Genomic DNA, 142114 nt, shown 5'->3' on the forward strand with positions numbered 1-142114 from the left:
GGCAGGAGGGGCAGCCTGTGACCTTGGCTCCCCGGGCTGTCTTGACTGGCCCTGTTGCTGCCCCGTCCGTCTGTCCGTCCATCCCCGTCCAGCTGGAGGCTGTGGCCCAGCCCGCCTTTTGCAGCCTTTGGTCTGAGGGTCTGCCGTCTCTAACCCCAGGCCAGGTGCCAAGGGTGTGGCAGCTGGGATGGGCGCCTGAGACCAGCTCACGGTTTGGGGAAACCAAGGCTGAGGATGGGCGCCGGGGAGATAACTCAAGATACTGCCTTGCCCTATAGCGGAGGTGGGGCGGGGAGAAAGGGGCAGGATCTCTCACGCAGGCGCGGGCGTTGTCTGACACCAGCACACGCGGCTCTCCGGAGCACTTGAAATGTGCCTGGGGCAACCGGGGAACTGAATGTTACCTTCTGATTTCATTTTATCCAACTTAAATTTAAAAACTGAAATTCGCTTTAATTTAGTGGTTGGGAAACTTTTCAGTATATTTGGAACAACTTGGGTGTGTAAATCTACTTCCTCAGTTGTAAATTTGATGCAACTTAAATGCAGATCAAGTATTTCCAATGAAAACAGCATCTGAATGAAAATAGGCTGGATTTCAAAGACAGCGTACGAAAAAAAGAATGTAAAAAAAACCTTATTACTAATTTTGTACGGATTACACATCGAGATGATCACCTCTTGGATATACTGGGTTACATAAAAAATGTTAGTAAAAATCATTCCACTTGTAAAATGTGGCTACTAGGGAATTTGAATGACACTGGTGGTTCGTATTACGTTCCTATGGGGCAGCGCGGCTCTAAGACAGTAGTAGTGTCTCAGCATCATCTTAGGACAGCCGTTCCGCCTTCTTGGAGCTCCATTTCCTCACCTGTGAAATGGGCACCAGCACCCCAGCACCACCTTGCTGTTCTCTACACGTAAGCGGGAGGTCCTTGGAGGTGGGCGGGGCAGGGAGAGGGAGGGGGACGCCCAGGGCGCCAGGCACTCACTCTGGCCATACTGGCCGTACTGGTAGCCAGCCACGGGGTCCACGCTGTAGCCGGGGGTGCTGTAGGTGGGCGGGCAGTAGGACTGGGAGGTGGGCAGGCTGTCTCCCGGCTTGATGGAGTCAGCCCGCTGGCTGCAGCTGGCCGAGATGGAGGTGGCAGAGTCCAGGCCGCCGTGCAGCGGAGAGATGGAGAAGTCGGCCTGGGGCTGCGGTGGCACTGCGCTGGGGTTGCTCAGAATGCTCATCACCTGCGGGGGAGAGACCGTCAGTGCTGGCGCCATGGCAGGCGGGCGGGGCTCGGAGGAAGAACCTGGCAGACGCGAGGGTGAGCAGGGGAGATGCCAGGCTGGCCTTGGACAGGCCTTTGCTGGAGTTGCTCCCTTGAGGCCCCTGCAGCCTTGAGATCCTCCATTTACGTGGCTTGCTTGCCTTTGTGGGCAAGACGGTTAGCAGTTTCTCTGGTCAAGTCCTGGCCCATGGAGCCTCCCTCCACTGAGAGCTTTTGGGGGCAGAGGGCAGGCATAGTTCCCCTCTCTACTCCTAGGCCTGGCTCTGAGGGGCACCTTATTTCTGTCTGCTGAATGAATGAATGCATACATGCATAAACAAATGACTGAATGAATGAATGAATGAACCAGCTAATTATGCCTCTCTCATCAGACTGGGATGCCCCCATCTTCCAACACAAAGGTTAAAGACTCTGGATCTGTCCAGCTTTACTCCCCCATCTTGTGCTACTATGCTCTTGACTTTGAGCTTCTGCCCCTACGTGGCCAATGCTTTCAAATAGCATTGATTCTGGCAGCTCCCGGATGTCTGTGACCATCACCCCCTTCCTGCTTGGCCTGGTTTAGCAAACAGGAACTCACCATCAGTGCTGGCAACCCCAGCTGACAGGGTGAGGCTTGTCTCTAGAAACTCAGCTTAAAAACCTGGTGTTGGTTCATTGGTGTGTTCACTTATTCATTCAACAAACATGCATTGATGATGACTATGGCTCTAGGCCTCAGGCCGGGCCCTGGGACGTCAGAGGACGAAGAGCCATGGTCCCTAACCTTGACCGGAGGAGTCTCTGGGTCTGGTGAGGGTGGCAACTAGCAACAGATCATCAGAATATGGAGTGATGAGGGGCATGGTAGAGGCAGCAGAGGGGGCTGTGGGAGCCCAGAGGAGGGCGCCCAGGCATCCCGGTGGCCCAGCTACTGGAGATAGAGTAGGAAAGGTGGTGCAGGCAGCAGGTGCGGGCGGGGGGAGGTGCAGGTGGGGTGTCCTGGTCAATCCAGGAGAGATGACGGGGAGGGGGATAAAGAGGCAGCCCTTGTGGACCTGACCTGCAGGGCCCGGGATCCTGATGGCCTCCTGGTAATGCCACCCTTTATGGGGAGGGAGGCCCCAGGGCCGGGGTGGTCAGTCTGGCTGATACTCTGCTCAGCACAGAGCTGAAGGGCCATGCTGCAATCCACGCTGGGCACACGGTGTGCTCTCTGATGTCCCCACGCACCCCCCTGGGGAGAAAGCAGGCTTCGGGCATTGGAGCAATGATCTTTTTGCCAACTAGACACCTTGTGAAAATTTTCACCTGCCCATTTTTGACCCATCCCTGCCACAGGCATGAGGCATGGGCGGGGTGGAGGGCATGGATGTGGAATCCTCAGGCCAGGGGCAGACACTGAGCTCCTCCACTTACTGGCTGTGCAGCCGCCAGGGGTCCCTTAACCCCTGTGACCGCCCCCATCCTTAGAGTGTGGCTGGGAGGTTGAGACAGGCTCTGTGTGTGGAAAGTGCTCAGGTATCAGCAGCCCCAGATCCTCTAATGCTCCTCTTCCCCTTCTCCTTACCTTTCCCTCCTCTTAGCAACAGACTCGTGTGACTCTCCCGGTGCAGAGCCCTGCAGAGAGGTGTGAGGTGGAGCCATAAGGCCCATTTCTCGGATGGAGAAACTGAGGCCTGCGAAGGGCTGTGGCTTCCCCAGATCTCATAGCAGGTCTGCCAGGGAGCAGTCCAGGCCTGGCCCCACTCCCATGATAATGGCAAGTCTGACTCTCCAAGATGGGTTTTAACCACGGTAGGGGTTCTCACCCCAGATGTTTGTTCCCTGGCAGCTGTTGATGGGGGTGTGCAGTGGGGTCCCTCACCCCTGGGGGGCCTGGTTCCTCCGGAATGCCATGAGCACAGCCTCCCCCTGACTCTTCGCACAATGTACCCAGAACGTTCCCCTCAGCCCTGGGGGTCACCCCCCTGTGTCCTTTCTTTCTCACCCTCTCCCAGAGCCAAAGTCAAGGGCACCAGGCCCACTGGGGCTGGACTTTGTCTCCACCGCAGCTGGGGGGGTTTAGCTGGGACTTCATGGGGTGTCAACCCAGTGAGATGGCAAAGACACACGGGGATGGGTCTGGGAGAAGGAGACACCTGGACTAGTTTGGGTGTCTTTAGGGAGCTGAGTTCTCCCAAACTCACTCTTTGTTGAACATACTTCCGAGGCCTCTCTCATGGCAGGGTCCACCCAGGGGTGCTGGTGAGAGGGGCCCGGTGAAGGGGGTGGTGTGTGAGGACGTCTGACACCGCTGAGCTGGGTTTGTTGCTCTCGGAGTGTTGAGATGGGGTCCTGGGTCTGAGGAATTTGCTGGTGTGTGTGTTTGGTGGGCCTGGCGGGGGGTGGGCGCCGTACTCAGGAATCTCACACTGCCCTGGGGTTAGGAGACCCGATTCTCTTCCAGGTTGCCTGTCAGGTTCCCACCTTCCATCTAAATTAAGAAAATCACCATCATCTCATTCCTTACCCCATATCAACACTAACCCTGCTCTTCCCTTCAAGGAGGCCTGGGCCCCAGGAATAAACTTAGAGGTTTGGGGAAAACACACAGGCCCCCATTTCTTTTCCTTCAAAACGACAAGTGTGGGGCTGGGAGACTCTTGTGAGGGTTTGTCAGCTCTGGTGAGACCCCAGTTTAATCCTTACCTCCTGCACAGCACCCAGATGCCACCCCCAGAAAGGATGGGATGGAGGGGACAAAGCGGTTGTGGTTAGGGAGAGGAGGTGGGTGCTTTGGGGGATGGGCTGGGAGCTGTGCATAGACCCAGCACTCATCCTGCAAGGCAGAGCCCTGTACACAACCACCACCAAATCTGACGACATGGCTTGAATTATCTGTGGCTCCTCGTACCTCCCAGATAAACAGGGCAAAGTCTTCTTGTGACTGGACCTCTACCTGCCTGTCCCAACTCCTCCCACCCATTCCTACCTTGCACTTTATGGCCCAGCTATCCCAAACCATATAGTGTTTCCTGAAGACATCCTTCATTCATTCACTTATTCATTGATCAAACGTTTCACAGACTGCTACTATGTGCCAGGCTAGAGATAGGGCTGGACTGCGAGCTCTTTGAGGGCAGGATGGAACTGTGTTTCATCCATCATTGCAGCCTCAGTGCCTACATTGTACCTGCTACATACTATAAGCTCAGAAAATCCCATTGAATTCATGCATATTCACTTAGCAAATATTTATTGAGCACCTAATACGTGCCAGACACTAAGCCAGGCGCTGAGATGCAGTAATGAACAGCAGCAGCTCCACGGCCTCCTGGAGCTGCCAGTCGAGTGAAGGAGGCTGACAACAAATAAAGGAACAAATAATATAATTTATGATACTGATAAACGCTCTGGAAGGAAAATAGAGTATGTGGAGTAGTCAGGCAAGACCTCCCCAGAGAGGTGAGATTCAGCAAGACCAAAAAGAACCAGCCAAGGGAAGACAGAGCAGAGAGTTTTCCAGGCAGAAGAGTCAGCAAGTGCAAAGGCCCTGAGGTTGGAACACCTCAGGTTTGAGACATAGCAAGAAGGTCAACGATAAGACTGAAGGTCCTCGGAGCTGCAAGCCTTCCTGGAATGCTTTGTCAGAGGAGCTCATGTGGTGCCCAGGGGCTTGGGGGGCTTGGACCCTGGGTCATTAAGAGACAGCTCAGTCAGCTCAGGCCCAGGGAGCGCTCCTTGTAATGGCACTTGTTCAATGGGATTTGCCCTGGGACATCAAATCAAATCCACGTCTGGGGTAGGTGTGAATGGGGATGTGCAGCATGTGCCCGCTCTCTTCCAGAGTGCCTGGAGGCCTGGGGATCAAAGGGTTTCCCTTGCATCCAACCCCTGTCTCAAGGCATGACCACTTCCAAGCTGATGGGATTGGACCCATCGAAAGAGCGGTGGGAGCTTCCCTGGTGGCGCAGTGGTTGAGAGTCCGCCTGCCGATGCAGGGGACGCGGGTTCGTGCCCCGGTCCGGGAAGATCCCACATGCCGCGGAGCGGCTGGGCCTGTGAGCCATGGCCGCTGAGCCTGCGTGTCCGGAGCCTGTGCTCCGCAACGGGAGAGGCCACAGCAGTGAGAGGCCCACGTACCGCAAAAAGTAAATAAATAAATAAAGAGAGGTGAGAGAGGGGAGCACTGAATGACTTCTCCAGCAAATGGGCTATTACCCCCATTCTGCAGATGGGGAAATCGAAGCACAGGAACGTGAAAAGGAGTGCCTGAGATCACACTGCCAGTAAGTGGCAGAGCTGGGATTTGAACCCGTGTCTCCCTGACCCCTAGCTTTGTTCCTTCCCCACAGCAAGCTGTGTTGGAGAGCATGAGAGAGAGAGGCCCTCGGCAACCGCACTGCACAGAGCCCCGCAGGCCTGCGTGGCCCTCGCCGGCCTGTGGCTGGCCCATGGGCCCCCGGGAGTCCCTCTTTGCCCGCGGAAGCAGGAAGCGTTTGCCCAGAGTTAGGGGCCCAGCTGAGGTCTGGGGCCTGCAAACTTTTGAACTTGAGGAAGTCCTGGTCTGATGCGGTAATCCACCCCCCTCAAGTATGCTAAGGCCTCTCCCCCGGTGGGTTTTACTTTTTTCCCCGGTGACCTTGCTTTCACTAATGTATCACTTCTTGGTACGTTACCGTTACTAACTCAAAATCAATACCGACCTCCACATCTGTAAGGTTTTATCTGAAGGCAAATCTCTGGGCTGTCTGTCAGGCTGAGTGACAGCCATCCCTTCCTCTCCCCCTCTACCCGCATGCCCCCCCCCCAAGCCCCTTCCTCTCCCTCTGCTCTAAATCAGTCCCAGCCTCCACCAGACTAAATCAATAAGGGGCCGGTCTCACCCCGCCACCTTCTGCCGCCGGGGAGAGGCTTCTAGGTTTTGGGGGGTGGGGGCTGCGGGAGCCAAGCACCAGACCCCCTCCCACATCCTCTGCTCACCGCCCCCTCCCCCGGGACGTGCCGGCGCTCCCCTACTTTAAAAGAAGGGGATGGGAAAAATGTAATTAATTCCCTCCGTTCCTGAGCTGGCCCCGAGGGCCTGGGACAGAGGAGGCTGAGCTGTGAGATCTGCACCCTCTGTGATAACCAAACGTGGCTTTGGGAGCGAGGCTGCAATTAGAAGGGGTGATCACCGTCATCGGGGCTCCACGGCCAGGTTCAGGGTGGGTGAGTGGGCCCATGGCAGGATGCAGGGGGGGCGGGAGGGGCAGGGGCCGAGACTGGTGAGGTCGGGACAGTGGACCTGGAGATGAGACTGGGGTTAGAATGAGGCCAAGGACCATGGAACCAGTGACCAGGCAGCAGGTGGGGAGCCCCGCCTCTGCAATGCCAGAAGGGGACCCTGAGGCCTCAGAGGGACAGCGGTTTCACCAGAGACACTCGGCCAGTGAGTGCTCTGAGGGGCTTCCCTGCAGCATTGGGGGCCAGGATATCTGCATGAGCATCCCTGCTCTGCCGCTGACTAGCTGTGACCATGGGCAATTTCTTTAACTTTTTGGACCTCAGTTTTCTCATCTGTATAATGGGAATGATAGTAATTGTAGCTACCTATAGGGTTATTGGAAAGATTAAATGAGTCAATGCACATAGGATGCTTACGCAGTGCCGGGCGTGTTATTTGTTCTCGGTAAATGTAAGCTCTCCCCCTCCTCTTCCTCTCCCCCTACATTCCACCTGGATTAGATGGGACATGGCTTGAGACGAGGCAGACACAGGGCCCTCCTCCCCGTCAGGGACCTCCTCCCTGTCAGGGACCCTGTCTTTTCTATCTCTTCTCCCCCAGGGGGCCTGGCACACAGTGGGTGCTTTCTGCAAGGAGCATCACTCTGCCTGCACTCTGGAAAGGGAGCAAGGCATGTGTCACGTGGACACATCATACCCCTCCGGGGGATGGTCTGGGGAGGCCCAGTTCATGGCTTGCCTTGGTCCCCAAGGGTCCCTGAATGTGCTCATTTGTAGAGAGTGGCGAATCTATGAAGTCTCGAGCTGAGAACTAGCGAGGCCCAGAATTCACACACCCACACAACACACACACTGCACAGAGCAGCCCACACTGCACCTCCACAGGGACACAGATCTGCATCCCAGAAGGTGAGACAACTCAAAACACCTCTTCTCCAGACCACCACATGGCTTTTCAGCAAAACTCCGATAAACTGTCATGATAAACTTCACGTCCACCCACCTACCCTTCTTAAACTCATCAATGCACTTTTGTGCACACACCTGCACGTAAGCACATCTAAATACACACATGAAAGCTGGGAGGCACCTCGGAGATTCGCACATCTTCAGAGATGGGGAAACGGAGGCTCAAAGAGGGGCAATGGTTTGCACTCGGGCAGAGTTGTCCCCACAAACTAGCGGCAGTGTAGCCGGTCCTGGGGCTCACGACGGCCACCCCTCCTGCCGGTAGGCTCCGGTTTGGCCCCAAAATGACCAGCTGGCTTGGCACACAGCGCTTGGCACACAAGTGCTTTGATCTCCAAGCCTTAGGTCTGATTGCAGCCCTGCCTGGTCCACCCGCTTACTAACTCATCCTCCTGACTTCCACAAGAGCTGAGAGGGGCATGTTTGGGGAGCAGCCTGTTCCCATTGTCAGGGAGAGAAGGTAAGGGCACAGCTTGCCAGGAATGGAACACAATTTCCGTCTGCATTACATGAAATATGTCTCTTTGGACCACAGACTGTCCCAGGCTGAGGATGAGCCGGGGAAGCCCAGCTCAGGACTTGCCCTGGTCTCTCAGGGTCTGGGGTCCGAAGTCCACCTCTGTGTCCAGATAAACCCCATAAGGGCAGGCTAAGAGCTGGGGAGAAGCCACAGGGCGGCTCCCCTGGGGTTTCTCCGCCCGGAGACCGCTTCTCCATGTTGGTTGCCCAGTGCAATCACCTGGAGAGTCTTTTAAAATGTTGATGCCAGGACCCCACCCCTTAGAGCTGCTGATTAGTTGGTCTGAGGGTCTGGGAATCGAGATTTTGAAAAGCTCATTTCTCCAATGATTCTAGTATGCTGCCAACTACGAGAACCACTGCTCTCAGATCATCACTATTATTGCTACACACACAGTATGACTACACCTCCACACCCATGTGGGTGAAATCACGGGCACGCACACAGAGTACACACAGACACTCATACCGGGATAAGCACGGCATTACACAGACAAGCCAACACGGACACACAAAGAATGAGACACATGAACAACTGCCCGCCCCTACGCCATCCACACACTTCGCAGATGCACACAGGCAAACAGACCTACACACACCACACAGCGCAGGCACACATCACACAAACGCACACCCGCCCATCCCGCCGCCTGTTCCCAGCTCCATGCTGGGATTAGTGCAAGCGAGAAATCACCCACCCGGATAGCCGCCCACCACCGCTGCTCCCCCTCTCTCGCGCTCAATTCTCCGCTAAGAGGATCTGGGCCCCCTCCCCTCTCCCTGCCTCCTGTGGACAGCGGTAATGGGCTTCGGGTGCTGACTTGGAGTATCCGAACAAGATTTCCCGCAGGCCCCCCTGTCGCCGCCCCCCACTTCGCCTTCCATCTTTCTGCTTGTGGCCCTCGCCTGCCACACCCTCCACCAGCCACATCTCACACAGCAGCCCCCCGCCAACCAGGAGAGCTGGTGCCCAAGCAAGGATCCCTCCCCTGCCCGACCCCAGCCCCAGCCCCCTGGCTCCTGTTCCCCTCACGCTTGTCCCCACCCAGTCTTCCATGAAGGCCATTCTCTTGCACGAGCACCGCACCTTACAGTTTCGAAAGCCATCTCCCTTTAAGCCTCAGAACCATTCTGTGAAGCGCTGTTACCTCATTTCTCAGATAAAGAAACTGAGGCTTAGGAGGGGCTCACCCAGAATCACCTAGGGGATGAGCACCGGGGCAAGAACCCTCGACCCCTGACTTTTAGTCCGGTATTCTTGCCCTGCAATGGCTGTGGTCTTCACTTACCATATGTGGCTCTGGGTCATTCTTAACACTGTGTATGTGTGTGTGTTGTGTGTGTGTGTATTATACGGGAGCATATGGGGGATACTGCATGTGTGGGACTAGCGTGGGTGTGTACGCACGCAGGTGCACGTGAAAGTACTGTGTGTATGTATATTTGAATTTTGTATGTGTGTTTGTGAGTCTGTGTGTGCATGTCTCGTACGTGCACACATGTACCCATGAGAGTACGTCTGCAGATGTGAGTTCTGTATGTGTGCTCCTGAGTTCGTGTGATAGTATTGTGTGTTCATGTGTGTGAGTACCGTTTGTGATTCTCACGTGTGAGTGTTGCTAATGGGTACAGCACGTGTGTCTGGGCACATGTCCAGTCTGCCCCTCTGGCTGATCTCACCAAGGGCACACACTGGGGCTTGGGGACCTCAGAAGCTCAGAGGGCACTCGGGGAACAGGTTGTCCCTGAATGTCACCTCTGGCCAGGAGGGCCCTCCCCACCGCCAGGGTCCACCAGCTTCTCTCCTCCCTCCATGTGGGAGTTCAACAGACCGCACCCAAAAAGACTCAGGAGTCAGGCTCTGTTTGATGGGAGAGGAAAGCAGGGAGGATCATTTCTGCAGAGGAAGGATTCAGCCAAGACTGTGGTAAGAACCTCCTGGTGTGTGAAGGGAGATACTCTGAGAGACAAAGCCAAAAAAGGGCATCACTGAGAGAAAACTTTCCGCCCTGCCATGGTCCCCCTTTCTCCCCTGGGCACAGACTGACCTTGACCTTGGTTTGGACCAAGAGCCGCTAGGGGCACATTTGCTGTCCTATTTACTCCCTGGGCCCATCACACAGTAGATGTCTAACAAATATTTATTGAGTGAGTGAATCCATGAATGAATGAATTTACTTATCTTTTATCCCCAGCACAGGGCCTGGCACAGAGTTGGGTGGATGAAAATAAACAGAAGGTCCCTCCTCTCCCCAGGGGTCCCTGCCGGCTTAGCTAAAGGCTGTTTCGAAAATGGCGGGATGCACAGAACGACTTCCCACTCATTGTCCAAGAAGCTAAGACTCTCTCTCTCTCTCTCACACACACACACAAATTTCCAGGGTTTGGTCTACAAGATGTCAACCTCCAAATATGTGGAAACTTCTAGAAGCATCTAGAAACACTGGTGGGGTGGGGGCAGACTTTGGCTTCCCCCTCCCTAGGTGGATCCTGGGTTGGCCCCAGTCTGAAGGGGTCTGTGCCAGGATGGGTCCAAGGGCTCCTGGTCCCTGGTGGGTGCTGGAGCTGATGGGGTGCGGTGGGATTCAGAGACCATTTCTGATGGCGTGATAATGGCGGATGGGGATTAGCGCAACTCCGCTCTCAGAGCGGTGGTGGGGTTGGAGAAGGAAGGGGCCGATCGCCGGGAAAGATATGACTATTTAAAGATAATGATTGCATAAATTTAATTAGCACACTTTCACGCGGCAAATGGCCGTTTTGTAATTAATGTATCTGGCCTTACTAAGCATGAAAGATCCCATCTCCTCCCCCTCCCCTCCAGCTCCCCCTCCTCTGCGGCCCTAATGAAAGACAGAGAGCAAGTGACAGAAACAGTTTGTCAGAGGCTCCAGGTGTCAGGGGCCTAATTGGCTGAGCTGAAGGGAGGAGGGGGAGCCGGGAGGGCTGAGTGGGGAGGGGGGGCCTCCTTGACTTTGGCCGGGCCCAGGTTGGGAGAGGAGGAGGGGGACAGGGTGGCCCCCTGGCGTGGTGGGAGTTCTCCCCCTCAGTAATTACCAGAGACGAGGACGCAGATTGGCCATGGCAGGGAGTGAGTGGTGGCAGGGAGGCCTCGTTAGTACCTGGGCAGACAAGCTGGCACGTATCACAACGCGTTAGGGACTCACGGCCATGATGGCTCAGGCCCTGCTGGTCCTCTCCAAGGAGCAAAGTCCCTTAAGTGGAAAGAACGAGTGAAAAAAGGAACAAACCTCAGTGTCCTCTTGTATAAAACAGCCCCTGGTTATCAAGAGGCTCACAAGGAAACCTGATCGTAGCCTTCCGTAATTAAGCACCTACTATGGGCGGGCGGCACAGCCATTCACTCCTTACCACAGCTGTCAGAACAACGTGGACGTTCATCTTTCTAGAACTGGAATGCCTTTCACCATCCATTGCACCTTGCTACGGCTGTGGTAGCAATGACACCAGCTGTGTGCAAAGGTTTTGTTGAGGTCTTCTGAGAAGATCAAGAAAGGGCCAGCCTTAGGTTCAATGAACTATGGGTATTGGCTGTTCCAATACAGATCAGGAAACTGAGGCTCAGGGGAGCTAAAAAAAACTCACCCAGGTCTGTACAATCAGGAGGTGGTGGACTGGGGCTTGAACTCAGAAGGTGTAACTCCAAAGTCGATTCTCTTTCCAGCATCTATCTCCGGGACCCACCGCAGGGCCAGCTTGGCACCTTTCCTACACGCATGGTACCACGCCCTGCAGGCTGCCTAAGGTGCTTGCCGCGCCCCAGAGGGAAGTCTCTTTGTTAGGTGGGTATAGCAGTCAATTGCAATAACGTCCCCCAAAGTTAGAGCTGCCTGGTTTTCTTGTAGGGTGAGCCGGTAATGGGGTCGAGAGGGTTCCAGCCGCCGTGCCTGACCCTTATGCCTTGGCCGCCTTGGCGGCTGTGTTCTCTCCCACCTCTCTGACAATGACCCTCCACCGTCTTCACCAGCTGCCCTCTGCCAGCCTCAGCCACCAGCCCCTGCCCTGGCCAGCCCAGCCCCTGCCCAGTTTTCTTGGAGGAAGGCAGGGCGGGGAGGCCTTGAGCCAGCCTCGGCTGGGTGGAGCAGGGCCCAGCCGGCCCTTTCCCAGACCAAATTCAATTTCGAAGTTTAATGAGTTTGCGGAGGAGCCGGGTGAGCTCACTGACGCCACTCCTTGCCGGCTGGGTGGTTCCGGCCCGGCCACCGAGCGAGCAGCGGCCCGGGCTGGGAGAGCCCTGGGCTCCATCGAGAGTGGCGGGGGCACTGAGTGAGTGAAAAATGTCAGAGCAAATTGCTCTTGACAGCGTTAATATCTGCACCTCATAGCAATAATTACATGTAAATAAATAGCAAAATCACACTCAGCTGGAGGCAGCTTGGCGAGGACAGACGCTGCTAAGGACCAGCTGGGGACCCGGGATGCTCTGCTCCATCCTTTTCTCTCCTTCTTAGAGTCTCTGCTCCCCCCTCACCCTCAACCAGATTCTTGCTGCAGCACAGAGCAGGGACCTCAACATCCCGGCCACCCATAGAAGAAGTGGAGGGGGAAAAGAAAACATGTGGGTCCCCCGTGTTCTCATCCAGCCTAGAGGAACAGCTGGACCAAGCATCCTCCCAGCCGCTTTCTCTCCTCTCCCCCCTGAGCATATCATTCCGTCTCCGAGTCTCTATAGAGAGAGGCCTCTGAAATCCACATCTCCGCCCTGAGCTCCCTCCTGGGCAGCCCCCTGGCCTTGACCTCCATACATCTACCCTGATCCAACCCTCCTCCTGCACTCCCTGTATCTGTCTACGATTACATCAGCCTCTTGGTCACCCAAACTCCACACATCCAGTCATCTCTGCCTCTCCCTCAGTCTCAACATCCATGATGTTGCATGGCGTCATGTACCATATACCAAGTCACGAGAGAACGTGGCACAGCTTCCTGGAGTGTCGACTCGCCCTGACGCTAATTAATTTTATTGTGATGGTCAACAAATGTAGCTCCACAGTGGCAAAGCATGCAAAATGAGCCTGCATTTTAAAGCGAATACATACAAATCTGTTACAGCCCACCTCCGGGGCCTCGGGGGAACACACTTTGGACTTCGGAGAGAACTTTGAGAAGCCCAGTGTGCAACCAGAGTTGCCTCTTGCTGCCATGTTTGGAGGCTTCTGGGTTTGGTTTTGTTCTTCTGTCTGTAAAAGCAAGGACCACGTCTCATCCGTGTCTGGGTTCACAATACTTAGCAAAAAGCCTTCGGAGGTATTTGAGGGAGGAAAGAAAAGAAACAAAAGGGAAGCAAAAGGCTAGGAGGAAGGGGAGGAGGGAAGACAAGGGCATCAGAAGGTAGGAGATAGGGAGGAAGCTGCCGCCCAGGGACGTGACACTCCAGATGAGCCCAGGGATGACAGGTAGCTGGATTGAACCCGGGGTTCCACTCTCTCCTCCCCAAAGGGACCCTGTTCTCTGGGGACCCAGCCTCCCTCCCATTTCCTGCTTGCCCTGTAGGGAGTTCCCAAGAGTTAGGGCTCCCCTGCCCGGGGAGAAGGAGCTCAGAGGGCCGGCCCTCCAGCTACTCCACCGCCCTGCCTGCCTCGCCTGCACAGGGAAGGCAACGCGGGCTCCATTCTTTGCGAAACAAATATCTTCTCCGGAGCAGCCCCTGCGTCCCACACCATCTTGTTTAGCTCACCGACTAATCCACTTATCGAGGATAAAGCGCCTGTGAATCCCCATTTGATAAAGGCAGCCACAAAATTAGCAGAAACGTGCCCACGGCTCCGATGTACCAAACAACAAGAGTCTGGGGACGGTCACGGAGAGATGCTGTCTCTTTGCAGGCCCCGGGCTGGGAGAGATGCGGGAGGAGACAGAAGCTTTCTGATGGTGCAGCGGGCTGGGAAGGCGGTGCCCTGGGTTATCTGAGAAGGGGGCTGGGCAAGGTGGGCTAGGAACCAGAATGGAGTGCCCACCCCATCCTCTACCACATGCACCCCAATGCAGCCGGTTTCCCAACTCCCAATACAATCCAACTCCATGACCCTGCGCTGACTGCACTTCCAAAGGTAACCATCTGCAATCCCAGCTAACAGGCTTCAGTGCTTGCTCCATGCCAAGCAGGGTCCTAAGCATTTCCCGTGTTAACCTATTTTCTCCTCACAACAACCCTGTGAAACAGGTACTGCTGTCATCCACATTTTATAGATGAAGACACCAAGGCCCAGAGAGGTCAAGTCATTTGCTCAAGATCACACAGCTCGTAACCACCCATCCCAGCTGGAGAGGTATTATCTAAAATAAAGCTCTCCCATTCGACCACGACCAATTTGAACTCAACCTGCATCTCCAACTGTGGTCCCCAACTCCGACAGAAGTCCCCAACGCCACCTGGCAGTACCCCCAACGATCCATGGTCCCCTCCCCTGCCACTATGTATAAGATCCTTCAAATGGCTGAAGCCTGTATGCCCCCTACATGGTTTGATGACTGTCTAATTCACCTCCCGGGGTCACTGTCAGAGCCAAAGTTGTTCTTCTATGCCCTATGTCCACCTTTAGTGCTTCTGTTATCAGGGCTGTAGGGTCCTCCCAGCAGGCTCCCAGAGGTCTCTCTGCTTTGCCCCAAGGGATTCCGGGCCCTTTGCTGACACAGCCTCCTAACCGTGGCTGCAGATTATGAATGTCACACAGATGAGAAAACGGGGACTTGGATGAAAACTCAGCTCATCTGAGTTTAACTGGCTCCTCTGAGGGTGGCTTTGAGGAAGGGTCAAGGAAGAGGGAAAACCAGGCGGTGATTCTGGAAGGTTCGGTCCCTAAGCTGCCCACACACCCACCAGCTCTGGCCTGGGGAAGAGGGGCAGGTCCCAGGCCTTGGGGGTGGGGACATTAATCACAGGGGAGCCCCTGTCAGGGTGGCATCTGGAACTAAAGGGAAACACTCATCAAAAGGCCAAGACTTTTCACCCTGGGCTCTGGGGGCTTGGAGACCAACCACTGCCACACGAGGAGGCCAGGGCTGGGAGGAGGGCATCTGGGGTTCAGGCCTGGGCTTGAGGAAAGGCCCCTGCCATGGACACCTGGACCATAGGGGAGAGAAGGAGCATGGAGAGGAGCTGGGCTCTGGCAGGTTCCCATGTCCCACTGGTGCTTGGTAGGAACCCCAGGTAAAGTTCCTTCCCTCCCCAAGGCCACACAGCTAGGAGGAGGTGGGGCTGGCATTCACACTTGAGTCTGACTGCAGAGCTGGGTATGTGTCTCCCTCAAGTCCTCTGCCCCTTCTCTCCTCCAGCTTTGGGGTCCTCCCTCCTGTCTGGGCTCCCTTCCCCATCCCACTTCTGTGCGTTCATCTCCCTCCAACTGTGCCTCTGACCTCCATCACTGCCGTCACCCCGGTGTCTCCCTGTTTCTGCCTTTTGCTCCCCATCCCAGTCCCTGTCTGCACACTCTCTCTCCTTTTCTTTCTCCCTGTCTTTCTTCCCATTTCTGTCTCTTGGTCTCTGGGTGTCTCTCTATTTCTCTCTGTCTCTTCTGTCGTCCTGCCTCTCTCCCTCTGCCTCCGCCGCTTCTCCATCCCTCCCTTTCCCTGACCATTCTGCACATCTGTCTGGACTGACCTCCCTTCTCTCCACCAGCATCTCACACCCTGATTCTCTCTATGGGTCTGTGGGTCTGTCTGTCCACGTTCATGCCCCTCTGCCCTCCGCTCCTACACACCTCCAACAGGGGGGGCCTCCCAAATCAGCCCTGGAGCCTAGTGTGCCAGGATTGAGGCCCCCAGGCCGGGAGGCCAGGCCAGCACCCTGGTCGAGCTGGTTGTCAGCCCAGCACTGGCCTCCAGGCTGGAGAAACCCTCAGCCCATCTCCTCTGCTCCCCTGCTTCTTCCTCTGAGGGATTTCGGCGGCTTTCCTCCAAGGCCCCTTCCTTTCCCCTTCCTCTGCTGCCCAGGGTGGTCCACTCTGAGTCACTCAAGGAGCTTATGGGGCATCTGAGAGCTGGGACGGCATAACGAGCTCATTTTAGCCAGTACTTCTCAAGCTTTCCTCAACATGGGAAGCCCCTGGGCGCCTGTTCAAGTGCAGACCAGACCTGGAGAGGCAAGGGTTCTGTTCTGGCAGCCCGGCACAGAGGACAGAACTGAATCTCTGGCGTTGGGCGGACCTGGCTTTTGGATTCCAACATTGTCCCTTGCTGCTGACCTTGAGCTTTGCCCCTCTGCCAATTCCAGGCCCTCAGGGCTCAGTGAGGACCGAATAGCTAATGGGGGCAAAAGCACATCGTGGACTCCTCTGGTTCTGAACAAATCGGGGATCTGTTGTAATTATTATGAACAGTAAAGGTGCTAGAGAAGTAACTCCATTTCTTTGGGAGCCAAAGCAGGGTGGGACCCCAGTTGGGACAGCCGCTTCCTCCAGAGGCCTAGAGAGGGAGACTGGAGTTGGCTGGGGTGGGAGTCAGCATCCAGGGGGCTCAGGGAAGGATGCCTGGGCAGTTAGGCGTGGTGGGGGGCATTATCTGTGATAGGGAAGGGAAGGCAGCCCCTGGGGGAGGCTCAGGAACATCTGCCCCCAGGCTTCACGTCTCAATTTCAGCCTGGACCATCCCCTTTGTCAAGACACTTGCCAGGGCTCTCGTGGGACCTTAATCCTCCGATGCCGCAGGTCACACCCCGGTCTGGCAAGAGGGTCGCCCGCATGCTGAGTCTCCGTGCTCTCTGCTGGCCCCCAACAAACAAGCAGGATGGAGGGACGGGAGCCAGGCAGGGATGGGTCTCCCTCTCCTTGCCTGGTGCTCCATCCTTGGAAAGGTTGCCCAGGGCTTTGTGTCAAAGCAGGGATTGCCCGTGCCACTTGGAGCAGAGGCAGAGAGGACTGTAAATGCTGTCCACCAACCCTCTGGAAGGATCTGGCCATTGCCACGCCCACCGTGCCGCGGAAAAGCCCAGCTAATCCCTGAGTCTTCCTAGGCGGTGAGAAGTGTGGAGGGCTACCGCAGGTGTCTCTATTATAACAGGAGGCAGTGGGTTAACTACTTCAAGGGAGCCTTCCAGCCCAGAGATTGCTGGAGAGCGGTCTCAGTTCAATTCAAACAGCCCTGCCCCTGAGTCACTTCCTGAAGAAAGGGGGTTGAGGGTCAAGGTGCTGATGCGATGTTGACAAGGTGAAGGCTCGCTAATCCGGTGCTTTCCATGTGCCGGACCTCACCCCAGCTGCCTCAGATGGCGCCTTCTTTTAAAATACAGAAGAGCTGTATTTTACACAGCAGAGCTCCTGTATTGACCCATCAGGGTGGAGCCTGGGAATTTCGATTTTTAACAGGCATTCCAGATCATTCTCATGCACAGCGTTGGGAACCACTGACTCTAACTGAATCCCCCACCATTCTAAGAACCCATGCTCCAATAGTCTTGACAGAACCAGATCCTGCCTGCACCCCAGAGATGGGGATTCTGCCTCCCCATGACCTCTGTCATCACCCGATCATGCTGGATCTCTCTGTCCCAAACAGACAGCGCCCTGGGGCTTTAGGCTGGGATTGTGAAGGTCCCCTTTTGCTCTCCCTTTACATAATCTGACCTCTCGTCACCTCCTGAACCTCCAAGGTAGACCCCAGTTTGCCAAGGAAGGTGGTGGGAAAGCCACGGTGGACCTCCAGCTGGTCAGTCCAGTCCAGCCTAGCCTGGCATCCCCGAGAAACATATTTCTCTTGTCAGGTGGGTGTGAGGGCCACAGATGCTTCCCTACCTCCCCACACCCTCTTGTCTGGGGCATCCCCTCCTCTGTGGAGACTTCTGGCGCCTGGTTTCCTTTGCTTTCTTTTGCCAAAATAACTGGAAGGTTTTTGAAGGCAGGGACCGTGGGGCTGGGCATACGATGGATGCTGTGTCCAATGCGGGCCCACCGCTGTTTATCAGACCCCTGCTGTGAGCCAGGCTTTGTGCTGGGGCCACGCGCCCCCAGAAAAGCCTGGTTCTTGCTTTAGGAGAAGAAAGCAGTATCCAGAAAGTTAGAATTCAGAGGCAAATCTGTTACCCTGGGAAGGAGTGCGGCCACCCAGACTGGAGGACGGGAAGCTTCTCAGAGGAAGTGAAGAGGGCTTGGCTAAGGGATGAGAAGGGAGGGTGAGAACATCCCAGCAAGTGCATCCTTGGCTAAGAGGAGCGACTGAATGTTGGATGGGAATGAGGGAGGAAGCCCTCACTGGAGGCGCTACCAAGCAAGGAAGTGCCTGTCTGCGGAGTGCACTCGCTCCCCTGGCCCTCGGCCACCGGCCACCAGCCACCGTGCGCGCGTCGGCTGGGCCGACGGAGGCAGAACCCGCAACCGCAAGCCCCGCGCCGGGCCCGGCGTTCCGGGCGGCGGCCAGGCTCGCTGCTGCTCCCCGATCTCAGGCCCGGGCCGCAGGAATTAAGCAGGCCGCCGAGCCCGAGCGCGTCCTTATCTCGGGGAGACAGTTGTTGGGAATCACTCTGACTGAGTGGTTTTGTCTCCCCGCATTTTCCACTGTCAGGCGGCCTCGGGCCATGGATCAAAGGCGCGCGGCGGCGGCGGTGGAAGCGGCGGAGCGCGGGGAGGGGCGGCCGCGCGGATCCGGCCCGATCCCCCCACCTCGATGCCCCCGCCCCGACCCGGGTCTGCCGGGCCGGAACCGCGCCCGGTCCCTGCCTGGAGCTCACCATCAGCGGGCTGGAGAGGAGAGAAGGGGAGAAGAGGGAACACAGAACGGGAGGGGGTAGAGGGTGAGGGGGCGGGGAGGGGCTGGACGGGGAGAAAGAAGAGGTGTTTGCGGGAGAAGCCGGAAGAAGAATGAGAGAGATTAGGGGGAAGAGAGTGGGGGAGGGGACTGGATTTGAGAGAAGGAAGGATGGAGCAAAAGAGGGTCGGATGCAGATGGGGCTAAAAGGGGAAAAGGGGCAGGAGAGCTGGGGATTGGGGGGAGGAAACGGGAAAAGGAGAGAACAAGGAAGCGGAAGAAAATCAGTGCAGAAAAGAAAGCAGCGGTTAATTTCCCATCAGCTGGGCCCAAGAGAAAGTTCTGGGCTGAGGGAGGGCACATGGAGAGGAGACTGGCTGGAGGAGGACGGGGGGAGGGCAGTCTGGCTGCGCAGGGCTTGGGGTGGAGACTGTCCTCCCTCCAAAGAAAGTGCTGGCTCTCGTCACTGAGAAGGAAAGGGAAGCAGAGAGTGGTGGTGACTGGCCGAATTACCCCGCAGGAGCTGGGGTGGCACTCAGGCCTGACCTTCCAAAGGTCGCTCGCGATGCCTGGGGGACACTAGCCCAGGTCTCGGATACTCCCAGAAGCCCCAGGAGAGGAGCCTCCTCTGCCCGTTTCCTCCCCATCAGCCTCAACCCCACAGCAAAACTCCCAGGGGAAGCTCGAAATACCTGTCCCAAGCCCTTGAAGGTGTTGGAGAAATGTTCCCAGCTGGGGCGAGGGCCAGCAGAGAGAAGGGACTGGTGGGAGGGTCTGGAGAGAGGGGGGAACCCTGGGGCTGAGGCTGGGGCAGGGCAGGAGGGTAGACAGGGAGGCAGGAAGGAGCAGGGGAACTCAAAGGTGCTGAGAAGAATTAGCTGGGGGCCTGGCCCTGCGCCAGCTCACTGTGTGGCCTTGGGAGCCCCCATCTGCAAACAGCTACCCGGCATCGTGCGAGATGCCAACCTGCTCTGCATCTATCAGCACGCTTACTCCTCAGACTGGTTCCATGAGATGGGAAGTATTTATTAGCCCCACTTTACAGAGGGGGAAACCGAGGCAGAGAAGAACCTGTTTGGAAGCACCCAGCTAGGAAGTGATGGTCCTGGGGATTGGGCACAGGCCCAGGGATTCCAGAGCTGGTATCCTGACGCCTCTCCTCTCCTGCCCCTTAGGGCACTGGGAATAGCTGAGATCAAAGAGTTTGGGGCCCTCAGAGATCTCACCAGCGAGTGGGAAACAGACCATTTTTGTGACATGTACTGGCTAAGAGCATGGTCACTGGGGCCGGGCAGTCTGAGTTCAAGTCCAGGCCCTGACACTTGTTAGTTCCTGACCTTGGACAAATTGTTTAAACTGCATGGTGCCACTGTCCACCACCTCATTTGTAAGACAGAAATCATTCCAGGCCCTCCCCGTCCAAAGGAGATGTTATGAAGATTAAATGGAATAATCCGTATAACGGGCTTAGCACAGCACCTGGCCTGTGGTATAAGGGCTCAGAAAATGGAACCATTATTATTATCACTTAGTATTTGTCTACCAACACAGGTACTTTTAATATACTGATAAAATGTGATCAATGCACAGGGAAAGCACAACTAACCCAGCATAAGGGGGTGCAGGAGGGCTTCCTGGAAGGGACCAAGTCTTTAAAAGTAAGTAAGAGTGAGTCTGAGATGATGACAGGATGGTGGAGGAGACCCAGGCCGAGGGAGCAGTAGGTGCCAAGGCTTGGAGGCAGGGGACAGTATGGCCCTCTGGGGACCCTCAAAGTCACTCCTGCCTCTCCTATCTGGGTACGTGCCTGGCCTCCCAGGTCCGGCTGCCCTGCCTCCCTCCTGCTGGGGACCCCAGGGACGGGCCTCAGCAGTTCTGAGTCTGCCTGCTGTATTAAATGCTAATCTCTCTCATTTTCTTCCCCTCTATCTGCCGGGACTGTCTGGTTCAGAGGCCCCAGCCCCGTGCTAATCAGAAAGAAGGACAAATCCGCTATCTGCATTCTTTCCCACCAAGCCAGGCAGGTCTGGTTGGCTAAAGCCCCAGCCTGTTGGGAAGCTCCCCAGGCCCAGGCTGGGGCCCCAGGAGGGTGAAGAGGAAGGCTGGCCCCACCCAGAGACCTAGAGGCTGGGACTCACGTGCTCATACAAAGAACCCACGGGAATCACGGACTCTGATCAGGAAGGTTCCTGACTAGAAGTTGGCTTCTCACTTTCATTGCACCGATAGGGAAACTCAGGCCCAGAGCGAAGAGGCATCTACCAAGGTCACACAGTGCGTTAGAAGCAAAGTCTGGAGGGAACTCAGACCACCTGACTTTCCAGCCAGTGACCAGGCCTGGCCTGGGCTGAGCCGGACCTCCAGTCCCAGAAAAGAATGGCTAATTCAATTTCTCCCTTGTCCGGTACGGTTTATTACAGGATATAATGTAGTTCCCTGTGCTCTACAGTAGGACCGTGTTGTTTATCCGTTCTATATAGAATAGCTGGTATCTGCTAATCCCAAACTCCCGATCCATCTCTCCTCCCTCCCCTCGCCCCCGATTTCTAATTAGGGCAGGGAGAAGCGAAGAGGGAAAAACTGTCACTTATTAAGCTCTCCCTCTATTGCCAGGCATAGTTTTAGGTATTCACATGAATAGTCTCATTTATTCCTCAAAATCCCACAAGGTGACCAGTATTGGCCCCATCTTCCAGATGAGGAAACTGAGGCTCAGCGAGCTCATGTAACTTGCCTGTGGTCACATAGCAAGTAAGTATAGAAGACCTGGGATCCAAAACCTAGTCTGTATGATCATTTCACTCAGCCCATGATGTATCTGAATTAGACACTGTTTTAGCATTTGCCATATTATTTGCTGCTGTCCAGTCTGCACCAACCTCTTACCCCTTCCCTTATTTTCCCCTGAGCAAATGCTACCTTGCCCTTTGAGACTCCTCCTCCAGGAAGCCTTCTTTGACAATGCCCTCCCTCTTCCAAACTCCTCTGCTCTTCCTATCCTGTCTGACCAGAAATCCCTCTCAACTGTCAATAACTGATTCTCTCATTGCTCTTTGGTGGTGCAATGGGGGTAGTACTGTCTCCCCTAAAACATACTCGGTAAGAGCAGAGACAGACACGTGTTATTTCCTTTTTGTGCCTCCCTATACATTGTGTTAGTAACAGGAGCCAGAGAAATGAATTTGAAGGCAATTGAACATACGAACATTCAAACTAACTGATCAGCTGCCTCAAAACTCTCTTGGGTACGGACCACAGCTGTGTGTAGTCAAGCCTGCAATACTCCTGGGGGTTCACCAACACTTGCTGGAGGCCTACTATGGGCCAGACACTGAGTTCTGTGTGTCGCTAGAATGAATCACCATACACAGAGTACCACTGCCTCGCCTGGGGTCCTACTGAAGACCGTGGTCCCTGACATCAAATGGTGTGTGGAAACATCTAGGTCTCCTCTTTCCCGCTTGTTTATACCAGGCCTTACTCTGCTCATGGGGAGGGGCAGAGGTCAGCTCCTGCCCACATCTTCTCAAGGTATAGGGTCTTGATTGCTATAGATGTATCAGTAGTGGACAAAAAAGAGGCCCAGAGCATCCCTTGAGGGCAGCCCTCAATCCACAGCCCTTGTCCAGACTCAGGGAGATGAGCTCAAAATACCGTCTTCCCAGAATCCCACTCAGTCCTCTAAGGAGAAAAAGCCAGGGTTGCCCTCAATGGTAAAAAGACCCCAAAGTTGGGGACTTCTCTGGCGGTCCAGTAGTTAAGACTTCTCCTTCCAATGCAGGGGGTGCAGGTTCGATCCCTGGTTGGGGAGCTAAGACTCCACATGCCTTGGGGCCAAAATACCAAAACATAAAAAGCAGAAGCAATACTGAAATAAATTCAATAAAGACTTTAAAAATGGTCCACATCAAAAAATCTTTAGAAAAAAGAAAAGATCCCGCAGTCACCCAGAAGCCAGGCCATAAGCTAGACCCCCCAATTCCTAGCAGGGCCTGCACACAGGCATGACCCGCCTCCATCACCAGTATTCTGGAAAGTTCCTGATTCCGGTCTCATCTTTCTGTCCACCACCCACTCAGTCCCCTCCACCCAGGAAAAGGGGTGAGAAAGGCAGAGACATAAACACGAGTCTGTTTTCACAGGAGACGAGGCTCTGCCCAGGCCTCTCCCTGTGGGCTGGAGCTGGGCCTCTGATTGACGTGAGCAGGTGGCTTTGTTTGGCCAGCCGCCCGGGGGGAAATAACTCAGCTTTTCCCACTGGTGGGTTAACCATGGCCAAAGGCAGAGCTGGACATGAGAGCAGGGTCTTGGCAGGTCTGTCTGCCCAGGAGCTGGAAGGACTGAGGACGCCTGGGACCCCATGGCTGATTCTCTGAGCCTGCAGCTCATCCTCGTCCCGGGGTGGGCCTGGCCGGGAGTTGTGGGGAAGGGGCACTGGGGGTGTGCGGAGGCCTGATGAGGTAAGTGGACGCTCCTCACGACCTCCAGTTAGTACCCTGATCAGGGCTGTGACTCAGGCTGGCAGATGTGGCTGGCTGATGTGGGGGAGGTCTGGGAGCTGGGCTGTTACTGGTGCAGTGAAAGCCAGTCAGGGGGGGCAGATACTGCAAAAGGGCATTTGGCTTCAAGTCCAAGAAAATCTGGCCACAGGTTCTCGGTCCTTTCCACAAGCTGACCCCTGACCCCACACCATCACCAGTGGTCACCATGAGCAATGGGTAGGTGGCTGAGGTGATTCAGTTAGCTTTCCCCTAATCCTGGGAAAAACCAGCGTCACAGCCTGTCCTTCCAACTGGAGCCGGTCACTCCTTCCATCCCAGCTCATCTTTCCCTGGGACCTGAGGGCGGAGGGAGGAAGATGGCCTTTCCTGTGCTTTCTGTGGAGAGGGGTGCTACCTGCACCCTGTCACCCTCTCTTCCCAAGACTGGAAACCAACTCAGGCATTTTCCAGGTGGGAAGGAAAGGGGGAAAGAGATAGAAGAAATGAGGTGGCAGTAAAACAGAGTTGGGAGGCCAGGGCACAGACGGGGGAGGTGGGTGGAGAATTTATTAAGCACCTACTACATGCCAGGCACTGTACTCAAATCTCCCTTAGTCCTCACAGCACCCCCTGAGAGGTAGGGATTATCACTCCCTTTTACAGATGAGGAAAAGGAAGCCCAGAGAGGTTAGGCAAGCTGCCCCAGGGCCACACAGCAACTCAGATAGTGGCAGAACCAGAACTCCAACTCAGGGCTGCTTGTTGGCAGAGGTCAGGCCGTTTCTCTTGCCCCAGGCTTCCCAGGAGAGACTTCCCGGGAAAGGATGAGCCTGGAAGAGACCCTGAGAAGGCGAAGGGAAGGAAGCTGGAGGCAAAGGGGCCGCCGCCGGGAAGGGAGGAAAAGGAAGGGAGGAAAAGGAAGGGCTGGGCGGGGCCCAGAGGCGCGCTCACTCGGCTGGGGTTAAAGCCTCATGTTCCTACAACCCGCTAAGCCGGAGAAATGAATTCTGATCCTTCCAAAACCCAACCTTGGAAAATGTGCGAGAGAAGGGTCTCCTTTCAGGGGAGCAGGAAATCCTCCACACCTCCTCCCGACGCCCCAGTAATGCCAGGATGTCCCCAATCTGCTTTGAGGAATGGAGAGATTAAGAATAATAAAAAAATTGCAATAAAATATGTGTGAAGGAGGGGGTAATTGTGGACAAACGCAGCATTCAAATTCATTTTTCAGCCCTTTTACACACCATTTCAATCTTATTTTCTGCTTGTTAATGAGATCTTGTTGCCTGGGCTAGGCAAAACCTTCCAATATCAGGACGTAATTGCACATAATTTTCTCTCCTACCAGTGATTTGCATCAGTTTTTTAAAAATTCTGGGCTATTTAACACCCCACGATCCCCCTCCCCGTCTTCTTGCCGACAAATCTCTTACGCCCTCCTCCTTCCCTGTCCCTGGTCCAGCAAGACTCATTTTAAATGCTTATTATAAACGCGGTGTCGCCAATAAAGGGGAAAAAAACACACAGAGGAAGTGAGGGGAGAAAAAGGCAAAGGGAGTTTCCAGTGGCCACCGCGCGAAGGGCCCTGGCTCAGGTCCGCAGTGTGAGAGGTTTCTCCATCTCATCCCGCTGAGGGTGATGAGAAGGTGAGGTGCGTGGGTCAGGCACATCTGCCTTAGAATTGCATCGCCACCACTCACCTGCTCTGTGGCCTTCAGCAAGTTACTTAAGCTCTCTGAGTCTCTCTTCCCAAGTTCTGTGGGGCCAGAGTAACTTCACAGAAGCAAAGTGCTGACAGGGGATGTGGCATCCCATAGGTGATCAGCTGATGGGGTGTCTTTCCTTGCTGGACTGGCTCCCCTGGAGGCCTCAAAGGATGCCAGGAGGGCAGTGGTGGGACTCTACCATGGAGGGGCGTTCTGGAGACCCCGTTCATAAAGAATTGAAAAGCCCTGCGCTTTATTCCTACAGGTCTAGGGAGGAAGGGGGAGCTTGAAGGTGTAAACCATGAACCTGACCATGCCGTTAACTGCCACTGTGGCCTCAGACCTCAGTTTCCCCATATGGACCACAGGACCAATCTTACGGGGCAGATAAAAGAGAACAGCCTAGTGGGCTCTGGAGCCAGACCATCTGAATCCTAGCTTTGCCACTTTCCAGAACCTACCACGGGGCCTGGCATGTGGTAGGGCTTAATTAATACTTGTTAGATGGGCGGATGGATGGATGACCCTGGACAAATCCATTTCCTCATCTGTAAACCAAGGTCACAAGGTAGCCGCCAAGACTGGCTGAGTGAGAGCTGGTATGACACTTAGCCCATTCATGGCTGGCCCACGGTAAGCGTTCATTCTACGTAAGCCGTCACTGTAACTATTACAGGAGGGAAAGGACAACGAGGCTTGGCGTACTGTGATCACAGCCGTGTGATTAACTTCACACTTAGAGACTATCTTTCATTAATTCCACATGGGGGAAATTGTAAATATGTAAATCCCTTTACAGGTTCCTCCACGTTAAGCTCCAGAGAGGAACAAAGGGGACGATGCGCAAGGGACGTCATGAAGAGGCAAGAGGAGGGGTGGTGGCAGGAGAGAAACGCCCCCTTCCCATGAAGCAGCGGCGGGAGCTGTGGGTGAGGTGTCTGGAGCCCTGGGTGCGGGTCCCAGCTCAGCTGCTAACCTGACAGTGTGATCTGGGCAATTTTCTCCCCCTCTCTGGGCCTCAGTTTCCACTGCCAACTCTGATAGTCCGCATCTAAGAAAGCCTGGGGGAGAAGGCAGCTCCTGCTTCGGGCTGCCCCTGGTAACACATCTGCACAGGCCCCGGAGAAGACCCCAGCACAGGGCAGCCTGCCTGTGGCCTTCAGCTCACATGACCCCGGAAACGGCAGAACCTTGATCCTGATGCTTTGCTTGGGAGCTTTGACTGGTCAGTGCTGCGGCTATGAATGGCCCCCGTGGCCTGTCTCCCCCATCACACTGGGAACTCTCCAAGACAGGGCTGTGCTTCCACCACCAGACTGGGGCGTCTAAGGACAAGGGGTTTCCTGAGGACAGAGTCGTGTCCCTCCTCTCAGACTGAGAGCTTCTCAGGTTGGGGGCTGTGTCTCCCCCATCAGACCGGGGCATCTCTAAGGACCTGGGTGTCCCCTTTCTACCTCTGCCCACCGCCCTTAAAATTGTGCCCTGCTCGTGATTCCTACACGTGGGCTGGTATGAACTGATCCACCTGCAGGAATCAGATCCCTCGAAGTGATGTCACAAAAGGGTCCTTTTGTCCTAAGCTGTCCTGAGCTTGTTTCTAAGAGTTGTTTCCAAGCAAAGCCAGGGCCATCCACGTGCTGAGTCCCTAATCCTACCAGGCTGGGTTCTGGGGGTGGGTGAGGGCCTAGGCCCCGAGCGAACCAAGCCTCAAGGTCATCTAAGCCTCTCATATGACTCAGCTCTGCCTGCTGGCCCCTAACCTGAGTCAGGCCTCAGTGTTCTCATCCATGACATGGGCTGAAGGAGCTTTCCCTTCCACTGAGAAGGAGGGACTGGCTTCCGAGATGATTTCTCCTCGCCGCCAGCCAGTCTCTCAAAAAGAGAGCATGTGTGGGCGTTTCTGAGAGGCAGGAGGGCAGTGTAAGTGGGTACAATCTCGGGTTCTGGAAACGACGCGTGAACCCAGGGTTTGACGCTCAGGTAGATTAGTCTATAGGAAGCACTGAGAAGAGGGTCAGAACATCACAGCGGCTCAGAAAGCTTAGCTGTCCTCATCCCCGTTGTTATTAAACATGCTGCATGCCTTGCTGTTTTATTATGTTTATTGTCTGTCTGTCCTGTTCACTGCCAGCTCCACTAGAGCAGGGCCCTTCATCCCTGTGTTCACTGATTTATCCCAAGTGCCGAGAACAGTGCCTGGCCCATAGCCGGCACCCCATAGCTGTGTGTTATGTTAGAGCCAGAGGACAGGCCCAGAGCTTAGATGAGTAAATGGCTTTTCTGTGAGATTCTGCTGGGCAGACTCTCCGTGGAGGCTCTGAGGCTTGGAAGCACCCACTTCCCAGGCTGGGTCTGAGGCCAGGACCCGGGGCAACCCACGGAGAGGAGGCAGGTCCTCTCCACGCAGCGGCAAGCCGGTTGGTGAGACAAGCAGGTGCTCAGCAGAGCCCCAGCTGGGTCCCCGACCGCATCCCCTTGGGCTTCTCTAAGAACAAGGGCCGAGGCTATCTGGGCAACCGTGGACCTGCGATCCTGGATGAGGGAGGGGTATGCTGGCCCCGCAGCCCAAGTGGGGCCCACCCTCCCCCTGTTGCCCAGGTGAGCTATGGAGAAACCCCTCCTGCTGGGAAGACAGACATGGTAATGAACCTCTCTTGGTGGAGAACCCCAAGACCACAGAGATTGCTGACCATGTGTAGCTGGCCTGTCAGATGGGGGAAGGAGTACAGGGAAACGCCAGGGATTTCTGTATGAGACCCTAAACACCCCCTCGCTGCCCCCTTCCTTCAGGAAGTATTTGTAGCCTAACCCGGAGGTTCACACACGCAGAAGCACACACAGCCTGACCCTGCCCTCACGTCCGCCCCGCACGCAGCCCCCTCCCTGCCCTCTAGCAGCTGTTCACCTCCTGGTCCCCTCGGCCCCTGGCAGACCCTCCATCTGTCTTCACACCTTTGGTGGGAACCTCCCGATGGGTATCCAAAGTTCACGCAATCCGTCACGCCCCGCACAGCCCCTCTGCCCTGAGGAACGGGGCGGAAGCCTTGAGGGTCTCTCAGAGGAGGGGTGAGGGTCCAGCTCAAGTGGGGAAAAGGTCGGCTTTGGTCTGGCTGCTCACCTTAGTGGGTCAGGCTCTCTCCGTTCTTCTGCTTCCCTCCCTGAGGTTCAATTCTGGGCTCAGACAGTGCGTGGAACATCTTCTCTTTAATACCATTGCTGAACCATAGGCTCCGGAAGCCAGGGGCCCCTTAATTTGCTAGTTTCTCCTCTGTCTTGTGACAGAAGTGCTGCTCTGGGGACGAACCTCAGCCCACGTGGAGATGGGAAGAGCCGTGGTCAGGGAGCCAGGTGCCCCGGACTCTCAGGCCCAGCCGCCGTGTCCTAGCCCTCCACCTGTAAAGTGAGCTGGAGGCCCACTTGATCTCAACACCCCTCTTCAGATTTCCTCCAATATGTTTTGTACCATAAGGCCAGGCCTGGACCACATTCTCGAGTGTGGACACTGTGGGTCTCTGCAGCCATCCTTACCCAGCCCGCTCTGGATCCTGTCATGTCTAAACCTGGCTCTGGAAGGTTAGCTTGGCCAGTTAGTCCTCGGCACTAATGAGATGGCGCTGGTGGCCTTGAACCCCAAACAGGCCAATTAGGTTCTACTGGAAAAACATTCTGGTCTACAGGCTGCATCACCCTCCCAATGTGGGGCCCACGAGGACCTGCTGCTTCACCCCTGGGAGCTCTCCCTGCAGCTGCGTGGGTTCACCGGGCATTCAGCTCTGCACTGGACCTGGCCTAAGTGCTTTACCTAGGTCATCTCATTCAGTCCTCAGCAACCCTATGAGGTAGGGGCTAACATCACCCCATTTCACGGATGAGAAAACTGGGGTGTAGAGAGGGAAAGGGATCTTACCCATAAGTAAATGATGGAACTGAAATACAGTTAGTCCTCAACGACACACGTTAATTGAGGCAAATAGGAATGACCCCCAAACATGCAGAAATCGAACATTTGGGGGAATATTTTAGACCAACGGTAGCCAGTTTTTTCTATAAGGGCCAGTTTTAGGCTTTACGGGCCGTGTGATCTCTTTTGAAACTATTCAACTCTGCTCTTGTAGCACGAAGGCAGCCATAAATAAATACGTAATGAACGGACATGGCTGTGTTCCAATAAAACTTTACTTACAAAAACAGGTAGCTGGGTGGAAGTGGCCTGGGGGGATGTAGCTGACCTTCTCTTTGGTCCTTTTCTTTAGGTAACACATTTCTCATACCAACTATATTGTCCTGGAATGGCCGGGGTGGTGGGGGTGGGTGCGGGGCAGGGGTGAGAGAACTAATGTTTATTTGGCCCCTATTCTGTGCCTGGCTCTGTGCTAAGTGCTTTGACCTGTTAGCACATTGAATGCAGAGAACACCCCTCTTAGGAGGTTAGCAGCTCTCTGTTTAATTACTCTTTTGTTTAATGGGAGATAAACGAAGGCTCAAAGATGCTTACTAGCCTAACACCCTGAGCAGAGGAGCTGGGATTTAAACCCCCTCCAAGCCTCACCTTTTCTACCACGTTACAGCTGTTCAGATAAGTTTGCACCCCATGTGTTCTCACCACAGACATGACAGAGGTGTCTCAGAAAATGGGAGGCAAGGTAAAATGAGACTTGGATTCAATTCTTTCCCCCACAGATATTTGAGAGTCTGTTATAGCGACAAAAATGAGCTCAGCAGTTCTTCCAATTTACTAGGATTTCGAGCATCACTGAGTCCTGTTCCCCAAACCCTCCAATAACCACATCAGCCTCAGCCTTGTCTTTCTGGCTTCATCTAAAGATGGTCCCACCGCTTCCAATAGCACCGTCAGGCGATGAGTGACTTAACCAGCAACCAACCACATGTGAGTAAACAGAGTTCCAAGACCCAATGAGAGTAGAGTTCCCAGGCTAGAACCATCCCTCCCCTCCCCACCCATTGCCACAGTTCTCTCCACCAGTAGTACATGGTCCTTTCTTTCACTCATTGGTCACGCCTAGTGACCAAAGTGGGAGACGGAGCCCAGGATGGAATCCAGGAAAGACTCCCGATTCTAGAACAAAGCCCCAACCAGTCAGCATCCCATAGGAAATGGTGCAAGGCTTCCATCAACGCACCGAAAATGCCTGACTTTTATGGACTGAACAGCCATGAGGGGGGTGATGGGCCAGTTTAATAAGCTCTGGGTGGTGAGAAATATGGAAACCTGTGATGGAAACCTTTTCTCTGCATCTGCCCGCTGGGTCACCCAGGTCTGTGGCTTGAAGAAGATAAACCCAGGGTGAAGGGTCACAGAATAGTGACAAGTGCAGGTGGAAGGAGCATGCCCGCCTCCCACTTAAACTCTCTCAAGGTGTCCAACAGCCATTCTTCCCCAAGGGAGAGTCAGCCTGTGTCCCCCAGAGCCCTCGCTGGCTGGACTGGCGATCATCTGGTGATGGGACCTTGGGCGGGGTGTGGGGACACCTACCTGAGGAGACAGGCCATTGCTGACAGGGTTCATGTGGTTGGAGGGCGCTGCCGGGTTCATGAAGCTCTCGGAGTAGCTGGTGAAGCTGTGGCGAGCTCCGTAAGCAGAGCTGGTGTCTGCGGCTGCAGCGGCCGCAGCCAGGCCCCCCTGGTGCATGGTGGACGGCGGGAGGGGCTGGGGCCGGTGCACAGTGCTGCCCCCATCTGTGGAGAGACCCAGGAGAGGGCCTGAGCAAGTGGCCTCACCCCAGAGGGCGAGGGAGGGCAAGTACTTCCTGTTTGGAAGGCAAGACCTGAGCCTCGTCCTTCTCCCAGCCTCCTTCCATCAGATGGAGCGGGGAGGGGACCACCTTCTCTTGCTACTTGGGATGGGACGACTGGCTTCTGGGCAGGACACTACGGACTGGCAAGTCTTGACTGACCACCAGTCAACATTCCAGACAACCTCTAGGCACCCACTACGTGCTGGCCTTGTTCTCAGTGGTTGGCACATAGTAGGTGCTCAATAAACATTATCTGGACTGGAAGTCAGATCTCCGTGAGGACTGTGTCAATCTGCCCAGGCCTGTCCCCATAGCGCTTTATGAGTGCCGACCACTCACCAGGTGCTCTTACAAATAGTGTCTAAAGGTATGAAGCAATAGTGATTCCCATTTTACAGATGAAGAAACTAAGGCTCAGTGGGCTCAGGGCCCTTGTGCAAGGTGACAAGGCTAGTGAGTGGGGGGTCAGAGTTTGAACTGCCGTTCTGTTCCTAGCTGCGGGGCTGCTCTTCCTCTCTGTCCCAGCCCCTCCACGTAGGCCTTCCGGCAGATGGGACCATCACCATTGGCCACAGTTCAATTTCTCATCAAAAATCACAGGGAGGCCTCTCCTCAGCTTCTAGAACTCTAGCCTGCCAGTCCTTTAAGAGGAGGCCATGGGGCTCCATGAGGCCGAAGTCAAGTAGCAGGATTCTTAATGTGTGCTGGGGGCGGAGGGTGGGAAGGGGAGGGCAGACTGGGGGCCAGGAGCCAGGGAGGGAGGGGAGTTACTCTTCTCTGCCCACCATCATCTCTTCTGCATTTTAATAAGACCCAGAAGACACATGTGACTTTACAGTTTGAGAAGCTCTGTTCTAAACAGGTGCATGGAGGCGACCTTGTTTATCTTCACCTGGGTGCAGAGCCTAGTAGTTCAAGGGCAGGACCCCATCTCTTCTGTCTTAATAGTCTGTCCCCATGAAAGCAGCCAGGCAGCCATTAAAGAGAAACCAAACACCCTCTTACTCTTTCTTTGTTAAGGAAGGAAGGAGTGGGTGGGGGTGGAGGGGAATGAAAAGGTGTGGCTGAGATGCCTGGATGGGGCTGCGCACTCACCTTGGGAGATGGTGGTGGTGGGGTAGGTGGAGTCTGGCAGCTGGTAGGGGGGCAGCGTGGGCATGCCGGTGGGCGGGAAGCCGCCTGGCAGAAGGTGGTTGAATGCTGCCAGCTGGTTGGCTCCTGCCTGTTTACGCCAGCGGGCACGGCGGTTACTGAACCAGACCTGGGGGATGGAGAGCGGAGCATGGACAGCCCTCAGCTTGGCTCCTGGCAGGGAGCTGAGGCACGGCTATACCCTCCATCCAGCCAGCATCCTCTTCCGTGGGAGGAGATCCTCACCTCCCTGCAACTCGGAACAGTTTGCAAAGTGATTTCATAGGTACAATCCCATTCTGTCCTCCCGACCGCCCAATGAGGAGGTCATTATCATGATCCCCATTTTACAGATGAGCAAACTGAGACCCAGAGACAGTGGGGGACTTGTCCATGTGACAGGGTGGGTCGGCGAGGCACAGCCGGGTCTGAGTGACTCTCAGTCCAGTGCTCTTTCCCTGCAGCTGCTCCCGCCCTCAAAGATGTGTGACCACCCTTGTTCATACACATGCTCACTCCTCACCTCCTCCAGGAAGCCCCCAAGGAGGAGGCCGCATATCCAGAACCCACCTGAATTGAGACCCACCTGCCACACTCAGATGTGAAAGTCTAGTTCTTTGTCAGGAGCCTGAGACCCTGCTTGGCTTTCGCTGCATGGGCCCCCTTGATTAGGAAAGCCCACCTTCCACAGACACAGGGATTGATTAAGCACCAGTGGGAAGATAACCTAACATCTTTTTTTTTTTTTTTTTGCGATCCGTGGGCCTCTCACTGTTGTGGGCTCTCCCGTTGCGGAGCACAGGCTCCGGACGCGCAGGCTCAGCGGCCATGGCTCACGGGCCCAGCCGCTCCGCGGCATGTGAGATCTTCCCGGACCGGGGCACGAATCCGTGTTCCCTGCATTGGCAGGTGGACTCTCAACCACTGTGCCACCAGGGAAGCCCAATCTAACATCTTTGGGTCTCCCTTTCCTCCAAGACCTGTGCTAGCTCTTCGTACGTCTGTCCATACATAGACCCGTGAGGCCTTCTAGTCCCATTTACAGAAGGGGAAACTGAGGCTCAAAGAGGTCAAATCACTTGACCAAGGCCACACCACTAGTCTGTAATAGATGTGAGGTTCAAACTTCAATCAGTCTGACTTCCTAGAACCTTCGTGTCTGGATTTGCAGCAAATTCCCTGGGACAAACCAGAGAAATATTAATACAAGAATGAGTGTGAAAAACGGGGCTGCTGTGAGAGAATGCTTCTCCACCTCTGGACTTTGCACAAGATGTTCCTTCCAACCTAAACGCTCTTCCAGGGCTGGCTCCTCAGCCTGCGGGGCTCAGCAGAAATGCCTCCCCCCTGCTCCAATGAGGAATCCCTGCCTCAAAAGTAAGTCCAGGCAGGTCCCCATCCCCTTCTATCAGGAGGCCTCCAGCTGTGAGCTGCCTCATACAAACAATTATTGTCTTTATCTGTTTCTTTGTTTCCCCTTCAGGCCCTAAGCCTCACAGGCAGAAGCCAAGAATGCCTGGCCCATGGCTCACAGCTCTATAGGAATACTTGCTGAATGAATGAATCAATGAATGAATGAACGAACAAACAAATGAACAGTGGAAGGCAGAGATGGCTCTGGTGTGCCTTTGCTGGTGTTTGGCCACAAGGCTCAGTAGGGAGTCCCCCCACTGGTGGGTGAAGACACGGATCCCCTGGCATGGATCACTTAAGACACCCAAACCTCTGGACGATGTCTGCTGACCTGAGGGCGGTCTCAGCAGGGACGGAGGGGTGTTTATGGCCCCTGGTATCGGCTGTCCTTTCTCCGAGGGGAGAAACGGTGTTCAGCTTACCAAGCTGGATGAACAGGGCAGCTGTTCCTTCCGTTAAGGATTCACAGAAAAAGGAGATGTGGCAGCGAAATCAAGACCAAAAACTGGCTCCCAAATAAAATGAAGGTCCTGGCTTTTCCCCACCTCCCCAAGGCAGCGAGGGCTTCCCCACGGGCGTCCTGAGCGGGATAGATGTCTGCCAGTCCGACTGAGGCAGTGTTACCTGCTCCCTGCTTCAGACGGAGGGTGTGGGGAACGGCTTTGTTTTAAATCAGCATTTCCCAAAGGGTGGGGCTCCTACACTCCGAGGTGGAGAGACATCCCCAAAGGTGAGTAACACAGATGATAAATAACCCTGAACCACTCCCATCTCTTCTGGGCCTGGGGCGTGTGGAAGAGACAGTCTCAGCTTGGCGCTCAGCATCCTTCCTAACACTCGCCAGTCTCCCTGTTTAAAGCACAGGGAGGACGCCCTGGCAGGTGATGTATTCCGGCAGGACTTTCCCATGCTGTCTTGTTTTCCCTTGTGTGAGTGTTTCCAGTTGCCTTCCTTTTTATGAGAGTGATATGCATGTTTATTTTAAAATACACTGATTTGGGGCTTCCCTGGTGGTGCAGCGGTTGAGAGTCCGCCTGCCGATGCAGGGGACAAGGGTTCGTGCCCCGGTCCGGGAAGATCCCACATGCCGCGGAGCGGCTGGGCCCGTGAGCCATGGCCGCTGAGCCTGCGCGTCTGGAGCCTGTGCTCCGCAACGGGAGAGGCCACAGCAGTGAGAGGCCCGCAGACCGCAAAAAAAAAAAAAAAAAAAAAACACTAATTTTATTTTAAAAAGTAAATGACAATACAGATAATACACAAACGTGGCCAAAGTCCTGAAGATGGTCAGAGAAAGACTTAAGTTTGGGACGCCGTGCTCTAGTTTCACTGCATGCAGCTGTTTCTTCGGCATGGGTCATCTGTTCCTCAAACAAAGAGGACTCAACCAAGTTGGAAGCGTTCTCGCCCTTCCCCTTCCTTTCCCTTCCTTTTCCTCCTCCTTCCCGCCCTCCTTACTTCCTTCCTTCCCATCTCAAACTGTTCCTGGGACTCCACTCTGTGTCAAGCAGGACAGTAAGGATAGAAGGTGAGCAGGACACAGTCCCAGCCCTCAAGCTGCCCTTGGCCTGGGCACACGACAGATAAGTCAAAGGACAGCTGCTCTCTGGTGCAGTCAGCTCAGATGAGGTGGCAAGCAAGGTGCTATAAGGAGGTCTGAGGAGGGGTTTCCAACTCCTCTCAGCATCCAGGAGGACTTCCTGGAGGAGAGGACACGTCTTTTGCTTTTTTTCCCCTCTCCTCGCTTCTTCCTCACTGTCCTGTCTCCCCAGGGCTGCCTCCACCACAGCAGGCACCTCCGTCCTCACAAAGTGTGACATGATGGTTAAGAGCAGGGACTCTGGAGCCCAACTGCCTGGCTTTGAATCCTGCCTCTGACTCCTAGCTAAGATGGGCAAATTCCATTATTCCTCTGGGCCTCATTTTCTTTGTTGCTAAGAACCACCTACCTTCTTGGTGGTTCTGGACCTCAAAGGAGTTAACACAGGCAAAGTGTTTACTTAGAACAGCATCTACAACTCTTATTCTGCTGGAAAGCCTCCGATGGCTGAGCTGGCAAGGCTCTTAGCCAGTATGTACTTCAAGCTTCCTATTTACGTATGGGGAAATGGAGGCTCCAGGAGGGACAGTGGTGGCCCCAGTGTCCCACCCAGAATCCCTGCTCAGGGTTGAGTTCTTTAAAAGTAGAGGCTGGATTTTATTACTTACTTTTGGTCCTTCCCTCAACACCTAGCCCTGGTAGCAGGACACTGTAGGAAGCATCAGTTTACCGAGTTGAACATTTCAACTGGCCCTTCTTTCAATGTAGCACCGAGGAAAAGGACACGACGGACAGACTTGGGCTCGGGTCCCAGGACAGTCACTTATTACGTGTGTCTTTAGGAAGTTGCTTCTCTTAGAGAAATCTCAGGTTTCTCACCTACGAAGTGGAGAGACGAATCGTCCCTACCTCCTAGGGTTACAGTGAGAATGATGAAGATTATGTATGTAAGGTGCCGAGCGTCGTGCCTGGCGCATAGAAATGCATCATAAATGTCATCTAGTGTAATGAAAAGATGTGGTGTAAGTTATTACTTAGCCAGTCCCTCTAGTGCCTCCAAAATGCAATTCTGTTCCGAATGTGCCCAGCCCACCCCCAGGCAAATAGCAGGGTTCTGATTTGGGGCCATATGTAAAGAGTTGCACACAGCCCTGGTCTCTTGGTGCTGGTCATCTGAAGGGTGAGATGGTTTCATAGGCAGTTGTGGGAGACACCTGGGGTGGCCTCGGGACCTATCAGACCTGCAGCCTCTGTTTCTAGAAGAAACACACAGGCTCAGGGATCTTGGAGCTCAGGACGAAACAGATTTGTTCACCTGCAAGGAAGATGTATGCAGAGGTTGGCTTCGGGACCCCAGGTGTTTAGAAATGAAGATTCTTCCAGGGGAAGGAGTCATTGGTCCCTAGGCATGCGTCCTCCTGCCTCACGCCCCTTTCCTACCCTTCATGGTGGTTGGGCTTTCTGGGGGCTGAGATGGGGCGTCTCCACCAGCCATCGGGGGTACCATATAACACCATATAATGCCCTGCGGGGCTCCACCAGGAGGCTCCCGACCCTCTGCTGGGGAGCAGGGCTGGAAGGGAGGCAGAGGGGGTGACGTACTTGACTGATAGAACCCCGCCTGACATATATTTACCTGCTTCCTTGCTTCCTTGGACATCAGCCCCATGACAGCAGGGATTTCTTGTCTGCTGAATCCCCTGTGCTTAGAACCGTGTCTGGCACATAGTAGGTACCCAACATGACTGCCAGATGAATGACCCTGGAGTGTCAAGGGTGGCCAGAATTGGAACCACTAAGAAGAGGTGGAGTTTAATACTAATGGCCCCTACTCAGGGCACTTCTGCGTGCCAAGCACTTCCTGACTCTGTGTCTGTGTGTTTACATGCAATCATTTAATCCTCAGAACAAAGTGGACCCTGTTTCTGTCGTCTCCATTTTGCAGAGGAGGGACCTGAGGACCGAGGGAGTAAGTGATGGAGCTAGAATTCACACATGGGCGTCTGGCCCCGAGACCACTCTGAACCACTCCAGTATCCCGTCTCCCGGCACCACTGAAACGTGATGGCATAGGACTGCAAAATCCCCGAATCATAGGTTCTTAGAGTCAGACGCCAAGACCTTAAAAGTAATCAGCCCCAAAATCAAAGCAGTGCTCAGAGGGTTTCAGGTCCCTGCTCCCTTGTCCACAGCGGGAACCCTCTCACCAGGGTCTCCGATCCACTGGACACTGCACTTTTCCTCGAACACTTCCGGTTACAGGGATCTCATCACCTCACAAGACAGCCCTGATAGTCAATAAGTTAGGATCCTAGAGCTTTAAGGAGGCTTAGTGCTCATTTAGCTTGATCCCTTTATTTATAGGTGGGAGACTGAGTCTCAGGAAAGGAAGCTGACCTGTTGAAGGTGACACAGCTGATCAGAGGCAGAAACCGATGGGAACCCGGCCTGTGGCTCCCAATCTTGTGTTTTTGTCCCTGCAGACCTTTCTATGGGATTTAGGACATGGTCCTATCGGCCCTGGTCTCCCCACCGCTCCGAGGGGCCTCTCAGAGCAGCTGTGTCCTCCAAGCCTTCTCTTCTCTGGGACAAATATTCTGTTATTCCTGTCTTGATTTTGGGGTCCGCCTTTATTTATTTTTTAAAAACTCAACATGTATTGATCCCTCCTCGGCTGGGATCAGGCCAAGTTCTCAGGCTAAGGGTTGTGGGGAGACCCCGCCCCACCCTGGGGAGCTCAGAGCCTGAGGGGGGAGACCCCGCCCCGCCCCGGGGGAGCTCAGAGCCTGAGGGGGGAGGTGGAGGACGGCAGCCTTGGTCCCCTCACCGTGAGTCTGCCTGAGCTCTGGCTGCCCCCCCTGTTCCCAGGCCCCCCTCCATCCTTGGACCTTGAGTGACACCTGTTTCTGAGTCCCCTGGGCCAATAAAAGCACTGCCCTGACAGCCAAGAAATTTTACAAGGAGCGGTCAGGCTTCCAGGTGGTGGGAAGCAGCCATGGCCACCAGACGTGGGAATGAGAAAGCACCCAGGAATGTGCCCAGAACAGCTGCAGGGGGATCAGAGGCGGGGGAGGGAGGCTGGGGGCTGGGGGGCAGGCTCGGGTATCACCCCGGAGAGGAGGGGAAGGAATGAGATGAGCTGGCTGCTGCCGCCTGCCCCCTTCCCCTCAGGATCTCCCTCAGGGGCAGCCAAGGGTCCCCCACTCCAGGATGGGGGTGGGGAGGGCAGAGGGAGGTACGCGGGTCCCCGGATTGCTTAAATGCCACTTTGCTTCTAGAACTTTATTGCTTTGCAAATCCCAGGCTCTGAGTCCATTTCTTCCTTCTGAATGGCTAGAACCTGGCCTTGGCATCCATCAGGCTTGAGTTCCAGGCCCAGTTCAGCCTCTGCTGGGCTCTGTATCCCCCCCATGTCGCTGCTCTGAGCCTCAGCTTCTGTGCCTGCGGCTTGGGGAGTGGCCATCCCGACCTGAGAAGGCGGTCTGCGCTTCCACCAGGTCACGTGGGAGTAGCCCCCAGCACTGCCGCTGGCATAAGGTAGGTGCCCAACCAAGGCTGGTCCCCCTTGGATAAGATAGAAGCGCCCCCAGTGAACAGTTGGGGGCGGGACTTCTGTAGACCCGCCTCCCCCATTCACAGAGAAGCCAGGCCAAGAATGGGCCCCCACAGGAGCTGTTCATCAGACCCCTCTCTTCCTCCTCTGCACCCTCCCCGACCCACCCAGCCTGAGCCCGTCCCAGCCGGGCCCCTAGAGACTCTGACTTAGAGAACTGTAGACCTCGTGGAATCCGAGAGCACAGCTTGGGGAGCGGAGGCAAGTCCCCCCACCCCACTGCAGGCCTTGAACCCCAGACAGACTCTGCTCTTTCCATGCCCTCCCTTCCCCCAGGCCCACTGATTAGGAGGCACGCACTTTGAGGGTGTAGAGGGCGTGTTCTAGGCCTGCCCACCCTCCCCCGCATGCTTCTAACTCACCAGGAACATGCTCCCAGTCGGCTTGCATGCTTCTCATAACAGGAGACTCATTACCCATCTTAGGAAGCTACGTCTCTTCTGGAATGTGTGTCCTGATTACTTCCTCCCCTCCTCAGAGATTTGGAGACTTTTCTACTCCCCGAGCTCCCTCTCTTGTGGCTGAACCAATGTCCTTCCTTCCTCCCTCCCTCACCCTTTTCTCCTCTCCCTTTCTGTCTCTCCTCCATCCCTCCTTCCCCCCTTCCCCGCCCCCCCACGATCCAAGTCCTCACTGCCGCTCCTGGCTTCCCTGGGACTGCCTAGGGATTAGTTAATCAGTCAACATTCGCTGCCCATTTACTCTGTACCAAGTGCCAGGGCAATACTTGCCTACACGGTTCCTGGATCACTTGCTGCAGAACCTCCATCCCCACCCTGGGGAGTGCCCACTAAACCCTCTGACCCTGGCCACTCCCACCTTCCCAATCCTGGTCTCCGGATGATGCCCACAGCACAAAGCCCCAGGCGCCCCCTCACCTGCACGCGTGCCTCCGTCAGCTTGGTCCTCTGCGCCAGCTCCTCCCGGGTGTAGATGTCCGGGTAGTGAGTCCTCTCGAAGGCCTTCTCCAGCTCCTCCAGCTGCTCGGCTGTGAACGTGGTCCGACTGCGGCGCTGCTTACGTTTCAGAGGGAGGTCGGGTTCTGACTCCACGTCCGAGCCCTCATCCAGACGGTTGCCTACAGCCAGGTGAGAGGGAGGAAGAGGGTGGGGGCCCAGTGAGATGGACGGGTGCTTTGTGCATACCTGCAGGCCACCACGGCACTGAGCCTCAGATCCCTCCTGAGCACAGGAAGGATGTTCCCCCCCGGCACTATTTATCAGCGTGAAGGCTGGGAAGCAACCTCTCTGCCCAACCTTAGGGGATTGGTTAAATACCTTATGGCCCAGCCATTCCTTTAAAAAAATAACCCCTGTAGTTGGGCATTTAGGTTATTTCTACTGACACGGAAGGATGTCCATGACATGGCACTCAGGGGATGGTTTCATGAGGAAACACACTTGTCAAAATTCCTAGAACTATATTCTCCAAAAGGGGGAGAATTTTACTGAATATTCACTGCACCTCAATAAACCTGACTTTAAGAAGAAGGCAAGGGGGTATCCCTGGTGGCGCAGTGGTTGAGAGTCCGCCTGCCGATGCACGGAACACGGGTTCGTGCCCCGGTCCGGGAAGATCCCACATGCCGTGGAGCGGCTGGGCCCGTGAGCCATGGCTGCTGAGCCTGCGCATCCGGAACCTGTGCTCCGCAACGGGAGAGGCCACAACAGTGAGAGGCCCGCATACAACAAAAAAAAAAAAAAAAAAAAAAAAAAAAAGAAGAAGGCAAGGTACAACCAGTGTGTGGAGATCAATCCCACTTTTGGAAAAAGCGTGCATAATACATCATAGAACACTACACTCAAAAGACCAACAAATGTTAACCTTCAGGGTGACAGAATTTTTGTTTTCTTTTTAAAACTTATTTATAGTTTAGTATTTCTTAAATGATGATCATTTAAACAATGACACTATTGCATTTTTGGAAAATATTGCAAAAACTAACGAAAGGAAGAAGCAGGAAGAAAGGAAAGGTTGGAGGAAGGGAACAAATGCTTGTGCCCAGGGCTGGCAGTCAGGAAGCCTAGATTCCAGGCTTGGTTCTCCCCCAGATGCCCTGAACTGTGACCCTAGGAAGGCTACCTTCCCTCCTTGGGTCTCAGTTTCCCCATTTACAGTATGAAGCGTTTGGACTACGTGACTTCCACACCCAGGCCCTTCCTGGGATGTTCCAGGATCACTGAGTGATCTTACAGGCTGGAGGAGACCTCACCTGATGACCTTGACCATAGCCATGGCTCCCACCACATCATCCCCATTAATTTCCACCCTGAAGCCTAGGGGTAGGTGAAGGCCTTTGCTTCTGTGCAGAGAGAGCCCAGGAGTCGGGCCCTGGATGGGCTGTCAGGACAGGAATTTACCTCTGTCCCAGGTCCAGGTGATGGAGGCTGCAAGAAGGGCTTGATCAAGCTCCTCGGCCGTCAGGGCTGAAGACATCCTGGGGGCTGAACTGACTCTCCACCCCCATCAAGCTTGGGCCTCGTGCCCATCCCTGATCCAGCAGAAGGAATGCTAGCAAGGAGCCCCCTAGCCAGGGCTCTGAAACTGCACCCTCAGGAGCATGGAGGAGGGGGCTGGTGAGAAGAGGAAACCAGGGAAGGGAGAGGAGAAAGCGGCAGAGATGGTCTTCCTCCTCCCCACTCCTGCTTTCTCCCTTTTCTTGTTTCATTTCTCTCTCCCCTCCCTTTCCATCTCCATCTTTGATATTTGTGGAGTACATCTAGGTTTTGTCATTCATTCATTCCCCAGAGCATTGACAGAGCACCCGCTATGTGTCACGTGCAGGCTACGTAAGCTGTGTTCTGGAAGCTCACCTGAGTCAAGCTGGAAGAGCCTCAGAGATCATGTGCTCACACTACAGATGGGAGAAACTGAGTCACAGAGAAGTAACATCACACACGCAAAGTCCCTCAGCAAGTGTCCACACCCACACTCAGACCCTGCTCTCCTGTCCCCCATCCTGTTCTTACTCAGTGGCTTCAAATGTTGGTTATACAGATAGGTCTAGGCTCCTCCCACAAGGGACAACTGTCCCCCATCCCTGAAAAAAACACAACACCTAATGCAACCTCTTAGATGTCAAGTGGAGGTGAAGGGAAAGGCATTCCAGGTGGGGGGAAGAGCATGTGCAAAGTCCTGGCGTCTCAAAGGGCAAGATGCGTGATGCCATCATGGGGCTGCATCCCCCAGAGGCGATGCTCCTCTGCCCCAGACCCCCTTTCCCCCATCCTGCTAACACGGCCATCGGGAGGTCATCCCTGCTTTTCATTGGCTGCTGATTGTGACGCCACACAACAAGGGAAGCAATGGCAAGGAGACCTGCCTTCATGGCTGCCTGCCTCACCCCTAAAGGCAGACACCTGGGGTCGGATCCAGCCACCCCCCTGCCCTTTCCCAGCTCCCTGTCACTAAGAGGAGGCCGGAACGGTCACAGCTGGCATGCTGGGGTGCTTTCCCCAGCACGTCTGGGGCTCAGAGGCAAATACAAGTAATCCCAAGGATTCACTTCCTGAAACTCACTGCATAACTTCGATTTTCTGACGTTGACAAGGAGAGAGCCCTTGGGGCCTCAGAAGGAGAGAGCTGAGATTGGCAGGCAGCAAGGGAGGCCAGCCTGTAGATGGGGAATGGGACACCGGGCTCTGTCCTCCAGTGGGGACCCTTGGGCTCGGACAGGAGCTGAGATGGGCTGTTGGGGGCAAAACCTATGGGCAGAGATCGTACTCAGAGCTGTGAGGTCAGATCGGGGAGGAGATGGAGAGCCCCAGCCTGATGGAGAAGGCACAGCCCTGTCCTGGGAGAACCCCCAGCCTGATTAAGTCTCACTTCAGTTTAGAGCAGTGCCGTCCAATAGAACTTTCTGTGATGATGGAAATGTTCTAGGTCTGTGCAGTTCAATACGGTAGCGTCAGCCACATGTAGTACCGAGCACTTGAAATGTGTCCAGTGCAACTGAAGATCCGAGTTTTTCATTTTATTTCATTTTCCTTCAAATTTACTTAGCCGCACGGGGCTGGTGGCTACCCCACAGGACAGCGTGTCTTTAGCGCCGCTGGTCTCTCTTTTTAGCAAGGAGAGGACAGGCCTCAAGATCTTTCTGCGTGCACTAGTCTCCAGGTAGAATTAAACGACATTGTTTGTTTTTAGGATATTTGTTTTTATGGTTCCCATCTGTTTATAAGACGTGACAGGCATATTTCATTTACAAGAGAATTTGTTTCCTTGAATTCAGTGTTTTTTGTTTTTTTTTTTACGGTACGCGGGCCTCTCACTGTTGTGGCCTCTCCTGTTGCGGAGCACAGGCTCCGGACGCGCAAGCTCAGCGGCCATGGCTCACGGGCCCAGCCGCTCCGCGGCATGTGGGATCCTCCCGGACCGGGGCACGAACCCGCGTCCCCTGCATCGGCAGGCGGACTCTCAACCACTGCGCCACCAGGGAAGCCCTTGAATTCAGTTTTTAAAGATACTTTTGCACCAAGTAAAATATTAAGGAAATAACAGAATAGGCTGTAGGACTGTAACCAAAATCATGAGTGCAGTTAGCAAATGACCGACTGGAGATAAGTTCAAGGTGCTTCTGTTACTAGACCTTGCCCAGCCTCAGTGCCCAGTCAGGCCCCAGGTGCATTGGATGCTCTTGCCATCTAAAGTACTTCTGGCTTTCTAGGTGCCTCATGGAATTCTGTGTTTATTTCTTCCTCATCTCCCTGTCCCTCCTGCCCCTTATTGAGCACAGATCTGGGATCTCCTCGAGCCCAGAGAGACACCCAGATGGAAACCCAGACTCAAAAAGGCAGAGCAGGGCCCACAAGTCTCTGTTGATTGAAAAGATCTGGAATGATCCACTAGGATGATGGTGGTTGCCATAACAACCTTCTGGATGCTGAGTGGGGAGAGCAGGGCCGTGTCCCAGTAGCTGGGCGATCCAGAGAGATCTCAAGAGAGCTGGACTACAGTCTGTGACTGCAGGCCCCTGGAAGAGATCTCTCGCCTCCATCCTGGCCCATCCCAGCGGAAGAGCCCCCCCATGCTAGGTTGGAGCCACTCTTTGGTACGCCATCCTCATGGCAGGTCTATGAAGCTGGCACTATTGGTTCTTTTACAAATAGGGAAACAAAGCTCAGAAAGGTTCAGTAACTTGAGAGCGGCCACATAGCCAGTAAGCCCATGCTCATTCCTGGAGAGGGATGGGGCGGAAGGACAGGTTGAGAGGGAGTTTCGGGGACCCTCTGGGGCAGCTCTGGTCTAGTCAAGAGTCCTTCTCTGGGAGGCCTGACACCTGGATTCTGAGCTCTGTCTCCACCCTTGCTGTGTGGCCTTGGACAAGTTGCATCCTCTCCCTGGACCTCCCCTGTCTTGGAGGTACACATGAGGATAATGATACTTCCCTGCATGCCTTACCGGACTGCTGTGAGAACAGAATGAAACGAAGACTATGGGAGTAATTTGGAACATGTAAAGGGCACATGAAGGATTATTATTATTGATGAGGATAATGATGATAATAACAGAAAAAAGGAGCATCAACGCACTCCTACTCATCCAGCAGAACCCAGATGGTGGGTGTCCTCCCCCAGGAAGCCTTCCTGGCCCATCCAGGCCAGGCTGGTTTCACTGCTCATCCTTGGAGCTCTCAAAGCTCATCAGGAGACATCAAACTTGCCTGTTTATGGGTCTCTTGGTCCCACTGGACTGGGAGAAGGGACACAAAGAGCCCTGTTGCCACCACATCACCTTCACTTTGGTTTCCCCTGTGCTGCCTCTCCCCCTCCCCACCCCTGGGAACCCTTTAGCCTCTGAAGTAAATTAATAGGGTTAGGTGGACTTGGCCACAGAGAGGCCCTGCTGGCTGGGGCTGAGTCCTCCGTGCACTGGAAGCTGGTTGCCTCTTGGTGAAGCCTGGGCAGCTGGCACAGGGTGGGGGACATATAGGGAGGGGGACACGGGCTCACATCCATTAAGCAGAGGCTGGATTTGGGGTGACCAGTGGGGGAGCAGCCTCCTGGCCATCTGCAGCCCCTGCCTTCCTGCTCTGAAGCAGCTCTGGATAGAAAGGCCCCAGTGGGGGTGGGACAGAGCCTGGAGCTGGTCTGGATAGCCCCAGGAGAGGAATATGATGAGGGACCCTCTCTCTGGGTTCCCAGATCCTGTCTTGCTTAGGGATGTGAGGAGTCCACTACAGAGCAAGGAAGAAACAGCCCCTCCCTTGGGGCCCTCCCGATCTTATGGGGGAAAAACAGTCTCTGGTTTAGGAAGCTTCCAATCTGATGGAGGAGGCCTCACCCCTGTGATAGGAATTTCCCAGTCTGATGGAGGAAACACTACTTCCAGATGAACTGGGCCCAGGACAGGCATAAACGAGGAAGACAGCTCCGTGATTTGAGAGCAGCCTGAGAATAGAATAAGGGATGAGCGGGTGACAAGAGCTGTCTGGCTTGTCAAAGCTTTAGGGTGGACGGAAGCAGGTCTGCTCAGGTCAGAGTCCAGCTCAGGCCAGGTTGATGGAAGTGGAGAGAAAATCGCTGGGGGGCAGCTCTCCTGTTCTCTACCCCAGCCTCTGCCCCCTCCTTTGAAGCGTGCTGAATTTCACAGCCACTGACATGGGGGGCCTCAGTTACACCAGCAAGGCCCCACCATCATTGGCCCTGCCCACATGTCCAGACTCACCCCACCACTCCCTGTCCAGCTCTCAGAGTCCTAAATGACCCAGCTGAGCTGTCTCACACCTCCCTGCCTTTGAACTCCAGCCTCCTCTGCTCGGAATGCCTCACCCTTTCATCAGTGCACTCCTGTTCACCCTGCAGAACCCAGCTGGTGGGTGTCCCGGGTCCATCCAGGCCAGGCTGGTTTCACTTCTCATCCTCGGAGCTCTCAGAGCTCATCGAGAGACATCAAACTGGCCTGTTTCTGGTCTCTTGGTCCCACTGGACAGGGAGATCCTTGAGTCCAGCAGAGACTGTGCCTGGCACACAGCAGGGGCCTAATGAAGCCTCCTTAAATGAATAGAGCTTGGCAGAATGCTCAGAAAGTTCCTTTCAAACTCTGACACACTGCAGCAGTCACGAGCCTGTACTTGTGCATGCACTCTACAGTTTACAGGCCCTTTCATAGTTCCAACACTAATCTCTCCCAATGGAGTGTCAAGCAGGCAGGATTAGCCCCATTTTACAGATGCTCGGTGAAGTCTCAGGCCAGTGAGGCCGGGAAGAAAACCCAGGACTTGGGACTCTCAGCCCAGTGAAAGCCAACTTTGCTATAATTCCCAGGTGATGGAGAATTCCATTTCTGATCATGAAAACCCAGGTGGCTTCTTCTCCATCCCACCCTCCCAAACTTTCTCTGTTCTCCCTTTTGCCAAAGAAAAGCATGGAAATGAGATGGTCACAATTTCTGGACCTACCCACCTCTCCCTCAGGAGGCGGGAGGGAGCTGAGCCTTCTCCACACCAAGTCCTTGTCATCGAAGATCCGTGGAAGCCAGCAGTTGGCCCTGAGGTTTGGGGTCCTTATCTCAGCCCCCCCAACTCAGAGACGCCCTCCCACCCCGCTCCTGAGCTCCCCCGTCCCCGCAGCCTCCCAGCCCAGCCTTTATTACAGTTTAACATAGGCCGGCTCACAGCCGCAGCAGAGAAATGAATCACATAATAGTTGATATGCGTTTTAATCAAGTAATTCGGGCAGAGCCGAGAGCCAGCGAGTGTGGGCTGGGTGTCCCTGAATACCAAACAGGCCTGGGCGCAGGTCTTGGAAAATGGAAAAGTCATTTACAGCTCAGCTGGGGGCCCCGGGCCGTGGCGGGCGCCCTCCCAGCCCCTCCACAGGAACTGCTCAGCTGTAACCAGCGTGGGGTTCGTGCAGCTCAGTAGGGCCGGCGGGAGCCGGACCAGACAGCACACAAGGCCTGGTGAAGTGGGTGGATGGAGAGGAGGGAATCAGACCCCTAGTTACACCTCCCTGGAAGCGACCCCTCCCACTCACCTTCTCTGCCCAAACTTCTCTCGGGTACCCTTCCCAGCACCAGCACCCAGGCATCCAGGTCACAGACCTCAGGAGTCCTCAATAACCCCTTTGCTCTCCCATCAAGCCTCACAGGCAGTCAGCCCAGCCCCAGAAGTGGGTGACTCAGCATCCCGCTTAGCTGCGAACCCACCCCGCCACCCCACCCTGGCCCTGCCCCAGAACCTGTCCATCTCTCCCTGGACTCCAGCAGTTGTCTCCGGCCCCAGCAATCGTGGGCCTTCGCACAGGCTGTGCCCTCCGCCCGGAACACCCTTCCCATTCCCCTCTTGGCCTGCAGTTTGCTGCTGGCTGGAGCAGGGCATTGAAAAGCACTGCTGGGACTTCCCTGGCGGTCCAGTGGTTAAGACTCTGTGCTTCCACTGCAGCGGGCGCGGTTTGATCCTGGTCCTGGAACTAAGATCCTGCAAGCCCAGCGGCGAGACCAAAAAAGAAAAAAAAAAAAAGCACAGGCTCCCAACACAGTTTGCTTGGACTGTGTAGATTCCACACGTTGAAAATATGGATAATGATGGGAATCCCCTCCCCCCAAGAACCACGTTCCTTGCTTTGCAGTTTTTCCGCGGCACATAGCACAGTCAGATATGCCAAATATTCCATTTTACTGCCCGTCCCCACCCCCCTCCCCGCATCATCCTGGCCCTCACTAGAGCGCAAGCTCCACGCAGCTGGGCGTTTTTGTCTCTTTTGTTCACTGCTGAATCTCCAGTGCTTGGCATAAAGTGGACACCCAAATATTTGTTGAATAACGGAAGGAATGAGTAAATGAGTGAGTATATTAAGGCCAGGAAAGAGTGCCAGGGACAAGCGCGTGCTCAGCAAGTGTGAGCTTCCATCAAGCCTCGTCATTTTCCCACTCAGTTTGGGACCACTCCTCCAGGAAGCCTTCTGGAGGACGGCACCCTCTCCATCTGGGTCTGGGGTGCCCACCTCTGTGCCCTCACGGCTGGAGCTCAGCCAAACTGTCCCCGCGGATTCATTTCAGTCCTGCTCTCCAAGAGGCCTCCCGAGGGGTCGGGAGGCATTGGTGAGGTAGCGGTCCAAATAGGTTCTGTCTGACTCCAAATCCTATGCTATTTCTCAGCGACTGACGGAGACCCAACTTCACTCTGCCAACTCCAGGAGGAGAGGGAAGGGAGGAGAGTGTCTTCAGGACGACTGGGTGGAACTCTCACTTTGTTCATAACCTAAACGTGAGAAAACTTTTCCTTCTCCCGGACGTCCCCATCAAACCTCAGCAGGCTGCCTTTTTTAAAAACTCTGAACCTTTGGTAGCTAATTCGCATTACAAAATACGAGGCCCACATCGGGTATTCTCTGACTGTGGCTTCTATGCTCACAGTATGGTCCTGTCCTCAGGCACTAGAGGGCACTCTTTATACATTCCTGCCAGGAAGGGGACTATCTAGGAAGAAGGAAGTAGTACTGTTTGAAATGGTACTGTGTAGTTGCATCTCCAGAATTCAGAGCCATGTTTTCTCATGATGGATCCAGAGCTCTGTCTGCACCAAACTGTGAACCAAGCCCAAGTCACGTGTGGGAGAGAAGAGTGGGTTGGTAGAGGGCTGGAACTGCCTGAGCCAGCACTCAGTCAGGGGAGACTTCCTGGGGACAGAGTTCAAAACTAATGTTTGCCTGCTTAGGGCAAGAGGCTGAAGCTGAAGAGTGGTGATGAGTGCTGGGTAGACAGCAGAGTCAGTTCCCGAAAGGGGCTTTGCCAGCGGGGCTCCACCTCACAGAGCGTGGCCGAGCCTGTCACCGGCAGACACTGGGAAGAGGGGGGCAGAACAGAAGCTGTGGGATCAGAAGCACCTGAGTTTGAATTCTGGCTCTGCGCCCTACTGCTCTAGATGCTGAATGTGTGATTGAATTCCAAGCCTCATTCTCATCCTTTCTAAAATGGGGGTAGTGATGGGAGTCAAGGAGGAAAGGAAGAGAGAAAACTATGTCCGGAGGCTGAGCTCCAAGAGTGGGGGTGATGGGCCCCCCCAGCCCTGGCTGAGCAGACCCCGTCTCTCTTCTCATTCAGGCAGAAGCCTGGCAGGCGGGGAGCCGGCACTCTGGGCTCAGTCCCCGACCTGCTGTGTGACCCTGAACGTGTCACTCGTCCTCGTGGCATCTCCATTTCCCCATCCGCCCATGGGAAGTAAGAACTGCCATCCGCCTGCCCCTCAGGCTGTCGGTGTAGCTGCACAGATGGAAACCTCGAGAAATCACCAAGGGGCGCCTCTGAGGCAGTGATCACAGCCTGCCGCCCTACTCACTCAGGGAAGTGACTTCGCTCCTCCGGGCCACAATTTCCTCATCTGTAAAAGGAGGAAAATCACATAGCGCTGACCTCACAGAGTCGTCATACGTGAAAATTAAATGAACTACTGCAAGACAAGGCTTACAACACCGCCATGTATACAGTAAGTGCTCAACATATGTTAGTTGTTATTATTATTGCTGTTACGACTGATGCCCGAATACAATGAGAACTTCCTCTACCTCTGGGGCAAAAGCACATTTGCCTGGCACAAAACTCGAAGGCAAGGAATGCAAGCATGCATGCATGCGTGAACAAATGAATGAATACCCCTTGGTCATTCCTTCCTTATTCTCCTACGGTGGAGGCTTTGCACAACCCCAGCCACATCCACGGACCCTGCATCCCATCCCCAGCGGAGCCATCCCAGGAGCAAGTGGTGCCCATGGAGAGGAGAGGTGCAAGGGTCTCAAGTAAGCCATCCAGCTGGGGCACTAATGCTGGCAGGCAGGAAGGGACCGAGGCAGGCACTCAGAACACTGGGCTGGGAGAGGCCTGGGGTGAGGTCTCCAAATCAGGGAAGGAGAAATGGCAGCGCCTGGGGCCCCAGTGGCCAGACGAAGCCGCCCTGCGTGGCGGCAAGGAAGAGGTAGCTTGGCCACCCGTCAGAGCCCCACAAAGCCACTGTGAAAGGACCCCACGCCTGGGAAGTCAAGCCTGCCCAGACCCTCCTTCCTCCACCTCCCAACCTCCACTCCCCCTCCTCAAAGCTGGAGCCTGGAAGGCTGCAGCCACTGGAAAGTCGTCACAGACGGTGGGATGGAAAATGGTTTCAGGACCCCGGCTCCATCCATCAACCCTCCTGCCTCCAGGCTCAGCTCTGAGGAAGGGCTTAAACCCGGGGCTCACTGAACCCTGAAGACTGGGCTCTGTGACCACACAAAGTCTCCTACAGCACAACCGGGCAGGAAGGCCACAGGAGAATAAACATTAAAAGAGCTGCTGATGTGTTTTGAGCTATGTGCCTATCTCGTGGTAAGTCACGTGGTCGGTCCCATGATAACTCTAAGAGGTGAGTGTTACTATGAGCCCCATGTTACAGATGAGGAAACTGAGGCTCAGAGGGACTAACTTAGTGGCAGACTGACAATTAAACCCGGGCAGCTTGCCCCTGAGTCCCTGTCTTCACCATCAAGGTGACTCCTGTGAGCCTGGCATTCAGGGTCCTCCCTGCCCTGCCCCAAATGTGCCTCCCCTGAAGGTCACTGCCAGGCCTTTGTACCCTGCGGTGGCCTGGGATGGTGCCCTCACACTAGTTCCTACTGTCTCACTTCCCCCATCCTTCAAGTCTGGACTTGAAGTCCACCTAGTCCAGGAAGCCCTCCATGACTGCCACACCCTGAGTGCTCTCCTGGAATCCCTGTGGCATTTGCCCCCCATGCCACCCTCTCAGCACATGGCCTCGACTCCTGCTGGGGACTGACAATTAAGTTTGTGGGGTTTTTTGTTTGTTTGTTTTTAGTTTTTCGCCACACCTCACGGCATGCGGGATCTTAGTTCCCCGACCAGGGATCGAACCTGTGCCCCCTGACCTGGAAACGTGTAGTCTTAACCACTGGACCACCAGGGAAGTCCCAATGTTTTAAGGCCTGTGTTCTGTTTATCTTATCATCCAGTTCGCAAAAGGTTTATTTGAACTTCTCGAGGATGGGAACGAGGTCTCCCCCATCAAGTTGGGGACGCTCCACAGTAGAGGCTTCACCTTCACAATAAGACTGGCAGCTTCTTAAAGTTGGAAACTATATTTCTTCTGTTATAACTGGGCATTACCCCAGGGTGGGGTGACTGGGCATAGCTCTGAGTTCCTATCATTCTAGAATGTTCTTAATAACAGTCTCCCATGGAAACTGCAGCTGTCAGTTAAACGAAGAAACCATGGACCTTGCCTTCCCAAACACAACAAGGAGAAATGACTCAAGCTTCCTCAAAGTCACAGGTTCTCTCTCGGGACTCTGGGCTGATTCCTTTTCCCTCGGGAGCCATTTATAGCCGTCCAACTTCCATCCAGCCCCACCTCCATCTTTCTTTAAATGGGCCTCCCAGAAAACTCTGAAACCTAACATCACATTGCATATCAAGGTGCTCCTTACTGGGTGCCCCACAGACCCACAGGGACAAAAGCCATAGCGGTTACCGTCCACCGCCACGCAAACAAGCGCATTTCTCAGAACCCTACCGCCTTCGAAGAGAACCACTCATACAGGTGGGCAGTGCTGTGAGCGTGGGTTTGAAAGTGAAGCAGGATCACTGGAAAAACAAGTCAGACCCTTAATGTCGCTTCATGGAGTCCAGCCTTCCTCCTTGGGAGCAGAAAGCTTTACCTGGGAAGCCCACCTAACAGAACAGACTTCCCCTCTGTTGTAAACCAACACCAAAGCCTTCAACGTGAGTTACTTCTCCACCTATTGCTGCCTCCGGGAACTCCGGATTAAAATACAGATAGTCACTGCAGACGTGACACCCCCAGGCCCGCTACAGGCAGCTGGCACCCCGGCCAGAGGAGGGGACCATTACCTTGCCCAGAGGAGGGTCTCCAGGGAGCCTGTGGGCTGCTTGGAAAGACTGGGGGATTCCAGACTGGAACCCTGAAGTCTGTTCCTGACTTTGTCTCCAACTTGCTGTGTGACTTTGGCAAGTCTAAACCCTTCTCTGGGCCCCCTTTTCCCCATCCCTGAAAACCAGAGGTCCTCCTGGGTCTCTAAGAATGACCCTGAGAAGGGGGCCTGGGCTGTATCTGATTTATTCGTTATGTCACACTCCAGAACCCAATATAGTCACTGGCATACGTAGGGCTTTGGATAAATGTCTGTTGCTGGATGAAAGAATGATGATGGGTGGGGCTAGTGAGGAGCTCCAGAAGGGACTGGGATTCTAAGCTGGGAGTGCAGTGTGGGCTACAAGACACCCCAAGGTCATCTGATTCCTGCGGGGGTGAAGGATGGATTTCGTGACCCTCGTATTCTGCCCAGGGCCAACCCTGCTTGCCAGTAGTCCCCAACGCTTCTTCCTCTCTTAGGGGAAGGAGGTGGGGGAAGGCTTTTCCCCTCCCTGCCCCTCCCCACTCCCCTCCCTGCCGCTCCCCCTCCCCTCCCTGCCCCTCCCCCCCACCTCTCCCCAGCCGGTCGTGGGCCCCTTGTGTCTATGGCTGGTCGCTGGGCAGCCCGGCCTTTCATGGTGCATTCTCCTGCTGCCCGCTCCCCACCCTCGCTCCCCACAAGCCCATCCTGTCGTGCCCCCATCAATCTACGGCAACCCAGCCTCTCCAGCTGGCCTGGCTGGGCTGTTCCCAGGCAGAGCAGGTCCACAGTGGAAGGTGGTGGAAAAATGTGGACAAATTTCTGATTTGCAACACTCTGGGAAAGAGTTTATTGCCATTGTTTGAGGACGAATGTATAAATAAAGCAAGGCGAAGATTGCAGGGGGAGGCTGATGAAAGGCAGAAAACGAGAAATTTTATGGCCATAAGGAGCGTACTCCAATGGTGATTTTTGAGGCACTGGACCATGGTAGTTACTTAGCCAAATGATTGCTGTGAAGCTGGGCAAGGCGGCTTATTTCTTAATTACTGTTACGTATTATGTCAGGCGGACGCCCCAGCCCTGGAAAACTTGGTCTTGAAGCAGACACCAGCTCGGAGCCAGGTCCCAGTGCTGGGATGCTGGTGGGTCCACGGCAGGCCATCGACCGCACCCATCAAGGGCAGGGGGTTCCCAGGGCCCGATGACCTCTCCTCCTGTCCAGGCTCCTGCCCCCAGATATTAATTCATTCACTCCACACATAGGTGTAGGTTCTGAGCCAGCTATGGGTGACAGAGCAGAGGATGAAATGGACAAGATGTCCAGCTTGAAAAGATATTCGTAAAAGGCAGCTAGGGAGGGGCTCATTTGGGGCTCCTCCTGCAAAGTAAGTGAGCAGGCAGGACGGAAGGGGGAAGGAGGCAGGCTGTGTGACCGGAAGGGGGTGGAGGGAGAAGAGGCACGCTCTGGTGTGCTGTGTCACATGGGCCAGGTCCACAGCCTCTGTGAACCTCTGTTTCTTCACCTGTGAAAAGAGGGGCAGGACTAACTTCTCCCCTTTTGGCTCTAACATAGTGTGGTTCTGAAATTCTAAGATGCTGTGATTCTGTTGCTGTTGGGGTTGGTGGGGTTGATTTTTCAAAGGTGATCAGCACTTGTCCTGTTACATACTTTCATCTTTTGTTTCTTTCCGTCACGTGATGCAGTAATAGAAGCGGGGGGAGGTCACAGTTTATTTAGGGTCTGCTAGGTGCCAGGAACTCAACACGCATTGTGTCCTTTCATGAAATCCTCACAAGCACCTCTTAGGGCCAGTGCTCTTTGGTAAACGCTCAGAAAGGTGTGGAGACCTGTCGGTGCTCAGTGGCAAAGCCTTCCTTTAGCCAAGGTGGGCTCCAGGCCAAAGCCAGCGCATACGTTTTAAGTCAATCAAGCTGCCTCCCCAGCATCTCCTACAGGAGTGGTTCTTAGGGCATCAGAATCCCTGGGAGGGCTTGTGGAAACACAGACTGCTGGGCCCCTCCCCCGGGGGGAGTTTCTGATTCAGTAGGTGGAGCCTAAGAAGTTGCATTTCCAACAAGTACCCCAGTGATACCGCCTCTGCTGCTGGGGGCCACACCTTGAGAACCACCGTTCCATAGAAATTCAAAGAAAAGTAGCAACAGCTAACAAACAAAAACCACGCTGCTCCAGGGAAAGGGAAAAGCATACTTTTCTTGCTATTATCAGAATGGAGGTAGAGCGGCTGAGAGCGCCAAGCCCACAGCCCTTCACGGCACCAAAACCCTAGATCTTTTTCACAATGATGGGGGAGAAGACACTCACCCGGGGGACCCAGCGGGGGGCCAGTTTGGCAGGTGAACTTTCTTCTCTGCGGTCCTTGCTCCTGCAGCTTGCCACGGTGGCTGGGTCATCAGACTCAGAACAGACCACCTGGGTGTCTGGAACCCTGACCAGGGCCCAGCCTGTCCCTGCCCTGCCCCAGTCTCTGGACCCACCTCTTTCCATTCCTATCTACCCTGGCTTCTGTCCTAAGCCCTCTTCCTTCTCCCACCATCTTTCCCTCCACCATCAGCAATCAGATGTGCACTGGTATTAACAGGGGAAAGAGCTGCCACAGCATCAAAACAGTGACTTCAAAAGGCTGAAGTCAGGGACCACGCCTGACACATGCCTCCTCCCTGACCCATCTTCCAGCCTCCCAGCTTGAGTTATTTGAAGAGGTGATGTTTCCGCTCCAGAAGAACAAGGACCTTTATCTGTTCTGTTTACTGCTTTATTCCCACTGCCCAGAAGAGGGCCTGGCCCATGGGAAGAGCTCAACACAGATTTGCTGAATGAATGAATGAGTGAATAAAGGCACATTTAGGGAATGAATGCACTGCCCCCCGCCCCCATATGCTGAGAGCTCGGCAATAACTTGCAACGTTCCGACAGATGCTGACGAAGGTTTGCTCTTTGGGCCAACGTGCTTATTGGCAAGTAGACTCATCCTGCACAATGATCTCATTAGAAATGTATTTATGCGTCGCCAGACACCTGGCACCAGGCTGAAAGCCCCAGCTAGCCAGCTGCACGGTTCCAAGAGGTCTGGAGGATTGACGCTCTGTAAAGCAACACACAGGTACTCCACTGAATCCCCTCATCCACATCCAGATGTTTGGTCCACTCAGAGGCGGCCCAAATGCTAATGCGGTGTCTGAAGGATGGTGGCAAAACAGCCTCCGCGGCCGCGGAACCCCTCAGGCACCCCGGACTGCAAGCACCTCCCTGCAAAGCCTCAGACATCTTTGCAAGTGGGCTGTTGGAGGAGCCCGTTTTTAAAGGAGTTAAAATCCAATTTGATCCTGCTGCTTACGCCTTTTCTAGTTTGATGTGTTTTTGATAAAAAAATTTTTTTTGATCAATAAAAATAAAATCTGTCACTCGCACCCTGGGGTGCTGAATCTTGATAGAATAAATAATGTTATTTTCCCCAAATGTGGCCAGCTATAGGTTAGTTACGTTAAGCCAGCAGGGAGGGGGTGGAATCTGAAAACATAGTGGTTCTCAGAGGGCAAAATCATGCTTCGAGATGGTGAGGGACTGGACTTCCCAGTTCTGGGGAACAAGTGGGGATAAAACTCCACGGGGATAAAACAGTGATAATAGGCATTTGCGATGCTCTTACTGGTGCCAGGTGCTACGCCTGGCACACATAACTGGCCTCATCCCACAACACTCAGAGCTGGCAGGCACTGATATTGAACTGGTTGTAAGAATGAGACTCAGAGGAGGGGCAATGACTTATCCAAGGTCACACAGCTCTATGTGGCTGTATCAGGACTTGAACCCAGGTCCATCAGGAGTCTGAACCTATGGTCAGACCCCGTTGCCCCTCCATCTGCCTTTCACTAAGTGAGGGCAGTGACAAGGCCTTGGAAACTAGAGAAGGTTCACAATCCAACGCCCCTTTCTCTACAGTCCTTTGCTTCCTTCCCCTCTCCTTGCAATGCCGTACTGTGCTTGCCCCAAATCACCCTGATAGGGTTGCTGAAAAGACAGTGCTCCCTGGCGTGGGGTGGCGTTGGTGGGAAGGGATGCAGCCCTCCATAAGTGGATGAACATCATGGGAAGGTCTGGATCCTGTGCGTTGTGAAATACACGTGGAAGGACCCACATCTGCTGTTAGCCGTGGTCCCGCTGGGTGTGTGCACGCGTGCTTACAGTTCACGGAACTTTTACTTTCTGTTATATATTTCTGAACAAAAAAGTTGATCTTACACTAAAAGAATCTGAAGTATCCTGCAAGAGGTCGAGGGAGAAGGTGAAGGAGGGGGGGATGGCTTGGCGACCTCAGAGGCTGAGCTAGACGTGTGATACCGGGAGTCTAGGGGACCTGGAGGCTAGATTCAGAGGGTCAGTGGTGAAAGAGAGGGAGATGGTGGCGTGAGATTCTGAAAGTCAAGGGGATGATCGAGGTGCCTGGAGATTCGGAAGGTGCCAGTGACGGAGGCGTGGAGACGGGTAAGGTAGTGGATGAGGAAGGACAGAAATATACAAACCCAGAGGGCCCAGTGTGGGTCCAGCTCAGATCATACATTCCCTCATTTCATCCTGACAACTACAGCAATAATGAATTTTATCAGTCCCTTTTTTTTTTTAACCGCACCATGCAGCATGCGGGATCCCTGTTCGCTGACCAGGGATCGAACCCGTGACCTCTGCAGTGGAAACGCAGAGTTTTAACCACTGGACCACCAGGGAAGCCCTTTCATTCCCATTTTTAAATGAAGAAACAGATGATCATATCAAGCCTCTAACTCAAAGACATACGTCAGAGCCAAGATGCAAGATTCGAATCCAAGCAAGTCGAGCCTCCCGTGATGCTGGGAAGGGAAATGCATCCCCCAAACCCCAACTTTTACCCTCGCAGCCCTCCTCCCACACAGCCCATGGGGCCTCCCAGACCCAGCCTCCAGCTTTCATTCCCCCCACAGGCTGGGCCGCCTGCCCTCTAATTAGATTCCCCTGGAAATAAGAGTGCATTGTACCGTTCTGCTGAAGGCAAACTGATTTTACAATTTCTTTTCTTTCCTCCTCTTTAATAACTCACAATGTCTCAAGGAGGTTTTACTTAGGGCCTGCACACTGGAAAATTATTCTGTCTCTCGTGCACTCGTTTTTCTCTTGAGGAAAATTGAAAACTGGATTCTCCTCCATCACCGGGCCCCCTCTCTTGGCCTATCTTGTGCCCAGAATATGCTATAGTCCATTCCCAAACCCCTCCTGGGCCCTCCTCTACCTCGAAAGCAAGGCCCCCTGCCATCCTGCCCCACAGCCTGGAAAGGCTGGCAGCCCCAGTGATCTTGGGAACAGTGAAGGGTCTTTCAAAAGTTGAGAGAGCAGGCGGGCGGGCAGGCAGGGGGAGGGGCGGGGCGGGGGGAGCAAAGCCGTTCGCTCCACTTTGAGATACTTTTGCCTCCAGAGAACTGGACCGGCTCCAGCACTTTTGAGGTGGGAGTTGGGTGAGGGCAGGGCCTTTATTGGTCCCATCGGGTTCCCGTTAAGTGTCAGAGAGTAAATTATAAACAAATGGGTCCCATTTCCATTTCTGAAAGCATCCCCGGCTCTGCCTTCGCCCTCCACATTTAAGGGTACATCCCTTTAAGTGGAGCCTGATGGGACCAGGAGCCAGGTGGATGGTGTCACACAGGCGTGGGCGGTCATCTGTACAGTCTGCAGCCCACACGGGCTGCTGGGCACCCACTCTTCAGTCACTGGAGCCAGACCAGCAATGACGTGTGACGGACGGACAGACCGACGGATTGACGGACGCCCGCGGGGGTCTGCAGATCTGGGCTCTGAGTGGACAGGTTTCATAAATTAGAATTTGAGAGCTCTGGCCCAAGGGGAAGCAAGAGGGCGGAGTCGGGGAGCTGGCTGCAGAAAGAGGCCCGGGCAGGGGCTGCGCCAAGGGCGCGGCGGGCGTGACCACGGCCCCACGTGGGCGAAGAGGGTGGTGGAGCACAGCGGGTCCCCGGGGCCTGGGCACTCAGGACATGTGGGACGGAGTGTCCCTGGCACCCGGAGCAGGGCTACACCCCCTCCGTCCCGCCACTTCCCAGCTCCTACCGCCCCTGCTCCCATGATGGGGCTTGGAGATGGGAGAAAGACTCAGCTGCGCCCGTACACATAATTCAGTTTACAGCAACTGGGACCATGGGCCAGGCACCGAGGTCCAGGCACTTATTATCTCATTTAATCCTGGCAATATCCCCACCAGGTAGGCACTGTTATCCGCACTTTACAGAGGAGGGCTCTGGAATGCAGAGAAACCATTCCCAGTGGTCATTACCGCTCCCACGAAGCGCTTTCCACGCGCCAGGCGCTGTTCAAAGGCTTTTTGCGGATTAGTGAACTCACCTAACTACGGCAACATGTTGCAATGATTATTATTCCATCTACAGGTGAAGAAACCAAGGCTCAGAGAGGCAGAATGTGAGTTGATTGCAGGTCTGGTGCAGGCACCGACCTCCCTGTTTGGGAAGGGGAGGCTTCCCCAGATGAACTTGGTCTCTAAATGTTTGAAATCTCCTTTTTGTTTCAAGAGGGTCCGTTGGTTCAAGCTAGGAGCAACCTGAGAGATCACTGAGTCCCAACTCATTGGGACTCAACTTACAGTTGAAAAAACTGAGACCAGAGACGGGGTGTGACTTGCCTGAGGTCACACAGCAAGTCAGTAGGAGAGCCGGGACTGGTGTCAGGCCCCCCTCTAGTCCCAGAGACCCGCAGACACTCTCAGGGTATGTCAGCAACGGGAGGAGGGGTGGTCGACAGCAGGCCTCCTGGACAGGGCTCTGGAGAGGGTGCTGCCAGTATGGTCATGGTTTTAGCTAAGTCCTGGGGCCACTGACTCGGGATGCAGGCTCTGCATTCAGACGATGCCCTGAATTCCTCCTGGCCCTCCCCTGCAAACCCGGAAGCAATGCCATCAGCTGCCACCCCCAGTCTGAGGATGCTCCAGGACTGAGAGGAGGGAAGGAGAAAAAGGAGAGTGAAGCCAAGTGCCAGGAACTGAGCGGTGTCGGCCAGGCTGGGGATCAGAGCATCACATCATTCTTTTGTTCCCCAGGTGGAACTAAGAGGCTGCCAGCAAGATATGGCTTTGGAGACCAAGAACTGGGAGTCTGAATCCTGGGTGAGCTCGGGCTGGTACTTAGCCTCTCTGAGCTCCAGCATACAGGAGGCAGGTGGGTGCTCAGGTGAAGTAAGTGTCTGAGGATGGGAAGGCAAAGGAGAGACCCGCTGTCCTTCACCCCCATCCCTCCCAAGGGCCCCCAAGGAAAACAGACACAGGCGCTTGCTACATCCTCATGGGCCCTGACATGTTGCAGGAAGAAACTTGAGGAAGACAGGCCTGGCTGGGGAAGGGACTCGGCTACAGCTGAGTCACTGTTTGCCGAAGGTTACCTAAGATGTGTCCAAACGAGAACCAGCCAGGGTCCTCCTCCTCCAGGGCCTCCAGACATACCCGCCTGTCCAAAACCGGGACAAAGGCAACCCTCCCCCTGGGAAAAGACGTGCCAACCCAGGAGTCATCCAGGTCCAGAAAAAAGCTTATGTAAATGCATGCAAAATACCTGGCACTGAGTGTGTGCTCCACGATTGGGAGCCATTATTATTTTAACAAGCATTTAATGAGCACCTACTAGGTACCACGTGCTTTCTCACATGCTCTCCCTTCTAAGCTGCCTTCCGGCCTAAGAGGGTTCTGATGGTGTCTGGTTTTTGCAGGTGAGGAGGCTGAACCTGGGAGGGTGTGGCTCAGGCGTCCATGTGGCTGGAATGCCCACAGCTCTGATTCTGGGCCAGGGGTTTTCAACCTGGGCCGCTCATAAGAATCCCCTGGGGAGCTTTTTAAAAACACTGCCCCCCTTCTGATGTAATGGTCTGGGGTGCAACTTGGGCACTGAGATTTTTTAAAGCTCCCCCATTGACTCTCCTGTGCAGCTAAGGCTCCTGGGCTTTGCTCCAGAATTTCCCGTCTCCTAGTTAGCTCTTGAGGTGGCATGGTTAAGAGATGGATGGTTAAGAGATTTCAGAGGAGAGGGGAGAATCAGGATCATGTGTCCCATTGACCTTGGCTGGGGGAAGAGAAGAGCAAAGATTGGACCCTTCCCAAGCCCTGGTGCTGGCTGGGCTGGCTCAGGGGTCCCAGCTGAAGGTGACAGGTAGGCAGGAGCTCCTGGGCTAGGCTGGGCTGGGGAGGTCATTCAGACCATCCCCCTGCCTCTGCCACATTCTCAGAGTAAATCCCACCCCCGTCCCCCAGCTAATCTTCCTCCTCACCCCCAGGACCTCACAACTTGTAGAGACTAATGAGCGTGCATTTCCCTAAATCTAACCTCAATCCCCGCGGTCGCATCCCCCGGAATCTACCTCCTGGAATTTGTCCTCCTTGTGCTGCGTCACTGTGTGAGGATCTAGGCTTCTTGGGAGAAGGACTTCCCTTTGTTGGGCTGCTGCAAGGTCAGGGGTGTGTGTGGTCCCAAGCATCCTTCCTTCCCCTGCAAGTCTCTGAAGGATGTAGACGAAGCCAGCCACAGAACAAACTTGTCCCCAGCCCTTCCCTTTCTGTAGGACTTTACACTTGACCAAGAACCTCAGAGTGGGTATTATTATCTCCTCCATTTTACAGATGGGAAACAGGCACAGGGAGGTAAAGCAGCTTGCCTGACAGCACACGCATCTAGCTCTGATCTGCAGCAGGAGGGAATAAAGTCAGACCAAAGGAAGAACTGCCCAGCCTTAGCAGTCCAAAGCCCTAGAACCAGCTGTTAGGGGGAAGCTGTAGGATGTCTCGGGGGCTTTTCTGGATGACCCCAAAGGACCCCTGGCCCCTAAGCCTACCACTGGAGCCAGGCTCCCAGGTACTCCCACCACCAAGCAGTCTGAATTTTCCCCCAGGTGAGTCGGAAGGGAAATTCAATCCTGTTTCCTTTTCTCTGAACTTGCCAAAAGCTTGTTTTCTCTGAGAGGCCCGTGAGGCCTTGGCTTCCTCGGTTTCAAATAATTGACTTTCAAAGCCTGTCTTCAGGTGGAACGCTGCCATGCACCACCTGGGCAAAGGGTTGAACTCCGAGGACTTTGCCAGGGAATGAATGGGGAGGTATCCGAGCTCCGAGATTGGCTGGATGCCTCCCAGAGTCGTCTCAGGGCCCCACCAACCCCTTCCTCCACCCCAAAGCCTTGCCCACAGTCACCGGCTGCCATGCAGTTGACTCTGATTGGGAGCCAAGATGGGCAGGCAGGCTGCAAGCCCCGGCGCACCCTGGAGCATCTTACTGGGCAGCTATTAGAGGGAATGCGGCACTTGCAGGGGTGTTCACCTGTGCCCTTAGCCCTTCTGGGGCTGGACACCCAACAACATCTTTTCTGGAGGGCGCATGAGGTCCCCACAGGCTAGCGTGCTCAGGGTCCCCCTGGACTGAAACCAGACCACTGTGTGGAGAACAGCTGGGGATAGGCCTGAGGTTTGGAGCTGCAGATTAAATGATTATTTTGAAACAGAATGAGTCGAATTAGCAGTCTCTGGATAAAGGAGGTGCAGGAAACTTCACCAGCTCTGCGGCGTTCCCCTCCCCAACCCCGAGCCTGCGCATGCCCACCTCTGTCTAGCTGCAGGCCCAAGACACCTGGTCCCTTGGCCTTCTGTGTTGGCTGGAGACCTGGGAAGGGCACGCACCACAGGCGTGTTGTCAAGGCCACTGGGGCCGAGAGCTGGGCCAATCTCAACCCCTCTCAGTCTGTCTTGGAAGTAAAAATAATCGGCGGCCACGTTTATCAAGAGGTGTGTCGAGGCTCTCTGCTGAGCTGTGTGTATGCGTCACACCATGTAAACCACTCAGCCATGATCTGTAATGAAGCTCCACAGGGAGGGAAGTAAGGTTCAGAGAGATGAGGTCGTTTCCCCAAGGACACACAGCACAGGACAGTCAGGATTGGAATTCGGGGTCTAGCTGCCTCTGGAGCCTGGGAGCTTAGCCACCACCTTCCACTGCCATGTTTAGAATCACTGGAAGTAAAGGATGGTATCTCAGGCTGGGCCTCATCAGGAAGCTGGCATGGTTCCTGGGGAAGGTAATGCATTGTCCTGCTTCCCCACAGGATTTGGGGTTCACCTGTCATATGTCTCGGGGAATAGTATGTGTCTAGGGGAGGAGGTCCTCCCCTAGTGAGCTCCTGGCCTCCCCTCCTCTGGGCCTTACCTTTCTCATCTGTAAAATGGGGGCAGAGAGCTAGATGATTCCAAAGCCCCATGCCCCGCCCCCAGCCCTGGACTGACACTCCATCACTTACTGTGTGGCTCTGAGCTACTGATGTCATCCTTTGGGCCTCAATTTCCCCATAGGTAAAGCAGGGTGACAAGGCTACTCCACAGAGGGTTGTAAAGATCACAGCCTCGGAAGAGCTTTGTAAACTGTAAGGTAATGGCCAAAGGCGAGGGCTGTGATAACTTCGTAAATGGACTCCCACCACGGCTGCCTCACCCTCAGCCCTGGGAGCAGCTCTTCTCCCCCACCCTCCCCCAAACAGGCTTTGTCTTCCCTTTTCCAGGTCACTAGCTCCCCATTTGTTATGCCTCCTGCCCTCCTCTGGGTCTGGAATAGTCTCAACAGTTGGGAAGGAAAAACCCAGATGTGGCTATAGGCCGTGTGGGGGCCAGGAGAGAGGTCACGACTGCCTCAGAGGGATGAGATCTTCTTTCCAGGAAGATGGAATAGGTCCTGGTGCTGCCACTAATTAGCCGTATGACCTTGGGCAAGTCACTTAAAGTTTCTGGGGCCTTTGCCCCTCCATCTGTGAAAGTGAGAGGGTCAGACTAGATGCTTCCAGAGCTGATATATGAGATGGATCTGATGCAGGAGAAGCTTCTTTCAGCTCCAAATCGCAATCTTAGTGCAAGGACCTGGGGGAGCTGTGAGCTTCACCATCCTAGATGGGAAAGGGAATTGTGGCCCCAGGATCCCATGTTCTTAATGCCAATGGATGAGATGTGGGTTGACATCTTTTTTTCTCTCTGCTCTCTCTTAATAAGAGGGAGAAGGGAAGGCTGTGGTATTAGTGAGCCATCTTGGATGGGCTGGTACCAGCCGGCCTTAACTTCAAGGCCATGTTAAAGTCTCGTAACAGTTCCTGGTCCGTCAGGTGAATGTCAGCACTCCTTATCTTTCGCCATGGGGCCGGGCCATTCTTATCTGGAGTCTGTCCTCGGAACTCAGCAGTTGTGTTTTAGGATGGGACCAACTCCTCCGCACCCCCCAGAATATTCCAGAGGACTTAGAATCAGAAAACCCAAATTCAAATTCCAGCTCAGCTACATTCTAGCAAGGGGCTTGAAGGAACATTCTACCTCTCTGGTCCTCAGTCTTAACCATCTGTGAAATAGGGGCAGCAATGGCTCCTGGAGTTAACAGGTGAGAATGACAGGCACAGGGCCAAAAGCACACCAGTTCTCTTGTCACTTGTCACTTGTCAGTTCTCTTGTCACTTGTCAGATCAACAGTGACAGAACAACTGACAAAGCCCATGGCCCGTGAGGCATCACAGAGGAAGCAGCTTCTTGTACCAGTCTCCAGAAAACGATGTTTGACATTTTCTTGACCCCTGAACTGTTTAAGCCTAGAACAGTGCATACTGCCCACTTCGTCAAAATAAATATATGTACGGGTGTGCACGTTCCCCTGCAGAGAAATATCCAGAAGCTCTGACTCCCAAATTATTCACAGTATTTAACTCTGTAGGATAGAAAGAATGAAAAGGAAGACAACTTTCTTTACTTTCTATATTCTTTTCGGGTGTTTGACTTTTGCGCTCACATGAAGCACGTTAATTCTTTTATAATAAAGAACTAATAGGATGTTAGAAACAGCTTTCTTTTGTCTAATTCTAAGCAGAGGTCTGACCTGCAGCTGTAGCCTCTCTTACAGGGCAAGAGAATAAGTGAATGAATGAATGAACTAAAGAAAGAACAAAGAAGCCACTACAAACTCCACGACGTCACAAAGATTACCGAATTTTTTCACGTCACTGAGCATCAGCGCATCCTGCAAGGGTGCTGGGGCAGGGTCCTCATCTTTAGGTCTGTTTTGAGGACAAGATCACTGAAGCTCAGAGAGAATGAATGACTTGGCCAGGGCCCCGGTCACACGATTCAGAAGTGCTTACTTCAGGCTCTGGGAAGCCAAGGCTCCTGCCCGCCACGCCCGACTCAGCGTTCTCCCCAGCCTGCCAGCAGCTCATGGAAGAGAGGCTGCCCCCCTCGCCCTTGAGTGCCCACCCTGTCCCTGGCAAAGCACCCACCCCTGCTGTCCAGCCCCAGAGCAGCCTCTGAGGACACCGGTGCAGGCCGAGACCAGGCTGTGCTCAACCAGGGACCAAAAAATAAATAACACCACTCTCTGGGCTCCAGCAGGCTGGCTTCTACCCCCCTCCCTGGAAACGTCCCTTGATTTCAAAACAGGCTGGAGTGTAAAACCAATAAAGCTTCCTGTGCCCGTAAACAAACAGGCAGCCGCTTAACACCCCCCCCTCCGGGAGCCCTCCGCCTACCCCCTGCCCCTGGAAGGCGCGGGCAGAGGGCAGGGCTGAGCGCCATTGTCCTGGGTAATTAATTGCAGTAATAAGGAGCTGCACTGAGCTTCAAAGGCTGGCCCGGCCACGGGAGCGGAGCCCTGGCTCCTGTGTGCAGCTGGAAGGCAGCTTGGGCTCCGGGCCCACCTCTGCACCTGCACCCTGAGGACCCACTGTGTGCAGGCCTGGCACCAGGCACTTGGCTTTTTCCAACACTGTACTTTGGGTGTCATTCACCCTATTTTACAGATGAGAAGACTGAGGCTCAGAAAGTTTTGGAAAGATGCACAGGAAATGTGAAAAACTAAAAACAAATTCATTTCCACCTCTTTTTTCTTATTCTACCGTTTTTTAAAATTAATTTTTATTGGAGTATAGTCGCTTTACAACGTTGCATTAGTTTTTGCTGTACAGCAAAGTGAATCAGTTATAGGTATACATATATCCCCTCTTTTTAAGATTTCCTTCCCATTTAGGTCACCAAAGATCACTGAGTAGGGTTCCCTGTGCTAAACAGTAGGTTCTCATTAGTTATCTATTTTATCATAGTACTGTATATATGTCAATCCCAATCTCCCAATTTGTCCCTCCCCTCTTCCCCCCTTGGTAACCAAAACATTGTTCTCTACATCTGTGACTCTATTTCTGCTTTGCCCATAAGTTCATTTCCACCTCATGAAACTTAAAGCCTGAATCTCTCACGGCCCCTGTGCCCCACCCCAAGCACCTCCCACACTGAATGTGGGGGGGGGGCATATCTGTATGTCTGTCTGTCCCCCACGCAAACAAGGGGCCCCTGAGGGCATGGATGTTCCCATGTTGTTCCCTGCTTCAGCCCAGCGCCTGGCATTTAGTTAGAGCTCAACAAAGACTAACTGATGGACTGACAACCGAGCGCCAACTACTTCAATCCTCAATCATCCCCCACCCCCATTCTGTGCCCCTGCTTTATCACATTTTTCTTTTCATCTTTCCCTTCTAGCACTCTTGAGCCCCTATTGTGCTCCAGGCTCATGCAAGCTCCTTTCACCCACATTATTTCACCGAATCCTTACAAAAACCCTATGAGGACAATATTTTTAGCTCCATTTTACAGGTGAGAAAACTGAGGGTCAGAGAGAAGAAATACCTTCTCATCTGGGGAGTCGGCTGCCCACTGCTTCTCCCCTAACTCTCTCCACCTCCCGGGTATCCTCCCACCCCCCCACCCTCACTTCTCCATCCCCACACACCCCCTCCTCGGCCACGTGCTCACAGCCTGGGTCCCGCCCCACCTCTGAGCTCCCTTCTGTTTTTTCACTCAGGATTCCTGAGCCCAAGGAGCCGTGCTTGTTTATAGCCCTGCCTGCCCTGTTGCCTGGGTCCCAGCCCAGGTCAGCTCTCTGGGGCTAGTAGGGACTTTTGAACGTGCTAAATACAGGTTACAGGGGTCAGGGGTCACGGCCCTTCCTTGGTGGAAGTTTGACTTGAACCATCCATGAAATAGTGACTCTTATCTTGGGGGGCGGGGAAGGGAGGAGAGGCAGATTTCTTAAATATGATGATACTTCAACCGCTTCCCCACCCCACCCCCACTATGCCTCACTCAGCCCCACCCGCTTTGGTCTCTGGATAGATTCGGCATCTGGATTTCCCGTTTTCTTCCCTCTAATTCTGTCCTTAAGCCAGAAAAAAATAAGGGGTCTGGGGGGACGAGCAGAGCAGAAGTGAAGGGAGGAGTTAACATTCGTTGGAGGCCTGCTTTGTTCTGAGCAGACTGGGATTTGAGGGGTTCTCACCTCCCTTTCAACAGGCCGGGTGATGACTCCGCTGAAACCACCCAGGTGGCAAGTGGCAGAGCCCGGACGGGAACGCAGTCTACAGCTAAGGGCCATCTCACCAAACGGGAGTCAGGCCCACCCTGGGGGCCCCTCCCCGGGAAGAGGCTCCCCCCCAGGCTCTAGCCCCAAGCTCCACTTCCATCCATCCAGGGACCCCCCCTCAGCCGCCCAGCACAAGGGCTCGTGCCCAAGAAGCACGCTCGAGACACAGCCTCACGAGCACACCGCTCTCCGTGCTTTCCCAAGTCCCTCTGCGGTCCCTCTTCTCAAAGCCGGGATGAGGCTGAGATAACCCTACTTGATGGTGACGTATCTGAGCCTCAAGGCCAAAGAGACTTGTCCCCTGCACCCCAGGATGTAGGGTGAGCAACCATCCCAATTTGCCCAGGACTGAGGGTTTCCTGGGAACATGGGACTCGCAGTGCTTAAACCAGGACAGTCCCAGGCAAACCAGGGCAGTCTGTTGCCCCACCAGGGAGGGAAGGCCCGATGCAGAGGCCAGGCTCCTAGCTCCCAGGCAACAGTGTTTTCCTTCCACCTGCTACTTGCCTAAGCCCCCTTCCCTTCCCCTGTCTATCCCTTTCTCCAGGGAAAAACCATCAGGGAGGATGACTGCAAACACCCTCACTGCCACTGCTACAAGGGAAGCTGTTCAGAAGGTAAAGGCAAGTAATCCAGGTCCAATTCTCTAGCCTATGGTCCTAAGGGATGCTCCCTTTTCAGGCCTCTCAGTACCCAAATTAAGACAGGTGTGGGATGGGGAGAGAGGGAGGAGGAGAGGGGAGGGGGAGGAGAGGGAGGGGCGGGCCTCACGCTCAGCAGAGGCCTGGTTGCCCCTTTCCCCTCCGACTGCTCACGTGTCTCAGGAAAGTTCCAGATTTAGGAAGCATGGATTGAGCACTTACTCTGTCTACAGCATTGTACCGACCAGAGGGGATCAAAACAGAATAACACACAGTTAACCAGTCCTTGTCGTCCAAGAAAGTTCTAAGCCGGCACAGGAGACAGAAGCGTGGAACGAAACGCACTAGGACAGTGACTCTGCGGGACACACACACACATGCACACACACATACGCACAAAGGCACACACGCTACTGCACACATGTACCCGCATATATACACACATGCACACACAGCCAGACCCGTACACAAACACATACACACATACACGCTCCCCATCCTAGTTGGAGGGAATCTGGAATTTTCCCCTTACAGTGGCTTATCTGCGTGATACGCAGGAAAGGATTCTCGCGAGGCCACTTCCAACCCAGCACCCCCGCCAGGTCTTCTCCCACAGCCCTGTGTCCTGGTGCTCGGGCCTCTTCCAGACAACTGCCCTCTCAAAACACACTGATGCTCTCTGAGCTGAGCTATGGCCTCCTGTTCACAAGCCCGCTGCCGTCTCACCGGGACTAAGATTTGCTTTGGGCTTCAACCCCTGTCCTGAGCGCAGCCCCTGAAAAACAGGGCAAGGCCTCAGGCATCAGTCAGGCCTGGAGTGCACCCCAGCTGGATTATTCCTTCTCTCTTGCCTCACTTTCCCATCCACAACTTGGGGGAAATAACACCATCATTGACGTTAAAGCTCACCTGAGGGATGACACACATCCGTCCCCCCTCCAGCCACCGGGACATAGTAAGTGCTCAATAAAAGTGGCTAGGATGATGGGGACAGACGGGAAGAGACCCCGGTCTCTCGCTCTTCTCCAGAAACACCCTGGGGTCCCTCGAAGACTCCAGCAGGCTGTGCTGGGCAACATATGGCTGGGGGGAGGGGCTGGAAGGTTGGGGGAGGAGGGGCAGCTGGGGGCAGGGAAGAGGAGGAAGGGTGTACTTAGGAAAAAAGAAAAACCCACACAAAACCGACAGAATTCCAGCCGATTATTTCTCCTGCTGCAGATGTACATTAATGCAGGAGAAGCGGGGACGGAGCTCTGGGCCGGGGGAAAGAGAAACAGTTCCTTTTAACAAGCCGTTGTCTGGCTTGATCTTGTCACTCTAAAGAGGGCCATTGAGGGGTATTCATGCGTCGGCCCTGGGGGGACAAAAGGGCCCAGTATATATACTGACTGCTCAGTTGCCCGCGGGCCTTGGGGCCTTTGTTTAACCTTCTCTTAATAAACTTTTGGGAAGAGTTCATCAATCCGCTTCAATAGCTGATGTTCTCATTTTCAGAGAGAGAAGAAAACTAGCAGAAGGCTGGCGTGGCTTTTTTTTTTTTTTTTTTTTGAGGAGGCATTCTCAATAAGAAGGGGAATGGGAAAGAGCGAGAAAAGGAGAAAGCCCGCAGACACCCCACTTTAAAGGGAAAAAGAACACATCACAACTACAGCCACAAATCCTAGATGGGAGCCCAGACAAAACCGCTATTCATGGGGCCCCAGGTCTGCCTCCATCTGAGTGTCTCCGGGCCGCTGGCTCTGGGTCCCCTTGGTGGAGGCAAGAAAGACTGAGTTCGTCGCCGGTAGGGCGTCGGGGTGAGAGAAGAAATTTCTTATAAGGAAAGTGTGGCTTAGAAGGGACAGCAGGCAGGAGCCTTCCGTCCAGTTTCTGTGTGGGATCTGGGGTCACTTGGTTTCCTTCCCATCAGGCAGTTTTTAAAAACTGGAGGAGGTGTTTTTTCAGTCAAGGGGGTGGCGGGGCGAGGTGGGTGGGCAGCTTTTGCTCCTCTGAGCAGTTTTTCCTCCTGCGGTTTCAATCCCCAGCCCCAGTCCCCTGAAAAGCTCTGCTTTAGGTTGTAGGAAGTACCCCCCATGCTCCTCCCCAAAGGAGGAAGACCTAAAAATCCCCCCCCACCATTCCACGCTGCATGGTGAGGTGGGGGGAGTGGGCTGAATTGGGGGTGGGCAAGAAAGAAGGGATATTCCTAAGATTCCTACCGTGCCAGACACTGTGCTAGTTTTGACTCTATGTGTGTCAACTCACTTCTCACCACTATCCTATTTTCTAACACACATTTTTGTCCTCACTTTTTCTCATTTTACTTGGGGAAACCAAGGCTCAGAGAAATGATCCCTGATCCCGAGTCCCGTAACAGGAAGCTGAGGTCCAAACTCAAGTCTTATCAAATCCATGTTTTCAAGTTCTAAACTAAGCTGCCTCTTACATTTTAAGGTATTATTAATAGTCGTAATAGCCACAGACGTCGTGCTTTTAAAATGTGCCGGACATTGTCATAAGACTTTATGGACACTGTTTTCCCAAGAGCCTGGTGATATGGGTCCTATTATGATATCACCCATAATACAGATGGGGTGACTGAGGCACAGAGGAGAAGGAACTGTCAGACAGCCAGATGGGCAAAGGCAGATTCGAACTCAAGTCTGTTCTGACGCTGGGGCTCCGCCTCGGTCCCTATGCTGCTCTGCTTTCGAGGAAAGGCAAACGCAGGAGGAGGGAAGCAGATGAACAAACGCATGTGACTTCCACCCCAACAAGCCTGGAAGTGGGTCTCCCAGGTCCTGGTTCAGCTTTGCAGTGCAGGCTCCCAGACACACACACACACACACACACACACACACACACACACACAGACAGACACACACACACACACACACACACACACACACACACAGACACACACACACACACACACACACACACACGTACACACACCCTCCACGTCTCCCCAGTGGCTCTAGTTCAATGTTTTACAGGCCTAATGAGTGTTGACAAGTTTAATGAGTTTGTTTTAAAGAGGGGAGGGGGGACCTGGTCAAACTGAGATTTCCGAGTCAAATGAATTAGTGGAGGCCGCCAGCCTTCAGCTGACAGGCCTGGAAACCCTCCCGCCGACGGCAGCCTTGAGCCATGGACCCCGGCCCCCTCAGTGGGAGCAGGGCCCCATGCCAGACACTGGGGGTTCCGGGGGCCTCGGAGCGGTCCACAGGTGCCTGGGTCCCAGTCAAAGCCCACGTCTTCATCCCGCAGCCCCCCTCCCTGCCAGCCCACCCCGGTGGGCCCCCCTTCTGCTGGACTCTCCTCCCGCACTGTGTCCCCAACGAGAAATGTGACTCAAACCCAGTTTGGCACTTGTTTGCATATTGATTGCGTGGTAATTAAGTGGCTTCATCTGAGGAGGGGACGCGCCACCTGCATTTCAAAGCTTCCCAGTCATGGGCTGGGACAGGGCGCAGCCCTTGTGTCTGACCGCGCAAACCGGAATCCAGGGAGACCGGCTTCTGGCTGCTAGAAGGGACTTTCATCGTCCTTTAAAATAGTATTGTTTCATTTTTTTGTGGTGTGGAGATGAATTGGGAAGGAGCTTGCACAAATCTGACCAGCTGCAGATGAAAGAGCAGAGTTAAAATTAAATCGTAATTATGCCAAAAAGAAAGGAATACATATGTGCTTCTGATGTCACTGTGTCATGACAGTCACGTGCAAAGCAAGATTAGTTCTCCCTTTGATTGGCCCCTCCTGAGCCACGGGGGGCGCTGACCTGAGTCCTGGACCCAAAGCCAGAGAGGCCGGGATCCAAACTCCTTCTGCCTCTTTTTCTAGATCTGATCTTGGGCAAGTGACTTTACCTCTCTGACCCTCAGTTCCCTCATCTGTAAAATGGGCTTAATAAAGCCTGTGATGTTCTCAGCGTTGTGGGCCTAAAGGGGACTATTGCCCCCAGCACACAGTAAGTCCTCCACCATCCCAAGTTTGTTTTCCAGAGCTGCATCCCAGCTAGAAATGACCATGATCTGTTCATCTCGAATTATCACAGCCTTGCAAATTAGCACAGGCTAACTTCCAGCCTATCCGATGTTTTTTTTCCCCCTCCACTAGCCTCAGTAGCCCCTGAAATTCTCAAGGGTCGTCTGTCACCCTCATTGCTCGCCAAGAAGTGGGTGAGTGGAGATTCAGGAAGGAGAAAGGCTTTGCATCCCTGTGCGTTAGTCTTGCTTTATTGTACTGTGTTTTGTCGTCCGTTAAGGAGAACAGAGTTGGAGCTGACACATCCCAGGCTGGGTCACAGCGTCCAGCTGGGATTCCAGACCCACCCCGCCCCACCCTCATCCAGCTCTCTCTCTCTCTCCCTCTCTCCCACATGTGATTATTTATTGGATATTTCCCTCTGGGAGGGGATGCCCCTCCCCTTCTTTAACTGTCCCCTAATCTCTGGTCTAAGGCGGTGAACTTGTGAGAAGTGTTCTTTCCAGTGAGAATTTCTTTACAGACTGTTTTCCCTTTCCAGCTGGGAGCATGGCGCTGGGCAGGGTGGGGGGGTGGGGTGGGGGGAGAGGAGCGGGGAGAGGAGGGAAGGGAGGGGGGATGGGTCACTCCACGTCAAGTGGGCAGACGCTGTGAACCGACTCTCTGGACAGCGGCTGTGGTGCCTCTCTGGTGATTTCTTCACTTCCTAGGTCTTGCCATTGTTCAGTGCTACAGCCGGCTGCGGGCGTTAATCTTGGGCGTATTTGCAGTCCCAGGAAAGAAAAGCCCTGCGTGCAACAGGGCTGGGCTGGGGGCCCAGGGGATGGGCAGAGGCCGAGACGCCAGAGTGAGGAGGGGGACACGCATGTGACCGCACACACGTCCATCCACCAGGCCCCGGGACAGAAGGCAGCATCTACGCTCGCTGGCGTGTGAACCTTTATGTTGTCACTTAAACCCTTCCTGGGGAGCAGAGGAAAGAGGCTGGAACTCAAGGAGGCCCTGGTTTTCCTTCCTGGCTCAGCCACTTACTAGCTAGGTGATTTCAGGCAGATGACTTGGGCTCCCTAAGCCTCGGCTGCTGTCTGTAAAATGGGGGCAAGTGCATTTAGACCACAGAGAAACGCACTGACCTGCGCCGGCGCACGTTGGAAATGGTGTAGCCCCACGAGTACATAAACACCCAGGGCCATTCACCTCACAGTGCCAACAGACGCACACCCACATCTACACAACCACACAGCCCTGAACACGTTCGCACTCGGTCCTTACACTTCATATCACAAGGACATACTCACACATACCAATGACCCAAGACAAAGCCCCCCACCCAGTCTAACCAGGACCCACTCTACCTCTGCCCTGACTCCCAAAATACGATCCATCAGCAACCATGTAAACACAGTACACTGTACACAGTACACAGTGTTCACAGTACAAAATACACACAAGGAAAAACACTCCCTTAACAGCAATCCCAACATTTACCTTCCAACACACTCCCAAGGCCACTGGGGATTTCTCAGTTCATAATCCCAAATGCAAATCAGAAATGTGGGCACGGTACCCCATTAAAAAAAACATCAAGCCCTCTTCTTGCTGAATCTTCTGTTAATGACAAGCCCTTTGCTCTAGAGACAGGGGAAGCCACTCCCCAGGGACACAGGACCCTGTGAGTCAGTGGAGGACATTCCAAAGTCAGATGCCTGCCAAAAGTTGGTGCATCATGGCAGGAAGAGTTTGTGGTGCCCGGATTCTATTTGTCTCTGCCATTTGCTGGCTGTGTGACTCTAGGGAATTGAGCAAACCTCTCTGAGCTCTGCTTCCAACTGCAAAATTGGGATAACAAATACCCACGGGGCAGGGCCAAGGGTTAGGTGAGATGAGACACCTGACACAGTGTCAAGAGGTGGACGGGCTGAGAGCACAGGCATCCAATCTTCCAATGAGACATCCCTGCCTGTTCGTGCCCAAAGAGCTGAGCACCTCCTCGTGCCTCAATTTCTGTATCTATAAATGAGCATCTTAATAATCCCTCCTTCAAGGTGCTCTTGGGAGGATTTCATGCATTCATTCCTGTAAAGGGCTTAACCCAATACCTGACCCACAGTCAGCTCTCGGTGGGCTATTCTCCTAAGTAGATACTCAATAAATGGCTGCCTCTTTCCTGCCATCCAGGTCTCAGGTCAAATATCACCTCCTCCAGGCAGGCCTCTCTGATAACCCACCTACCATCACTTCCCTGTTCAGCCACTTTCTATTAGCACTCTCTGCTTTATCTTCTTCAAACCCTTGTCCACCTTCTGAAAGTATTTCCTTACTTGAGGACACGCTCATTGCCTCCCTTCCCCCAGGTGCCAGCCCCGGGAAACCAGGGCCTTGTGCGTTCCAGGTTGTTCTCCCAGCCCACGGAACAATGCCTGGCACATAGTGGGTGCTCAGTACATCACTGTAGGAATAAAGTGGTAGTTCCAGCTCCACTCTCCTGGGGCACTGGTGGTGGGGGAGGGGAAGGAGGATGGTGGAGGTTGCAGGTGGAGTGGCCCTCCTTCTCCTCCCCGTCCCCCCCCCCCCACCCCCGGGGGAATGTGATTCCAGGCTGCTGGCCCAGCCTTTCTGCTGCCTGCTGCCAAGGGGCCGGTGAGCCTTGATGGGTTTACCTGGGTGTTAATCCCCCAACAATCCCCCCTGGCCTGACCCGAGAGCCAGCCTCCATTATTGTCCTGGGTCTAATTAAGTGCCTGAAATGCCACTTCCCCCTTTCAAGCCAGGCTGCTTTTCTCCGAGGTGAGTCAGGTAAAGCCCAGCCTGCCGCTTTGAAGCAGAGAAGGCCGGAAGCCCAGGCAGGTGCATGAAGGGGAGGGGGAGGCACTGAGGGGCCTGGGGGCAGGGGGGACTTCTGCCTGCCCCATCTTAGAGAGGACAGACACCTGCAAATCTCCTAACTCGGGATGCTTAACCTTTTGAGGACCCTGAGCCCTAAGAGACCCAGGAAAACTAAGGATTCCTCCCTAGGGAAATGCATATATACGGACACATACCCACGACTGAGAATTCAATTCTGGGGCTTCATGGTCACCCCTGAAGCCTCTATAGTGCCAGGGTTAAGTTGACACGACGCCACTTTCCTTTAAATATATATCTGTATCTAGATGGATAGAGAGATGGATACTGATATAATCTAGATATATATATATGAGACAGCTATACCCCCAATCTCAACAAGATTATCTCTGGGGAAGGAGAGGATTCTCAGTTTTTATTTTATATACTTTTTTTCTGATTTGAAATTTTATAAGTATATATTACATTTATAATATATCTTTCAAATTCATATGAAAAAATATATGCATATATATTTTAGAGCCCCTGATAAAACAATGTGTGTTTGGCTTGGGAAACCCTCAGCAAACTTTTTGGATCCCCTATCGCACACAGATTACTTTCAGGTCTTTTATCTCATTTTAATCCCATTCTCCCTATGTGCCAGCCATCTTTTCTGTGTTTTAACTCCTTCACTCCTTCTGTAATTTTTAATGTCCATCGGATGGATGGGAAAACTAAGGCTCAAAGATGTGAAGTAACTTGCTCAGGGGACACAGTAGGGAGGCAGCACCTGGGTCTCACTGATTCCATGTCCAGTGTTCCTTTTGTGGCCCAGCAGCGGCTCCCTTTGGATGTAAGGGCTGAGGGCCCAGAGCTGAGATGAAAGTGCGTGTCTGAAGGCCATCCCTATGGTGCAGGCAGGAGTTGGGGACACCAGGACAGGTAGGGGGCTTTCCCTGTCAGCCCCATGTTTCCTAGCATGGTGCCCTGGCAGATTACACCCTCAAGAGGGGCAGGTGACACTAATAAAAGGTGAGGGACCCAGAGACTTTGGAAGATGTTCCATTCATGGTGCCTGGTCTAAAAGTGTGGAGATTGGGTCCCTGTTCTGACTCTGTTCTCGATTTGCTGTGCAACAAGGAACAAGTCTCTTCCCTTCTCTGGGCCTCAATTTCTCCAACTACAAACAAGGCGTTGCACTAGACCAGTGGCTCTCAGGTGGGGTGGCCATCAGAGTGACCTGGGCAGCTTACCCAAAAGCCACCTCCCTCCGATGTCCCAAATCGAGAAAGTGCCCAGGTGCGTAGCCTTGGCAAAAACACCTGGGTGACTCTGGGGCACACCCTTCTGCCCTCCTGGCTCACGGGTCTTTCCATCTCCCCCACCCTGCATTGAATCCCCCTTCCAGGACCAAGCCAAGATGATGCTGCAACCCAGCCACACCACCAGTACCCCGATCAAGCACAGAGAGGGTAACTGCCTCCCCCTGGCCCAGCAGCAAGTGGGTCAGGGCCTCAAGAGGTAAACCCCACTGTCTAGAGACCAGCCCAGCTCTGCCTGTTTTCCCAGAGAGACCTCCCAGCCAGGAGAGAAAGTTCTCTAATCAGGGCAATGGAAGAGGAGGGGAACCATTTGTCACCAGATAAACAATATCAGCTTATCTCTGAAGACCAATAACCACAGCCCCGGGGCTCTGATTCCAGGCATAAACAGAGCTTGTCCCTCCTCCCCTCCTGAGTAGCCGAGGATAGCAGTCTCATCTCCTCCCTAGGACAAAGCCCCGCATCACCAGAGTTTCCTCTATCAATGGGAAACAACGCTGGTTTTGACTTCTTCCCCTCCAACGCAGTCACGCCCAGAGCACCAGAGCCTGAAGGATCCTCGTGGGCCGCATCACCCCGGAAGCTCTTGTTTGGAACCCCAAGGCTCCACGGAACACAGTTTGAAAACCACGAGGCTGATGGCATCTTGCCTTTGTTCAGACAACAGAGCAAAGACCGGAGAAATTGCGTCCAGAGTTACACAGCAGTTAAGTGTTGAAGCCGGGGCCTCTTCATGGGGCATCTGAATTCTAACCCCAGTCAAGATACTGTGGTTACTTTTCCTTGGGGCTGCTGAAAGGACTCTTCTCGGGAAGATGAGCAGACCCTCAGAGGACCGAATCTTCAGCATCTGTCAAGTCTCAAGATCCCCGTGGGGGGTACTGCCTTAAGCTAGAGTCTCCCTGGGGCCTGAGGATCTAGGGTTCCTGAAGGATGGGGAGGGTGCTGGGGGCTGCATGGTTCAGATGCGGCAAGAAGCACAGCTGGATCTGTGCCCTTCAGGCTTCGTAGGTAAAGGCATCAGGGTCCTGCAGACCCTATTAGGGAAGAACGCCCCCCTCCCTTCTTCCTTGGGCTAATTTCTCTGTGCCTCAGTTTTCCCCTCTGAAATGGAACTTGAAAGCGTGTATCGTATTACACACAAAGAATGACGTACTGTAGAGATGGGAAAGGGTTGTATTCGCCCTCACCCCAAGCCTTCGAATTCCTAGAAACAAGACTTCCACCAGCTTATTTTTCTCCTTTACCAGTGCAACTGCCAGCACACCGGGGTTACTTCTCCTCCTTTGGGCTCACTCAGGCCACGCCCTCTGGACCTCAGCTTTTCAATCTGTAAAATGACCCGATGACCTCTAAGGTCTATACAACTCTGTCTTACCCTTTGGGATCTCAGCGTAGAGAGGAATCCCAAGGTCCCTTTAATTGACCTAGCCAGCCATAGGCTCAGTACACCTGGGCATCAGGTGGAAAAATCTGGAAACAGCTGCTTCTCTCCCTTCCTCTCCATCCCAGGCTGGGGCCGCCCGCCCTCTTCTAAAATCTCTCCACTCATCCTTTGCTCTCCATCCCCTCTGTATCTCTCTCTCTCTCTCTCATTAACCTTCTAGCTGGTCTCTCCACACTTTCTAGTACATTCTCTGCTCAGTCCATCGCTTCCCTGCCTTGGCTTCCCACTGCCCTTGGAATAAGTCCTAACTCCTTCACTCAGCCTTGAGGAGTCCACAGCTGAGGCTCTGGTGGTATCATCCCCAGAACGGCTCACAGAAAGAAGGGTTTCATAAATACTTCTGAGATGAACGGATGAACAGCCTTCGAAGCGCTTCCAAGTCATTTGGGTCAGGGCCTGGACCCAGCCTATTTGGGGTAGGGGCAGCTATGACTGGGGATGGGGTGTGTTTGGGGGCCTGTGTCACATACCCGCACCTGCCTCCTTTACACCCGGAGGATGCTTCCACCGTGTCCTCAATCTGGACACGGTGCCCACCTTCCCAACCTGCCTGCCAAAGCTGCCCAGCCTTTATCTGGGAGTGAGGGTGGGGCAGAACTCAGGTGAGGAAAGTCCTTCCACACCCCTAACAAGTCTGTTGGGCTCTGTTTCTGCCTTCTTCCCTTGGCCTCTGTTGAATGAGGAGCTGCCCACAGGGCCCGCTGATTTCTTTTCGTTAAGGAAGAACACTATTCATTGGCACCGGCTGAACACCTGCCCTCACCCCCCGCTGCCCCACCCCAGTCCAGATATGGTGATCACTTATAGATTTCCATCCCCTATTATTTCTGAAGCCATAGAGGGGTGGGTTCTAGATTGAAAGAGGCCTTGGAGAAGAGGAGGTGGAAGGGATTGCAGAGCAATATTGATCGTCTCCCAATCGGTCCTGTGTTTTATGTAATTATATTGTTGACCCTTCCCAATGCACTGTGAAGTTGTCATCCATGGGACAGTTTTGCAGATGGGAACACTGAGGCTCTCAGGAGACCTCACTCAAAGCTACCCCGATCTTTCAGGCTCCAGGACTTCCCCTTCTCCTTCATTCTTCCCCCTCCCCACCTCCCACTCAGGTACCTCCTCTAGAGCATCTCACAGGGGTGGCCTCTGCCCACCAGACCTCACTGATCACAGGCCCGCAGGTGGACGCAGCGGGGGGTGACTTCTGGAGGCCTCTGGACCCGACTCCGCGGGTTCAGGAGGAGGAAAGCAAGGCCTGAGAGCCAGAGGCGTGCGCCCTAGCCACGCAGCACTTTGCGACAGACACCTTTCTCGCTTCCTCCACCACCCCCTCCCAAGAAAGCCAGCGACTCCAGGCTCTTTTGCGACACTCCCATCTCCGGGGGCCGCCGCGGGCAGCTGACCCAGCAGAGGCTCAGCAGCCCACCGGGGCCTGGCTTCCCCTGGCCCGGGGCTCGGTTTTGTTGTGGGGTTTTGTGCATCCTGTTTTGTTCGGTCTCCCCGCCCCTTCCCGCGCGGGGCCAGCCCCCACCCCACCCCCTCCCGTCCCTGTCCCCTCCCCTCCCCCTCCCCCTCCCGGGCTCCCAGCGTGCCCGCTCTTGACTTCATCCACTAAGTCAATAGCCCGGGCGCGGGCGGGCCGCTCCCCCCGCTCCCCCGCCCCGCGCCGCCCCCCGGTTTTCTTCTCGGGATAATGGGGGCTCTTTGTGGCCTAATCAGCCTCCTGAGGGGCCGGGAGGCCGGGAGCGCTTCCCCCGCGGCCGTCGGTGAAAATGAAAGCGGGATTAGGCCGGGGCCTCGGCCCACACCATAGTAAAGCGCCACCAGGCATTCGCCCCTTCAAAGCCCCTTTCGGGGGTTTGGTTACTTTATTTCTAAAGTTGTTTGTATTTCTAAAGTGGCCATTGAGGCGCGAGCGGGGACAGTGCCGGGAGGGCGTTGAGAGGAGGGGGCGGCCCCAGCGGAGGAGAAACTCTCGGAGCCTCCCTCTCCCCCTCCTCGGACCCGCTGACCAGTTTCCAAAGAGCCTCTCCAGGTCCTGATTTCCTCCTGCCCTGGGAGGTGCGGAGAGTCTCTTATCCCCACTAATCAGATCGGGAAACTGAGGCTCCAGCACTGATGCAAGGCTCCACACTACAAAATGGGCTCCCGGGACTCAAACCCACCACGCAGCCAGAAGGGGAAAGGGGGTTTTGTTTTTGTTTTGGGGGTCTTTTTAGGGGGAGACGCCAAGGGGCATTGATCGCGTTAATCGCCCACGGCGCACAGCTCTCAGCGCACCAGCTAAACCTCTTGTTGTCGCCTGCCTGTACAGGCCATCGAAAGGAACGTCCAAACCCGAACACGATTCGACCCCCTGAGGGACGGAAGTTTAGCCCCACTTATTAAAGAAAGTCCCACAGCCTCTTTTCTTAGGGTTCACTCTCAACACCTCCAGTAAATCCCAGAAATGCTGGCGCAATAATTCAGAATCTTCTCCCACCGCCAAAGATGGGAGGGAGAGAGATTTTGAATTTTGGCATTTGCAGGCAGCTGGAGAGGAAGGGGTACAGAGGGAGTGGGTGGGGGACAACGCGGCAGCAGAAGAGGGTTTCTCCTAGCTGCGCCCCTTCTCCCACACGCGTACATTGGAATTTCTTTTTTTCTGTCGTACTTTTTAACCCTCCGAAGGGTGGATCCGAGCTCAAAAAGTCCAGACGTGGAGGTAAACTGTAAAGACGAGGATCGCAAGGGCGGGGCGGGCGGCGCAGGGGTGGGACTTAGTGCAAATTTGGGGGTCAGGTTCTGGTCCTGCGGCTGCACCAGCGTTGTCAGTTGTATCCGTGGTTACAACTCCGTGTTACAACTCCGGGGGATAGAGGCGCTTCTGCAGCCTTTCACTGGGAACGAGACAGTTCCAGAAGGTTCCTTAAGACGCCCCCTGACCCCTCCCAACCCCAAAGTTGTCGCTTTACACAGAAACTCGAGCTTCAATCTGATGCTCTTGTCTACACAGCCCAGATAAATTCGGTGCGGACTTCCTGGACAAGTTTCCAGGGAACAGGAAGGTTTGATCCCATCTCCACGCAAAAGTATAAACAACACACCGGGCAAACACATGTCCACCCCACAAAACCTCGGCGGAATGTCGCCCTCTCTTCACCTTCCTCAGTCACCTAGAGACCCGCGGTCTGAATTCGAACCCGAAGCCGTAACATCCTCTTCACCTGTCACCCCGCGCGACCGTGGAGAGGGACCCGAGGAAAGGTGGCCGCCCACTCGTCTGGGGCTCTGTCGGGTCTGGGTCCCACGGAAAGGACCCCAGAAAAGTTCAGGGGGCGGTTTTCCAAGCTACTTCTCGTGCGGACGCCCCACCCCCTTTTCTGTCCGATCCCGGGGCCTCTTTGATCTTTGGTCAGACAAAGAGCGCAGCGAAGGCCAGAGGCTCCGGAGCCCCGCGGCCGGGCTGCTCCTCCCTCCTCCCCCCGCTGGAACCCGCGGCGCTTCGAGGCCCTGGTTGACGCCTGAGATTCCCGGGATCAGGTTGGAGGCTGCCTGCCAAACTCAGCAAGGGCCCCCAAACATCCTGCTGTTGTGCTCGCCCGGAGACTTACCCAAACACACACACTCAGACACTTCATTTTCCCCTTCCCCGGCATTCACAGACACCCAGACACACACAGGTAGTCTGGCAAGGAGGCAGGCGCACGGGGAGACATAATGGGTCGACACTCACACAGACACATGCACTGAAGCACAGTCTGTTTATTTTCTGTCTCCACCACCTGGCTCAGAACTCCACGAAGTCAGGGACCTTCTTGATGTCTCAGGTATTCCTGGGCACTTAACACAATGCCCGGGACACAGTAGGTGCTCAACAATATTTTTACAGAATGAATGAAGAAATTGACTCCCTGAGAAAATGTTTCTCTTTTTTTTTCTTCTTTTTTTCCCTTTCTTTTCTCTCTCCGTCTCTTTCTTTCAGACATACAAAAGGGGAGCACAGCACTTGTGCTTATCTCTGCATATAACAACCTCATAAAGAAAGAACCCTCCAACAACCAAATGGGGATGGGAGGGTGGGATTCACTGCCTCTGTTTTGGAAGGAGAAGGAAGCGGCAAGGGCCAGACAGAGGTCAGGCTCTCAGCCTCACCTCTTCCCCCAGCCCAGCCCAGCCCACCCCACCCCACCCACCATCCATCTCCCCCTCCTGGGCTCGGGTTCCTGCTCCTGGACTCAGATGCTCCCTCAAGGATACCGGAGTAACCAGAAAACATGTGCATGTGAAGTTCTTAATGGGGTGTGGCCTCTAGAAGCCCACACACCCCTCTGTACGGTCTGTAAAATTCCTCCTGTGTGAACCTCTGTGAATAGCCAATTTCTTAGGTTTTACCCCATTCTCAAAGGGGTCCAGGTTCCCCCAAAAGGATAAGAATCTTTGTCTTAGTGCAATTCTCTGGTTTTTCATGGAAGGAAACTGAGACCCAGAGGGGCTAAGAGAGTTGTTCAAGATTGCATTGTTAGTGAGTTGGGGGCAGGACGGATGGTATACTTCCTGGGCCCAGCGCAGTGCACTTTGCCCCTCCCAGATTCGTCCTGTTGGGCTCAGCTGGAGATTGGGAGAGCAGGCTATCAGAGGCAGGGATCGAACACTCAGCCAGGAACTGGGTCAGAGCAGCACGAAGCCGTCAGCTCCTGCAGTGCTGTAACCTCACTCTTACCCTCCAGTCTGCAGCGTCCCGAAGCTGGGGAGTGGGGATGGTGGCCTGCGCGCCACCCCTTCCCCAACCTGGGAACTTAGAAGGGGCGGCTGCTAAAAACCATAAGGCGGTGAGCCTCACTCTCCGGGCAGTGAAACCCGGACTGGGATATTGATTTAGCGGCGCTCTGAATAAGGGTTCTCCGCCCCTCTCGCCGCTAGTCCCGACGGGGCCAGGCTCACAGGCCGGCCCCTTTCCAGCACCCCGGTCGGAGCGCGGACCCCGGACCCCCGCCTCGGGGTCGGCCTCCCGCCCGTCCCGCCGGCCCGACTGGCTCTCCTCTAATTAAGCGGCGGGATCGCAGCGAGCCGCCCGGCCGCGCTGTAATATGATGAACTGCCTTTGTGACGGTGTCACCGAAAGCGCTTCTGATAAGGAGAAGCAGCGGAGGATCAAAAGGACGACAGCGGCTCGCCCGCCTCCCGCCGCCACCCGGCTCTGCGCGCTCGCCCTCTCCGCCCGCGCTCTCCCGAGGGCCGTCTCTAGGTCCCGAGGTCTCTCCTGATCTCCCAGTCCCAGGCCAGCCTTTCGGTGCCTCTGCGTCTCTTTGTCTTTCTTCCGGCTGCTCTGCGCCTCCCTCGGCCCCGGCGCGTTTCTCAGCGTCCTCAAACGCTCTAGGCAAGGTTCTCCCGTCCCGCACTGGGTCTTTCTCTGAATTTTCTCGTGCACGCGCGCTCTCTCTCTCCTGAAGCTCTCCTCCTTTCTGACTCTCTCTCGTCCCTCCGCTGTGGCTCTGGGTCTCCCAGGCCTCTGCCCATCCCTGCCTTGCCCTCGACCCGGGCTCGGGCCCAGCACACCTCCAGAGCCCGGGCAACCGAATCTTGGAAAGGTTCACGAGCCGACCCGCAGTCTCAGAAAGTCGAACCAATTCATCCTCAGCAGGCCCGCAGGGCTCTCCGGCCCTGGCAACCCGCGCTCACTCAGCTGCCGAATAGAGGGCTGGGCACGAGGGCCCCAAGGCTCCCTGGCCTGCCCGCGGGGCCTCTTTGGAGCGAGACTTGGGGTGCACACAACTTCCCCTCATCCCTCTAGAGGCTGCTGCGGCTCGCGACGCTTTTCCTCTCCCCCGGGGCTGAAGTTCCAAGTGCAGCCCACCCCTCTTTGGCATCCCCTTCCCTATACCCCTTCCTTTGGCCCTCACCTCCCCTTTGCCCTCGACCCCTTCTCTTCCTTCTTCAGGCCCCTCCCCTTTGCTTGCTCCTAGCTCCCCCTGTGCTCCCTCCAGACTCCCTCCCTGCCTCGCCTCTCCCTTCCCCCCACTTTGTTTGAAGTTCTGGAGAGATCTATCTACTAATGGGGAAGTTTCCCCCTTAGGTCACCGTTCTGCCTTGATTCGATTTGGGAAGGCAAGTTCCCTCCCTCCCCCGCCCGACCCCAGCCGGGGCCAATCGCTCCAGAGCAGGTCAGAAAGCGCTGACCCCATTTCCACCTTTCCTCTTTCAGCCAGAGTTGGGGGAAGGGGGAAAGGAGAAGAAAGGCCAACGACAGCAAAAATTGGGGGGGGGGTGTCCCAACCTTCCAGTCCCTCTCATTCCCATCCCCAACTGGGTTTCCTAATTACCTCATTAGTCTGGAGTGGGAGAGGGAGACGAGCTATTTTTCTGGAATTCCTGGAATGTGCCCCCCCTTAGTCGTGGCCTTCAAGGCCCCAAAGCCCCTGGAGAACCTCCCCTTTGGGGTGTCTCTTCTGTGTTCTTCTTGGTAGCAGGAAGGCTCCCCCTCACCTGGCACTGTCTATTATGTGGTGTGAGTTCTATCTGGCTTTAGACTATGTGCTTCCAGGACAGAGCCAGGGAGGGGTCTTGGACATTTCATGCTTATATCCTTAGGTGCCCATTAGGAATGAAGCTTCATCAACTTTGCTGATGATGGTAAATAGAAACTCCAAAGAAGCAGCCTAGAAGGAAATCTCATTTGCTCAGTCCTCTTTCCCTATATTAAAAAATATGTGTGTATAGATTATTTATATAAAATGTAGTATGTGACAACTATCATTTTCAGAAAGACATTCTTAAAAAAAAAAAGCCCCAATAATCACCATACTGCTTTAAGGCTACTGTTATATGTGCTTTTAAATCCTTCCATGTAAATTCCACTGAAAAATTTGGAAAGCTGTGACAGGGGAGGGGGCCGCGGGGGTAGGAGGGGGGAGGTTAATCCGGGTTTAACGCTGCGATGCCGTCTTAGGACCAGGGTTAGCCTGATTGCGTTATCTCTTCCCAACATTTGAGACGCCCATATTTCACCCAGCCAAATAGCTCGGAGAGCAGCGCAGATGGCTGCCGTGGTCGTGCCTCAGGAAAATGTGTTATTAATATCTAAATAACTTCCCAATACTGTCTGGTAAATCTCCCCTCCACCATTCCAAATGATGAATTCGTTTGAAGTCTTCCCCCAGCCTCATCTTTTCAATGTCCCCTCTCTCTTCTCTCTTCTTAAGAGCCAGGCTTATTTCAAACTGGTAAATATCTAATTCCTTTAACGGCTGTGCCGTGCACACGAGTCTTTTAGACGCCTGGAAACAGCCGGTGTGTGGCAGTGCGTGCCCGGAGGTGAACAGAAAACCCGCATGCCCTCGCAGCGGGGGACCCCACCCTGTTTAGAAATGCGTTTGGGAGACTGGGGCTGCGCGGGAACCTCAATCTGGGAGCTGAGCCCTTCCTTTGCGCGCCCCGGACACCCTTCTCCTGGTCCCCCGCGGAGTCCCAAAGGCATCCCCTCTCCCTAACGCGCAGCTCTTCCGCGGCTCCGGTCTCCGAGACCCCACCCGCAGCCCTCCGAAGGCGTCCCTCTCTCTCTGGGGCGGCTAATTACCCTCCGCTCGCCTGTTCTCCCTTGTTTAAACTTTGTTTTCTAAATGTCTTCTATTAGATTATGTTCGTTCATTCCCCCTCCAACCTTATCTCCTTCTGTCTCTTCTCTCCTTGCCCGTCACACTCGATTTAGGCACGAGTTTATCTGGCAAACAGTTTGCCGACTTTGTTTATTTACCGCGGGTTCTGGGGCTGCGAGCGCGCGCGCGCCAGTGTTCGCCTTTGTAATAGTTATCTCATTGTTGTTCTTCGTTAGTCCCAGCTCCCTCCACCCTCTCTCTCTTCTTCGGTTGGGGGGATGGAGGAAAGAAAGGGGGAGTCTTGTCAGCCCAGTGTGGGTTCGGCCCCTCGCCCGGAGCCCCCTCCCCCGAGATATCTGCCTCAGACCCCCGCACCCCTCCTCTCCGCTCACCCCATCCCCCCACCACCCCGGCGCGGCGGAGCCCTCACCCCCCTCCCTCTCCCCCTCTGGTCTCACTGAATATCCACCGCCGAGCTCTGCCTAAAGCCGGGGAATTGCCTGACACCCTCCCATCTTCCTCCGAGCCCCCATTATGCGAAGCTGATCCCACTCTGAACAGCCTCAAATCCCGCCTGGACTCTGTTTGATTAGATTGCCAACCCGGGGTAATCCTTTGATTTGGTGGAGTGTCAATTACCTTTCTGTAAACACACATTTACAGAGGAGGGAACTTGTTGGTATAAATCAATGCAGATTGTTTCTTGATAAATGGACTATCTTCGACCCCTCCCTCGCTCCCTCTTCCAAGGCCCCTCTCCCTGGAGGCCCCTCCCCTCCCCTCTCCCGTTCTCGCCCAGCCAGTAAACAATGCCCCTTCCAGGTGTGAAGCCGAAAAAACGGTGTGGGCTGAGGGGAGCCGTGCCCCCCTTCCCCTATTCATTCGCTCCCCCGGAGCCTAATTAAATTTGGCAGGTCCTTGTACACACAATCAAAACAGCTTCCTCCAGTGTAGCAAACGACCGAAAACCGCATTAGCAGCGATCGCAGCTCTGCCAAATTAAATTGTTTCCCACCTCCTTTTACAAGTGTCTCAAACCGACACTTCGGGCTCTCCCCTCCTTTCCGATCCTTCTCCGTCATTTCTCACTCCACACCTGTAAGTTTGCTGCTTTAAAAACAAATTAAGGAAAAATGCAAAGAAATACAAATCTGCCTTTCACGCACGCACACCCTTGGCCTCCACCTCAGATGGTCTTTCAGAGCGGGAAGTCAGCATATTCCCGGGTGGACTTTGACGTCGCCACTCCACCCCTCCCGAAAATACACACTCTTCTTTTTAATCTTGTGAATTTCCACCTTATTTCATATTGATTGTGACCTGGCTGGGCTTCTACCCTAGAGACCTACGTGGCCTGATCTGGTCAGTTTCAGCCTAAACTTGAGCCTTGTCAGATGCAAGAGGCATTGGTGCTCTACTCTTTATTACTGTTGTTACTGCTTTTCTAAATTATTGCTTATTTCTTCACACTCACTCCCTCGGCTCCCACGGAGGAATGGTTTGACTCTTTGCAAACCCCTATCAAATTTCCCACAAGAGTCTCCCTGGACTCAGGCTGGGAAGATCTTTTTCTTTCCCCATCCCTCCTCAAATCCTTCACCAGTCGAGTCCCTGCCTGTCTCTCCCCTGATCCTCGGAGAAGGGGTGAGGAGGAGAGAGTCCAAGTGGATGAGGGCAAGGAACCTTTCCAGGTGTGCAGAGCATGGCCGGAGCCCCTTTCCAAAGCGGTCTGAGAATTCTCACAACCAACAATCCTGATAACTCAGTCTTAACAAGGATAAGAGCAAAAAAAAAAAAAAAAAAAAATATGAACAGCCTCATGAATATCAGCCCAAGGGGAGCAGGAGTGAGCTGTTCAGAGATGAAAGTGCACAGAAATAAAAGCTCAATTTAATCGCTTTAAAACCCTTCAACTTAACGTTTGTGCTTCAAACTCTGAGAGTGAGGACTGATTGCGGATAAATAGTTTCTTACCATGCCTGGAAGCTATTACACCCCTCTCCAACACAGTTTCCTATTCAGCAGTCCCAGTTTTCATTACCAGCTCTAATAAGTCTTAACATTATTAAATGCCAAGCGGACGATAGGAAAAAACGGACTCAGGGAGGGATCTCTCTTTAGCGCTTAAAGAGGAGAGCTCTTAAACCCCTTCTTCGGCGGCTCCCCGCCTTGAGAGAGGCAACCCCCGGAGAAGGCATTTGTCAAGAGCAAGAAGCCAAAACAAAGTTTGTGGGTGTGCACCCCTCCCCCTGCTCTGCCCAAGGGTATCTCTGCCTCTCCCCATCTGGCCCACTGGGGTGGAGGTTGGGAGGTCTTTTCACCTTTAACTTGGCCATGAAACTGACATGCAGGGCCTGGGAGAGAGATGAGAGTTTCCAACTGGGTGGTTCACCGAGATGCCAGCCACTGGCCAAGGTACTCAAATGCGGAGCTGATACCATTTGTCCACAGATGGAAAGACAACCCTCTCTCATCCCCCCTGTCATACTGCCCATCACACCCATCTACAATCATACTGCATATCCACATAGAATCCACGGCTCCGATCCAAAGGCCCGTGGGCAAACCGCCACACCAAGAGACATGCGCTTACACCGCCGTCCAGCTCCCAATCACAGGGCCCAACATGCCCACTGTCACTCAAAAACCACGGGGCTTTCTGGACATCAGGCCCACCGCTTTCATTTCATTTCTGCAACTCCTCTCCAGACTCAGCGCCAGTACTTTCAACCTTCCAATCTGGAACCTCCAGCCTCCTCCTTAAACCCTTGGAGACTTGGAAGTTCCTGGTTCTACTGCAGGGAAAACCTCTATCCAGCGAAGTTGCCTTTCTGCTGGTTTTATAAGCCCAGATCAGCACCGGAAACCCCTGGACTCCTTTGAGCCAAAGGGATTTCCAAAGCGAACTTGCTACCCTTTTCCTTTCCGTTACTTCCCTTCCCATCCCTTCCCATCCCTTCCCTTCTATTCTTCCTCAAAAGAAATTTATCTATTGTGCTTCCTTACAGACTGAATTGGAAGCACATTGGGGTATCCCTGCCACACACACACACACACACACACACACACACACACACACACACACACAGTGTCTCCAAATAAAACCAAACTTCCTTCACTTCTCCTGGGGTACCTCTCAGAAGCTGTATCTGCTGCGCTGTATTTCGCAGGGAAAGACTATTCAAGTTCTCTCCCCCCCCCAAGAAAAAGAAGTTCAACTAAGTCCCTTTCCAATGTGAACTGAAATAAGGAGTGGGTCTCCTCCCCCCCCAACCCCGCCAGGGATCCCCGGGCTCTAGGCTGCCTCTGCCGAGCCAGGGGCTTACTTGGAAGCCCCAGGCCGCCTCCCGCTGCAGCCCCGAGGCCCTCGGCAGGCCTGCACAGCGGGACGCCAGGCACAGCTCGCTCACTTTCTTCCCTGCCCTTTTGTCCCCAGTGGGACTGGGCTCCACTTGGGGCCCTGAATGTCAATAGCCCGCTTCTTCCCCAGCTCCAGACTGCTCCCACACTGGGCCGCCCGTACCGCCCCCCCCCCCACCATCCTTCCCCCTCAGACCAGGCCTGTGAGGGCTGGGCCTGGCTGGGAGTTGTCTTTGGAAGCGGGCTTTGTCTGTGAAGTTCATCTTCAAGGTTGGGAGAGACTACTGAAAGCTGGAGGGAGACCTAGGCTAGGAGTTCCAGGAAGGCGAGGAGAGGAGAACCCCCTGGAAGGAAACTCAAATGAAACTGTGCTCTTTTACAAGTTTCAGGGTTCAGAACACTCCCCCACTTTTTCCAAATCCACCATTTTTTTTTGCAGGTTATAGTGGCCACTGCCGTTCCTGTCTGCCTGCTGCCTCCCTCCGTGTGTGTCTGGAGGCTTAGCTTCTCTTCCCGTAGCTTCTTTTCCCGTCAGTCTACGTGACTTTGGGTCTTCCGTTTTTCTTTCTTTACCCGCGTCCCCCCTTGAAGCACACTTAACCAAGTCTCAAAGAGACTTGCGAGGGGAGTGGTATTGAGGAAGGACTCTCCCTTCTCTTGAAACTTACCCCGTCAATAAACAAAAGCACAGTCCCCTTTCCTGGGCGCGCAGGCGCTTGAAAGATAAACGCCTTCCCTAGTCCATCTCCAGAAAAAGCGGGGCTCAGACTCCAGACCCGTTCGGCAACCACGCTAGCAGCGGGGAGAGGGCGTGTGGAGCCTGAATCTCTCTCCCGCACTGGGATCCTCCGACCCTGGGCATCTGAGAACTCGGCCTCAACTCCTGGCCCCGCCTGCGCGTGCCCAAGAGGAAAGCACCTCAAAAGTGCACCCTTCTGCCCCCTCCCCCGCTACCTCCGCGCTGTCTCGGTTCAGCCCCGGCGTCACAGGACGGAGAATTAGGCGGCGGCCCACGCGGCCCTCGCTAATTTTTATTGATTGCAGCGGTCAGTCAACTGTCAGGCGGGGTTTCAAGGGACCGTTTAGAGAGCGTGTGCGGGTCTGCTTAACAAATTCATTTAGGGAGCCGCGGGGCCGGTTCCTCTTTCCTCGCCCCCCGCCCCCTTGCCCAAGTTTCCTATAAATAATAGATCGACACGGACACCCGGACTAGCAGCCAGAACGCCAGCCCCGGAGGACACACGGCCCGGAGTCTTCAACGGGGTGCGCAGTCCGCGGCGCCCGGAGCCCTAACCCGCCGCCGGGTTCCCCGGGGGCGCAGAGGCCGTCAGGACCCCGCTCCGCCGTGCAACTGAGTCGCGGGCTCCGCACCCAACCCGGCCTGGGGGCGCACCGAGGGGGCGCTCTCCGCACACACCGAGAGGCTCCCGGCTGCTCCGGGGGCGGCGAGTCCTCCCGCTAAAGATCTGTCCGCCAGTCCGGGTGGCGGCGGCGCCACCACTGGCCCGCACCCTGGTGAGCTGGAGACGCGGGCTCGGGCGTCGCCGGCCCCGGGACGGCTCCCTACCTTTGTCGCCCAAGATGCCGTCGATGCTGTGCTTGGCTTTCTTCTCGCCGTCGTCCTCCTTCTTGTCCGCTTCGTCTTCCTCCTCCTTCTTCCCGAACTTGATTCTGAGCACGCGGCTAATCGAACTCACTAAACCTCAGAAATTCAAAGGCAAAAGAGCGAGTATAAGTCGTTGGGGCCGCGGAGCGGGGCCGCCTGGGACCCTGGGAGAAGTAGCGGAGCCCATTTCCCCCCTAAATACACTCAGGAGGATTCACACCCATTCCCCCCCACCCCCACCGTTGAACATTTACACCTACTGGGAGGCACAAGTACAGTCACTCACATACAGACTCACACCTGGGGCACTCACACGGTCGCAAGGCGGTGGCAGAGGAACCCACCTAGTGCATTCCTATCACGTCCTTGCACACACTTGTGCTTTCCACTGTCACGTACCCTAGATGCACTCACACCCACACCCACCTCCCCAGGACCTCCCTGGAGCCCCTCCAGCCCCTGATGCTGTAGTCCCTACACTCAGGTGTGCATCCCAGCCCTGCACACTTGAATGATCAGGTACACACACAGACACCTGGGGCCACTTTCTCCCACACAGGCAGCAAGATTCAGGGCCTCCACATTTGGGACCCACTGGTGGCTGGTGGCAGCAACAGAATAGAAATGGTGACTTGGAGAAAAAGATCCAGGGAGATCACAATCTATCCTCCTAGGATGGACTCATCTCTCTAGGCCACTTCTCTGAGAAGGCGCCAGGGGAGCTTCCCTTACCACACAACTTTATAGGATAACTTTTTCCGCATTTCCCTCCCCCTTCTCTCCCTCCCTCCCTCCCTTCCTTCCTTCCATCCTTCCTTCCTCCTCTCTCCCTCCCTCCCTTCCTTCCTCTGTCCCGTCGTCCTTCTCCCTTTCTTTCTTCCTTCTCCTCCTCTCTCCTTCTTTCCTAACTTCTTTTCTTTCCTTCTTCCCTCTTCCCATCTTCCTTTCAGTTCTGATTCCCTCCCGTGCCCTCACCCTCTTTGCGCTCTGGTTCTTTTCCTTCTCACTTTTCTCTGAGTTCCCTGTCATCCATCATCTCCCCTCCTCTCCCACCTCCAGCCCCACATGACCTGAGCCCTGGCCAGACTCCGGGCAAGTTCTGCTGGCTCAGCTGCCTTCTCACCTGAGGGCACGGTGCTGCGGTCACAGTGCCCATCCTTCAGCAGCCGGTCTCGGATCTCCCAGCTGAACATGCCTGGGTTTTCCCTCTTGTACTCCTCTATCTTTTTCTCCACATCCGGAGTCGCCACCTGCTTCAGAGGTGGAGGTGGGAGAGTAGGAGTGGAAAGATGGGGTAGAGGGAGGGAGATACTTTTAATATCAACCTCCCAAGAGCCCCAGGCCAGGCTGGTGGCTCTGGTCACCATGCCTCCATTCTGAGATTGGCTTTATCCTTTCAAGAAACCTGTTACTGGCTCCCAGGAAGGCGGCCGGGATTGGGGGATGTGGAATAGGGTAGTGATAGGTAATAAAATAGAAACCTAATTAGGACTGGGGTCCCCCCTCACTATTCCAGGCAAGACTGGGGAAAGATTACCCCTGGTCTGGGATGGTGATAGGGGGTCTGGGAAGATGTAGGGACAGCACAGGAATGCCTCATTGGCCTCTCAGGCAATCGGGACATCAGTTATCCCCATCCCTGAGAAATTCAAATAATGGAGGATGTCTGGGAGTGGGGACCCTCTTCCACTGTCCTTCCCATAGGAAGCATATAGACCCCCTCCCCGGTGCTGCTGGATGACACAGGGTAGAGACAGGGGCCACAGCCAGGATACCCCAACCACGGGAAGGCTGGCTGCCAGCTCTGCAGCAAAGACACTCACTCTGGGTTTGCTGCCGCCAATGGCCCCAGGCCGGATGGACCCGGTCTCCTGGTAGCGGCAGAGAATCTTGGAGACGCAGCCATGGGAAACACGCAGCTGGCGGGAGATGACACAGGGCCGGATGCCATGGTGGGCCATCTCTACTATCTTGTGGCGGATGTGGTTAGGAAGGGGTCGCCCGTTGATGAAGACCCCACCAAGCTGATTGACCCGGCCTTGGCCAAGTGGGGTGGACACTGGAGAAGGAAGGGGGAGATGAGGAAAAAGAGAGGCACAGGGTGAGGATGGGAAGGAGACACTGAGTACACAGGCCTTTTGACTCCAGTTTTGTTTGAGCCCCAAGACCCCTGAGAGCAGATCTCAGTTCCCCACGTTTGAAGCTGTGGTAGTTCGGAGGTCAGGAAAAAACCTGTCATGAAGCCAAGGGAAGGTCTGGCAGAGATGGAGAGGGGGGTCAGGGTTGGCTGCAAGAGTCCCCACAGATGCTGTGTGTCCCCAGTCCTGCCACACTATGGGGAATGTGGACACACCTGGGGGATCTGAACGCCTCTGAGAAGGAGAGGGAGAGAGACAGAGGTGAGAGGGCAGAGCCTAGAGACTGGCGGAGCCTGGGGACTCTGGGACCAATGGTCCTCTGGACCCACAGCTTGGGCGGCAGGTCCACTTGCCTTTTATAGAGGCCGATAATGGGTGAGATGTGGCCCATCTGGTCAGTTCCATGCTCTAAGTGGTCAAGTCTGATCCATTTTATTGAGGCCCAGAAGAGGTTGGTTGATTACTAGTAGTTACAGCCCTGGCCTGGGCAGCAGAACTGTCCTACCCATAACTGAACAGCCAAGGCACAGCAGAGGGACCAGCAACAGAATGCCGTTGGCTGCTGCTTCTGGGGGCACCTGGCTGTCCCTTGAGGGACTCTCCTTCCTTCCAACCCCTCTCAGAGTTCGAATTTCGTTTTGGGATGATTTGGGGACATGCCCCATTGTCGGCAAGCTTCTAATCAAATACTCATTTGGCCTCAAAAACCCATGAACTGTCCCTGCAGGTTCAGAGAGGCTGGTGCACAGATGGGCCAGAGTCCCTGGGTGTGGGTGACTTTGGGAACCAGGAAGACAGGCTCGCCTGATGTGTGCCAGGGAGGGGAGAACGCCTGGGAAGCTTTAATGTAAAGTCCACACAATTTCCTCCCAGAAGGTTGGAGGACACCCGGTGCACTAATCCGGCCTCGATCCCCCCAATTTGGGGACTCGGCGGCTGCGGAGATCTGGCAGATTAGAACGATTTCACAGCCGCCCGAGTGGAGGGAGCTGACAGTATAATTGGAAGGGAGGAGGCGGGAAGAGGCTCCGTTGCTGAGCTGTTCCTACCGCCTCCTCCCTGGCTCTGCCGGTCCCCACACCCCTCTTCGTAAAAGTAGGTGTCTGAAGCCACCCTCGGATTTAATCAGAAATCGTGCGTCGCCAAGTCCGAGTCACTCGGTCTCCGTGGCGGGATATGCCATTAGCGCTGGAGAGCTCTCCAGCGCACAACTTTATATTCAAGAGCCTCTTTAGCGACCGGCACTCGGCTCTCCTCAGTATTCTCCGTCATGTTGGGCAAATATTGTCCTAATCCGCTGCGCGTCCTCGGCCGCCTGTTTTACTTGCATTCGCTACAGGAGAGTGCTACGGCAAATCCCCGGGCTTGTGCGCTCTCCCGCCTGCGTGGTTGCTCGCGCGCACTTGATCACGGAGCCACTCTCCTCGCCTCTGTCTAATTCAGGGACCCGCGCCGTCTAGCTGCTGGAGGGACCCCCCCCGCCGCCGCCTCCCCAGATCTCAGGCTGCCTGTCCATCCGTCCCCTCCTTGCCTTCTCTCTCCTTCACGCACAAGGGGCTCATATAATTATAAGAAGAGTAATTAAAAAATAAAAGTCGCACCTCTCTCTAACCACTTCTGACATCCTGGGCTACCTACCCCCAGAAGCCAAGTGATCCCTCAGTTGACAGGGTGAAGGCCTTCTATTAGTTTAAAAAGAAAACAAAACAAAAACGCAGGAAAGGTGCGCTCCCAGCCCTTGCTGGAGCCCGGAGCCGGTTCACCCCGGATGCCGGATATTTAGGGAGGACACATCACAAAACTAACACTTTTCCCTTGTCTGTACATTTCCCTGCCCTCTAGCCGTCTTGAGATCTCCCCCGAGAGATTTCCGGAGTTCAGAAGCCCGAGTGGAAACTTTTGGGCGAAAATCGTTACTATTTGTTGTTTCAAGTCGGTTTCCAGACCCCAAAGCAGAGTCCTAGTTTAGACATAAAATATCACACATTGTTGGTATTTCGAAATACAAGGGGCTGGAAGACCATCCCAGAGGTGAAAAGAACAATTCAAAAGAAGAGTAGAAAGCACGTAGCTGGCGAACGCAGAGAGCCGAGAAAGTGTTAGGTGGAAAGTATCTAAAAATAGCGTACAGAGTTGAAACTCACTAGGACTTGAAATTGACTAGGAGCCGAAATCTCCTCGGAGTTCAGCCCCGCGGGTAAAGGCCAGAGTCCTGGACCTGTGAAGCTGAGGCCGCCGGTGGGTGAAACCCACGCGTGAACGGACAAGTGTCGGTCCCAGAAACTTCCTGGGTCCGGCGCCCGGACTTGGATCCAGAAGGGATAGGGGACTCCCCTGCTGCCGCTGGCGCCGCCACCACCCCGTGAAGATCGCCACCTCTCCAAGGACCTCGAGGTCCTGGCGGAGGAGGGAAGCGAGGCAAGTCCAGACGCTCTTACCTTCCAGAGGAAATCCCGTGCGGGGATAGTTCTGCCCGGGAGCCGGCCGCATCATCCTCGGTACAGTGCCGGGAAGGGCCGCCATTCTTGCGCACGCCGGGGACGAATCCAGAGTCGGCGAAAATCGCTTCCCGTCCGCTCCCTTTACCCCTGCTGCGATCTCTTTCTTTCCTTCTTTTTTTTTTTTAAACCTCTTCCCCCTCCCCTCCGCAAACACTCCCTACCCCCATCCCCCCACCCCCGGCTGCGGTCGCTCGCGTCCAGAAGCTGGGGAGGGGGGTGAGGTAGGGGCGGAGGTTGCGGGGCGGGGGGAGGGAAGGTGGCGACAACGAAGTTCAAACAAACAAACACACCAACCCCAAGGCCTCCTCTGCCCGCTCCGCTGGGCCAGAAGTTGTGCGGGCGGATGCGCCGGGCAGGAGCCGGAGACGAGACCGCGCCGCGCAGCGGGGCTCGGGGGGGACGCGGCCGGAGTCAGGGCCCCCAGCCTCGGACTGGCGAGCGACGCGCTCTCGCGCTCCGGGCCAAAGTTTCTGAGCCGAGAGGCTGCGGAGTGGATTTCTTTTTCGTATTTATTTATATATTTATTCCCTCGCTCTCGCTCCCCTCCCTCCCTGTCCTCTCCCACTCCTCTCCACGCCTTCTTTCTCAGACCACACTCGCTACTCCCTTAAACACCAGCTTTCACACCCCCGCCCCCCAGAAGACTTGAGGAGGGAAGAAGGTGCCTCTCGGGTTTCTGGGCTTGAGGGGAGGCGATAAGGGGTGACGAGGTTGGGAGGAGAAGAGGGAAAGCGAGGGGGCGAGCGATCCGCCGGGTAAGTTGTGCAAAAGTGCTCAACTGGAGTACGAGGAGGAGGAGGAGGGGAGGCAGCGAATGAGATCTGATAGGTTCGGACGTTTCTTTTATTCATGAGGAGGGAAGGGGGCCAGGGCGGAAGGCAGCCGAGGACCAATAACGAAAAGAAACCTTAAACGAATATTTTTTTCCTCTTTTCTGATCCCCGGCTCACCTCGCTTTTGGGGGAGAATTTGGACTGCCGGTTAAAACAGAGGGAGCAACGGCGGGGAGTGGGGGCTGGGGGAGGTAGGGAGGGGCCAACTCAGTCCCAGTGTCTTCCTTTGACGAATGGGCCGGGTCCGCGGAGTCCCCAGTCCCCGGTCGCCCACGGCCCCGCTCTGCAGTCCGGCTGCATGGGAATGCCCGCCTCCCGCTGGTGGCTCTCTTGGATTCTCGCGTCTTCTCGAGCCTCCCAGAATCGGAGTCCGCTGTGTTGCACGTCTTCACCCTCATCTCACTCACAACACTCTGAAATTTCCGCCGGTGGGGCCCGCCGGGAATTGGCCTAGGTGGCTTCATGGGAGGGGTTTATGACTTTCTCTGGGAAATAGCCTCTGAGCCCCGGTGTCCCATTCTTGCCTGGCCCCCTGCAGTCTGAGAAGCCCAGAATGATGGCTGGGCCTAGTGCTTAGAAAGAGGTCCGCGGAGTGTTAGGGACCCGTTTCTTTCTTTCCTCCCCTCCCCTCACCCATCCCCAGCCGGGATTAAACCCGTGCTCCTCTTCGGGCCCCCAGCCCACATCCAGAGCCCCTCTCCAGCAGGTAGTCCGGTGCCCTGAGGCGGAACAGCAAGTGGGTGCCCGGGATCTGGGGGTCCAGAGGGGTGGGAAGTTGGGGGGACGGGGCGGTCAGGATTTGGTACCACCCTGAGCTCCCCAATTCGGAGCTCCTCCACTGTTGGATTGAGGGGGAGGGTGCCCGAGTTAATCAGTGGGGAGTGGGAGTGGGGTGATGGGAGGTCCTGCAGCTCTCTGCTCTCCCCCTGCCAGAGTGACCAGACGTCCCTGCCCGGGGATACCGAGTCCTGGGGGCGAAACGCCCTCCCAGCGGGGCAGGACGCCATGACTGCAGGTCTTTTGTCTCCCCCGGGAAAGAGTGTCTCCGGCCCAGCGCTGGAGGCAAAATACAATAAAATAAACCCAGCCCTCAAACTCGCCCCCAACCCCGCAGCCTGCCCCCTGCCCGCCCTCTCCCGGTGCTGGGGTCAGCCTCTTCTTGGCCTGGGAGCGCTCCTCAGGCTGGCCCCCGCGTGCCCCTCTCCCCTCCCATTTTCCTCACCTGTGACCTTTGCCCCTCTCAGCATGTGACAAACTCCCTCCTCTCCCCTCTATCCCAGTACCAGGGGCTTCTCCGGCTGGGGGTGGGGATGGAGGGGTGGGGGAGGCCTTCTGGAAATGGGGGCGGCCTTCTGGAAATGGGGGCCTGCTGAAGAGCTGTTAAACACGCCCCCAGTGGCCCCAGGATTGAGGTGGGGGGAGGCCAAGTTGCTTTAGAATTGGAAAGGAGGACATCTGAGTGCCTTTCCCAAACCAGGGTGCCAGGCTACCTGAGTTATAGGGACCCCACAAGGTTTTCTGGGACACTTTCCTTTTTGGAGGTGCTACCCCACTGTATCCACTGGCCCCAAGAGAGATTGGAAGATGATTTTTAAGCTCTGATGTGTATGTCTGGGGAAGACGAGTCAGCCTTGAGTCCCTTTTACATCTCATCTTCCTGGAGGGTCTGGCCTGTCTTGACCTCCAGAGGTGGCCATATATATACACAGATACACACAAGCCTAAGTATGTAATATACACACACACATATACACACATATATATTGTTCATTCATTCATTCATTCATCCACCAGTAATTTCTGTTTTGGTGAGTAAGAATTTAAGGCACCTCTTCTCTGTGTCTGTGGGTGGAATGGGCCAGTGTGTTTGTGTGTGAATATAGGTTTACGCCCACGTCTGTCTGTATCCAGGTGAAGGTGGGTTGTGTGTGTAGGTCTGCTGTCGGCTTGTATGCCAGTCTGAGTAAGTGTGTGCTTCTAAGTGACGGTCTGTGTCTGCATTTAGACTTTGGAGTCTCTTCCTTATTGCCTTAGCAAAGCTCTACGCGCCCATCAAGAAGGTGTGAGCTGTGATTTGGTCCGTTCCCCGTGGTGAGAGAAGCCCTCCGGGGCGTGCCGGAAGCGGCCGCTGAAGACTCAGTCCCTCCTGGAGGACTTGGCCGCTGGCGCGGGCTCGGCAATGGGGCTAGCGCAAAGCCGGACCCCTCGGTTCAGGGCCACCACCGATCGGCTGCAGCCGGGCACACTGGAACCCCAGGCAACCCGCGCGGGGGCCACCTAACTGTTGGCCTGGTTCCCGCCCTTCGCTGCTGCAGAAGACTCAAAGCGGCGGGTCCAGTCGCGAAGGAGACACCCCCAGAGCAGACTCCCCTAAACCCCGCGCAGGCAGCACCAGCCCTGCGTTTCCGCTGCTGGGGGATTCCGTGGCCTCCCGCTGGGCAGGCGAAGGGGGAGGGAAAGGGGGGTGTCTGTCGGAATGAGCTTGGCCGTTCTCGCCTGTTGGAGACCAATTTCACAAATGATTTTTGCAACAATTAGGAAGTGTGGCGGAGTGAAATGGCGATTTCACATCCAGCAGGGGAAAGGGGGGTTCACTTGGGAGCTGGGGCGGCTGCAGCTGGAGGGGGGATCTTTCCCCCTCCTCTCAGTTCCCTTCGCTAACCCCCTTGCCCCATTTCACTCCCCATAGGGCGTTAATCAACTCCTAAGACCTCCAGTCGTTGCTGTAAGCGCGATGGTGTGTGTTGGGATGGACGTGGCTGGGAAAGTTTTCCCTTCAGCCCCTCACCCCAAGCTCTCTCTCTCCCTGTTTCTTTCCTCCTCCCTCTCCTTCTCTCTCCCTTTCTCCATCTGTCTGTCTGTCTGTCACGCACACTCTTCTGTCCCTCTCTGTCCCCCTACAGTCAGTTTCATGGGCTCCTCCATCATTTTGTCCCCCACTGTCTCATTTCCTCCTTGCCTTTCTGACATCTCCCCGGAGGTTTCCTCTCCTCCGCTGCCCATTCTGTCCACCGCTTCCCCCAACTCCATGGTTTCCTGAAGTATGTACGGGCCTCCCTTGCTCTCCGTGCTGTAACTCAGACCTGAATCCCTGGGGAGCCCTTTGGTCAGATGGGACTGGACACAGACCATTGGGAAGGGACCCTCCTGTGTTTGGCATCTACCTCAAACTCTTGAAAGCAGATTGTCCAGGCCCAGCCCAGGCTGATTCCAGCACACAATCATCCCACACCCCACCACCACCCACTCCTTGCAGAAATCAGTCCGTCCTAGTGCTCTAAAGGCTTGAGCCACGGCCCCTACCTCCACCTGTCCCTGTCTGGTCTGAGATCTCCCCCCACCTCTTTTTTAAGGGCCACAACAATGCTAAAACTAGGAATTCTTTCCCCAAGTTCCCAAATGGAACCCTCCAACCCCAATTAAAATGGGAGAGAAAGACATAGGCCCAAGGGTCGGGGCAAGACCCCAGGTTGACTTCAGCTGGGGAAGTTGGCCTTCCTCTGGCTGTGAAGTGATGGGAAGTATGAGACCAGTAAGGGCCACCACTGGGGCTCCTTTTCCAGGCTCCCAGGTGGCCAGTGGTCCCTTCCCCCTGCCCAAGGGAGAGAACACTCCTTTCAGAGCCCTGTGCTATGAGCACTTTTTGAAAGCGATTACCCAATAAATCTTCCTTTAAAGAGTGATAAATCCACCTTGAAAACCAGCGGTTTTGATTTCGGCAGGGCCTTTTGCATTTTCAGAGGCTGCGGCCAAAGACATCGACAAATGGAATTATTCAGTCTTCAAATGTTTGATAATGAAAGAGGTGGGGGTGGGGAGAGAAATGGGATATCCGTGAACAAAGGCCCCTCTGGAGGCTCCCTCCAGGCGCTCCAGGTTCCGGAAGCCAGAATTCCTCAGGGCCGCATTGGAAGAGGCACCCTTGGGAAAGAACACCTTCCCCTCCCCACTCCCCAGCATCTTTTATTATTTTTTCCTCTTAAGAAGTAGCGCTAATTCTCAGAGTGACCTTGAAATATATGCCCAAACCCAAATAGGAAGAAATGGAAAACTGGGATGTGTCCCTGCTTGACATTTTAATTTTCCCCAGAAAAATAGAATCGTATGCATTGGATTCCAGTTCCCAAAGTAAATAAAAACAATAATCATAATCAGGTTTCTCCCAGGCCCACTGTTCATCGGGATCTCAGGCAGCCTCGTCCCCCGCTTCTTCTTCCTGGCCCTCCATCGTCCTTTTCCCCCTCCCTTTCCCTCTCCTCCCTCCCCACCTATTCCTTTTCCTCCCTCTGTTCCTCCTTCCCCTCCCCCACCCCCCCTTCTTCTTTCTCCTCTTTCTCAGGCTGGTCCTGGGAACCTCTTACCTCCTGAAATTCTGGGAGGTAAGACAGGCTGAAGCCTAGAGGTGCCAAGATGCCTCTGTCACTCACCTGGATGTGGCTGACTGCTAGGGCGCCCCCCCTCATCCCCAGCCTTCCCCACCCTTCTCCTCTGCTCCTCTGGACTTCCCTCTCTTGCTAACTGCTTTTCCACTGGCTTTCAGAAATGCAGTCAAGGCCATCTTTACAGTGTGTTCCCCAATATCTGTGAAAACCTTTCCTCTGCCCATTAACCCCTCTTTCCTTTCCATTTCTGGCTTGGGCAAAGGGCCTCCCCAGGAAGAGGAGAATGCCCCTCCAATCTGGCCCCAATGGCCTAAGCGGAATGGAGTGGGATGGAGGTGACTGTGTATCGGAGTGTGTATGTGGGAACATGTGAGGCTGAGAGCATGTGGGCACCCATATAAGAGTGTATGAGAGCAAATGACTGTGTACATGGGCATGTGTGCGTGTTATGTGTGTGAGGCGCACACGCAGATCTGAGGAGATGGATGTGTGTGTGCAACAGAAATCTCTGTTTGCTGGATCCATTGAGGAGCCTGGGGAGGGAAATCTCCTAAGCTCCCAGCTGCCTGAACAAAAGACCAAGTGTCAGATCGCACTGGGCTGCCTTCTCCGGCCCCTTTAGATCATTTCTCCAAGTTCAATTGCACTGAGTCCAGTGTTAATGGGTTGTAGACTGCGCCCTCAGACAATTACCTTATCACAGCTGAGCATCTATGGAACCGGCAAAGCATTTTCATTAAACAAATCAAAAAGGGGTGGCGGCTCCCAGCTCCGGCTGGCCCGGAGCTCGTGGCTGTGCACACATTCCAGGGAAGCCCACAAGCCCAGGCGAACTTTCCCTCCAGGCCCCTAGGCTTTTGGGGGGTAGAGTGGGACTGGAATGAGGATGAAAAGATCAAACACTGCCGGGTTCCCACCTCAGATGGGCTTGCTGCTAAGAGGAAGTTGATGGAATTGGGTTCCTTTGGTCCCTAGGGCTCCTCTGTCCTCCTCTCCTTGGGAAGCCCCCTCCTCCATCATGGCCTACTCAGTGACGAGGGGTCTTTCTTCTCCTGGATGCAGGAGCACTTGTTCTGTGCATTCACTGCTGTCAGCTAATTTCCCTAGTAGATGTTCAATAAATATTCATTGGATGAATGGATGAATGAATGATTCTAGCTCAAGCAGGACACCCGGACTTAGGAAGAGGCTGGGAGATCTAGTCCTGAATCGTACGAGGCCAGTGATTCGTAGGGATGTGGAACACTGGGTGTGCCTTCTGTGGGCTAAGACTTTCTCAATCTCTTGGAGCATAAGAAGGGTGAATAGCCGTATATGCATAGAGAAAGATGCTCAAATGGAACTCAAAACATGCCAATCTGTACCATCTTGAGTAGCAGTGGCAAGCTGGGTGCAAACACCTAGGCTAACGTTTGGTCTGCTGTCGGCACTCAGTGCGTGCTGGCTCCCTTGCTTCCTGCTTCCTCTATATAGTTGGCCACTGGGTTCCTTTTGTATTTATCTCTGTAGTTCTGGGGCTGAGCTAGAACACACAGCGTGCTCGAGAAAGGGCTGAGATCGAGAAAGGGCTAAGATGAATGATCACGTTCCTCTTTGACATTGGGCACCAATGTTAATAACTAGTGTTTTTGAATGGCAACCCTGCACCAGGGATTCAGGCAGGCCCGTTTAATCTCATAGCCACTCGGGGTGGTGGATTTCAGCATCTCTGTTTTACAGAGTGGGAAACTGAGATTCAGGGACTTCCAAGGTCAAAATGAGACTGGTCCAAGGTCAAAGAGCTATCAGGTGGTAGGGAAGGGATTTTAACTTAGGCCTCCTTGACTCTAAAGCCTGCCTTATTTCCTGCTCCCGTTTCATCTCTTGCTGCCTCTGTTTCCCCGTTTTGTAAACTGGGTAATCACCAGCACTGAACACAGAGACTGGTACAGGGCAGGTGCTCAGCAGGTGCTGTTGAATGAATGAATGAACTGAAATATCCTAACGACCATAGGATATTATATCTTGTATGGGAGTCCGTGCGGGTGGGGTGGGTTGGGGGACGGGGACGGCAGGACCAGAGCATGCTAGAGCTGGGAGGGAGCCTTTGAGATGACCTCGTCCAGGGATGCAGGTTCAGGAGCCGAGCCCCCTCCTGGGGGCTCTGGGGAAGTCAGAAGGTGCCTAGTCTGAGGGAGGAGGTGGCCAGTCTGAGGGGTGCTCTGGAGCCCCCGGCAGGTGCCAGGTCTTCATTGGTATGTATAGATGGAAAGGAGAGAGCACTTCATATTTGTCTAGGTGAATTAAAAGCACAATCCCCATTTCCCAGAGGGAGCAGTTGGTTCATATTTATACATTTAGTCTTACAGGTGTAAAATAGGTTTCTTTTATGCTTATATAATAATTTTTCATTTGAATTTCAAGGCTTTATTCCCTTCTTTGGATTCAAGTCTTCCACCTGAACCCGATTCTCTCCATAACCATTAATTCCTTCATCATAAAAATGAATTCCATCTAATTCTCTATAGCGGCAGTTAGAGCAGATCAAAAAGTGCCTTTGCAAAGGGGCCCCCCCCACCCCGCTTCCACCATTGTAGTTTTCAGCTCGCCTGTTCACCCCACCTCCCTACCAATGCTGAGTTTCAGAAACCAGAGCTTGGAGCAGAAAAACTTATTTCTCTCACTCAGGAAGTATGTGTGTGTGTGTGTGTGTGTGTGCGCGTGTGTGCACGCGTGCACGCACACACGTGCCCACGCGCGTGCATAGGTGTGCTGTAGAAAATGCTCCTCAATTTCAGAAAGGCAACAACAACAATAATAATGATGATGACTTATGATGAGCCAGACACCTGCCAGGCACTTTATATACATTATACTATTGAATGCTCCTGCACACTCATGAAGTAGGTTTCAGTATCCTCATATTACAGAGGAGGAGATGAAAGTCCAGAAATGTGAAATAAGTTGCCCAGGGTCACACTGCTAGGAGGTGGCAGGGTTTAAAACTCTTTTTTTTAATTATTAAGTATCTCACACAGACATTAAATACAATTGACACCTGCAGACACGGTTGGTATCCTCACGCTCTCCTCCGCTCCATCATTCTCTTTCTTTTCCCCTAGAAGAAACTACAGTCGCGAATTTGATGTGTGTCATCTCTATACATGCTGAAGGAGGCTGAATAACAGCCCCCAGAGGTATCAGGTCCTAATCCCTGGAACTTGTCAACGTTACCTTAAAGTCAAAAAGGATTTTTGCAGATGGGCCTAAGTTAAGAATCTTGAGATGGGGAAGTTATCCTGGAATATCTGGGAGGGTCCTAAATATTATCCCAAGTACCCTTATAAGAGAGGAGAAAAAAGAGATTTGACACACACAGAGGACACAGCACTATGACTGTGGAGGCAGAGATAGGAGTGAAGTGGCCGTAAGCCAAGGAATGCTGGCAGCCACCAGAAACTGAAGGAAGTAAGGGATAGATTTGGCTTTGTGACTCCTTGGTTTTAGCCCAGTGATAGTGCGACCCCCAGAACTGTGAGAGAATAAGTTCCTATTGTTTTAAGCCACGAAGTTTGTAGTAATTTGTTACTGCAGTCACAGGAAAGTAATATACGTGCTTTTATAATTTCGCTATCTTCTTACGTTGAAATATGTGGGTTTTACAGTTTATGTAATGGTATACTGTAGATTTCACCCTGAAAATTGCTTTTCTTGCCCCACATAATGTTTCTGAGATTTATCCTTATTGACACACGTAGTGTCAGTTTAAAGGCAGAGAAGAATCTAATCTGCAGGGCTGGCACAGTGGATCTCGAAGGGCCTTATTTTTGCCTCTGTGGGATGCTCTGCTGGGGAGAAGCTGAGGTGCCTCTGGCTGCCACGTCTGGAAGGGCAGGGCCACACTTGGTCCCCCTGTACCCCCAGGTATGGGGACTCAGATGAACACGGGTTTGCCATGTGTCGGGAAGGCTGGGCTCATTGGAGGAGGGGGAAGGTGTGGGGACCCGGTTTCAAGTGAACTCAGGGATTCCATGTCTCTGAGACCTCAGAAGAGTCAAGGTTCCCAGCCATGAAGAAAAAGACGCTCAAAAGGAAAACTCAAATGGAGACGAGAATGTGTGTGCACGTGTGCGTGGTGTGTGCGTGTGTGCATGGTGTATGCATGAGTACGTGTGCTCGTGCGTGCGTTAGTTCTGTTCCCTAAAGTTACAGACCCAGTTTGCCTCTCCCCCCAGGACCTGGAAAACAGTGATTATTTGTTGAGTGAATGATTGAGTGTGATTATGAGGGTGAGAAGGGGGTTGGTGATCTGTCCTGTAAATATAAGTATCCAGCTATATATGATGGAGTCAAGTTGATACAAGTTGGTATAAATTGTAAGGTTGTGAGTGAATGAGTGATTCTGTGGAATTCATCTAGCATTTACACCTTTGTTGAACACTTTCACAGTTTATGGGGTTTTCATGTCCATGTTTTAAAAACTTGATTCTCACCTCAATATGGTGTGGTATAGAGGCAGGCTATCATGCTCCCCAGATAAAGGAAAGCTGAAGATGAGGGGGTGAATCAACTTTCCTGGTGTCATAGAGCAATCAGGTGGCAAACTGGGGGTTAAATCCAGGTAGGTCCAGTGAGTGGGGCTCTGCAAGAGGACACAGGCTTTAAATCCTGATGAGCTCTATTTTAATCTCGGTCTCTGTCCTCAGGAGCTGGGTTTCCTGGGGCAAGTGACTTAACCTCTCTGAACTTCCATTTCCTCATTTTAAAAATAGGCACAGAAACACTTAGCTTGTAGGGATTGCTGGAGACAGAAGGCACGTACAGTGAATGGCACTCAGTATGGCTCAGTAAGGGCAGCTCTCATTGCTTTCCTCAACTGGATAGTATTTTTCCTCTTGCAGTCCTGAGCTATAACCTACATTCCACCAAAAGTTATCAGGGAAATTTAGAAATGCAAGCTGCCAAACCAGTTGGCTGGTATCAACTGCTATCACCAGGGGGCCTGAGTTATCCTTTTTGGGGTTCATTGGAGCGTGATGACCTGTGACCTGTGCAGCCAGCAGGGGTAGGAGCCCAGCAGATTTGGGGTCATCTCGGACTTCTGGAGAGATCTGAGAGACCACTTTCCAATCTGGGGTTTTTCATTATGTAGGGGGCAGTAAGTCCAAGGGACAGCCCCAGGCTACAAACTTAAATGGGCCCTAGGCTGATGGAACTGGGCAGGAAAGATGCTGATGGGGGAGGAAGCTATGGCTACCCTGCTTGGTTACCAAATGGACCTGAGGAGAATGAAGTAACACACAAGGTGGAAAAACCCACCAAAAATAGAATTGAGAAGCAAATGAAAAACTGGAGAAAATACTTTCAACATCTCTGCTGCAAAGGTTAAAGTTAATGTCTTTGCTATATAAAGAGCTCTTGCAAATCAATAAGGATGATGAACAACACCTGGTCAATGAACATGGACAGGCAATTTATTGAAGACATATGTGAGGGCTAGAAGCATATAAAAATTGTCAGTCTTACCAGATACCTAAGAAAAGAAATTAATGAGTTACCATGCTCGTCCATCACAGTGGCAGTTGTGAGGGGGAAAATGATACTATCCAGGGTTGCTGAGGGTTCTGGAAGCTGGGACTCCCATACACTGTTTGTGGCAGAGTACATTGGTATCAGCTTTCTGAAGGGCACTTGGAAAGTATGTTTCAGGAGCTCTGGAAATGTTTAGAACCATCATCGGGCCATCACTTTGTACTTCTAGGAATTTATCATGCATACGGGCAAAGATATGATAAGCATGTTCATCACATTTTTTTTTTTTTACTGTAGGGAAAACAGGAAAAAATCTTTAATAAGAGGATATTGCCAATATGTTATGAAACTTCCACATAGTGGAGTACTCTGGAACCATGACAAAGACATGTAGTAAAAGACGTAACATTTGGGTAATGTTTCTTTCACTCCATGCTAGCAACCATTCCAAATGCTTAGCTCATTTCATTCTTACAACGGTTTGAGATAAATACTAACATTATCATCCCAACTGGGGAAGAATAGAAGGCACTGAGAGGTTAACTTTTCCTTGGTCTCTTACCTAGTCAATGACAGACCTCAGTGTGAACTCAGGTAGTCTAGATCCAAGGTCTGTCTTTTATTTGTTTTTCAGCTGTGCTGCGTGGCTTGCTGGGATCTTGGTTCCCTGCCCGACCAGAGATCAAACCCAGGCTCCAACAGTGAAAATGCTGAGTCCTAACCACTGGACTGCCAGGGAATTCCCCCAAGGTCTGTCTTCTTAACTGAACTATACTACCTCTCAGAATTTTTAATGACTTGGCAAAATGTTCATGAAACATTGAGTGAAAAAAAAGCAGCGTCCAAAACAGCATGATCCTACTTTAAAAAACAAACAAACAAAAAACAACAAAAAACCCAAAAAACTTATGTGTAGAAAAATAACCCCAGGACTTCCCTGGTGGCGCAGTGGTTGAGAATCCGCCTGCCAATGCAGGGGACATGGGTCTGAGCCCTGGTCTGGGAAGATCCCACATGCTGCAGAGCAATTAAGCCTGTGTGCCACAACTACTGAGCCTGCGCTCTAGAGCCCTCGAGCCACAACTCCTGAGCCCGGGTGCCACAACTACTGAAGCCCGCGCACCTAGAGCCCGTGCTTCTCAACAAGAGAAGCCACTGCACTGAGAAGCCTGCACACTGCAACGAAGAGTATCCCCCGCCCACCCCAGCTAGGGAAAGCCCGCGCACAGCAACGAAGACCCAGCACAGCCAAAAATAAATTAAATAAAATAAATAAATTTTAATAAAGAAAAATAATCCCAGAATAACGTTAACAATGTTGACCAAAATGATGAGTAAGCACAACTAAGGGGTGAGATTGCGGGTGATAGTTTTCTTTTTTTTGGCCTCCAGGGATTTTCTAAACGTTCTATAGTGAGGATAATAACTTTAAAGAATAAGGACATCCACGTGAAAGTTATTACAAATGAGAAGAAACAGACTTGGGGCCCATGTTGGTGCCTCAGCACCTAATTACCCCCCAAGCCAGTATCAAGGCAAAGAAATGAGATTCTTGGGTCATTCCTGAGGTTCTCCTAGACCCTGTTCCTTCCTTTCCACTTAGGGAGTGGGGAAGCACTGCTATAGTTTACACGTGATTTACCTCCACCCAACAACCAAGACAGCATCCAGAAACCCACCTTTACCCTACACCCACGATATGCCAGCCCCAGGGCTGGCACTCCTGCAGCTTAGGTCAGAGCTCGGGTACCAATACCTCTGCTTGACTTGGAGTCTTATGCCTGACCACTGTGTTCTTCACCTCCCAGATGAATAACAGATGGAAAAGTAGTTGTTTTCACTCTTTTGTCTGGACCATTTCAATGGCAGAGAACACTGATCCTCAAAGTGTGGTTCCCTGGAGAAGTGGCATCAGATCATCGGGGACCTTGTTAGAAATGCAACTTCTCAGGACCCACGCCAGACCTTCTCGATCAGAAACTCTGGGTGGGTGGGTGGGGGGCAGTGATCTGTGTTTTAACAAGCCTTCCAGATGATGCTGATTTATGTAAAGGGTGAGGGTCACTAAATCAGAGGGATTATGGTGCTGGGTTAGAGTATTTGACGGCGTGAGAGGCATTTCTCATTTTTTTCAGATGCCCCCAAAGTGACTGGCTCTGCTAAACTCGTTTTTGAAATCCGGAAGACAGGCTCTGGGAAATGCGTTAGTTTCCCCTCCCCTCCCCTCCCTTAGAACGCTGCTGACAACTGATTAATGGGGAATGCTCTCCAAAGATTTCTTTACATATATTAAGTTAGGAAAATCTTTGAAAACTTTCTGTGGCAACTGTGCCTGCGAAGATTCCCTCCATTGGCTTTCCTCGGGGATGGAGAAGTGTATTCATCTCCTTGCAATTTAGACAATGACCTTGATTCTTGTACCTCTCTGGGCAGCGCTGGACTGGGAGCCAGGGGACCTGGGACCCACTTGGGATCCAGCACAGATTCACTAGATGACCTTGGGCAAGTCACTTCCCCTCTGGGACTCAGTGTGCTCCTCTGTTTAATTATAGGGTCTGAGGGTCCCTAAGCCTGCATCTGTGACTTGGAACCTGAACATTTCCTTCTGTTCTGAATTTCCAGAGCTGGGTTTGATTGAGAAGGTTCCCAGAGCTGTGTTTCATATATTGATTAATTTTAGGGAAGAAACTCACGGAACTGTAAAGAGAGAATGTGTGTGGGTACACACTTGTGCATGTCTGTGCCCTAAAGACTGACGTGGGCTGAAATCCATAGAAGATGCAGACGGATACAGATAAAAGAAGTGGACTTCAGTTGTCTTTATTCCCTGAAAGATATGTTAACCAGAAAGTGTTGACTGATCCTGGGTTGGTTGCTGTGAGTTGTGAAATATGGACCATTCAGCCTCCAGATATTTGTGTTTTTTAGTTTTTTTCTTGTAGTTGATTTCTATATCTCATAGCATTGTGGTTGGAAAAGAGGCTTGATATGAATTATGGGCTATTCAGATGTGTTCATTGGAAAGTCAAACATTTCTTCAAGTGCTCACGGACACCCAAGCTTTTACACTAAAGCTAGGAACCTGCATGAAAGCAGAGCGTCCTTGGAATGAACTGGGAGTCCTTTCAAAACCCTCCAGAGGCAAATTCTTTATTTTTCCTTCAACTGAAAAGTAAGTCCTAGAGGGTAGGGGTGGGAGAGGGCAGTGGAGGGATGATTCTGAACCAAGCCTCCCACCTCGTGCGCCAAGATCTGATGCCCCAAACTTGCGGTGCGAGTGGGGGGCTGAGCCAGTTGCCTCCAGCTGCACGTCTGATTTATCCCAAGTATTATCAGTTTCTGTGCGTGCCATGATGTGTGAAAAGTTGGGAAGCGAACACCTACACTTTGTCGGTGGGCCATGTGCTCGGGCTGCAAGGTCTGAAAGAGCATCGTACCTTGTCTTCTTCAGCTAGGTGATGTCCGCTGACCTACAGCGGGGTCACAGTGTCCACCAGTCCATGCCTGGCTAGTGTTCCCTGCCCCTCCAACCTCTGCTGAGTGGTGGGAGACCCAGGGCACCAACGGCTTTAGGCCCAGGGCACTGCTGCCCACCTGTAAGCCAGAGCCTTGGATCAAGATTTCCGGTGGCCTTATTGGCTGAACCAACCCAGGGCAGCCAGTTTAGAACCCATGACCCCCAGAGCTATATAGATCCCAGCTGTGAATCCCAGGCCATAGAGCTAATAATCTTAATCTTCTACACATCCGACCCTCTTGGGTTCAGATCCCCTGACTCTCCAGCTGTGTGATACTGGATGACTGTGCCTTCATACCTTCACCTGTAAAATGGGGATGCTAATGCCCACTGGTGAAAGGTTAAATGAGGTGATATGTGAAAAGCACTTAGCGCAGGGGCTGACACTTAGTAGTTGCCCAATCAATGTTTATTATTATTAAAGATTTGTCACAAATGTTTACTGAAACAGATGTGACATTTATCGCCAAGCCGCAGCATAGCCAGAGGGACAATGTAGACACAAAACTGAGAAACAATTCAAAGGGGCTTTGGCCCTGGGTCCAGGGATCGGGGTTCAAATCCCGACTCTGCCATCTTCCAGCTGCATGGCTTTGGGCAGCTGTTTCTCGTCGGTAGAGGTGCACCTGCCTCAGAGGGTTGTCCAGATAGGTGACTAAGTAGACCAGAGTGGCCTGAATGCAGGGTTGAAGTCACAGGCAACCCTGGAGTTCTGAGGACTTGCGCATTTGAATCTTACTGGAACATTTGCCCCTCTTCAGCATCCGTGGGGGCTTGGTTCCAGGAGCCCTTATGGGTACAAAAGTCACGGATGCTTGCGTCCCTGATGTAAAATGGCACAGCGCAGCAGAGTACAGCCCACCCTCTGTATCTGCGGGTCCGTATCTGTGGGTTCGGCATCCGTGGCGACAGAGGGCAGACTTTATTTCTTTTTAACAGTGGTGATTCAAATGACTTGCCCAAGGACACCCGACCAGTTAAGCGGCTGAAGCAAGAACGGAAAGCATTAGATAGAAGGCAGCATGGGATGGGGTGGGGGAGAACCACCTACACTCAGATTGAAAAGGATGGTCCTGATTCTCACTGAGAAAGAATTCCATCATGGGTGGAACCAGAGAATAGAGGGGACCATGTTCTCCCAGAGGGAGGCTATGTGTCCCCTCCAAAACTCCATTGCCCTCTGGGACTGGGTTTGTCTGCTGCTCTCTGCTGAGGCAGCATCTCTGGGAGGTGGCCAGGAGCAGCCTGCAGCTAAATGGCTTCTCTGCCTGTGATCTGGATTTCCCCCACTGCCGCTGCCATGACAGGCAGAGAGCAAAGAGTTTAGTCCATTTGCAAGCCGGAAGCCATCTCAGAGGGAAGGCTGGTCCTTGATATTCCCGGAAAATAGTTGAAAACAATGTTTTTGGATTATAAAAGCAACACTTGCTCTTTGCAAAGTACGTAGAATGAAATAAAGACTGCCCACCACGAAATCATTCTCTGCATTTTCTTGTTTTCATGTATTTGCTTCTAATATTTTCCCTGTACCTGCATTTGCAATCCTACTGTGGGTTCAAGTACCATTTTACTCAAATCTATAGGAAAACATATCTTCGTGTTCTCAGTTGTTTTATTCTTCTTTGTTTTAATCCAGACAGCATATTTAGTAGCTGCGTCATGTTCCGTTGTATGGATACAGTGCAGTGTCATTAGCTATCCCAGCTGAGACTTCTGTGGCTGCTTCCCCCTTCCCCCAGGATAAATAATGCTGTGATGAGCCCCCTGGCACACCTGTTATATAAAACCCTCCTCTCTTGGCCCCAGGGAACAGTGATGCCCCATGGGCTCCCCTTGCATCCTTTTCCCATGGCTTGGAGTGGGACCAAAACTCACGCTGGCTTCAAATGCCTGAGGCCAAATCCTTCAAAGAAAGGACTTTCCCTCTTCTATTAACTGGGCAATTTGGAAACCTGGGCTTGTGTAAAAATATTATTTTTCCTTAGTCATTCTCAAATTGCTTATTCACCAAGTTAAAGCAGCCAGTCAAAGCGAGGGAAAAGAAAACAAAACCCCAAACTTCGAACCAGCTGTGCCGTGTTGTGTAGACAAAATAACCCTTTGACAGACCGATCGCATCACCTTTTTGACCTGTTGATTCCCCACAACGTCAGCGAGACTTCAGCTGTTCCAGTGGTTTGGGCTGTTGTTTCGTTCTTCTTTCTCCTTTCCCCCTCCTCCTCCTCCTCCTCCTCCTTTTTTGATTGGTTTGTTGTGCAAACAGTATTCCAAAATGGAGAGATGGAAGAAAAAGAAAGAAAAAGATGTTCACATACACTCCTGGCCCAGAGGAGTCAGATTGGTTTTTCTCTCCCTCCCTCTCTCTCTTCATTCCTTCCTTCCTCCCTCCTTCCCTCTCTCCCTTCCTCTTCCTTCCTTCCTTTCTTCCTTCCTTCCTTTCTTTCTTTCTTTTTCTTTCTTTTTCTTTCTTTCTTTCTTTCTTTCTTTCTTTCTTTCTTTCTTTCTTTCTTTCTCTCTCTTTCTTTTCTTTCCTTCCTTCCTTCCTTCCTTCCTTCCTTTCTTTCTTTCTTTCTTTCTTTCTTTCTTTCTTTCTTTCTTTCTTTCTTTCTTTCTTTCTTTCTCTCTTTCATTCTTTCTTTACATTTAAAACAATTGTGAGAAAACACACACACACACACACACACACACACACACACATATATAAAACACACCATGTTGGGCTTCCCTGGTGGCGCAGTGGTTGAGAGTCCGCCTGCTGATGCAGGGGACACGGGTTCGTGCCCCGGTCCGGGAGGATCCCACATGCCGCGGAGCGGCTGGGCCCGTGAGCCATGGCCGCTGAGCCTGCGCGTCCGGAGCCTGTGCTCCGCAACGGGAGAGGCCACAGCAGTGAGAGGCCCGCGTACCGCAAACAAAACAAAACAAACAAAAAAACCCCACCATGTTTTAACCATTTTAAACTGCACTATATGGTGGCATTTAGTACATTCACAATGCTGTGTAACCATTACCACTATGTAGTTCTGGAACATTCTAACCTCTCCAAAAGGAAACCACATACCCATTAGTAGTCACTCCCCATTCCTCCCCTGACCCCAGTCCTTAGCAACCACTAATTTACTTTCCGTCTCTGTAGACTTGCGTATTGTGAATATTTCCTATCAGTGGAACCATAAAATACGTGTCCTTTAGTGTTTGGCCTCCCTTGCTCAGCGTAACTCTTTCCTGCTTCGTCTGTGTTGTGGCAGGAATCGGCTCCTCATTCCGTTTTATGGCTGAATAATATTCTATTGTACACATATACCTATATCTGCGGTTTTGAGGCTGGTGTTCCCATCAGGCAGCCTGGTGGCTCGGATGGGAGGGCAGGGAGCACGGTGAAGACAGGGCGGGCTGAAACACGGGCTGACAGCATCAAATGTGCTAATCACCTGGGTCCCTTAGGTATGTTGGGTTTCCTCCTCTTAAAAAAGGAAATAATGTAATAATGTCATTTTTTAAAAAGGGTTGCTGTGAAAATTAATTGGTTAAGTCCGATAATGCATTAAGAGTTATTACTATTCCCTGTCTAAGAAAATCAATACGATTTAGTCTCCAACAACTCACTTAATGCAGGTGTAAGTCCCAGCTTCATCATTTACTCATAAAGTCACCTGGCTGAGCCTGTTTCCTCACCTGCTTGCTTTACACAGCTATTGAGAGAATGAAATGTTATAAATGAAACTGCAAACCATAAACAACTTTAAAAATCACTTAAGAAACAAATAGAGTTTAGTTGTGGTTTGGTTTATATACCCTCTTTTCCCTAGAACAATAAAACACAATTAAATGAGACAAAAACCTTGTAGGCCTATTGAAAGAAGGATAAAAGAAGATTGAAGATGGGAGTAGAGGAAGGAGTTGAATCAGAAACCTAGGCTGAGAGAAGCTATGGCAATTGAGAACTTTGTTCTGAGCTTCCTAGTGGACAAGGCAAAAAGGGAAAGCAAGTGGTTTACTCAATCTGATGCAGGGTCTCTCAACCTAGTTACCAGTGATATATTAGGCTGGATGACTCTTTGTTGTGGAGGGCTGTCCTGTGTCCTGTGGCACGTTTAGCAGTATCCCTAGCCTCTGTCTACTAGATGCCAGAAGCATCTCCCAGCTCCTTCCCTGCTCAGTTGTCATGATTAACAGTGTCTCCAGACAATGCCAGATGTCCTCTGAGGGTGAAAACTGCCCTGGTTGAGAACTGATGATCTAGTGAAAGGAAACCATCCTTGATGTGGGGTCTTCTGATAAAGGACTGGACAATGTGACCAGCAAGGTCTTCAGGATTAGATCTCAAAGTCCACACATTTTTCAGCCTGTGCTGTTCCCAGCCTACGAAGACATCAGACCCGGCTCCGGTGACTTCTGTCATTGATGTTAATCTTCTCTGGGTGACACTATCTGTTCCTCTCATCCCAGAACCGTTTCCTTGGTTAAGCGTGTTTGCCAGGTGCTGGGCTAAGCACCTCATGTGCCCCTCACAGGCTTTATCTCATGGACTCTTTAGACCATGTCTTTGCATATTATTTCCATCCCCATTTTACAGATGTGGAGACTGAGCTTTACAGAGGTAAAGTGGCTCACCAAAGGCTATCCTCTAAGTGGCAGAGGGACTTTTGAACCAGGGTAACCTGGTCCCTGTACTTTTAGCTACTAGAGCAATGGGGGGGGGTAATTTTGTCCCCCAAAGGACCTTCAGCAATACCTGAAAACAATTGTGGTTGTCATAGTTCTGGGGGTAGGAGGGGGAAGCTACTGGCATTTAGTGGGTAGAGGCCAGAGCTCAGTGTCCTACAGTGCACAGGACAGGCTCCCACAGCATAGCATTACCTGCCCAACAGGTCACTGGTGCTGAAGTTGAGAAGCCCTGCCCCAGATGCTGGTGGTGCAGTGGGAGGAGAGGTGAGCCTGGTGGGTTGGGGGGGGTGGGTCCTGGAGGAGGAGAGAAGATGGGGAACATGATAATAGGGTCCGTGGGCAGGTGGGGCCTCCACTAACTGCATTTGGTGGCCTTCTCCACACCCTCCCCACCTCCTAGAATAAAGATCCAGACCTGGATTTCCCCATCTTTCAGCTGACGTTTGCATAGGCGCAGGAGAGTACTACCCAGCACAGGAAACTCTCGGAAGTCTTAAGAGTCCAGACACATTTCTTTCTTTGTTTTTAATTGATGAGGAAAAGTTGGAAAATAAATGGATAATCCTAGACCCGCAGAACCATCCAAGGTGGTTACACCGAGAGTCATGAGAGGAGGGTTTGGAGTCAGGCGGGACAGAGGTCTGGGTACTGTCACTGCCTGCCTGATGACAAGGCTTGCTCCGCCTCCCGGGGCCGCCGCCCTCGCTCCGCCTCCCCGGGCCGCCGCCCTCGCTCCGCCTCCCGGGGCCGCCGCACTTGCTACTTCTGCTCCGGCTCCCTCATCTGCACAGGGAGGATAATAATACCCAGCCCACAGTATTCTTGGGAGAATTCAATGAGATAATATATGTGACAGCACGGCGCCAGCCACCCTTCAGCTCTCACCATGTGGTAGTTCTCATGGCTGTTGTTATTATTACTATTTAATTATTGTTATGATCAGAATCAGGAATATCTCTAGAGTTGATCTAATCCAGCCGCTTAGTTGCCAGATGGGGAAAAGCGAGGCCCAGAGAGGCAGGGACCCACTCGACATCACCCAGCGAACAGATGGAGATGCTGGGCTCTTGCTCCCAGCCCAGTGCTCGCTCTGGGGCCCATCCTGTCCGGAGGAGGAATTTCCACCTGCAGTTGGAGCGGGGGTGTGTAAATAGTGTCTCCAGCCTTGCCTTCCCTGAACCAATTTGTAATTAATGGCTTGTGGCCCTGTTGCTCCCTGCGGCAGACCTGTAAAACCTGTATGGGAAGCTGCTGTGGGTAGGGCAGCTGGCTGGGCAGCCAGCCTCTCTGTTCTGTCCCCTTTGTCCCTTTGCTCCTGCAGGAAGGGGAGGATGGGCCACCTCCCCATCCTGCCTCCGCCCCCCAGCCCTTTCCTGCTGGCCAGTGATCCACGCTTGTCTGGGCTGTAATTTGTGCCTGGTTCTGAGGCCATTCTGGGGTGTGGGGCTCTGCTGGGGGCGTGGGGAGACCCCGAGGGGCAGGGGCTCCTTGCTGCCATCTGAAGAATTTGGGATGGTGATGCTGGGGGTTGGACGGTGGCCCAGAGGAATGAGGACAGCAGTGGGTGCCAGGTCCAGCCAGGGCCACCTCCCCTGCTCCCCAAGGTCCCATGGGTGATGCCACCGCAGCCGGAGGTCCGGGAGCTGGGGTGTCTCTGCCGTAGCTGCTGACTTTGGCAAAAAAGGAATCTTCCTACTTGATACACTCTCCTTCCAAGATAGAAGGGGGGGTTGAAGTCGGCTGTGGAAAGGGAAGACAATCTCGTTACTAATGTACCATAAAGTACAATAAATATTCTGCTGACGGACTCCAAACCCAGGAAACAATTCTGAAACTCTAAAAAAAATAATAATAATAAAGAAAAAGAAACCAAACCTTCCTGAAGCCTTTCTCTTTTGGGAAAATTTTATGAAGATGGGAAGTGAAGTCACACCCCTTCCCTGCCCACCCCCCGACCCGGCATCTCTCTTCTGGGTCAAGATCTTCCTTCTGGTCTGAGAACTGATGTCTGATTTTACAACTTTGAGGTCAGAGCACTGGCAAGTGGGTTGGGACACGGTGCCCTTGTCCCCAACCCTCCTGATGGAGGGGAGTCTCCTCAGAGCTGACCCAATAAATACCTCCCAGCCCCCTTCTCTCTCCCTCCACACCCCACAAGCACACCGAGCTTCAAAACCATCTCCATTTTTTCATTAAATCCGAGAGTCATAGGGAGGGAATGACCTGGCTACTTCAATTAATTTTTTTTCCCCTTTCAAATCATAAGGTTCAATTTCCTTTGGAGGAGGTGGTATCTTGCAGGGGGAAGGAGGGTTTAAAACGTAGGGCTGCATTTGAATGTTTGGTCTTGATAGGAGATAGGGACCAGCATGGAAAATCATCTTTATCACCCCAATATGGAAGAGAGAGCGTGTGGCCTGGGCCGGCATACCAAACGGCCTGCCAGCCCTTATCGTAATCCCAGTGGGCGGCCGCCCCCCCTGTCACCTCTGCTATTCCAGGCGAGTGTCAGACGTCTTCCCTGCTGTAGGGGGCCAGATAGCACCGAGCTGGGCCGGCGCAGCGGGCATAATAAGAAGTGGAAATTGCTCCCAAGGAAAGTTTTCCGAGGAATTAGCTTGTGATGAGTGGGAGAGGTGCTGTGGGGTTGGGCGGGCAGGGAGGGGGTGGGGGAGCTGGAGAAGGCAGATGGGGAGCTGGGCAAAGGCAAGGAGAGCACCGGCAGCATCCAGGAAGGAAGGCGAGGACTCGCATTTATCCGGAAGGGACGCGTGGTGTCGATGGGAAAGACAGTGGGCCAGCCGTGCTCCTGGGGGCAAGGGCGGCCGAATGGCCGACGGCAGGGGCTTTGGGACCCTGGGACCCTCAGCTGCCCGAGGGGAGGGGATCTGCGTTCCCCCTCTGGGTGCCAGTTGTGCCGCCCGTTTGTCCCAGAAATCGTGCAGCTTTGGGAGGGAGGGATCCTTACCCTGATATGCTTTTGCTGATTCTCCTTCTCTGAGAGCTTCCACCCCTATCCCAGCCTCCTTCCCTTGTTCAGGCTAAGCTAAGATTCCCACCCCTGTGCGGAGGGCTCCTAGGCCTACAGAATGCTTCCTTCTAACCTTTATTCATAAATATTTGTTGAGCACCTACTGTGTGCCTGTCACTCTTCCAGGCGCTGCGGACCCAGCAAAGAGTAGGACCGGCGGGGCCGGATGAGGATGCAAAATCGGGGCCAGTCCAAATAGACACCTTCTTGCACACAAACATGCGGAAAGATAAACCGAGAGGAAAGCCCCGTAAAGGATATGAAATCTGGCGGGGCCGTAGGTAGTGGAGCGGCCACATGAGCTGGCAGGTGCCCACATGGGGAAGTTCTGAGTATGAGAACAGGGGGAAGGAGCTAGACTTCCTCCATCTGAATCCTGGGTCGCCTGCGTCCTCACTGTGGGACCTCGGGCAAGGACGTGGCCTCTGGCCTCAGTTTCCTCATCCATAGATTGGGGATGATACCGGTAGGTACGTTACAGAGCTGTGGTGAGGATTAAATGCCTTGCTACGGAAGGTACTCCGCTGCAGTGCGTTAAGTGGGAGCTATTCTGTCACAGATTCTGATACGCATTTGACCACGTGTGCTCAGGGGATGTCTAACATGGGGGGTGGGGAAGGAGCTTGGGCTGGGAGCCAGCTCCCCGTCTTCCGTTCTGGGTGGACACCCAAGCGTGATTGATGTAGCCCTGGGGTAGCGCTGTGGGCCACGCAGGGGCAGAGGCGCAGGAGCGGTGCATTACTGGCCTGTTGATTTGCAGGGGCTCTCAGGACAGCTAATGAGGCCAGACGCCCAGAGAGGGTGTGGGAACTTCCTCAGGCCACACAGCAAGCAGATGGTCCTGGCAGGGGCGATGGAGGACGTCACAGGGAGACGAGGGGGAGCTGGAGTGATCATCCTCGAGTAATTGGGTGCTAATACCATTATGCCTCCTATTTCATACTTTCCATGTCCCCAGGGCTCTCTCTCCAAGGATCTCAAAGCCCTTTACAAGACAATGCCGCTGTTAACTCATAAATCCTCCTCGGCCTGCTGGGAGGAGAGGTGGGTGGTATGTGTGAGACGCTAAGGAATTAACCTCAATTATTTTCCTCTGATGCAGACTTCACAGAGTTGTCAGGTTGGCTCTGGGGTTTGGTGGGCCTCAGTCAGCGCTTGTAGGGCAGAGGCCAGAGGCCGGGTGGGACTGGTGGCATTTGCTGAGCAGAGCTCTGTTCTCTGACTGAGCTGGTTGTCCGTGGTTTCACTTCCTAATTTTCAGAACAGCCCCCATGGTGGGGTATGTGTGTCAGGAGCAGTATTCCCATTTTACAGTGGGAGAGATTCAGAGAGGGCAATGATGCACTTAAGGTCACACAGCACAGCGAGTGAAGAGCAAGGCTTGAATTTAACCCCCAGCCGCTGCTTTGTCACCAAGCACAGGGTTGTCTCAGAGCTGGGGGGCAGGGCTGGGCTCCAGGGCCTGGGCCTGCAGGATGGGATGTCTGGCCTCCAATCACCGAGCTGTGTGACTCAGGACACTTGCTGCCCGTCTCTGAGTGGGACCCGTGAGCTGATGTTCCAAGGTCAGGGTCTTAGGTCTTGTGCTTGCTTCCAGATTTCAAGGGGTTGCTTTGCTCCACACTGGTGGAGAAACACAGGCCCCTAAGGGGACTGGGTGAGAAAGGAGGGTGTTGCAATCATACATTCATTCATTCATTTATAAGTGCATGTATTCATCAATTATGCTTTGTGCTCCCCCTGTATGGGGTGGAGGTTAATTGCGTGGGCTCTGGAGTTGGGCTGCTGGGGTTCAAAATATCCTCCCTATGGGACCTTGGGCAACTGACTTTATCTCTCTAAGCCTCTGTTTCCTCACCTGTAGAAGGGGGGCAATAACGGGCACTAGGTTCCCTCCCCAACCAGGTCCTGAGCACCTGCTCTGAGCCAGGCCATTTCCCCGACCTGGAAGATGGCAGTGAGCCGTGCAGACGGGATGGGTGGCCGCAGGCCCCGTGTGACCCAGTGGGGGAGGCAGACAAGCCCCGCACAAGTAACTCTCTAACCATCAGGTGATGGACGCACCTGAGGGTGTGAGATGGTTGTGGGGATTAGACCAGGTAATCCACAGAGAATGCTTTATGTGGGGTTTGGTGCATGGACAGTGTTTAATCAGAGTTAGCGGGAATTTTGTTGCACTGGGCCCTACACTGGGGGCTGGGAACATGTGACACACACAGCCGTGTCCATCAGAGCCTACCTGCTCACCGGAAGTGAGGCAGGAGCAGCATCTCCTGGTGGCAGGTGGAAGGGGCTCTCCTCCCGCCTTCAACCCTCCATCTGACCCGGGAGGAGGGGACGTGAGGCCGTCACAGGGACCAAAGCCAGGGCCCCGGATGCACAGTGACCTGTCTTTGGGCGGGGGGCATGGAGATGTTTCCGGAGCTAAGTTTCTTGGGCTATAGGGCTGCAGGGAAAGGGGGAACCGGCTCCCATTTCACAAATGTGGAAACTGAGGCCCAGGGGGTGATAAGACTTGCTCAAGGTCACAAGGTCAGGCCTGGCTGATTCCAAGAGCCACTGGCTGCCCCAACATGGAGGCCTGGAGAATTCCTGGGGTTTGGAAGAGAATTTGGACTCCCTCCTCCTCTGATGACCCCAGAGAGTTGGGTGTATATTAGAGATGGCTGGGATTCAACGCTTTGTGGAAAATAATAGTTTCCTGAGTGTTCATTCAAATGTTTATTCACGGCAGGGCGCAGATATCCAGGTGAATATAGCCCCGATTGGGAAGGGAGTGACACCGATTCTGGGTTCGTGTCACCCCACCTCTTCTAATCCTAAAGGATGGGAGAAGTGTGGGTGGTGTCCCACGTAAGGTAGCCAGATTTAGCAAATAAAAATGCAGGATGCCCAGGTAAACCTGCATTTCAGATACACGATGCACCATTTTTTAGTGTAAATGTGCCCCAATATTGTCCTGTATCTTATTTGGCAACTCTAATCCTATGGGTGGAGCAGAAAGGAAGCTCAGAGTCATGGAGCCTCTTCTGGGCCTTAGTTTTTCTGTCTCTCCAAGAAATCTTCTTTTCTTTTTGGCCACACTGCACGGCTTGTGGGATCTTAGTTCCCCCATCAGGGATCGAACCCAGGCCCCCTGCAGTGGGAGCACAGAGTCCTAACTACTGGACCGCCAGGGAATTCCCCAAGAAATCTTTTTCTATAAGAGAGATTAGGAACAAGACATTCTCTGGAATTTCCAAAAGACTGCCTAAGTACAGGGTCAGTGGTTCCCAGGGAGGGTGTGTGATCTTCCCTTTCCTTCCTCTGGATTTCTTCCCATCCCTGCTCAGATACTGCCCTGTGCGTAGAACAGGGATGAGCCGGGGCTGTGGAGTCAGGCAGACTTGCATCCATTGGACTCCTCCTGGCTCTGATACTTCTGAGCTGAGTCACTTTTGTCCAGTCCTCAGTTTTCTCATCTGTATAATGGGCACCATCATAGAGTCTAACCCACAGGGCTGTGGGGAAGCTCAGATGCAATAGTGAAGGAGAGATTATAGTGCCTTTGTTTTAACCAGGGTTGCTGGATCCGGGTGAGCCTGCCGGGTGAGGCTGGAGTGAAGTCCATCGTGCTCCACCTGGTGCCTTCTTTTCTGGAGGCAAATGTTCAATCTGTATGAGGCATTACAGCACGATGGGGAAATGGTGACGGCTCCCAGGGGTGAGAACAAGGTGATCGCAGCAACAGATGGAAATAGAGAAAGTGTGGGAATGTGTGGCCTCTGCACGCTTGTCCTCAATGATCAGGAGATTCCCTCTTCCTGACAAGGGGACCCTGAGAACAGCATTTAGCACTGGCTCAGGTATCCTGTCCTGAAATCCCTGGACCTGCCAGGTTTGCTGTGTGACCTTGGGCAAACATCTTCCCCAATCTGAGATTTGGTTGGGAAGAATCTTCCCTCCCTGGTACTCAGGACTATTAGGACCATCAGTCTTGTCTTCCAGGGAAAGACGCTGATACATTCCCCTTGGCACCTAGGATCTGGAAAATACATGCAAGAAGTAAGAAGGGCTGTGCTCACTGACCTGCCTGTACAGGTGTCTTAGCCATCCCTCCATTGCCTTCTCTGCTGTCCAGGTCCTGCTTTGTGACTTCTAGCTCTCATCTCTCTGGTTGCTCTGTCTCTCTGTCTTTTGTCTCTCTGCCTTTCTCTCTCTCTCCCCCTTCCCTCTCTCCCATCTTGCCTCTCTCTCTTCTCCCTTTCCCATCCCTCCTCCCTTCTCTCCTCTCCTCCTCCCCTCCTTCTCTCCTTCCCTTGCACTGCTGCATCTGTTTATCCCTGAACCACTTTTCCTGCAGAGAGACAATGGAAAGCCCTGGCTCTAAACCACTGCAATCCTAATCTTCCCAGCAGACGGCCTGAAATGTAATTTATGAGCAAGGCTCTCCCGGCTTCTCTATCCTGCAGCCTGGGCAGGACTCCCAGCCATTGGTGGGGCCGGGGATACAGGAGTGGAGATGGGGGCTGGTGTCACTGGGTCATCTCCCATTCTGCTCTATCTGCCCATCAGTGGGCGAACAGGTCCAAAACCGGCTGGGGGAGATTTTGACATGGAACAAACTTCCGTTCTGGGTTCATAGAATACAGTCACCCTTGAAGCAGCAACAAATTGCTCCTTTCCTATGGGCTCTGCAAAGCTTGGGGGCAGGGGGACCTCGTGGAGTCCACAGGATTAGGCCAAGACATTCATGCACGCTATCATTCATTCATGCATGCATTCATTCATGCTTTCTGAGCTTCCGCTACCTGCTACACATCAGCGCTGGGAGATGAGAATATAATTTGGAGCACAAAGAGACCAGCTCCTTTCTTTCTGGAGCTGACGCTCTGGTGGGGGAGAGAGACATTAATCCAATAGTTACTTAAGAGGATGTTAAGTGGGTCTCCTTTAGATGGTGATAAAGGAGAAGTACGTGGTGCCCTATAATATGGGGTTTGATTGGGTCTGTAGGGGGAGGCATATAGGGAGCCACACCCTCTTTCTGGAGTGATTAAAATGTACCATTAATTGAGCATTTATAAAGACAGCTAGGCAATCACAAATATAATTCCTCCTGCTTTGCCATCACTTTTGATCCTGTTTTAATTTAGCTTGACTTTAGCTACCCCTCCAAGCAGATGTGCTGGGGTTCTGATGGAACCTAAAAGAGTCCCCAAGAATGTGCACTGCGCTCAACTCCTCTCCCTTCTCATCCTCAGAAGTGCTTATGCCTCCTGGACCCGTAAACCAGGACAGGTAAAGGCAACTTTCCTCTGCTACCTCTGCCCCCACTGCTCTCCCTGCCACTGCTTTAGATTCAGGGAGGCATGGAAAGCTCGGAGAAGAGGCTGAGGTTCTGCCGTTGGAGGATTTCGTGCCTGCCACACTCTCCTCTTTGGACCTTTGCTCTCACTTGTAAAATGGGCTACCAGGTCCCAATATGGTGATCTCATAGAATTTTCTGTGGCCACAATTGATGTGGAAGGTATTTATTGTCTTGGAACCCTCTGGAATAATCCTCACACTGCCACCATCCCTGTCCGTGAAGGGTCCCTTGGAGACAAGGGGCAGGGAGAGTTTCAGCTCCCTTCTCTCTGCGACCGAAACTCCCAGCTTCTGGAAGCGCAGCGCCACCTTCTCAGCAGAGCAATGCTGCCACCTAGTGGTCACCCTGTGTCTTTCTCTTCTGGAAGCTGAGGCTCAGCCAGACTTGAGAGCTGCCGTCAGCAGCCGCTCTACAAATTACTCCCCCGCCCCTCCAAGTTCCTAATGGTCAGGGATTCCGTATCTGGTCATTGGAGGGTAAATATTGCAGTGGGGAAAGAAGGGAGTGAGGATGTAGGGTCCCTGCTCTCATCAGCTGAGATTCCATGGGGAGGGGAGTGTGAAAGCAGAGGTCTGAGAGGCTCACAGACCTCAGCTGGACCTCAGCAGCTGGATGCCTGTCAGTGTCAAAGGCAAGAAACTCATTTGAGCGAGGCTGACCCTGTTTCTACATCCTGCCTTTCTATAGTCTGTTCCCTACGTGGCTTCCGAGCGGATCCTTTTAAAAATAAGTCAGATTAGGTCACTTCTCTGCTCAAAATCCCACAGTGGCTCCATTTACAGCAAAGCCAAAGACAGCATCCTGGCCCATGATGACCCTCCCTACCCGTGTTTATCTCTCACGCCTCACCTTGCCCTTGCTGGCCTCCTTGCCATTGCTCAAACAGACATGACTCCCCCCGCCCCAGGGCCTTTGCACTTGCTGTCCCTTGTGCTTGGAATGCGCTTCCCCCAGACACACACCTGGACTGCCCCTCGTGTTACTCAGCTCTCTGCTTAAATGTCACTTGCTCAGAGAAATCTGCCCTAACTAAACGAGGAGCCTCCATGACTTTTATTTCCCTTTTCCTATTTTCCTTTCTTCATAGGACTCACAACAGACTATACATTTGTATGTTTATGGGGGACACCAGGAGAAGACATAGCTTCTACTTTGGGGAGTTTTCTGATCTGAAGAGGGAGACATCACTAGGGTCCTTTAAGAAGTCTCTGTCTGCTGGGGGATAAACGGCTTCTGCCGATGGAGGTCTCCTGCTCTGGGAGGAGACTGACGGTGTCTTGTTGAAGGTGGGAGCGGTAACCCCAGAATACGGCCCTGCAGTGTAGCAGGTGGGGAAGAGCAGATGCTGGGCTGACTCCACAGAATGCTGGTGTGTGCTTGTCAGCATGAGACGGCAATTTTCATTTGTCCTCCTGGAGACCATACAAAAGGTGAATAAAGGTCCCCACAAACAACACCTTCAGCAAAACTAGAAATCAGAAAATGCAGACTCAAAAATAATACACAAAGGCTGCCCATAGCAGCTCTGATGGGTATAGAATCTGCGCAGGGTGAAGGGTCGCAGAAACCACGCAGGAGGATCTAGATGGTTGTCAGCCACTGGAGGGCTCCGAAAACATGAGAAAAACACTTCCTGTCAGCTAGGGGCTCGCCCTGCAGTGAGAACATCTCTCTCTTGAATATCACAGGAGCCGGAGGAGTCGCCTACAGACAGCCAGACTAGGAGAACCTGGCTTTTCCCCAGTCTGTAATAAAGAGGGCACTGGACCCCAGCGAGGGAAGTAAGGAAAGAAAGTGTGAGGCAGGGTTTTACACTGAGCTGAGCCATCCTTCAAGTCCAAGGGTCCCCCACACAATTCTGACCATTTCAGCCAGTGCTGTCCCCATGGAGTCCGTCTTGAGGAAACTCAAGGTGAAGATGAACTTCGGCCACTGAGGAGTGACTGACAGAGAGCTGGGGGTGTGCTGACTGTGATTAAGCTTGGAAAGAAGACTCCACAGGTGTGGGGAATAGAGGGGCAGATAGGAGCCTGAATGACTGTTCCCTTGACGGTGTGAGGAACGACGGGAGGGATGGGAGAGAGAAGCGTGTGTTTGCCGAACGCCTGGTCTGTAGTTGCTGGGAACCAAAGACCATCACTCAAAGTTGACAAATCAAACATGAAATATGGAAACACGTAACAGAACACAGGACATCACTAAGATAGGAAACTTCAGTGCCTCAAAAGGGGATGGTGGAGGAAAGGGAGTGGTGGGGGTGGGCAAGAAGAAACACCTTGATTTTCTCACATTCTGAGAAATGGTGGACCGAAGATATTATGTAAAGTTATAATAATAAACAAATGTATGAAACTCCTTGTATAGTGGAGGAACCACATACAAAAGCAAAGGCTTAAAAACTCCATAAAAACAGAAAAAATGACATGAAAATGTGACAAGAAGAGATATTAGAAATGTCAATAAATATAAATGAGCTCAATTTGCCCAGTAAAAGGAAGAAAAATCCAGTTTGGAGCCTACAGCTGAATTCAGCCCTATGCTCTAGATAAGAGGCGTACCTAAACCAACGTAATTCAGAATAGGTGAAAATAACAACTGGGCAAAGGCATCCTAGGCAAATGCAAAAAAAAAAAACTTAATATATCGTCATCTTAATATTAGCATGGAGTTCAGACTAGAAAAGTAGTAAGATAGGCACTAAAGAAAGGCACTTTAGAACATATGTGTAATCCACAAAGGAGATAATAAGAGTTATGAACACCAATGCCCTAAATAACATAGAAGGTGTGCTTACAAAGGAGAAGTTCCATGAGCCACAAGGAGAACACACTTCAATTCACTTTCTTCATTACAAGACAGATAAAGGGTATAGAATGTCTTCGTCACGTGATTAATCACTCTTATCCGCTGACTGACCCTTAGGACCATGTCACTTATTGGTACCCCACCGCAGGCACCAATTCCTGGATTATTGAGGATAAAAGGTCTAACTCTTACAATCAAAAGACCCCAAAATAATTGGCTTGAAGAGCAAGGAAGACCTCCTCTCTCACAGCTGCTTGGTTGGTGGGGGCAGCTCTACTCCAGAGAGGTTTTCAGGAAGTCAGATCCCACCCAGCATGCTTCTCTGCCCTCCCACTGGGCATTGCCCTCGTTTGCATGGTTGACGTGGGTCACTGTGGGTTCCAGAGAGAAGGAAGGGAGAGGGGAGTGTGGAGAAGGTGCACTCTCTGTGGAGCATGGAAGGGGCACCCAGGGCCATTAGTGAGGACTTGGCATCATATGTCATTTAACTGCAAGGGAGGCTGGGAAATGTAGTCTCACCGTGTACCTGGGAAGAAGGGAAGAAGGGATTTGAGAAGACAGCTCATGGAGTGGAAATGAGTCCCAGTACTTTAGAAAACTACTAGGTGGTATCTGGCAAAGCCCTCAAACACACACGCCATGACCCAGCCATGCTACTCCTCAGAGGACCCAACAGAAATGAACTCATGTGTGCACCAAAATCATGGACTAGAACATTCAAAGCATCCCTCTTTCTACTAGCCCTAAACTGGAAACAATCCAAATACCCACCAGGCGTAGAATGCTTGGACACGATGAAAAATGATGCAGTAATGGAACCGAGCAAAGTACTGCCACGCGGAACAGCATGAATAAATCCTGCCAACACACTGTTGCGTGAAAGAAGGTACCAAAGAGTACAGACGGTGTGATCTAAATGGCAACGTTCAAAACCAGGAAACACTCCTGAGGGTAGAATTGGGGAAAGTGGCTCCTTTTGGGGAGGATGGGCTTGGAGGAGGTGCTAACGATTGTCTATCTCTCAATCTGGGTGGAAATTTCACGGGATATTCTCTTTGTGGAAATTCACCCAGCTGTATCCTTAAAGATTTGTGACCTTTCTGTATTCCTGTTATATTTCAATACATATTTTAAGTAACACAACTATTAAGAGACAAGAAGATGTGATGCGTCATGGAAAGGTGGATCGTGTTTGAGGAAGGAGAGTCAGCGCCATGAAATTCTAATTCTCTCAAAGCCAGTTGAGAAATATACTTTGATTCTGGGAAAAATGTCAACCGTTTTCAGTGAACTGGATGTTTACCCTAAAGTTCACATGAAAAATTAACCAGTGGGCATAGCCAGGAAAACTCGGGAAAAAAGAGAGCCCTGAAGGAAAGAACCGTATTATGTATGATGCTTCAATCATTAAAACAATGTGGTTTTGGCTCATGAATTCTCAAATGGACCAATGAAACAGGATAGAAACCCAGAAATTGGCTTCAATTCAGACAGGTATTTAACACTTGATAATGTTACTACATCACCGATGGAGAAAAGCTGAATCATTCAATAAATGGTGCTGGGACAACTGAATGGCCACCTGGAAAAAAATTTTTGCATCTCTACTCTTTCCCTGAATTAAATTACAAAGGATGCCATTTGCAGCAACAAGGATGGACCTAGAGATTATCATACTAAGTGAAGTAAGTCAAAGACAAATATCATATGCTATCATTTATGTGTGGACTCTAAAAGGCAGTACAAACAAACTTGTTTACAAAACAGAAACAGACTCACAGGCATAGAAAACAAACATACGGTTACCAAAGGGGAAGGGAAGGAGGGATAAATTAGGTGTATGGGATTAACCAATACACACTAGCTTATGTAAAATAGACGAACAACAAGGATTTACTGTACAGCACAGGGAACTGTGCAATATCTTGTAATAACCTATAATGGAAAAGAATGGAGAAAAAAATATATATGTACATATATATGTATAACCGAATCACTCTGCTGTACACCTGAAACTAACACACTATTGTTAATCAACTATACTTCAATTAAAGTTTTTAAATAAAACAAACAAACCCCAAAGGAATCAAATATTTAAATGTGAAAACGAAACCATAAACGTTTTAAAAGGAAACATGGAAGAATTCCTTTATGATTTTAAAGTGCAGGGACTTTCTTCTGTATTTTTTTTCTTTTTCTTTTTTATACTTGACTGTTTTTCCTTATGATGAGAACTTTTAAGATCTACTCTCTTAGCAACTTTCAAATATGCAATACGGTATTATTAACTAGAGTCACCATGCGGTACATTACATCCCCGTGATTTATTCACAACTGGAAGTTTGTACCTTTTGCCCACCTTCACCCAGTTTGCCCACTGCCCACCAATCTGCTCTCTGTATGAGCTCAGTGTTGTTGCTGCTTATAAGATTCCACAGATAAGTGAGATCATATGGTATTTGTCTGATTTATTTCACTCAGCATAATGCCCTCAGGGTCCATCCTTGTTGTCGCAAACGTCAAGATTTCCTTCTTTTTTATGGCTGAGGACTATTCCATTGTTGTATATACCACATTTTCTTGATCCATTCATCCATCGGTGGACACTCAGGTCGCTTCCATGTCTTGACGATTGTAAATAAGGCGGCATTGAACATGGTGGGAGTGACGGGGTGCAAGGAGACTTCCTAATTATGACTCAAAAATCTAGAGGCCATTAAAAAGACTGGTGAATTTACTTACATAAAAATAAAAAATGTTCTGCATGCTGAAACAAATCTTATTATGAGCGAAGTCAAAAGACAAATGACAAACTGGGAAAAAAATGTTTGCCATTCATATCAGAGGCAAAGGGATAATCTCTCTCCAGAAGAACTTATAGAGATTGATTTGAGAGAGTCAAACAGTCGTACGTGGGCCTCTCACTGTTGTGGCCTCTCCCGCTGCAGAGCGCAGCCTCCAGACGCGCAGGCTCAGCGGCCATGGCTCAGGGGTCCAGACACTCCGCCACGTGTGGAATCTTCCCAGACCGGGGAACAAACCTGCGTCCCCTGCATCGGCAGGCGGACTCTCAACCACTGCGCCACCAGGGAAGCCCGAGAATGTATATGCTTATTTGCCTGGATATGCAGAAGAAATGTTGGAAAGTTACATAAGAAACTGTGAACAGTGGTTATCTGTGGGGGAAGGGTGCTGAGAATTGACAGATGGGGGACAGAGGTGGAGCAGAGTGTACTGTGTACATTTTTATGTCTTTTGGTTTTTGAAGCAAGTTAATGCATTAGTTATTCAAAAATTAAAATGAAGTTTAAAATAAAACTGTCCAAGGAGGCACATTACGCTTCATACACTAGTCTCTGTTCTCAAACTCACTGTCTCAGACACATTTAAAAATATGAACCTGGAGAGTGGCTTCTGTCTGGCTCGGCCACCCTCCTCCCACAAATTGGAAAACTCCATTTCTTCCAAGGAATCTTCTTGGATTAACCAGAGACCTGGCTGTGGCCAGTTATGGCGGCTGCTGCAGCTCGCCCTCCCTACTTCCCTCCCCCTTTCCTCAGGACTCCCACCCCCACTGTCTCTTTCCCCTGCCTCCCATTCCTAGAACTCCACCCTTTAGTTCCCAGGGGATATGGACACCTCAGGCCTGCACTTGTCCAGGTAATGACGTTGCTCATCAGAGAATGCTAGCACCTTCCCTCTTGGTCTGGGGATGCCGGGGCAAAGATGCCCTCTTATGCCGCAGGGTATGACCAAGGATGCCTACAGCTGCTGGCCTATTGCCAGCCACTATTTGGGACCACGTAAGTTGCCAGCTTTGTGGGGGAAATCCACACTGCAAAAGGCAGAGAGCAAAGATGGAAAGAAACCCGTGTCTTGGTCATATCTCTGAGCTGCTGCTGGATCAAACCTTACCTGATCACACAATGCTGGGCTGCAGTTATGTGAGCCAATGGATTCCCTTTGTGGCTTAAGGCAGATAGAAGTGGGTTTCCTGAAAGCATCCTCAGAAGGCATGCAGCTTTCTTACCCTCATTTACACACGAAGAACTGAAGCACAGAGTGACTGATGCACATTGGTCACCTGAGTGGCCCTGGACCAGGCTTGTGCCCAGCTCTGGGGCATGTAGTGTTTTACCACCAATGTGAAAGGTGGGGATGCCAGTAGGATGCACTTACCACTGTGCTGAACCTGGAGACAGCCGTGGTGCAGTGGACAGGGCCTCAGTTCCCCCTTTTGTACCATAAGGGGTTGGGCTAATTAACTCCTTTGCCTGAAGGCCTCCTGAAATCCCAGGCTTTGTGGTGGAGGCTGGGGTTATGTGGGTCACTGAGGGTCTGTAGGTGCCTTCCTCAGACCACTCTGGTTCAGGGGGGTCTTTCTGTCCCTCTAGGCAGCTTAACACCAGACTATTTTCTTCTTTTTTAAAAATAATTAATTAATTATTTTTGGCTGTGTTGGGTCTTCGTTGCTGCACATGGGCTTTCTCTAGTTGTGGTGAGTGGGGGCTACTCTTTGTTGCGGTGCGTGGGCTTCTCATAGCGGTGGCTTCTCTTGCTGTGGAGCTCGGGCTCTAGGCGCTCGGGCTTCAGTAGTTGTGGCACATGGGCTCAGTAGCTGTGGCAGGTGGGCTCAGTAGTTGTGGCTCGCGGGCTCTAGAGTGCAGGCTCAGTAGTTGTGGTGCACAGGCTTAGTTGCTCCGCGGCATGTGGGATCTTCCCGGACCAGGGCTCGAACCTGTGTCCCCTGCATTGGCAGGTGGATTCTTAACCGCTGCGCCACCAGGGAAGCCCCACGCCAGACTATTTTCTTAAAGAGCTTTATCGAGATACAGTTGACATACCATGAGCTGCACGTATTTAAAGCGTGCCATTCAACAAGCTTTGCTCTTTGTAGACACTGTTGAAACTATCACCAAACTCAAGATGATGGACACATGCGTCACCTCTAAAAGTTTCCTTGGGCCCCAACCATCCCCAAGGCAACCACTGCTCTGCTCTCTGTCACTGTAGATTACTTTGTGTCCCTTATAATTTTATGTAACTGGAATCATACAGGATGCACTCATTTTGTCTAGCTTTTTCTGTAGCATAACTATTTTGAAATTCATCCACGTTGTCATGCACATTAATAGTTTGTATCTTTTTGTTGCCAAGTATTCCATCGTATAGATACGTCACAGTTCATCGGTTACCTGTTGATGGATATTTGGGTTGCTTCCAGCTTTGGGTCAGTTAAATAAAGCTTCAATGAACACTTGCTTTCATTTCCCTTAGGTAAATAGCTAGGAATGAAATGGCTTTATCACATAGTAGGTGCTAACTTAACTTTTAAGAAACTCCCAAGTGTTTTCAGAGTGGGTGCGCCGTTTTGCCTTCCCACCAGCAGTGTCTGAGTGTCCCACCTCCTTACCAGCACTTGGGATGGTCAGTCTTTTGAAGTGTAGCTATTCTCATAGGTGTACAGTGGTATCTCATTGTGGTTTTAATTGGCATTTCCTTAATGGCTAATGAGGTTGAGCATCTTCTCATGTGCTTATTTGTTGTCTATATACCTTCTTTGGCGAAATGTCATCTAAATCCCTTGCCTGTTTTAAGCATTTAATACGCGATGATGTTAAACTTCTGGCAGACAGCTGCTGTAGAGGTCTAAGACTTCCTCACCAATGCTGCCTTTTCCCTTTCTGCTGACGACAATCCTTTTGCATCATTCTTGCCAACCTACCCCACCTCCACCCGCTCCCTGGATCAATCAGGTCTAGAGAAGATTGAACTCCGTGTGCTGACGTCCCTTCCTGGGGTCCAGGAAACCACAGCCTCAGCCCCCATTCTGGCCCTGCCTCCCACTCACTGTATGACAGTAAGCATGTGGCTGCCCCTCTCGCAGCATGTGGGATCTTAGTTCCCCGACCAAGGATCGAACCCACGCCCCTTGCAGTGGAAGCGCCGCACCCTAACCACTGGACCGCCAGGGAGTCCCCCCTCTCAGGGTCTTAGGCATCATTTGTAACAGAGAGATTAAATGGGGTCATTCTTTAGAACCTTCCCAGCTTCCCCACTTACCAGCTTGTGACCTTAGGCAAGTTACTTAACTTCTCTGTGTTTCAACTTCCTCATCTTAACCTCGGGATGATAATACCGACATGTTAGCGTCTGGCTTACAGGGTTGCTGCGAGGACCAGGTGAAATGATACCCGTGGAGCCCTTAGAACAGAGCTGGAACATAGTTAAGTGCTTAGTAAAACTTGGCTCTTCTTTGACAGTCTAAGATCTACCCTTCTACTCCTCAACTGCCAGCCTTTGCACAGTCTATACAGTTCATTCCAGGTTTTGAGCTTTTGCATGGGCATTCCCTTCTCAAGATGCTTGCCCTCATATTTTTGGCCAGTCCATAGTTTCCCTTGCTCAAAGTACAGTGTTATGTTTGCCTCCCCCTTGGAGCTGGCCGTGATTGATTCCAAACCCTTGTCAAACTCTTAGCTCAGATGGTCCAGCCTCCATTTCCTGGGCATCTATTTGCCTTTGTCTATTTGTAGCTTTGCTTTAATGCTGTTTTCATCTTGGGGTCTTGCCTTCTTTGAGGCTGAAGCTACCAGAGGCGGAAGCTTGGTTTCCCCCATCTGACTGGGGTTCCCTAAAGGCAGAAGCTAGGTCTCTCCCATCTGACTGGGGCTCTTATCGTGGAGGATCCAGGACCTCCTATTTCATACAGGGCATAGCCGATTCCTGATGCTGGCTGAAGGGTTCGCATACCCTGTTCCCGATGGCCTTGTTAGAGCTTGTGTCGCCTCCATCCCCACGGGCCCCAGGGGAGGCCCCAGCCAGAACAGCACTCACGCCCTGGCTCTGCCCCTTCCTGCCAGGCCAGCCTGGCCCTGGGCTAGAGAGAGTCAGCCCAGGTGCCTCAGGCCTCCCAAAGGAGCCGGGCTGTGCCTGGGAGTGAAGGCGGCTTTGACAGAGTGCTACAGAGCCGGCAATTAAATGTTTTCCGATCCACGAACAAACCCATGTATTGACTGGAGATCAGAAGAATGAGATTCCCCCAGAAAGAGCAAAGGCTTGTCCCAGAGACTCTAAATGGGTCAATACATCTCTGTGATGGTGGCTGCATGGGTGGCCTGGGAAGCTGTGAGGGGCTTTGCCAGAACCTCAGGGACCTGGCTCAGCCTGCTGTGGACCTGGTGACGTGAGGCAGGTGGCACCCTGGGCCTCCACCTCTTTGGAGAGAGAAGTCTCAAACCCACGGATAGCAGGGAGTGAACTAAATGGGCACGTAGCACTGCGTTAGGGGTCAGAGGTTGGTTGACATTCCAGGGACAAGCTGGGATTCCTTGGGAAAATCAGGCTGAGAACATTATTATCAGAAAAGACCTTGGAAATGATTCCATGCTGCTCTGCTACTTACCAGCTGTGTGACTTTGGACAAGTCACTAAACCTCTCTGAGCTTGTTTCCTCATGTGCAGTATGGGAATGATACTAGTGCTTACTGTAAAGGGTGGATGTGAGGAACAACACGTGTTAGCTATTATTGTGCACCCTTATTTTACAGATGAGGACGCTGAGGTTCAGAGAGGAGCAATGACCTGCTCAAATTTGCTCAGCAAGTCTGTGCTCAGTCAAGCATTGCTCCCAGGTTTCCTGATTTGAAGTCCACAAGAGTAAGAGTTGGGACATCAGTCAGAGAGCACAGCCTCTGATTCCCATCAGATTGGTGGTTGAGGGGCAAACCCTGGCTCTGCCAGGCTGTGTGACCATGGGAAAGTAACTTGGCATCTCTGAAATTTAGTTTCCTTGACTTGGAAATGGGGATCCTGAGAGTAAAACTGCAGGGTTATCAGGATGAAAAGGGAAGAGGTAGAAAGTGCCTGGCACTGCTGAAGATGTGGATGGGTGAGTTAGGCTGGAGCTGAGGGTAAGGAAGGAGGCTACACAGGCAGAATTCCCACTCTGGATGTGGGCAGGGAGCCAAGTTCCAAGGCAGAGACTAAGACCTCATGGAAAGGCTCCTTCCTGCCTTGGGAATCTTGAAAATGCTGGTCCTTCTGCCCAGAACACTCTCTCTTTCCCTCTTCACCAAGTTAGCTTTTGCTCTTCCTTTAGGTCTCAGTTCAAGCACCAACTCTTCCGGGAAGCCCTCCCTGACTTCCCCAATCAGGTCAAATCCCTTTAATGGGGACTTATCCAGTGTTTCCTATTTCCTGATAGCAAACCAATTTTGTAATTTAATAACATTTTCATAATTCTATCTTTATTTTTGCAATTCTTTGATTAATGGCTCTTTCACTGGGCTGTAAGTTGGGAGAGGACAAGGGCCATGTCTGTCTCCCCGGGCGTAGGGGAGGGGATCCACCCTCACTGAATGACCCAGAGAAAGAAGTGGTCAGCTCTTGAGTGGGGAGTGTTGTCCAAAGTGTGAGTGGGGAGGAGATTTTATGAGGCACATGGATACAATGTTTGAAATTGTGGATTTAGTATTTCTTTTAAAACGTATTAGGAAAAATGCAACTAACACGTCAGACTTGGGATTTGATGGATGAAGCTAAGTAAAACATGTGAGTTGATTTAAACAGCAATGGATGGAGTACATAATAGTTCAGATGGTATGCGGACAGAGCAGAAAGGGAAGGAGGCGAGGAAGGATCTGAAGGCAGAGTTTCAAAGCCCAGCCCGTGTCTGAACCGGCTCCGCGGCCACCTTGTAGCCGCGGAAGGACACGAGGTGGTGCTAGGGCCCCACCTGTAGTGGGTGTGGGCTGAACCGCGCCTTCTCAGGCCCTGGATGCCTCTGCCCCTCAGGACGTCCCTCCAGGTACCCTGGGGTGGGCTCCTGAGGGGAGAGGGCTCCGTTGCTCCTCTGGGGGTGGGAGCAGAGCCTTACCAGTCCCTGGGGGTGGGGGGGTGGGGACATCCCCAGCCACCACCTCTCCAGTCGCTGCAGGCGTCACCCTGTCGTCCCTCCATTGACATTACCGGGAAGCTGTGATGATCACAGGTAATGCCTGGCACCTGGTAGGTGTTGTCAGGTGTAAATTTCCTTCCCTTGTCCTCTCCCCTACCCCCACCAGGGGGCTTCCTTTTAGAGTGAGGGAAGGAGGCAGGGAAATGGGGACATGGCCACAAGCAGGGCCCTCGAGGCAGGGCTGGAGGAGAAGTAAGAAGTGACGTGAGAGCTCAGTCATGTCCCAGCTCAGAGACACCCCAGCAGCCTGTGGGCTCTTCCCCCCGGAAAGCCCATTCATTCTCAGCTGAAGGAGGCAGGGATGTGTGGCCATGACCACGGCGTTTTCATGAGTTTATAAACTGCTGAGGACATGACTGCTCTGAGCTCTGGGCCATTAAATGGCCCATCAATTCATGCTCCAGCTTGCTTTATGGGGTGCTGGGTAAGCAGGTGTCGGCCCCCTTCACCGCACCCTGTCCCAGGCCCCAAGCTCATCTCTGGGGCTTCTGGACACAAGCAGCACCGCTTACTGCAGAGCTACACTGGGCCACCCTTGCCCTGAGTAAGCCGAGGAGAGACACTTGGGTCCTCTGCCTCAGTCGACTCAACTCTAAAATGGGAATAATCCCTCATACTCTCAGAGGGGCTGGGAAGCTGAAATAGAGCAATATCCAACCTGTCATGGAGTCCTGGTCAGTGCTCCGCCTGCAGAACCTATCCAGGCTCTGACTGCTTCTCCCACCTGCACTGGGACCACCCTGACTCAGCCACCGTTGTCTCGCCCTGTGTTGCCGGGCAGCCTCTTCACTGGTCTCCTTGCTTCCATCTTACAAGTCTGCTCTCCGAGAAGCAGCCAGAGGGAATTTTTTTAAGACGTGAGTCAGATCTTGGTACAGCTCCGCTCAACTCCCAGCCGCGGCTCCAGTGTAGAGCCAAAGGCCTTACAAGATTCTTCTTTACGAGGTTCTGTCACCTGCTGGTTCCCCCTGCTCCAGCCACTCTGGCTTTCTTGCTGTTCTGAAACATGGCAGTTCCTCCTTGCCAGTTTCCTGTGGAGACACAGCGTAATGTTGATGATGATGGTGATGGGGATGCTATGATGATGGAGACGATGATGGTGATGTTGATGCTGGCAGTGATGACGGTGGAGATGGTGATGGGGATGCTGGCAGTGATGATGGTGGAGACGGTGATGGTGATGCTGGCAGTGATGACGGTGGAGATGGTGATGGTGATGCTGGCGATGACGATAATGGACATGATGGTGGAGAAGGTGATGGTGATGCTGGCGATGATGATGGTGGAGATGGTGATGGTGATGCTATGATGATGGAGATGATGATGGTGATGGTGATGCTGGCAGTGATGACGGTGGAGATGGTGATGGTGATGCTGGCGATGATGCTGGTGGAGATGGTGATGTTGATGCTGGCAGTGATGATGGTGGAGATGGTGATGCTGGCGATGATGATAGTGGACATGATGGTGGAGAAGGTGATGATAATGCTAGTGGCTGGTGACGATGATGATAGCTGTCCTCTATTTTGTGCTTACTGTGTGGATTCGAATCCTGGCTCTTTCTACCAGCTAAGGATTTGGGGCCAGTTACTTATCCCCTCTATACCTTAGTTTCCTCAGTGTGAGTTGGGAGTGTTTACTTGGGAAACCTGCCTCCCTAGCTGTAAAACTGAGTGCCTCCAATGGCTGTTGTGAGGTTTAATGAGATGATGGGCACAGGGTGCCGAGCGGGCTGGCTGGCACCTGGGGTGTGCTCAGTACCTTAGTGATTAGTGGGTTCCGGGTATCAGCGCATTGCACACACCATCTCATTTAATCTCCACAACTACTCTGGGCATTGTGACGCCATGCAGAGACTGAGGCTCAGAGAGGCTGAGTGACAAGCCCAAGGTCACACAGCTGCTAAGGGTGAGGGAGCTCTGTTTTGTGCATCTCTTCCTATGTAACAAGCCACCCCAAACTTAGTGGCTTAAAAAAGCACTGTCACTTGTTATCTGTCACGACCGTGGTGTTTCTGCTCTGCGCAGTGTCGGCCAGCCCTGCCGTTGTGTGGAAGCTGTGCCGGGGCTGGCATGTCCAGCCTGTCACCCCCGTGGTGCCCCTCGGTGCTGGATTGGCTGAGGGCTCAGCTGACTTTCCTGCACGTGGCCTCCTTACTGGGTAACATGCCACTGGATTCCAAGGAGTGTTCTCAAAGGGGAAAGCTACGGCCCAGTCCTGGGACTTACACAGTATTACTTCTGCTGCATTCTATTGGCCAAAACTGGTCCAGGGATGGCCAGAGTCAAGGGGAGGGAAATAGACTCCACCCCTGGGTGTCAGGAGCTCCACGGATTTGCTGCCGTTTGTAATCCCCCCACAGGCATCGTCCTGACCTCCACGCTGACTGGCTTCTGCTCTTTCCACAGGATCGTGTGTGTGTGTGTGTGTGTGTGTGTGTGTGTGTAACTGCAGAAGGAGGAGGCCAAACCTCCATCTCTTTCTGTGGTTCTCTCACCTCCCTCTCGCCATCTCCCTCATTCCTGGTTCCTCATTTCCCCATATTCTTGTTCCTGTGGACCCATTCCTGGGCCAGCCAACAGCCAAATCAGGGACCTGGAGCTGGAGACTGAAGCCAGTGACCACCTGGGGGCAGCAGAGTCAAAGGCTTGGACTCAGCCATGTCCCAAGTCTCTGGTCCACTGTCGGGTGCGGGGAGAAGGACACACAGGGAGTGCAGAGGCTGGGCGAGGTGGGGACCCCGTGACTGCCAGACTGTGCGCTCCCAGCCATTCATTCAGCGCGTAGCGCTCTGCCCTCTATTTTGGGGTGTCCCCGAGGGTGTCAGGAGACTTGAGTGCCAGTCCTGTCTCTCTGTGTGACCTTGGATGTCACCCTTCCCTAGGCCTTCTGGGACTCAGTTTCCCCATTTGTGCAGGAGGTGGTGGATTGATTAGTTTCTGAACCTCGCTAGTCTCTGAGGCTGCCGAGGGGAGATGAGGCTGTCTGGCGCCCCCTCCCCATCTAGGGCTGTGCCCCTGCCCCCCCCCCGTTATTATATGGGACCTTAAAACAAGGAACTCCCGAACAAGCTCCCTCAGGCCCCAGGTGGCCCTGCCCCTGTAGGATGGAAGCCCTCCACAGCCAAACCCAGGAAGTCCCACGTGCGGGGGGCTGGATGGAGGCTTCTCCCATCTCTCTTGCCTTTACCCAGGAGACCCCTGCCCCTCTCTGAGCAGACCCTGGACCTTCAGCAGACAGGGGAGGGTTGGCTGCTGCCCCTTGAAGGAGGCCTCAGAGCGCCTGGGGGCCACTGGCAGGGAGGGAATGAGCCGATAATGTCAGCTCTCAGGAAAGATGTTTTTAAGGCAGAAAAATGAGATGGGGATGTGGGCGGGGAGATTGACGGGTCGGGGCACTTGTGCTGGTCCCCAGGGTGAGCTTGATGTCCTCACCTCTGTCCACTGTGACACTCAGCACACTCATCGTGGCTCTCTTGCTCTGTTGTGTGTCCGGGAGTATCCCGCAGGGGCATCTAGGTCCTCTCTGTACGCGCAGGGCCCCGCTGGCACCTTGCAGGGGGTTGGTGATCGCGCGCAGCACTCACACGCACCAGGGACCGTGGTGTCCCCCGCTGTGTTAACTCCTCCTCGTGGCGGCCTGCCAGGGGAGATAGCATTGTTGCCTCCATTTGCTGATGGGTGAACTGAGACCCAGAGAACAAGGAAAGCTTTTGAGAACCATGCTCCCAGTCTGTAGCAGAGGCAGGATTTGAACCAAGGTCCACAGGGTTAATCCTTTCACCCCTTCCAGTGAGCAGAAGTTGAATGAATTCATGGGTTCCCTGGCCTGGTGCCTCGGAGTCTGGCAAAGGCTGGACACAGTGCAGAGATGGTCAAGATGCCAGCTCTCCTGGAGCCCGAGTTGCTATGGACTCTTCATCCCCTGCTGTTTAACTTCTCTTCTCTCTTGGATTCCAAGCTCAGGGGACAGGGTGAGTGTTTGTTGACCGACTACTTGACCGACTAAGTGATACCCATCAGCTCTCTGGGATACTGGCTTTGGCTCTTCATGTGGCTCTGGAACCAGTGCCTCTTCAAAAAAAATAGAACCTTCTTTTGTGATTAACTTTTCAATTGATTGGTTGATTTATTCAACGAATATTTATTGAGAGCCTGCTCTGGGCCAGAAGAATGAAGTGAAGAAGAGAAACAAGGTCCCCACCCTGTGGATCATACCTTAAGGGAGCCAGATGAACAAGAAACAAGGAAAGAGACAGATCTCTGGGGGCTGGGGGACATAAATGTAATCTGAGGGACAAGATAGGGAGTAACCTTGGGGAGGATGAGCAGTCAGCTAAGGCCTTGAATTACGACATTTCCAAGCAAACCTCTAGAAACATTGGGCTTCAGGCAGAGGGAACAGAAGGTGCAAAGGCCCTGAGGCAGAAATGGCATGATGTGCTGGAAACACAGAGAGCAGGCCTGTGTGGCTGAGGTGGTAGGAGTCGTCCCAGTGAGAGGTGATGGTGGCTTGGACTAGAGTGGGGGCTGAAGAAATAGGGAGGCATGACAGAGGCAAGAAATGCAGAGGAAGTGGAGTCACAGCTTTGTGGGTGCAGCCTCTCCTCACTGCAGAGCTCCCCAAAGAGAGAGGTGGAAGGAGGGCTCCCTGAAGGAGGAGGGTTTCCACCGGCTGGAGGATGTAGCACAAGGGAGAGCAGAGAGGGCACTGCCAGGAACCACATGGGCATGCGTGGGCAAGGAGGACAGGAGAGGAAGGGGTGAGTGGGCAGCTTCAATGGCAGGCACATCTGGCCCTGTCACTTGCTGTCTCTATAGCCTCAGGCAAGTTATTTAACCTGGTCAAGCCTCCGTTTTCTCATCTGTAAAATGGGCACACAAATCCCTCTTGCTCAAGTTTGTGTGGGGATCGAATGGGATCATGGGTGTAAAGCCTGGTGCAGGGATGAGGATTCTAGACCTCATCATCACAGCAGGGTCCTCACTCCAGCACTTGGGTTTCTCTGCAGAGTGGGAAGGGTGGATCTGAGTCCACAGGACGGTGCACACCACCCAGAGACCTCAGAGCACCGGACCGACTGGGGTCAGGGCCAGCGTCATAACCTGGCCCCTGGCCCACCCTGCCTCCTCTAGGGTTCTCCCACCCCCAGCTGCCACCTGGAGGGAGCCAGTTTACAGCAGAGCTTCCCACAGACAAGAGGCTCCCAGAGAGTTCTCCTGGAGGCCAGACGTCATGGAAGAAGCCCTGTGATATTTGCGTTGTCATTTGCGTTTTATTTGCAAGCACCAGTTTATACCACACTCCCTTCTCAAGCGAGGTCCCTGAGAAGACATCAGTCCTGGCATTCGAGAGGAAGAACAATGCAGGGCTTGCAGCTCCCAAGTCCTGGGTCCAAATGCTCTTCCCTGGAGCTTTGATTCCTGTTTGCAAATGGGAAGACCCCCTACCTCCTTCACCGAGGCACTCTCTCATTCAGCAAATAATTATTGAGGTTCTACCACCAGGCAGGGGTGGATCTATGCCCTAGGGACCCAGTATGATGAGGCACGCCCTGGGGCCTGCTCTCATGGAGCCTATCTCCTATGGGGGAGACAGAAAATAAACACGTCAGCCAATCTATAAATAAGAGAGCCGCGAATTACAGGATGCGCCAGGATGGAAAGGAACAGTGCCGTGGGCAAGTCTGGCCCTCAGCAATGCTAGCTCACCATCCTCGCCCCTGGACCAGGTTGGCAGCAGGTGGCCGAACCCACAGACCTGTCAGCCCACAAGAGGTGGAGCCCTGTCCACTCCCAGGGGTACCTCAAAATGATAGGAGTGGCCTTAGTCCCTGCAACTGAGGCCTTGAGCACTGGGCCAGGAGTAGAGGTGGCCAGTTAGAGCACCAGGGGAGGAACCCCAGCCAGTCCAGAGGTGGGGGAATGTGGGTGTGAGGGTGGGTGTGGAGGGACCCACAGCACAGGGCTGCCCTGCACGTCTCCCAGGGAAGCAAGCCCGAGCCAGCAAAGGAGAGCACACTGTTAAGGAATGATTACAGCTGTGGAATCACTGGACGCCCGGCTCAGATCTGGACTCTGCCCCTTCTGGGCTGGGGACCTTGGCCATGGAGAGACACAGCTTTGGGGAGCTGACACCCATCTCCTCCCATGAGGACACCTAGGGTAACAATGAACCTTAAGACCCTCAGGGAACACAGGGCCCAGCATCCAGCCAGCACTTAGTGAATAATGGGAGCTGCCCCACCATCATCCCTCAGGCCGTACTTCTGGGCCACAGGGTGAGACTGAGGGAGGATGAAACGGATTAAAATTTAAGGAGGCTCTCACTGCACGGTTGGCGAGAGAGTGCCTCCTTAAAATTTACATCCTAGGTGCCTCACTTGCTCAGCCTAGTTCCTGGATAATTTTTATCACAAGACAGCAGTGACCCTCACCTGCTGATATCTATTATGTGCCAGATGCCCAGTGGCAAGTGCTCAACATGTATCTGCCTCTCACCAGTGATGTTCTGCAATAGCCCATTGGACAGATGAGGAGACTGAGGCCCAGAGGGGAGAAAGCACCTGTCCAGCTCACAAGGCTGGAGAATGGAGGCACTGGGATTTAGCTGCTGCCTGGCCTCATTCCACATGTGGGGGTCTGCCCCTGACACAGTGGGGCAGGGAGTGAAGGCACTGGATCCTTTGAGAGCTCACATGAGCAATGTTGTCTCAGGGTATCAGCTTGGACGGTTGGCCAAACATTATCTGGCCACTGATTCACAAAACTCCCCCCCACCCCCACCCCACCACATCCCAGTGACAGGGGAGGGCCTGGGATGACCCCACCTGTTTCATGGATGTGGAAACTAGGACCGTGGGTGGGCCTGCTGGGGTCACATGGCCAGGACATGACAGAAGAGCCCTCACGCATGTGGCCTGGCGTCCTCCCCTCCCCCGGCCTCCCCTGCACCCCTTGCAAGGGCTTCTTCCACTTGCAGGGGCTGGAGACCAGGCTGGGCCATTTCCTCCCCCACCCCAGCCGGGCTCCTCGCCTCTGGGTTCAGAACTCAGGGCTCAGACGTCGATAAGCCGCTCAAGACACTTCAAGTCTCTTATCAGCAGATGGGAGCAACTTGCCGGAACCCTTGTCTTCCAAGGTGCAGAGAGAAATAAAAATAGATGGGGGACGGGGAAAGTTATCATATCCTTCCTGTTGTCATTCCAGCAGCCGAGCTCCCAATCCGTCATATTGTCACTAGGCTCCAGAGAGCTGCTGGCTGTTGGGGCACCTGTCTGGTGCCACGTGCAGATTGTGGAAGTTATAGAAGGGGCCGGTTCTCACCTTGACCAGAGGTGGACTGGAGGGGGTCCAGGAGCAGGGAATCCTACTTGCAGGAGGTGGACAAAACACTCAGCACTGGCTTTTGAAGCTTCTGTCGGTAACTTCCCACCTGCACTTCAAGAGTCACTCAGAGGCACCAGGGCTTGCTTATTCTCATTCATTCATTCACTCACTCATTCATTCATTATCAGGGGCTCAATCAACTCAGCTATTAAATAGGGATAACTGGTCTACCCTCTCCATGTGAACGTAAGCTTTACCAAGATCATACGGTTGTTGAGAATGTACAATACGTGAGTGAGCTGATACACATATGTCCCTTGCAACCGTGTCTGAGCACTCCAGGAAGACTTTTTTACAAACCTCTCATCTCCATCCCTCCCAGACGACCACTCCAATGCACTGAGGTCCATCTTTAGTTGGTATGCATTCTTGCAAAAAGTGCATTGCTGTTTCCTGTGCACCTAAGTTTTTAATTTCAGTAAACATTTTATTGAGGAATAATATGCCCATGGGAAGGTGCACAGATCCTACACATGTGGCTTGAAGACTTTCCTAGAAGTGGACTCACCCATGTAACCAGCCTGGGATCAGGAAACTGAGTGTGACGAGCAGCCCAGCAGCCCCAGCACGCCCCCTTCCAGAACGTGCATGCAGTGCTGATTTCCCAGTGGGGACTGAGTTAAAGCTCTCATTCTGTCTCTTACCTGGGTCTCCTGGCACTATGTGCATCTATGTTGCTGTTCTGACAACACCCCCAGCTGTGGAGTCTTCTGCTGTGTGTGTCTGCCATGTGCCACCTCCCCACTCCCTCTCCACCTGTTTCGATTCCCGAACGGGCCAGGACTGTGCTGACACCAGGGCCTTTGCACTTGCTGTTCCCCCAGCCTTCCCACAGTTCACTCCTGTTCTCAGATGACCTCTTCTCCCTTGCCTCCCAACCTACTCTTGTATCACATCACTGTGTTTCTTTCCTTAATAGCACTATTAAGCTCTGAAATTACCTTGATGAGCAACCTGCCTCCCTATTAATTGTTCCCTTCACCTGAATGCTTCAGGAGGGCAGGATTTGTGGCTTCCATCCTCACCACTGCATCCCCAATACCCTGGGAAGTACCTAGCCCACCATAGGGGCTCTGTAAATATTTGCTAAGTGAGAGAACCACACACAGCGTGCTGCCCTCTCAGCATGCCCTGGCTTGTGCTGGTCCACACCGATGATAACCCCTCTCTCCGTGTATCTCTTTCTTTATCCAGCTTATAAGCTCCCCGGGGCCCGAGCCAGGGCTGTCTTCAGCCCCTGCTCAGTCAGACCTGCCTCACAGGTGTTTTGCTAACCTTATTTTGAACCAGACACACCAGAGGGAAGTACATTTTAAAGCCACGTGCAATTTAAAGAGAATTTAATCCTTATGTCTGGAATTCATTAACACACAGATCATCAAATTAGTGTTTGCTCACAGCTGTTTGACATTCGAAGGGTCTTCTGGGTATCTTTAATAAGTGCCTTGACATATTATTTTTTCGCATAATCTCAGGGCTGGGCTTTCAGCCTGCTGTTCTTTGAGTGGAAATGTGACACAGGACATCTGGGAATGGCAGGACCTGGTCCTGCAGGAGTGTTGTCGGCCACTGGGGAGGTTGGCACGAAGCCATCCACACTCTCCTGCCCTTGTCTGCTCACTGGAGGGCTCTGGTCCACGAGCCATGTGTTCAAAACGTCCTCTTGTGTCTGTGGTGGGCCCTCTGGCCCCATCACTCTTCTCCGGGAATTGCACTCTGATGCCCATCCCGGCCCTGCTCCAGGGGCCCTCTGGGACTCGGGCTCAACCAATTAGAGCATGGCCTCCCTTGGCCACTGAAATCAGCCTCAGTGTGGCTACACAGCCCAACCCCAGGAAATGAGATGGGAGAGGACTCACGCTGGGGCTGTGGAGAGAGAGGCAGCTTTCTTTTCTGCTGGTACTTCAGACCTTGAACTGCAGGCCTGGAGCATCTTTTCATCACATGGAGCCTGAGAATGACTCAAACAGAGAAAAGCAAGCTGAGATGTAGGAGGCTGGTAGCAGCCGTGAGAGCCTGGACCCGGCCACGCCTGAACTAACCCCGTTATGGGTGGGATCGTGCCCCCAGACCCAGATATTGAAGTCCTAACCTCTAGAACCTCGGAACGTGACCTTATCTGGAAAGAGGGTTGTTGCAGATGTAACTAGCTGAGGTCATGCTGGAGTAGTGTGGACCCTTAATCAATCCAGTAAGACTGCTGCCCTTATAAAAGGGGGACATTTGGACATGGAGATGCACATAGAGGAAAGATGACGTGAGGACTCAGGGAGACGTCAGCCACGTACAAGCCAAGGACAAAGGTCTGGAACACATCCTCCTTCACTGCCCTAAGAAGGAACCAGCTGTGCCGTTGGACTTCCAGACTCCAGAGCTGTCCTAGTCTGTGGTACTTTGTTACGGCAGCCCAAACAAACTCATACAAACCCTGCTTTGAACTTTTTAGTCATGAGGACCATGATACCTTTCTTCTTTCTTTTTTTTCCTTAAGCCAATTTGTGTTGAGCCTTTCATTGTATATAAGGGTAAAAGACTTATTTATTTGAACATCACTGTTCTGCTACAAACCTTTTTATGGACCAGATTTCAAGTATCTGTTGCTGTATAATAAATCACTCCCGACTTGATGGCGTAAAACAAAAACACTTGTTTAACTTGCTCACAAGAGGCAATTTAGGCAGA

General features: G+C 53.1%; 1 protein-coding gene across 1 annotated transcript; it reads right to left on the reverse strand.

Annotated features, from left to right (window-relative positions):
• Positions 1-472: 472 nt before the first annotated feature.
• Positions 473-93194, reverse strand: PAX7 (paired box 7). Its single transcript, XM_033842367.2, has 8 exons — positions 92926-93194; positions 90173-90408; positions 89473-89602; positions 88311-88439; positions 39172-39371; positions 31695-31860; positions 30338-30540; positions 473-1242 (listed from the first exon to the last, which is right to left on the reverse strand). Exons 1-8 carry the CDS (start codon positions 93008-93010, stop codon positions 871-873), a joined length of 1521 nt encoding a protein of 506 aa, XP_033698258.1. The 5' UTR covers positions 93011-93194; the 3' UTR covers positions 473-870.
• Between the last annotated feature and the right edge of the window lie 48920 nt (positions 93195-142114).

Source organism: Tursiops truncatus, chromosome 1, assembly GCF_011762595.2.
Source record: "Tursiops truncatus isolate mTurTru1 chromosome 1, mTurTru1.mat.Y, whole genome shotgun sequence".
In the NCBI taxonomy this organism is placed as follows: domain Eukaryota; kingdom Metazoa; phylum Chordata; class Mammalia; order Artiodactyla; family Delphinidae; genus Tursiops; species Tursiops truncatus.

Excerpts from the sequence above, each read along its gene's own strand:
- PAX7 (XM_033842367.2), bottom strand. The coding sequence starts at position 93,010 with ATGGCGGCCCTTCCCGGCACTGTACCGAGGATGATGCGGCCGGCTCCC. Across the intron at positions 90,409-92,925 it reads CACGGGATTTCCTCTGGAAG|TGTCCACCCCACTTGGCCAA; the intron begins GTAAGAGCGTCT and ends TTCCTTCTCCAG. Across the intron at positions 1,243-30,337 it reads GCAATGGCCTGTCTCCTCAG|GTGATGAGCATTCTGAGCAA; the intron begins GTAGGTGTCCCC and ends TCTCCCCCGCAG.